This window comes from Athene noctua, chromosome 25 (genome assembly GCF_965140245.1).
Source record: "Athene noctua chromosome 25, bAthNoc1.hap1.1, whole genome shotgun sequence".
Classification (NCBI taxonomy): Eukaryota; Metazoa; Chordata; class Aves; order Strigiformes; family Strigidae; genus Athene; species Athene noctua.
Window position 1 is genome coordinate 2,750,763 of NC_134061.1, and position 120,970 is coordinate 2,871,732.

General features: G+C 49.4%; 6 protein-coding genes and 1 non-coding gene across 13 annotated transcripts; 3 read left to right on the top strand and 4 right to left on the bottom strand.

The window, feature by feature from the left end:
• Positions 1 to 2,105: 2,105 nt before the first annotated feature.
• On the top strand, positions 2,106 to 32,231 carry IGF2BP1 (insulin like growth factor 2 mRNA binding protein 1). 4 transcript variants are annotated; one of them, XM_074926615.1, is made up of 16 exons: positions 2,106 to 2,456; positions 3,597 to 3,657; positions 24,304 to 24,352; positions 24,881 to 24,932; positions 25,751 to 25,814; positions 27,513 to 27,794; positions 28,501 to 28,635; positions 28,885 to 29,007; positions 29,492 to 29,627; positions 30,107 to 30,233; positions 30,422 to 30,466; positions 30,526 to 30,653; positions 30,825 to 30,899; positions 31,218 to 31,349; positions 31,538 to 31,651; positions 32,037 to 32,231. In XM_074926615.1, exons 1-16 carry the CDS (start codon positions 2,282 to 2,284, stop codon positions 32,127 to 32,129), a joined length of 1,791 nt encoding a protein of 596 aa, XP_074782716.1. In that variant the 5' UTR covers positions 2,106 to 2,281; the 3' UTR covers positions 32,130 to 32,231. The 4 variants fall into 4 exon arrangements, with proteins under 4 accessions (XP_074782716.1, XP_074782718.1, XP_074782717.1 ...); XM_074926617.1 differs by lacking the exon at positions 30,107 to 30,233 and having other exon boundaries at positions 29,492 to 29,631; XM_074926616.1 differs by lacking the exon at positions 30,422 to 30,466 and having other exon boundaries at positions 30,107 to 30,229; positions 30,537 to 30,653.
• A 9,967-nt stretch (positions 32,232 to 42,198) lies between these two features.
• Positions 42,199 to 42,270, top strand: TRNAQ-UUG (transfer RNA glutamine (anticodon UUG)). The gene has a single exon. It is a non-coding gene; the product is annotated as a tRNA-Gln (tRNA).
• Positions 42,271 to 42,926: 656 nt separating this feature from the next.
• GNGT2 (G protein subunit gamma transducin 2) lies at positions 42,927 to 46,713 on the bottom strand. The gene is made up of 3 exons (XM_074926825.1): positions 46,498 to 46,713; positions 45,344 to 45,433; positions 42,927 to 44,974 (listed from the first exon to the last, which is right to left on the bottom strand). Exons 2-3 carry the CDS (start codon positions 45,425 to 45,427, stop codon positions 44,849 to 44,851), a joined length of 210 nt encoding a protein of 69 aa, XP_074782926.1. The 5' UTR covers positions 45,428 to 45,433; positions 46,498 to 46,713; the 3' UTR covers positions 42,927 to 44,848.
• Positions 46,714 to 48,136: 1,423 nt separating this feature from the next.
• Positions 48,137 to 54,134, top strand: ABI3 (ABI family member 3). Of its 2 annotated transcripts, XM_074926678.1 has the most exons (9): positions 48,137 to 48,352; positions 49,435 to 49,602; positions 50,449 to 50,625; positions 51,250 to 51,332; positions 51,501 to 51,596; positions 51,982 to 52,154; positions 52,279 to 52,407; positions 52,604 to 52,729; positions 54,104 to 54,134. In XM_074926678.1, the coding sequence occupies exons 1-9, from the start codon at positions 48,236 to 48,238 to the stop codon at positions 54,127 to 54,129; spliced, it is 1,095 nt and encodes a 364-aa protein (XP_074782779.1). In that variant the 5' UTR covers positions 48,137 to 48,235; the 3' UTR covers positions 54,130 to 54,134. The 2 variants fall into 2 exon arrangements, with proteins under 2 accessions (XP_074782779.1, XP_074782778.1); XM_074926677.1 differs by having other exon boundaries at positions 48,138 to 48,352; positions 52,604 to 54,134.
• A 112-nt stretch (positions 54,135 to 54,246) lies between these two features.
• Positions 54,247 to 61,210, bottom strand: PHOSPHO1 (phosphoethanolamine/phosphocholine phosphatase 1). Of its 2 annotated transcripts, XM_074926679.1 has the most exons (4): positions 61,046 to 61,210; positions 58,953 to 59,055; positions 56,333 to 56,449; positions 54,247 to 55,493 (listed from the first exon to the last, which is right to left on the bottom strand). In XM_074926679.1, the coding sequence occupies exons 3-4, from the start codon at positions 56,375 to 56,377 to the stop codon at positions 54,732 to 54,734; spliced, it is 807 nt and encodes a 268-aa protein (XP_074782780.1). In that variant the 5' UTR covers positions 56,378 to 56,449; positions 58,953 to 59,055; positions 61,046 to 61,210; the 3' UTR covers positions 54,247 to 54,731. The 2 variants fall into 2 exon arrangements, with proteins under 2 accessions (XP_074782780.1, XP_074782781.1); XM_074926680.1 differs by lacking the exons at positions 56,333 to 56,449; positions 58,953 to 59,055 and having other exon boundaries at positions 54,247 to 56,272.
• An 11,193-nt stretch (positions 61,211 to 72,403) lies between these two features.
• Positions 72,404 to 98,823, bottom strand: ZNF652 (zinc finger protein 652). 2 transcript variants are annotated; one of them, XM_074926598.1, is made up of 6 exons: positions 98,512 to 98,823; positions 81,246 to 82,394; positions 77,649 to 77,796; positions 77,234 to 77,349; positions 75,816 to 75,960; positions 72,404 to 75,360 (listed from the first exon to the last, which is right to left on the bottom strand). In XM_074926598.1, exons 2-6 carry the CDS (start codon positions 82,152 to 82,154, stop codon positions 74,846 to 74,848), a joined length of 1,833 nt encoding a protein of 610 aa, XP_074782699.1. In that variant the 5' UTR covers positions 82,155 to 82,394; positions 98,512 to 98,823; the 3' UTR covers positions 72,404 to 74,845. The 2 variants fall into 2 exon arrangements, with proteins under 2 accessions (XP_074782699.1, XP_074782700.1); XM_074926599.1 differs by lacking the exon at positions 98,512 to 98,823 and adding an exon at positions 97,858 to 97,960.
• Positions 98,824 to 109,913: 11,090 nt separating this feature from the next.
• On the bottom strand, positions 109,914 to 115,836 carry PHB1 (prohibitin 1). The gene is made up of 7 exons (XM_074926939.1): positions 115,793 to 115,836; positions 115,171 to 115,307; positions 114,654 to 114,815; positions 114,084 to 114,226; positions 113,327 to 113,443; positions 112,085 to 112,180; positions 109,914 to 111,092 (listed from the first exon to the last, which is right to left on the bottom strand). Exons 2-7 carry the CDS (start codon positions 115,256 to 115,258, stop codon positions 110,880 to 110,882), a joined length of 819 nt encoding a protein of 272 aa, XP_074783040.1. The 5' UTR covers positions 115,259 to 115,307; positions 115,793 to 115,836; the 3' UTR covers positions 109,914 to 110,879.
• Between the last annotated feature and the right edge of the window lie 5,134 nt (positions 115,837 to 120,970).

A 120,970-nucleotide genomic window follows, 5' to 3' on the forward strand; every position in this document is an offset into this window, starting at 1 on the left:
TCCCGGGATAACAGAATGGATCGGATGCAGGAGGGAAAGCTAAAGGCTTTTTACTTTAAATGACCATTTCCCAGGATTTTTATCATTCATTTTAATGAGTTTCCTAGGAGGCTGGAGCACAGAGCACATACAAATGTCCTCGGGCATGTGCATCTATTTCTTCAGGTTTATACAGCTTCTGATTCCTGACTGATATCAGATTTATTTATGAACAAATTCTCCGCGTGGCTCTTCCTCAGCCAGGATGAAAATAATTTTTAAAAATTAGGTAGTAATAATTAAAAAAAAAAAAATAAAAAAAAAAGCAAGCAATACAACACATCACATCTGTGTAACACCGAGAGAACAACCAAATCTGCCAGGAAAGCTGGGGGTCCCGGCCGCCCCCCCAGCCCAGGGGTCCGGCCCCAAAGCGCGGTCACCCCGAAAGGCGAGGGTGGGAGGGGGGGGGGGGGTGAAGCGCGGAGCCGGCTGCGCGCCCGCGCAGGGAGCGCGGAGCCGCCCGGGAGAGCCGCGCCCGGAAAGCTCTCCGCCGAGCCTTTCCCTCGATGGGCAAAAAATTCCTCTGTTGGGGAATTTTTATAAATTTTTTAAAATTTTTCCCGGGGAAGGGAGGCGGGGGGGGGGAGGCAGCCCCCGGCCCGGCGGGCGGGGCAGGCGGGAGCGAGTTTTCCTGGGGAGCGTTTACATTTAATTGCAGGCGCGGAGGGGCCGGACCGTGCCTCTACTTGCAGCGCGGCGGGAGGGAGGGGGGGGGGAACGGGGGGGGGGGGGGACCGCGGCCGCCCCCGCCCCTCCCCGCCCGGCAGCATCCCGGGCCGAGCCCCCGGCGCACCGGGGCTCCCCCGCCCGCCCCGTCGGGGAAGGCAGGAAGGGGGGGGGGAGATGAATGGGGGCGGCGAGGAGGGGGGTGTGTGTGGGTGTGGGGGGGGTTCGCTGCTATTTTCAACCCATCTTGAGCCTAAAAATAAAAGTCTGTAGAAAAGGCAGGCGGGGAGCGAAGGGTGAGGGGGGGGGAGAAGCTGCTCCGCACACGCCGCTTTGCCGACGGGGCGCCCCCCCCCTCCCCTTCCCAGCTCAGCCCCGTCGGGGACCGACCCTCCTCCACCGTGGGGCCCTTTTGTGCCGGGAGGAGCCCCCCCCCCCCCCCCTCGCCCCGCTCCCTTCCCCGAAGGCTTCCGCGGGGCTGCACATGAAGGGCTTAAAACAATGCCGGGGACAATACCCCCCACCCGGGGGGGGGCTCCCCCAGCCGCCCCACCGGGCCGGGCCGGGCCAGCCCCGGGGCGGGGGGGGGGCGGGCAGGCAGGCCGTCCCCCCCCCCACTCTCCATCCCCAATCCCCTGGCGCCAGGGGACCTCCCGGCCCCTTTGATGCCGAAGTTTTTTACACCCAGAAAAATCCCATTGAGGCACCGGGGGAAAGGGGTGGGGGAGGGGCGCGGTGGGGGGAGGGGCGGTGGGGGCGGGGGGCTTGCAGCAGATGGGAAAGTGCCTCCGACGGGACGGGGTTGGGCGGTGGAAGGGATGGAGGAGGTGTGGGGGGGGGGGGGGGAAAGGCGGACACCCACACGGGACAGGGAGTGGATGCGGCCCCCCCCCCCCCCGCATGAGGGGTGTGCGTGGAGGTAAATAACGTAGTATTTAAATTAAAATAAATAAATAAGTGGCGGCCGCCCCCTCCCCCCCCCCCCGGCCCCTCCCCCCGGGGGCCGGGCCCTCCCGCATCACCACGTGGCTTCCTCCAGCAAACATTTTCACTCATTTTCCAGGTCGGTTTTATTTAGAGGCGGTGCCCGGCTGCCGAGAGGCGTCCGGTGACACTCCAGTGCCACTCCGCCGACTTGGGGGCCCCCGCAGCCGGCGCCACCGCCCTGCCCGCCGCCGCCACCCGCCGGAGCCGCCCCCTCCCCTAGGACACCCCCCCGCTCCCTTTCCCTTACCCCCCCTCCCTCCCTTTCCCTTCCTCCAGCAGCCGCCGCCCCCCTCCCCAAAAGGGAAAAAAAAAAAAAAAGCCAAAAACCCACCTAAAAAAAAAAAAAAAAGAGGAGGGGGGGGACAAAAATAGGAAAAAACAACAAAAAAGAAGGGGGTTAAGGGAAAAAAAAAAAAAAAAAAGCCCCCACCCTAAACCAAGCCCCCCGGCCCGGCTGTGGGGCGGCAGAGCGCGGCCGGAGCCCCGACGGTGCGGGCGCACGGTGGAGCCCCCCCGGGAGCCGCGCTCCGAGCCCCGGCGCGCCGCCACCGCCCGCCCGCCGCCGCCCCCCGCCGCCGCCGCCACCATGAACAAGCTCTACATCGGGAACCTAAACGAGAACGTGACTCCGGCCGACTTGGAGAAAGTCTTCAACGACCACAAGATCTCCTTCAGCGGGCAGTTCCTGGTCAAGTCCGGCTATGCCTTTGTGGACTGCCCCGACGAGCAGTGGGCCATGAAAGCCATCGAAACTTTTTCGGGTAAGCGGCGTTATCTCGCCTTCCCTCCCCGCCCGCTTCCCCTTCTTCCCCTCCCCACAGAGCTGCGGACCCCCCCCCGGACGCTCAGCTGCTTCCCTCCCTCCTCAAAAAAAAAAAAAACCCAACCAAAAAAAACCGGGGGTCCCCTTCTTCGTTGCGCCCCGTCGGGGCTTGCATCAGCGGGCGGCGGGGTGGGACCCCCTTTCCAGCGCTGCTTCCCCCCGCTGTTTAAAAAAAAAAATAATTAAAAAGCAACGTGGGGGGGAAAAGAGAGGGGCCCCACCACCCCACGCAGCCCCCCGCCCTGCGTGGGCTGCCCCCCCCCCCCGGCCCCCCCTTTTCCCCTGCGGGGCGGCCGCCCCGGCGGGGCTCGGCGCGGGGGTCCCGTCGCGGCAGGGGCGGGTGGGCTGGGACTTTGGCCATTTTGATTTGAAACTGGGTTTCCTGGGGCATGTGATGTGTGGAGTAGCGCGAAGGTCGCCATGCTGCTCGCAGGGAGAGAAAAAGCTCCCCGGGAAGCAGATAATTTTAAAAATATTTGAATTTTTTTTTTTTTTTTTTTTGTGTCCTCCCCCTCATCCCCCCCCCCCCCCCCCCCTTCGGCCCGGGTTTCCCCCCGCCTCCCGCCGGCCTCTTCCTCTCTTCTCCCCCCCCTCAAAAAAAAAAAAAAAAAAAAAAAATCATCATAATAACCCAGCAGCGAAGAAACCCACTCCATTTTCAAAGAGAAATCCATTTCTGCCATGGAGTTAGAATTTTTGAGCCTTTTAATGGGGGGAAAGAAATCTGCCCGAAGGACTTCTTGCAGGGATTAAACAAGGCGGAATTAAATAAAGGCGAAGAATTGGTCTCAAAATATTATTCCTCATTTTCTTCCACTCAAAGCAGGATGAACTAAGGAATTAAATATTCCTAAGGAACATTGTCCAGACAGCTAACTCACCACTCCCTCCCACCGCTTCCCATTTGAAGCCAGTCGTATATTTAATAAAATGCACTTGTAAAAGAATCGGAAAATGTATTTGTGCGTAGTTCGTCGTAATTTGAATTAAATTGCGAGGTTTCACGTGATAGTATGTTATCCAAAGCTTTCTGACCACTCCACCCAGGTTTTAAAAAACAGACACATTTTGTTTTTAGGGAAAGTGGAGCTTCATGGAAAACAGCTAGAGATTGAACATTCAGTACCTAAAAAGCAAAGGTAATACAGTGTTTTAATTTCTTTTTTTTTTTTTTTTGAAATTTCTGTTGCGGGAAAAAAAAAAAAAAATTTAACCTAAGATAAAGGAGGCAAAAAATTATACCCAAATATGTGCATGTGAAATTAGAGATGTTGGTGATTTGGCTTTAGATATATCCCTAGCGAGGTGAGAGGCAGTTTTGAGGATCAACGTTTAATTTTATTTTTTTTTTTAAAAAAAAAACTTCCTCTATGAGCAAGTTGAGTGGTTTGTTGTGTTTTTGTTTTTTTTTTTTTTAAAGAAATGGTTAAACAATTATCCAGCAGCTCGCCCAAGGTGATGGATGGCTGAGGCGTTTTGGGTTGGGATTTTCAAACTTGTGGCACTGGAAGAATTTCCCAGCCTTGCTTGGTTCCTCTGCTACGAAATGGGCGAGATCTTTTGTTTTCTGAGAGAACTGTAAAATTTTTAAAAAATAGAAAAACAATTAAAAAAAAAAAGTGAAATTTGCTGAGATTTGATGGTGAGGACGTAAAGAAAAGAAAAAAAAAAAAACCCAAACAAAACCCCAACCCATGGGGCTGATCTCACTGTGCCATGCTGGGGAGGGATTTAAAACCCGGCGAGCGCAGGGTGCTGGCCTAGCTCCTACCCACCAGCAACTTTTATTTTGGGGCAAGAACTGCGTTTCTTGGTGGTTTCCATCTACCTGCCAAACGGCTTCGCCCACCACCGCCGGCCTTGCCCAGCCCGGCCCTCTCCATCTTCTCTTGGCCCTTTGTTGTTGCGCGCCGGGGCTGGCGTGCAGGACGCTGGAGCAGCCCCGGGCACCACGTTCCCCAGCCCCGTTGGGGGTTATATATGAAATATAAAGAATATTTAATTTTTTTTTCTTGCAGAAACCTTCCTCCCTCCCCTCCCCAGCTCACGGAGAGGCTGAGGGCGAGTTAGTCCCCAACCCCAAATAGTCCACGTTGGATCGTGCAGCCCAAAACCCGCGTCGGCCACGTGACGAGGCGGTTACTTCAACGCCCGGGCGCGGAGGGAGGAGGCGAAGCCAACTCTTCCTCCCCAAAACTCTCCCAATTCCTTCATCTCTTGACAAAACCCCCCTCGGCTGGGCAGTGGGAAACCCATTTTTGGGGTCACCCCCTTGTTCTCACCAAACTTTACTACAGCCTTGGCTGTGGCAGAAGGGGGGCTTCCCTGGTAGGGGCTGATCCCAAAGGCAAAGCCCGAATCCATTTACTAATTTCCTAGCCAAGATTTTTATTATTATTATTATTATTATTATTATTTATTTTTTAGCACCTCGCGGCGGGGTGATCGATAATGCTCGTTCCAGCCCTGGGTGACTTGTGGTGGTTTAATTATCAATGAGCCAAGGGGGGTTATTGGAGAGGCAATTGCTTTACGAAGGGTAATAGAATAATATTAAAAAAAAAAAAAAACAAAACCAAACCCCACTATTTATTTAATTTTTTTATGCTGCTGGATAATCAATAGGTTGTGGGGAGTAGGTTTTGCCCCCCCCCCCAAGAGCACACGTGGAGAAATTCACTGCGAATGGGAATATTTTTTTGGTGTCTAATTCAAAGAAATGCTGGGGGGGGGGGGGGGGGGCGGAACTTTACAATAGGTGGAAGGAAGGTTGGTTGGAATTTCTCCTCGATCTGCTTAAAACGTGCAAAACCCCTTTTTAGGGGGGGTAGGGGGATGTAAAATGACCCCCCCCTCCCCTTCCCGGGTGCTGTTTTTAAAGCGACAGGAGCCGCTTTCGCTGGTTGAGCGCTGCGGGGGCTGCGCGGGCGCGGAGAGGCCGAGGGGGGGGTGGGGGGGTGGGGCTGGGGGGGGGGGTGTGGGGGGTGTCCCCACCGCCCTGTGTAGCGGCCGCGGTTACTTTGTCTCACTTTGGGGAAGTAGTTTGTGTTTCTGGGTCGGAAAAAGGCAACTTTTTTGGCAGCTGCTTGTAAACTTGGCAGGTTCACCCCAAACGAGCTTTTGGGGGTAATTTGGTTTATTTTGCTCCCCCCCCCATCCTTCTCCGCCCTGGATAAGGGCTGAGATGGTGGGGGGGGCTGCCTCAAAGGCGACTTTTTTTTTTTTTTTTTCCCCCTTCTTCTTTCTGCTTGTTTTTAAGACTGGATTTTCCAGTTTAAAGGCACACAGAACAGGAAATGGTTAATTAAGTGTGAGCAATGAGGACAAAATCAGATGAGTTTGGTGGGATCTAAACCAAACAACCTCCCCTCTCCCTCCCTCCCCCCCAACCTGATATTAATTTTTTCTTTTTTTTTCCCCTTTAGAAATGTGGGAAAACAAGTCATGAGCAGTTAGTGCGCTTCCCAGCTCGTTTCTAAAATTAAAAAAGTTGGTTTTTTTGGTTGTGTTTTCTTCTCATTGAAAGATGCAAATAGGAATGCTCGGGAAAACTGATTTTAGGTGTTTTTAGAATGAATGTGGCCGGTGAAATTACATGTTGTAAATAAATCGTTCCTGCTGGTGTATTTCCTTCTTTAAAAAAAATCTCTCCTGTCCCTAAACCCATCATAGAAATTAATTTAAAAATAACCGAATGTGCTCACATGGCACAAGAAAAAGTGACTGGCGTGTGTAGCTGCTGCACCAAAATACCCAAGAAGGATTAAACTGATTTAGAGTTGTTTAATTACAATGATTCTTCAAATAACACTTAAAGTTGCAAATTATGTTAATGATCGCGGGGAACCATTTTAACGAAATATTTTAGATGTGTTAGACTGTAAAGAAAAGTCAGTGCTGAGCAATATGTCGTTTCATTAAAAAAAAACCCCAAACCCTGAGTTTTAAAGTTAGTTTAGATTTGTTTAAATTATCTCGTTGTTTGGGAGTTGTTTTTTTTTTCTTTAACTCTGCTGGTAGAAAAATTTAGAGAAACTTAAGAGGATTTAAAAAAAAAAATCTTAAAAATGATGGCACGCTTTATTCTTCAGAAGTTTAAAAAAAGAAAAGATTCTTTAAGGCAAAAAAAATAATCAGTTTTTCTACTTAAACTTAAGGATTGGTTGGGGGGGGGTGGAACTGGGAGGCTGAAAAGCCCGAAGTTGATGGGGTCGAAAGAATGAATGAATGAAGAGAGGAGGAGGGGCGAGGGGGGAAAAAAAAAAAGTGAATCCATCAAGCAGACATTCCAAATATGAGGAATGTGGAAGTGAGTCGACCAGAGAGAATGAAACCAAGTAATTGGGGGGGGGGGGGGGGGAAGAGGGACTCGGGTTGATAACAGCCCACAGACTTAAAATTAAAAGTGTATTTTTAAACTGAAGTCATTTGCAAGAAACTCAGAAGTTTAGAGGGTCCGAGTGTTCCTGAGTGGAGGTGGGAATTATTAAATGTTGTTAATGATGTGAGGATTTAGTGTAGGGCATAGAAATGGGTGGAGAAAGCTTAAAATTGCTTTTTTTTTTTTTTTTTTCCCCCCCTTAGTCTTTGTTTCAAATGAATGTTTTCACACCGGAGAAATGTTCGCTTTGTGTGTGCATGATCATGCAATTAATTGTTCGTAACGAAATATTTTAAATTTCTTGAGAACAGTTGAGTGTGATTTCTTTGTTTGTCAGCATTGATCAAAAAATGTGCCTTTCTCCCTCGTGGTGGTTGGATTCTCTGAAAACTGAACTAAAAAAAAAAAAAGTTTGGTAGTTCTTTTCCATGTAAAATAAGGGCACTGTCTGGAATGCTGAGGTAAAATATGCTTTTAATCCAGACTTAAGATCATTGTCTTCCCCTTAAAACAGGTCTGGTTTGTGAGTTATAGTATCCTTAAAAAAAATTAGCAACACCCTTGTTTGCAGCAGGGTTTGAAAATTGAAAGGCAGGATGAATGCTCCTTTCTGAGGATGTCGAGTTTAATGGGATTTGGTTTGTGACTACTTTTTTGATTACCAAAAAAGGGTAAATAAACTGGAGTTCTCCTCTGCTTTATTTCTGGGAGCCCTCAGCTTTGAGTTGAGAGCTTTCTGCTACTGATTTTACATCTCTGAGAACTGTAGTCATTTGGAAATGAATACATTTTGATGATATCCAGCTAGAAAAACTAGAAATAATTTGTCATTAAATTAGTCATTAATAATTTGTCAGTAAATTTCATCCATGAGGCATAAACCAGATAATTTAATCAATTTTAACGTATCTGGGAGAAAGACTATATTTATCAATTTACAGCCTGAAGTGAAAGAAATGACTTTATTTCCCCCTTTCCACGTAGGAGCCGTAACTGGCAAATACATCCAAGAAATTGCAATTTAACTGTAAACTTTGTAGCTTCAAGTTTTGAACCCACAGAAGATGGAGCCCATCCCCTGTAGGTGCCCTTTGTTAAGAGTCTGGTGGTTTTTAAATTCAGAAGAGAATAAATTGAATTCCCTAGAGAACTTTGGTGGCAATTGCTAGGACTGAATCCAGTTGAATTTGTTTCAATCTTTGCCTTTTAGGTTAACCCCCCCCCCCCAAGCAAACAGAGATATGGCTAAGGGAAGTTGGGGTTAAAGTACTTGCTTTGAAAATTGAGACCTTACAGAATTTAAAAAAAAAAAAAAAAAAAAAAAAAAAAGGCAATTTCTCCCTCCCCAGCCCAAGCCCCCAGGGATGTTAATGTTTTCCAGAGTTACCTGGAGGGTTTTGGGGAGAGTTCAGGCTGCTCTGGATGGCCCCAGGTTGGCCCAGGGGGTTGCAGCCCAGTGCCGGAGCAGGAGGAAACATCTCCAGCCCTTTTTCCCTCCCGGGGTCACCAACCCCAGCACCTGCCTTTCTGCTGCCTCCCCCATTTGCTGGATTTAGGAATGGAAGGTGCCTCTGTCGATGCAGGTGGAAGGTTGGGTTTTTTCTGCTTTTTTAAATGATGCCACTGGTTTTATAGAACAGGGTGGTTTTTTTTTGTGGGGAGAAGTGGGAACCTAAAGTAAATGCGTAGGGAAGCCCCAGGGGATGCTGGTGTCTTCCCCGCTTCCCAAAAATTAAGGCAGGGAGTAGGAGAAAAACTGAAAAATTGAGCCTGAAAGCTGGAGGTAGCAGGTTTCTTTTAAAAAGAAAGCCTTTTAAAGAGGTCACAGAGACTTTTCTGGGGTTTTTTGTTGTTTTTTTTTTCTCCACCAGAGAGGATCTTTTTCAAATTTTTAGGTGAAAACTCTCATTTTTCAGTGTGACCAGAGGCATTTGAAAGCTTGAGTGAGGATGTGCACTCTTAAATCACACACTGCTGAACAGCATTGCTGTCTATCTCTTTGGATTTGGGGATGAGAGGGGTTCCCAGCTGCCCGATGAACCCGGATAAACCAAGGGATAGTGGGGAGGAACGAGCAGAAGAAATAGTTTGCAAGGTGCTCGTCCTCCTCACTGACTGATGGGTTTGAGCCTTTGGGCACCTTTAAATTCTTATTCTGTCCGGTTTGAAGCGTGGAAATGATCTGGGAAGGTTCTGCACTGGGTACCTGGGGGGCTACAAATGCTCTTGCCCAGCAAAATTTAAAAAAATGTAAGAAAACAAGTGGCATGGGAGAAAAATACATTCGTGCCAGAGCTGATGTTCTACGTTGTCCTGCATCCATGGGATGGCTTTTAGCTGCTGCAGGGAGAGGCAGGAGGAGTGTTGCAGAGGCACTTGGGGAATAGTCTGCTCACCAGGAAAGTTTTTTTTTTAGCCTCTGTTTTGTGAAACGAGAAGCCCAGACCCACGGGGGTGTTTGTCCACTCTGGAAATGTGTGTGGTGGTTTATCCCAGCTGCCTTCCCGGGTCATCTGCTCATGACCAGTAAATGTGTGAACCCTGCGGGGAACGGAGCCCAGAAACCTTTGCTGGGGTTTACCTGAAAATCACGAGTTTATCCTGGAGATTGTGGAGCCGGGGGGGGAGTTGTAGGAGTCTAGGCTGGAAGGTTTTCCTTGTTTCTGCAAGAGGTGCTGGAGGGGTGTACGTGTCTCTGTCTGTCTGTCTGTCCTCATCCTTGAATGTTATCTGGTGAACTTGTTCTGCCCGGGCAGCACCAAGACCCGTGTCCCTGCAGAGGGGACGGGCTGGGGGAACGTTGGAGTTGACCAAAGTGACCTTGGGAGGTTCCTCCCCACCAGAGTCCTGCCCTGAACCAAGGACAGATGTCTTGGACCAAAGCAGGCTGGAGGTTTTAACACCACTAGTGTGTTGGTAGTGCCCCTGGGAAGCTGTGGGAAAGTTAAAGTAAGGTGTTGTTTTAAGCTGGTTTTCTTAAAACCAGTCTGTGTTTGCTGCTTTTGATGGAATAACCCACTGAAGGGGAGTGGAAACCAGCTCCCCATCGATTTATGTCCAGTGTCCATAGCCTGCTCTTGAAGATGCTGGAGAGGACTTGACAGTTTTAAGTATATTAAAAGAAAAAAAAATCACTCTTTAATTGAAACCCGCTCGGTTTTCTCCTCCAGACGGAGTTAGCAATGGATGGGGCTTTCTGGAAAGGGTCTCGTGAGGGTTGGGCTCCTGCAGCCCGTTTCTGGCTCCTGCCAGCTCTTCCCGACCCTTGTCCGCTTCCCTGGGGTTTGGCTTCATTTTAGGAGCATCTGCAGCGAAGCAAACTGTGTTTTGGTATCACTGTGGCTTTTGGGTGCTGGTGCCTGTTGGGAGGGAGGCTTTGGGGTACCCGGGTGGTCTGTGTGTGCTGGGAAGTGCTTTTGGGAAACTGTTCATCCTCCCCATGCTGTTATCTCGGGTTGAGCCCACTCCCGCTGCCTTTACAGCCTTCCCCAAGGAGCCTAATAAAACCCCAAAAAGCGGGGGGACCGTTTATTGAGATTCTGGCTGGAGGTGCGGGGCCAGGGGAGCTCGGTGGGGAGGGAGCTCGGAGAATCGATGGGGATGGTGTCAGGGATGGGATGGGAGCAGCCAGGAGGGCACTGCCAGGGCAGCAGCACAGGGGTGAGAGCATCCCTGCTCCGCTCCCACCTCCTGTTGCGAAGGAGCTGGGGAGCGCAGCCTTCCCGTCAGGGGAAAAAAAAAAAAAAAAAAAAAGAGAAAATAAACAAACATAAAAAATCTGTCCATCCGTCTCGGAGGAGCCCTCGCGATCTGTCAGGAAATGGGTCATTTATTTTATTGTAACTGACACTTGGGAGCCCTGACATGGTCAGAGCTGAAATTTCACACTTTTCTGGCTACTGTAATAGTCTGGTCCATATGGAGCAAAACCAGTTTGAGGCGGGAGCCGGGGGGGGTGGGTGGGTGGCAAAACAACCCCCTAATCCCCAGGGCATCCCCAGCAGAACTAGGTCCAGGCTTTATTTTTTAAGAGTAATCCACCAGGTTGAGTTTTAAGATGCTACGAACACGGTCCACCTATAATAAAAGCAGCAGCAGCCCCGTGCACCAGGAACCGCTGGGAGCTGGCAGGGCTCCACGCGGCGCACGGCGAGATGCAAATCCCGCATGGTCCGGGCGTACTGCGATGTGTAAACAGCACTGGAGATTACGGGGAAATTGATTTGCACAAAAAGGAGAAAGTTTTGATTCCGATGAAGGTCCCGCTGCAGTTTCCTTTTTTTTTTTTTTTCATATACAAGGTTAAAAGGGAGATCCTAGGGGAGCAGCCTCCCGGACCGGAGTGTAAAAGAGACAGGAGAATTGTGATCTAGAGCCAAATAAAAGGGAAGAGAATAAAAAAAAAAAAAAAAGGCTCTCGGGGCCAGATTTTCACCCACAATTGGAGCCAGATTTTTCCAACTTGCATTTAAGCGTCTAAATAAAAGCTCCGTTTTCAGAAGCGATTAGCGCCTGATGTGCTGAGCACTTTTGAAAAATCTGACTGTCGGGATTCCTTCTTATTTCTTGAGATTTGGATCCGCCAGCTCACACCCGGGAGGTTTTAACAGTTACTTGCCCCCCTCGCCCCCCTCCAGGTCCTGCCCCTTTGCCCCCACGATGCCAGAGAGGCAGCTGCTGCCCCAGAGGAGGGGCTGATGCTGTGGGGTGCAGGCTGGCAGGTCCAGGGGAGTTTTGTCCCCCTACTCTCTACCTCTTGGCTGTGTTGAGAGCTGTTGTGTTTAGTGCTCGTGACGAAAGGTTTGTCAAACTAATTGAGAGTTTTGGGAGCGAGCATGGACAAGGGGTTGGGAGCTGTGGGTGAGGTGCAGAGTAACGGGCACAGAGCTGCTGCACGGGGAGGTGGGGACGGGGCGATGCCTGTGATGCTCCGTTCTCCCTCCTAGCTCTACGTTTATTTTCTCCAGCGTTTATCACCAAAGCACTGGCTTTGCTTTAAACTCCCGTGTGATTCAAAGCTGCGGGTTCAGACTTTGTTGTTGCGTGCAGAGGACTACGTGCAGTTGTTCGATATCTGTATCAAGGTATCACAAGAAATATCAGCGTTTACCTGCGAGGTGGTGGGAAATGCTGCATCCTCGACAGCTCTGCCGTATAACCAGGACTATCAATCTTATCCACGTTATTCCTTCGTTATTACTGGTCACGTCCAAGCAGACTTGATCACCCGAGCGAGTAGTCAGGGGTGTATATATACACACACATGTGTATGTGTCGGTGTAGATGTTTTCTTTGCTATGAAGACACTCACATGTGCTTTTGTGATCTCCTGTGGTTCAAGGCTCCGGCGTAAAAATATTTACAAACAAATCGATCAAATGAGCAAAGACAAAAAGAAAATGGTGATCTCTCTAAGGAAGAAGAGCTTGTGGCGGCCTGTAGGCTTTTACGGAGTTGTTTGTTGGGGTGTAATTTCACGAGAAGCCAAGAACCTCGTATAAATGTTGTGCTTTTAGGCTCGGATTCACGAGGCTCTTAAGGACGTGCTTTTAAACAGGGAAGCCATCCTTTTGAAGTTAATGGGGCTGCTTGGATGGCAAAATGAGGCATGTGCTGAATTTGAGCCTAAATATACAACTTTATATGAACTTTATATAGTCATTGTTTAGCGTTCAGTTACAGCTGAGCTAATAATGCAACAAATTTCTCTGACATCCGTAGCCTCTTCTCGCTCATGGCGGAGATGCAAAGTGGCTGTGACTTTTATGTGTGATCTGTATTGGGGGAAGAGAATATTTGTGACTTTTTAAAAACTAAGGCTTGAATCAAGAGCTTCCCCCTTGCGAGCTTTTATCCACCCTGTGATACCGTTCCTGCGCCTTACTGGCTGCACACCCCTGCATGCCTGGCATGAATATTTGCACAGCACAAATTTTATATTTAGTTTCCCCAAATACTTGTTCATGCGACTTTGAAAGCTACTTTCTGCTGCTGTTTGTGCCAGTGAAAATTGGCGATGTGAATGTTTATGGAAGGCAGACAGGACAGAGGGCACGGACATGTCTGAAGAGAATTCACTTCGGAAACAATCCAGATCAGATACTCACACAGCTTTGTGCTGGATTTGCATTGAATTTATTCGGTGTGTGTTTGTCGGGTTGGCTTTTCATGTTGCCGGTGCCAAAGCAGTGGTGGGCTTTAAATGGCTTTGCTTTGGCACTGCTGTTGACTTTGTGACGAGGTGAACAGCAGTGGAGTAGAAAAGCCCCATCTTTGCTGTTTTCTACCTCCTGCCCTGTCCTACCGGAGCCTCAACCTTTTATCCTCTTATTCATGACCCCCTTCCTAAACAAACCCAACCCCAAACTAGCAAATGTAGGATGTCTTCCCTAGTCTGGAAACTTTGCATCTCCTCTGCTGCTGGTCCAGCTCTGGTGGGACGAAGGAAGCAGTTGGGGGGGGTTTAACCCTCTCCTGAACCTGAGTAGATACCCGAGGAGGAGCACGACTGCGTCCGCGCAGGTTCCGGGGGTGCCACTGGGCCCCCAAAGGGTGATTTCTGTGAGCTGTGTGTGAGAAACCTTAATTTCTCATTTTCCGATGAAAATGCTAGATCGTGTTTTCTCAGAAGAGTTTTGCTTTGCCCTTATCTCCTTTCTCAAGAGGAAATGTAAGAGAAAAGCTTCAACCAGATTTGGTGAAGAACTTGGTTCTTCTAGTGCAGATTTGTCCTGGAAACGACAAAGAAGAAGAAGAAGCCTCGCTTTTTAATCTCAGTTAGTTTTTTGTCTTTCCCTGAGACAGAAGAACGGAAGCATTTTGATTTCACTTGCAGTTGTCAGTGGAAAATACAGTTGTAACCCAGCTGGGGCTCAGGTGCAGCCCCGGCTGCGACACCAAACCTGCCACGCGTGTCGCCTGGACCTGCCAGTGCTGGTGCCAGGGCTGGGAAGGGCTTTGGGAACTCCTACCTGGAATCTGGGCTGGGATTTGTGCCTGACACGATGAGGACAAGGGTGCTGCTCCCAGCTGGGGCTGCTGGAGCTCTGAAACCCCTCCCTGCCACCTCCCCACCCAAAACTGGGAGGACTGGCAGGTCTGAGTACGGCATCACGGGTTTTAACTTGAGTTTTGGCAAAAGGGTCTCCACCCTTGAATTAAATTCAGAAGATAGTATAATCCATGTTGTAACTCCTGAATTCTCCCTTCATGAGTCTGCTTTGATCTCGGAGGGCTTGTCTGTGTGCAATCGCTGCACTGGTTCAACCTGATCTGGCTTAGCACAGACTCGGTGCCACAGGCACAGAGGTCAGCATGGAGACTCTCTTATATTGATTTTTGATCCAGGCTTATTTGACAAATCTGTACCTGCCAGGCATGCGGGTTTCTGTGTCACTGTGCCCCTCTCCAGCACTGTAACATCTCACAGAGCAGCCCTCAAAGCCACCAGTCCCTGTGCTGCCTCTTCAGCTGCCTCCTCCTCCCGACACAGACCTCGATCAGAAAAACCCTCAGAAGTCACAAGCCGTTTTGTTTCCTCTTCCTTTCTCGTGCTGGCACTGGCATGTGCTCGTGCATCTGAAGTTCTTGGGGCCCCGAATCCTTGCAGCTCCCCTCGGTTTTAACGAATCCCTCCTCCTTTCCCCTGCTTGAGGTGCTCTGTGCCCGCGGGCTTTGTAAGATCTCCAGTAAGAGAATGTCCAGGGAGAATGAAAATAGAGAATAAAAAGAGGTTCCTGGCCACTGGCTGTAGGCAAAAATTATATGAAACATAGCTGAGTGCCACCTGTCAATCACCCTGGTAATGATGGTTGATTATTAAGAAATCGGAGTGGTCTAAGACGCACCCGAGAGCATGTGCTGAGGGGGTTTGGGGTTCCCGTTGATGCTGACTGCGTGGGAGCTGCGTGAAGCTTCTCTTGGCTGTTTTGCAAAGCCTGAACTCATCTCAAAGCATCCCTGACCCTGTAGCACCGGCAGAGCCACTGGAAACCAGTTAGAAATGCGACTGGGGTGCCGGAGGAGGGCAGAGGTGCCCTCTCGTGGCAAGGAGAAGTGGGTGAGAGGTTCCCGGGTGGCACCCAACTGCCTGCTGGAACCCCATTCCCAGCACCCTAACGAGGGCAGTAATGAAGGGCGGGAGGTCGGCGGGGCCGTGCTGTGGGTTTCACACCATCCGAGCTTTGATTTGGTGCGTTGTTGGGTTTGGGGGAGGATGGCAGGAGACGTGGTGGGGCTGACACCTCTCCTGTGTGGGTTCCTGATGTCGTAGCTCCTGGGGGCAGGTGGCTGAGCGAGAATCCACACTTGGGACCTTTTCGATTCGAAGTCAGCCTCGGTGGGTGAAGGGAGGTGCTCTGAAATGTGCAGGATGTGGAATACGCTTCATCCTGTCTGTGATTTTATTCAGGTTTTTCTATCGGCATGGGGAATGGAGGGAAGCTAACGGCCCTGCAGGCTTGGCACTGCTCCCTTCAACCCCCTGAGGACGCAAAGATGATGCTGCGTGCTCCCTTACCCACCTACCTTAGAGCTTCTCGTTCTGTGCTCTGAAGTGATGATCTTAGAAGTGCTTTGAGGACCACGGGTAAAAGATGGGGCGAGGAACAAGCCCCTCTTCTGCCACCCTTCCACGTGTAATGGTCTGCAAGAAAATTTACCTTTAAACATCACATTGTTGCTGCGTTCGTAGTCCAGCCAGTGCCAGCTCAGGGGTCAGCTGGTTACAGTCAGTTTGAGAATTGAAGTTTTAGGTTTTTCTTAAGGGATGAAAAAATCCCTCAACGCGTCTTGCTGGCTGCTGGGTTGCAGTGGGACTGAGCTGCCCCGTAGCTGGGAGGGAACCGGTGTGTTATCTGCCACCCCCTTGTCAGAGGCAGCGTGTCCTACTGAGGTTTGGGGTTGGGTTGAACCCACCGAATTTAGCTGGGCTTGGCTTTGGGGCATGTTCAGATCATCGGAAAGAGCCTTTCAATACATGGCAACCCGCCAGCAAATTAGAATGGAAAGATAATGCAAAATGGATGCATTGTATAAAACTCATCCATCTTTCCTCTCTATTACTTACTGTTACACTTGTCCTGTCCGCAGATACTTGATGTATTGACTTTGGCAAGGACTAACGGCAGAGGTCTGGGGGATGACTAGAGTCTTCCTCAGGGCGAGCTGAGGGTAAGGGATTTTGAGACTTTTTTTTGAGATTTCTTGCATCTTTTGAAGCACCGAGGTATTGGCTTCTCTCAGAGGTTGGCACTTAGCTGGGTGGATGTGGTGTGTGCTTCATGCCGGCACTATCTACGTGGGATCAGTGGGGAAAATGAGGAGTGGAAAGGTAGCACAGCAGTTTAATAGAGGAGAGAATATAAGATAAAGCAATTTTTCTGGCTCTGGGCATCGATCAGTCCCTTCCCTCTGCACCCCAGATGCAGCAACTCTTCTAAAACCAGGAGGTGAGTTCTCCAAGGCTTTCAAAGGAACGCTCGTGGACAACTCATTCTTGGCAGCTTCCTGAAAAAAATCTCATCAATTATTAGGTGGTGATTCTCCGTGTACAAAGCGGTTCTGAAAAAGAGCTAATGGGGAGAAACCAATTAGACAGATTTATTAGCCCAAGATCAAATTCTGGTTGCTGAGATGATTGATGGAAAGGATTAATCACGCCGTGCTTGCTTGCCAGCGATAACTCCAGGCCGAGGCGAGTGGGTCTGTATGAGGCTCTTGCCCGGATGATGTCTCCGAAATCCCGTGGCCTCTTCGCTTCTGTGTCCCTCCAACTGCAAGAAGCCAAATGTCTTTGTTGGCTTGGCCTGATCTCCTCAGGAGGGGCCTCTTGGATCGTTTCTCTTCAAGGGGTGAGCCCGTTTTTTCTCTCTGCTTTTCTTTCTTCTACTGCTGCCTTAATCTTGTCATTATATATATTTGCATATTTCTGTCTCAGCCTCCTCTTCCTTTTATTCCACCCCCAAATCTCTTTCCTGTCAGCCACCCTGCGGCTCTGGCTTTGCTGTTGCACAGGCACAGCTGGGACTCTCCTCTCTTGCCTTGGCCAGGTCCTCCAGTGAAGAGCAGCCCCTGGCCACGGAGGCTTTTCACTGCTCTGTGATTACAAGGAAGATGTTTCTTTGTGAAGATTCAGGATATGAGGGCAAGGGGTTGGAAGGAAGGAGGGTAACACCTCAAAATAACACAAGATGTCTTTAGAAGGAAGGGTGTTGGAGTTTAAGAGTTTGTTGCCCTGATGACGTTAAGTTGAGGAGGTGTTTTGGAGGCAGGGGGGTGGTTCTGTGGGGGACCTTTGCTTTTTCTTTATAGGAGATGGAGAAAAGTCATTGTTTAAATCGGTGTTTCCTGAGCAGGCTGCAAGCTGAGTCCCTTTTCAGGACGAGGAAAGGGTTGCTCATTTCTTTTCCATTCCTCCTGGATCCTGCTCAATTGTAGCACATTTGGGGGCTTTTTCATTGGGTTCTACCACTTTTTCTTTCTTTTTCTTTTTTTTTTTTTTTCTTTCTCTGTGGGACTATGTGACCTGCCCCATACCACAGCCCAGGTCGTAGCCCAAATCTACCTCAATCAGCAGCTTCAGCGGTGAAGCCAGGCTTTGGGCAAGAGGCACAAGAGGGGCACAGGGGGCCTGGGCAGTGCTGCAGTGGGGGGGGCCCAGGGATGGGAAGTGGCATGGCCAGGAGAGGGCAGTGATGACCTTAACTCCAGCAGAAAAATTCAATTCTCTAAAAAATGCCCTTAATTCAGGGCTCACCCCCAAACCTTTAGGAAATGCTAGCCCAGATCTGCATTTTTTTAATGTATATGCTCAAATTGAATATTTTTGATGTCAGACATTACAGCATTAACGCTCAAAACAAATGCAATGCCTCCAAATCTCATAGCTCTGGTTTTAGGCTCTTTGGAAACTTAAGGGGAAGACTTTTCCATGGTTGTTCCCCATTCCCACATTGAGGTTTTTCTTCCAAACCACGAAGACTCCGAAAGTTCAACCTGGACCTGCTGCACTTCTGTAAGGAGCTGGGTCAGGAGGTCTGGATTCAGGCAAAAATTCAAATATCTGTCTTTGCTTAAGTGTGATTCAAACCTTAGTAATGCTGCGTTTGAGGAGGGAATTAGGATTGCTGGCCTTGCTCGAGCATCGTCTGGTGAATTTGGTGTGTGGGATTTTTTGTTTGTTTGTTTTTTTTTTCCTTGCCTTTCCAGTGTGTGAGTGCTTCCAGCAAGGACCTCGTGTGCCTGGTCCTGCTGGGAAGTCCATGTGTCGGTGGGTTTAGTAGTACAACAACCAGCTGGTGTGTGGAGAAGCTGAGACCTGTGTTGGCTTGGAGGGCAACGCAAAAGGTGGCAGATCCCAGGTGAAGTGGCTAAAGCCTGGAGGCAGGTCCCGTTTGAGCAGCCCAGTGGTGATGGGTCGTGCTTGGAGGTGTAGGGATCTGCTTGGGCTTCCAGCAGGTACCTTCTTTTTTTGTGTGTGCTTTTGTTTCCTTGTCAATGAAGGGGGTTTAGGGATAATATTCCTGCTTCACCGAGATGCCAGCAAATTGAAAGCCTATCAATTTATAAGGGAAAAGCAAGTAATTTCTGCTACAACTTTTCTCGTGAGTCCCCCTGGCAACGTTTGTGTCTTAGCAACCACATTTTCCTATTTAAAAATGTTTAAAACATTAAAAAACAACAACAACAACACATTAAGCACAGGATTAAGTGCTTTCCTGAATCAAAGCCTAACTAGATAAATGAAATGCTGTTAATTGAATCAGGGATGCACTGTGTTTTCAGCCCCCCAATTTGCATAACATTTGCATTTGATTGAAAAGCCATCATTAATGTTGTTCACTTCTAGTAGGTCCCCCCATGTCTCTGGCTTTGGCCATCCTCCTCCTGTCCTGAGGAGCAGCATAAATGGTTTCAGTAGGAGATGGTGGCCAGGATGGGGTCGGTGCTTGCAGTCGGGGAGAGCCCAGAGCTTGGCTGTACGTTGCCATCAGTGCTTGGTCCCTCAGCGTCTCGGTGCCTTTAGTCACCTCTGCTTTGAGAAATACGTGGTGGGGGACAGAGAAGGTCCGGGAGGTGTTGGGTGTAAGGGAGATGCTGTAGCCAACGTCCCACAGAAAGTGTGTCTGGTGTGTGTGCAGCTCCGGGCGACTGCAGAGCTCTTGCTGATACCCTGATGCAGGGTGATGGGGGGGCAGAGGACCAGCAGCTCCTGCCACCGTGCTTGGGGTTGGCCTTTGCTCTCGCAGACGTTGGCTAAATCAACCCCGTGCTTTGGGGCTAAAGAGAAATCAAGTTGTCAGGACAAAACCTGGACCAGGTGGGGAAGAGGATGGAAATCCATGGAGATGGCTGCGCCGTGGGGCTGTTTCGCTTGGGGTGGTAACTCCTGTGCTGGGTTGTTTTTTTTTTTTTCTACCCCCTAAAGATGAGCCTTGTAGAGAGCATCGTGCTCTGGTAATGCAGGTGGTTGTGGGTGTCCGTTACCTGCAGTCACAGGGAACGTTGTTTGGGGCTAAATGCTCAAAGACAGTAGTTGGAGTGACCTGAGCATCCTGCACCCTCTGCGCCCACCACATCGATCCCTCCAGTTGCCTCCATCCTGCCAGAGCTGGTGATGCTCGGGGTCACATTTTTGAGAACGGTCAGTGTGAGGTCAATGCTCGGACTAAATGATCTTCAAGTTCTTTTCCGACCTAGATAATTCAATGAAATCCTGGTGGCAAAATAACGCCAGGCTGTCAGCGAGCCCCTGCCTGCGCCGTGAGGCTCCGTGTGCCGCGGGGCAGGGGAAGGAGGCGCATCTGTGGGGTGCAATGGGGAGATGCAGATTTATTTTTTTTTTATCCCAAGCTCTGCTGTCGGCCTGCTGAGCGGCTGTGGGTGCAACGATGCTCCTCTCTGAACGTCTCTCCAGCTTTCCGTGCTGGGGGAGAGCAGCTCTTGTCTCAGCTGGGACCCGTGGCCAAAACTTTATTGAGAGGAGGTGACAGCAAGTCTCGCCGGGGAGGCAGGGATGCGCTCGTGCTGGTGATGCGGTGAGGATTGGCTCTGCTTCCCCAAAGTATCACCTTGAAAACACCACGTGGGGCTCGTGCAAAACCCTCGAGTGAGGCCGGGCTGCGCCGGTGCTGCTTTGCCGTCGTCTCCGGCTCGCAGCGTCCAGTCCCAGCCTCCCGCTGGCCCCCGGCCAGGCTGCCTGCTCCTAACTAGCTAGTGCCCCTTTCTTGGGTCTCTGCCACCGCCGCCACCGTGCCAGTCCACTCCAGGGAATTACCAGCAGATTCTTAATTAAGCGGGAGGCTCTGGTCACCCTCTCAAAGGCGATCTCTGGGGATGCGTCCAGGGGTGAGCGGAGGCGGATGCCTGACGGCTGAATCTGCATTTGGATGTTTCCCCGTTGGATTTAAAAATTAAAAACCAACATCACCACCCCCCGTCCCGCCCAACCCAGTTTAGATTTCTTAATGATGATTCTGCCTCCCTGGGTGATCAGGGTTTTCTGCAAAGGTTGCTGAGGGTACCAATCCGTTCGTGCTGCCGATGTGCTGTGGACACCTGAGGGTGCCCAGCTCCCAGGATGCAGTTGCCGACGTGACACCGAGCGCTGGGAGGGCCCTGGGTGTGTTAGGGACACACAATGGTTTCCAGCTGGCTCCGGGGCTGTCAGAGACCAGCAGTGAGTATTTTCTGAATGAACAAGGCTTTCCTTTGCTGCTGCTTTTTCCCATTTCAGCTCCCTTTCTCCCCCTCTGGAGAAAGAGGTTCCTTCTGGTGCACTTTGGGTTTGACCCACACGATGGGCACAGCACGAGAGGGCAGGATGGTACCTGGATACTGCAGGATCCTCCGTGACACTTTGCTCTGTCTCTTTGCTTTTCCCCGCAGTGAAGTTTAACCTGTTGGTGTGTTGAGCTCTTTAAAGAGTTGAAAGAAAACCCGAGGAAAGCCTTTAGTGGAGCAGATCTTGGTGCTTCCACTGCTCGGGGGTAGTAAGGGGCTGACTCAAGATGCTCATCTGTGGTGTGGGTCCCATTGCAGCCCCTCGTTACAGTCCGGTTGCATCAGGATGGGTGTTTTTTTACCCCAGTGGGTGTCTTTTTTTTTCCCCAGTGAGCCCAACCCACGGCTGGGGAGGGTTTACTGAGAGGGTCAAGAGATTTGAAAGGTCTTGCTTTGCCTCCTGGTTCTGCAGGAGAGCCAGCAGATCTGCACGGGGCTGCTGGGCACGTTGGCAGGTTTTTGAGGGCTGAAGGAGGGATGTAGCGAGATGCTAAAATCCCGTTACCACAAATAGCACCGACGGAGCAGGAGGAGGGCGACGCCAGGATCCATCCTTGGGACTCACGATTCCTCTCCCCTTACAGCCCTGCAGCTGTTCGCCCTCCTCTCTCCACCCCCATTTTTTAAAAATTTTTGATTTTTTTTTCTCTTTAAGTAAAAAAGACCCCAACAACACGTGGGCAGAAACCATCCCGTTTTACAAATAGACATTTTTTTTTTTTACCAGGTCGATCGATCAGTCCGCTCCGGCTCACCCCAAGGATCTGGGAGGCTCCTGCCTTTGCCATGAGCTGAGCAGCATCTGTGAGAGGTGTTGCCTTCTCCCGCGGGCTGGAAATGTTGGGGCTGGTCCGTGGGTGCTGCCCGCCCGAGGGGCACGAGTGCCGGTCCTGGCTGGCAGCCGAGGTCGGGCGAGCGGAGGTTGTGAGAGCCCTTCAGAGGCGCAGGAGGGAGGAGCTCCTGCCTTTGGCACATCGTGAATAAAAAGCCGGGGAATCGCCGTCTCGCGGAGTTATTTATTTGGAGTAAAGCTCCGCTCGGCGTGGAGGTGGGAGCGGGCAGAACCGGGCTGTGGCATTCGGTGGCGTGAAGAAGTGGCGTTTTGTGATGAGGATTTAAATACAGCAGGACCTGCTTTGAGCAAAGCAAATAGTGGGGGTTATTTATTCATGACTTCCTCTGTAATTCTAACCACAGCCGGTGCCGAGCGCTGGGATGGAGCCGGATTCGAGCAGGGGCTGCTCGTCGGAGGGGGAGGTTTCCCCTCGCTGAGAAGCCAGACCTCACCGAAGGGTGATGGATGTGGCCCCGATTCCACCCTCCTCGGGGCAGGATGGGCACCCCTGGAGATGGGCCAGGAGTCAAGTATTCGGGATGCCGGGGTTTTGTGGGATCCTGCTGTGTTCTGTGCAGCTCACCTGGCTGGGCTGATAAAAGATCCATCGCTCGCTCCGAGCGCGGCCTCGCGGGGATTTAATATCCATCAGCGATGGAGACTGTTAGGAGCAGCAAATAATCCAAGTGGCCTGGTCGCGATGGGAGGAATTACCGGTTAATTAACATATTAATAAAAGCACAGTGGCCCCAGTGAGGCGCAGAGGAGCCCCTCACCTTTCCCGGTGTGGATGCAGGTGATGCTTTGCCTGGGCAGACACTCCAGCAAGCTCAGAAAAGAAGATCTAATTTTTTTTTTTTTTTAAATTTTTTTTTTGGGGGGCAGAAAATTAGATGCCACCAGCAGAATTACGGTGTGAGGACATAAATGGCTCTTTTCTCTCCATAGCACATTTGATTCTGGTCACGTATGTGCAGAACACATGCTCTGCCCGTGCAGATGCTTGTAGCTATCCGGACAAGTTTCCGTGGCAGGGGTGGGTGGTGGGAGACCTATGGGGTTTCCTCTATCACTTCGAATCCTTTTGACCCTCCCCGGGCTGTGACATTCTTCGCATTCTGAATTTCTTAATCTCTCTTCCATTCATTTTGGGATGCGGATTAGCATGTAAACGAGAGATCTGGTTTCAGAGTGTGGCCTCCCCCGACTTTGCTTCCTGCAGCCCCCCACGACACGCTACGATTTTAAGGGTTTGTTGTTTTTTTTTTTCCCCCATCCACCCGGTTTGCATCTGTATTAGTGACAACATTTGGTGTTTCGGAGCATTCCTGGTGGCTGAGCTGGCAGGAATGCTGAAACTCTTATTCTTTGTGCTTAATTTTGACTTTTAGAAGGGAGAGACACCCCAAATCTGGTGGTTCCATCCCTCCGGTCTGAATCTTTGGGAAATCTTTGGTGACTTTGGGAAACATCAGTTCTGGTTTTGTTTGAAACAACTGACTCAGCCAGCCCTTTCAGGGATTTTGATGTGTGTGGGTTTGCGTCGGCAGCGCGGATCAGAGGGGATGCTCGAGGCAGCTGCTTTTACCTCACGGGATGAAGGGGTTGAGGAGGAATCCTTACCTGTGTGGCTAAATCATACCCATGGCTTTGGGCCATTTCATGCTGAGACGATTTCTTCTCATTGACAAATGAGCTGAGCCACCTTCTGAAGTTGTGTAATTAGAAGATAAGGATCTGGAACCTCATTTTCTCTCCTTTTTCTGGATTATTTCATGCGTTCATAAGTAGTTTGAATTTGAGGCCCAGGTGTGAGAGTATTTACCTGATATAGTGCTGCCAGCGCTGAGCTGCCTGCCATGGTCATGCCATTTATCTTGCTTTTCTTTAGGCATCTTAAAATTCAGAGGTTTTGGTTATTCCTGGAAAACAGAAGCCAAGAGGAGGGGGACCAGCCATCCGTGGGGAGGTTGGCACTGTTCGCCCCTGGTTTGCACACACAAAGCTGCATCTTTCAAAGCCTTGGGTACCTAAAGGGGTTATTGCCTTTAGGTGGGGGTTCTCGGGGTGTCCGGCAGCACGTTGGGGTGCTGACAGCCGTGGTGCCGTGGCTACACGCCGATGCCTGAGCCACCGGACGAGCCCACGGCTGCTCTCAGCTGTCTGCAGCAGCTGCAGGGCGAGGGGCGGGTCGGGGGGGGGACAGCACCCCCGGGGCAAATTTGGCATCGGAATGAAAAAAAAAAGAGTTTCTATTTTGGGAAAAGCGAGGTTAGGAAAAGCCAAAAAATGTGAGCAGAGAAGCGGTCAAACCATCTCAGGTGGTGGAGCCAGGATGCCCGTGCCTTGATCTCCCCGGTTAAAATCCAGCCGGGTTTTGGGACGTGGCAGCGATGCTCCAGCGGTTGGTGACATCCCAAGGGTCGTCTCTTCGTGCCTCCAGCGCGGGAGGGCAGGTTACATGAACACACAGCTCCCTTTCTGCTTTCTAATCCTTTTATTTAATCTGGAAAAAATCTCTGCCTTTCCAGCCGTGCCCACGTTAGGGCTCCAGCCAGTGCCAAAGGGTCGGGGGGATTTTTTACATCTTGTTCTCACTGAAGTTTCCAGTGTAAATCCAGCACCGACCGGGCTGGGTGTAATTAGCCAAAAATCATCAGAAACCCCAGTAGCGTATGGAAATGCAAAGCTTGATTAGATACGTCAACGTGCAACAGTTCAACGCAAGATAACCACGTTTCGGACACCAAATCTGCTTTTTTTTTAATCACTTTTTATTTATTTCAGGAGCCGGAAAATTCAAATCCGAAACATCCCACCCCAGCTGCGATGGGAGGTAAGAGGAGCAAGGGGAGAAGTGTAGATTAGATTTAAGGACTAATTCCCCCCCGCCAGGTTTCCGTACTTGGGATTAAAATTGATTTATCCTTTCCTTTGTTGTTAATTGGGTCTAATTATACCAGACCTTTGCATCCGTGTAGCTTATTCCTCTTCCATTACAGGAGTAAATGGAAGTGGTAGAAGCAATGTAAGCTACACCAACAAGAATCCCCATTAATAACAGGGTTGTATGATTTATCTATTGTATAAGGAACAAAATGGATCCTTTCTTCCCACTGACTGCTGGGACTTTTCTCTGAATCTTTTTTTTTTTTTTTTTTTGCCCCCCCCCCCCCCCCCCCCCCTCCCCAAGCTGGCTCCGAGGCTTCTTGGTCCAGCATCCTGGGGCAGGCAGAAGCTTCCTTCATCTAATTGCTTGTGAAATCTTAATGACTAGAAAGCTGTCTTTATTGATTGATTGTATTTCCCTGGTCTGTCCTGACGTTCCCAGTGTAAAGTAGGTTTTTTTTCCTTCCTTTTCCAGGTTCTGGATGGTTTGCTGGCCCAGTATGGCACCGTAGAAAACTGCGAGCAAGGTAGAACTGAAAAAAAAGATGCCAACTTGCTGTTATTTAAGATATTTTCTGCCCCAACTATTTGGGGGGGGAGGAGAGTAAGGACAGGCACACAGTTTGCTTTTGTCAGCAGAAGCTGCGGCTAAAGATGTCAAGAGGTCTCAGCCTGATTGCTGGGGCTTTTTTTTTTAATTATTATTTTTTTTTGGTTCTCTACTGCTAAAAGACGAGTCCAGTGTGGTGGCTTTGGGCAGCACACGTGGGTGTCCCTGCATCGGGTGCCGGGTTGGCGTCGTTCCCACCTCACCTGTGGGTCCCCCCCGGCAGCTACTTGGGGGAAAGGTGCTGGATGCTCTCCCGAGGCCGGCCAGGGACTATCTGTCTCCACTCAGCAGATTTTATCTCAGCCTCTAATGGCAATCAGTTGAGACAGGAGGTTTAATATTGCCCTCGGGATGTTTAATGAGAGTAGAGTTACCATAACCCTCCTAGAAATGGAAAAGAGGGCTCGGAGGAGCTCCCGGGGCTGTCCCCAGGCTCCGGCGAGGGATGGCAGGGTGGAGATGGCTTTGGTGGCTTTGCTGCAGAGTGCAGTGACATATTGGCATCCTTTAAATAAAGCAGGAAGGGTCTGTGCTGCCCAGGGTGAAGCCCAGCATGGCCTGAGCCCTCAGACACTCTTCTTCCTCGCAGGAGTAAGATGTTTGCAAATCCCTGAGGAGCTCTGAAGGGAACTCATCCAAGCGGGGATTTGTCTGAGAGGGTCTCTCGGCTTTTCAGGGGGCCTTGGTGTGAGGAATTCACGCTGCTTTTCTAATTTCTGCCTCTCTTGCTTGCAGTGAACACGGACAGCGAGACGGCCGTTGTCAACGTCACCTACGCCAACCGGGAGCAGACCAGGCAGTAAGTGCCCCGGGGTGCCCCAGGAGCTCGGGCTGCCCTCCCTGCTGCGGCTCCATCCCCTTTTCCCTCTTACAGAAAACACTATTTCCAATGCTGGGAGTCAGCTTACCCCAGAATTCCTAAATTTTGGCTAAAATGAAACAAATCTTTGAGGACGTGCTCCCCAAGTTCTGATTTCTTTTTCCTTCACCTTCAGGTGGACGTCCAAGTTTTTAGGCTTTGCTGTGCAGTTCAGAGAGTAAAACCAGAACGTAACGTAATTTCCTTGAGCAAAAAAGCGCTCGAGGAAAAGTAGAGATTTTTCTGGTACCTACATGATTTCAGGAGTTACGTCTCCAGAAAAAGTAATAATGAGACCAAATATCATAGGAGCTGGCAGGTGTCGGGCAGCAAGTGTCCCCTCTGGCTGGTGGCTGTGTCACTGGGACACTTGCAGCTCCTTTCCTCACCCAGCCTGGGGAAAGTCAGGCTTTGCACTAAATGCAAATGGAAAATTAATGGGGTGTTCACCTCGCTGTATTTCGCTTTCCTTTTGCCCCGATGAGGGACTCTGGAAAGGGAGGGGATCGGCGCTTTCCTCGGAGGGCAGCCTGGAGGAGCTCAGGGGTTGATTGATAGGTTTTTAATCCAGGAATGTTTCCGTCACCGAGGCAGCCACATCTCAAATGTGGCCACAGCGGCCGCGCCACCGTCCCCGGGGACGTCGCCTGTGGTCACTCTGCCAAAGCACCGGCTTCCAAACGGCCTTCCGGCCGATAATGCTTCAGCTGTCAAACTCAAATTTGCTGTGGTTGCGTGCGTGGCCGCAGCAAACTTTCGTGGGGGAACCACTGTTTGGTTTTACTTTCTGTAATAACACGGGGCAGGGTCTGGCTGTGGAGCCCAGCAAGAGGAACGCTCCTGGTTTGCCCTCCTATCCCTTGTCCATCCACACCAGCCCTGCACTTTACACCCCATGAGGTGAAATATTTGGAGTTTCTTTCACCGGGAAGCACTCAGCAAAAGAATTTTGTGCAGTTTAGTTTCGCTGTCAGATCTGCAAGCCTTCTCTGCTTTTTCCTCCTCCGGGGACGCGTGTGCTTCATCCAGCGTCTCCCTCTTAGTCCCTTCGTGTCCTGCAGCGATGGGGCTGCGAGCAGGGAAACTCTCTGTTCAGCCAGTTTTAGGGGTTTGTTTGGTAGGTTTTTTTTGGTTTTTTTTGCGAGAGTTGAGTCACTGACCACTTTCTGGAGAGCTGCAGTTTGGGTTGTCTCCGTAGGAAGCCGGGGAGGTTTGAAGGAGCTGCAGAGAGCAGTGGCCAAAGCCGTGGCTTTGCTCTTGCTGCCAGCCCCATCTATCGACAGCTTTCAGCTCTTGCAGTCCCCGAAGTCCTGCTGGGAGAGGGATTTGAGCTACCAGACAAAAATCATAAGGTGGAGGAGACTTGGGAATCGCTCCCTGCACAAACCTGTCCTTGTCCTGGTTGCTCGGAAAGTTTCCCCTTAAAATACTTTGGCTCATCCAGGCTGGTTGGAAAGTCCTGCCAGGTCCCTGTGGCATCACTGACATCTCCTTTCCTTGGTCCCGGTGCTTCCTCTCTGGGCGTTACACCAGGGAGGGCTTGGCCCGTTTTGAGTTGAGCTAATTCTTATGCGCTGCCGCTTGGCGAGGGAGCGTGACAGGAGGGACCCCCCACCCTGACCCCTTCTCCCCTTCCAGAGCCATCATGAAGCTGAACGGGCACCAGCTGGAGAACCACGCGCTGAAGGTCTCCTACATCCCCGACGAGCAGTCCCTGCCAGGGCCGGAGAACGGGCGGCGGGGCGGCTTCGGGGCGCGCGGTGCCCCCAGGCAGGGCTCCCCCGTCACCGCGGGGGCACCGGTCAAGCAGCAGCCGGTGGATATCCCCCTCCGCCTCCTGGTGCCCACCCAGTACGTGGGTGCCATCATCGGCAAGGAAGGAGCCACCATCAGGAACATCACCAAGCAGACGCAGTCCAAGTGAGTCCGTTCTCCCACGAGCCAGTTTGCACCTTGCCCAGGGGTCTGCAGTGATCTACCAGGCTGGATTTTTTTTTTTTTTTTTTTTTTTCCAGAGAACAGGCTATTTGAGGCCCCTCTGGCTCTCCTGCCATGCAGGGCAGTGTGTCCAAGAGCCACCTTCCCATGCCCTGCCCCAGCCAGGCTTTCTTGGCTGCAGTTCCCTCCACGTCTCCCTTTGCTGGGGCTGTCCTGGCTGGGACGGGATTTGGGCAGGCGCACGGGGAAGGTCAGTGCTTCAGCTGGTCTTGTTTAACATGAGCTTGTTGAGCTTCACCTTCCTACTCTTGCATTTGGCCCCCAAGTTTGTGTTGGCTACAGCTCTTGTCCCCCAAGGAAGGCTTTATCTGAGACGTGGAATGATGGACAGCCCATCCCATCCCCCAGGCACGTGCTTGTTCCACTACTTAATCGCTCCTGTTGCTTAAAATAAATAGATGCTGACGCCTTATTTGGATTTCTGTGATTTGAGCTTCTAGCCGCTGCGTCCACATCGAGTATCAAGCCCAGAATTAACTCCTCTTGCCTTCCCTGGGTGCATATAACCTTACAGCTGAGTGTGAGCTCCAGGCGGTTTGTGGGGAGCGGAGCAGCCGGCGTTGACGTTGCTGGGAAGCTGCAGAGCTCCTCCTCCCCGCGCCCCCCAACACCCATCCCGTGCTTGCAGGATCGACGTGCACCGGAAAGAAAACGCGGGAGCTGCAGAAAAAGCCATCAGCATCCACTCCACCCCCGAGGGCTGCTCCGCCGCCTGCAAGATGATTTTGGAGATCATGCAGAAGGAGGCGAAGGACACCAAGACGTAAGGTTTCCCCCTGCCTTTCTGTGCGCGTTTAACCCAGGCGTGGCTCTTGGCTGGGTTCTGGTACCACCCCAACACCCCGAGCCAGGTGATGCTCCCATGTGGGCAGAAGCTTCGGTTTGGGGGACCCAGGGGCTCTAAGCAAGGGGACTTGAGCTTGCCCCATCCCTCTGTACCAAATCCCTCCTCTTCTGGCTGCAGTAATCCTTCATGTTGTTTTTTTTTTTTCCCCCCCTTTCCTCTCTCAAGAGCTGACGAAGTGCCTCTGAAAATCTTGGCCCATAACAACTTTGTGGGGCGCCTGATTGGCAAAGAAGGGCGAAACTTGAAGAAAGTGGAGCAGGACACAGAGACAAAGATCACCATCTCGTCGTAAGGCTCCTCGCTGCCTTTGGGGAAACCAGGGCAGACCTTCAGCCCAGGGCAGATGGGGAGGATGAGGAGGAGACGGGTGATGTGATGAGAGTGGGCAGAGATGCTTCTCTGTCAGCTGGGAAGCCAGCCTGTGGCATGGGTGCTTTACTCCCCAGATTGAAAAATCTTGGCTTTATGTTGTCTGTATTCCTCTCCCCATCGCTTTGGTGTTCCCGCCCTGTCCCTTCAGGGCTGCAGAGCTCAGAACTGGCTGGGACGGGGGTTTTACTCTTAAGCCATGTTTTTAGGGAAGGCAGAGCGGACTTCCCAGTGCAAACCATGATACCTGCTCTGACTGGGACCAGACAGTCTCAGCATATGGTGGCAGTAGCACCCAGTGTCCCTGGCTCCCCAAGAGCACCCATCAGAAGGACTGGAGAACCTGGCGTAGCACTGGTCGGGCAGGGCAGGGTCTCGGCGCTGACCCTGGCTGTCCCCTCAGCTTGCAGGACCTGACTCTGTACAACCCCGAAAGGACCATCACGGTGAAGGGCTCCATCGAGAACTGCTGCAAAGCGGAGCAGGAGATCATGAAGAAAGTGCGGGAAGCCTACGAGAACGACGTGGCCGCCATGAGTGTGAGTGGAATCTGGTCCTGCCCTGCATCTCGGCTGATGGGAGCTCTCTAGGAGGGTTGTTCAGTCTGGAGAAGAGGAGGCTGAGGGGAGACCTCCTGGCCCTCTGCAACTCCCTGCCAGGAGGGGGCAGAGAGGGGGGATGAGTCTCTGGAGCCAAGGCCCCAGCGCCAGGCCCCGAGGGAATGGCCTCAAGCTGCCCAGGGCAGGGTCAGGCTGGCTCTGAGGAAGGATTTCTGTGCAGAAGGGGCTGTTGGGCGTTGGAATGGGCTGCCCAGGGCAGGGGGGAGTCCCCGGGATCCCTGGGGGGGTTGAAGAGTCGGGCTGAGCCAGCGCTGAGGGATCTGGGGGAGTTGGGAAGGGTCAGGGTGAGGTTCATGGTTGGGCTGGAGGAGCTTCAAGGGCTTTTCCAACCCAGATGAGTCTGGAATTCTGTGACGCCCTGATAAAACCAATGAGCATTTCTTTCCTCTTGCCCTTAGTTACAATCTCACCTCATCCCTGGCCTTAACCTGGCTGCCGTTGGCCTCTTCCCTGCCTCCTCCAACGCAGTACCTCCTCCACCCAGCAGCGTCTCCGGGGCTGCGCCATACAGCTCCTTCATGGTAGGTGAACACCAGGCAGCTCAAACTCCTCCTGCTTCCAGCTTGGGGATCTCCCCTGCCTGGAGAAGACCCTCGTGATGGTCGGGGTTGTGCCTCCAGCATCCCCCGCTGCCAGCAGGCAGGTCAGGTCCAGCGTGGGGGCAAGATCTGGTCTTGGAAACTCAGCGGAGAAGCTGTTCAGCCCCTGCAGAGGGTCTGGTGGTGGCTCAGCCCTGCACCCTTGGGAGAGGTGTGGGCATCATTTGAGAGGGGACATGGAACCTTGATCCCCGTGGTGACGCCCTGAACGGTGACACTGTACCCGCAGCCTCCGGAGCAGGAGACGGTGCACGTCTTCATCCCCGCGCAGGCGGTCGGCGCCATCATCGGCAAGAAGGGGCAGCACATCAAGCAGCTCTCCCGGTTCGCAAGTGCCTCTATCAAGGTAGAGTTGTCCCGGTGATGACCCCCCTACTCTTCCAGCACCTCCCTGGGCCTGGAGGGGGGGCCCTTTCTGGCTGCAGAAACCACCTGGAAAAACCCAGGTGTTCAGGCTGGGGGCCCAATCCTACGGCGCTCCCCGCTACAGCCATCACCATCTCTCTCCCCGCTCCAGATTGCTCCTCCGGAGACGCCGGACTCCAAAGTGCGCATGGTCGTCATCACGGGCCCCCCGGAAGCTCAGTTCAAGGTTCCCCCTGCGCTGCCCTCACCGCGGGGGATTTGGGGAGTCCCTCTCTGTCACCCCGTGGAGCCGGGAAGGGAGGAGCAGGATGGTTGAGCCCAATTTTGAGCCCTTCAGTTTGTGGTTGGGTTAAGCCAGCAGCAGCTCTCCCAGGGGCTGAACTGGTTTGAAATCCTGAGGAACTGGGATTTCCTGGGATGCTGGCGGGTCTCAGGGGTGGAGAACATCCCCCCCCCCGGCCCCGAGCTGGCTGCCACGGTTGGGGACACGCTGGGGAAAGGCATCTCGGGTGGCGTCTGACTCCGTGCTCCGTCCCCTCCGCAGGCACAAGGCAGGATTTACGGGAAGCTGAAGGAGGAAAACTTCTTTGGACCGAAGGAAGAAGTGAAGCTGGAGACACACATCCGGGTGCCCGCCTCGGCCGCGGGCAGGGTCATCGGCAAAGGGGGCAAAACCGTAAGGAAAAGCGGTGCTTGGATGGGGGTGGGAGCACCTGGGGGGGACATGCACCCCCTCCCTGGGAGGGTGGCTGCTTCGTGGCAGTGCCTGGGGACACCCCAGGGACAGATTTCCCGGGGGACTGGCTGGGGTTTCCCGCAGCGGCTCGTCCTTGCCGCGGGGTGATCTCTGCCTCTTCCCGGCAGGTCAACGAGCTGCAGAACCTGACGGCAGCCGAGGTGGTGGTGCCGCGGGACCAGACCCCCGACGAGAATGAGCAGGTCATTGTGAAGATCATCGGGCACTTCTACGCCAGCCAGGTACGGCCCCGGCGGCTCCTGCGCTAAACACTAGTGGATTCTCTGATGGCTTGTATGGGGTTGTGCCCAACGTGCGTCTCCTCCTGTGGAAGTTTGTTTTTTTTTTTTCCACGCCTGGCTGGTGGTGGTTGCAGAAGTGGGTGACGGTGAGCTGTGCCTTTTTGCCGTGGGTAACGGTGGGGGGAAGCAGGAAGAGGCATGGCAGAGTGTGACCTCCCGAACCCAACTTCTGGAGGAAACACCACTCAAACTAGAGCAGGAAGGGATTTCCAGGAGTGAGTTCTCTCCATCGTCTTTCACACAACATGCAAAGCTGTTTCCCTCACCCCAGGGCCCCAGGGTCTGTCCCCCTCCAGCTCTTCTCTTTTGTTCTTCTCATCGGCAGATGGCTCAGCGCAAGATCCGAGACATCCTGGCCCAGGTGAAGCAGCAGCACCAGAAGGGACAGAGCGGCCAGACGCAAGCGCGGAGGAAATAAGAGCAGCACCAACACCAACGTGAAAAGCGGAACAAGCCAATGCCGGGCTTAAGAGTGGCTGGGAATCAGTTACCGTAGACAGATGCTAATTTTTTTCATTAACCGATCGAGATTAAAAGGCAGTTTGATTGGCTTCCGAGGTAGATGGCTAGGGTTTAAAAAAAAAAAAAAAAAAAAAAAATAAAAATTTATTTGGATCCGTTTTTAAGCTCCACGTGCCAGGACAGCTACTTAAATGAAATGAGAGGTGCTGCAACGGGCCGGGCTGCTCTGCTGGGGCCGGCGTGGCACCGGGTGCCCAGGGAGGGTGATGATGTGACAAAGCCTTGGCCACCGTGGCACTGGGTCCCCTCTTGTGGGTGCAGCATTTGCCCTCTCATTTAAGTAGCCTCTGGAGGTCCTGTCCCAGCCGAGGTGCCCGGTGGCTACATCTCCCCAACCCTCTCCCTCCCCACGGCTGGTGGATATTCCCAGAGTGACATTAAGCCTTTTGGAGCATTTAATTTTGATTTTTTTTTTTTTTTTCAGTTTTAATTTTTTTTTTTTTTTTAAATTCCAGGCGATTCTTGCCAACCCCTATTGGTAAATGAGATCCATTGTGGGGAAAAAAAAAAAAAAAAAGATAAAAAAACACCCCCCACCTTAGCACCAAATGGATTTGTGTCCCTTGGGAGCTCTGCACCGCTCCAGTCTCGGAACCACCAGCGGGCAGGTGGGAGGGCAGGATTCCTCCTGCCTGTGCTGCCTGCAGTGCAGTGCCTTGTAAAGCCTTAGAAGCCAGGAGAGCACCTCTATTTTCCAGGATTTTTTTTTTTTCTTTCAGTTGTTTGAATGTTTCTTTTCATTTTAGGTTAGTTTAAAGAAAGACTTTTTTTTTTTTTAGTGGGTTTTTGTTTTTTTTTTTTGAAGCCTATGAAATAATGGCAGAAGCGGGACATGCGACCCATTTTTTTCTCAGTGATCTCCACTGTGGAGGTGATGACCCGTCCTAGAGACGAGGCAAACTGTCTGGGTGAGGGAAGAGCTTTTGCTTTTCCCTCCTCCCTTCAAGCAACAGCAATAAACCACCACCAAAAAAAAAAAAAAAAAAAAAGCAAAGAAACCCCTGCTTGGTAGGAAATATTGAATTAATTTTCATCTCTTTAGTAATCAGATTATGGGAACTAAATGCACGCAGAATGGTTTGGGGGGTCGGGAGGGAGCTGGAGGGGCTGGGGGGTGCAGCACAGAGATGCCCACCCGCAGGGGACTTGGCTTTGCCGCCGATCCCGGGCTGGTTTTGTGCCCAACTCCTTTGCCACGTCCCCTACCAGCTGCCCTCGGCCTCAGTTTCCCCACCCAGAGCGGGAGGTTTGTGCCCTGAAATCCCGTCGGAGCCTCCAGGGGCTCAGCCCTGGGGGAATACAGGGTGGTTTATTTTAAATTTTTTTTTTTTTTTTTTTTTCCAAAAACACCCAGGGAATATATTTATTAACGAACTGGGGAGATGCCAGCTCACACGAACTCCCCTGGGGCTGCTTGTGTCTTACTCCCCCCTCCGCTCCAAATCTCTCTAGGTGAGGAAAAAATATTCCTGAAATTTGGCACATTTTTATTAGTTTATAAAGATTTTTTTTTTTTTTGGTTGTTATTTAAAAAAAAACCACAAAACACCAACCACCACCCTCCTTTCTGCAGTAAGAATAACTGTTCTCATGAGACGATACCAAATATATACGTCAAACGAATGTAATATGGTTACTGATTCCCGTCACTCTTATGTGGATTTTATATTTTAGATATATTTTAATGATTTGTTTTTAATATTGAGTATTTGGAAGGGACAGTAACTGCTGCCATCGCCTCTTCCAGGCAGGGGAAGGTCTTGTCTCCATGGTGGAGCTGGGGCAGCCCCCGTGCTGCTTTTTTTTTTTATTTTATTTTTTTAATTTTCTGGAAATGCATCTGAAATATGGATTTATGCTCATTTTCCTGCAAATTGGGGCGGGAAAATGGAAAAACAAAATTGGGGTTAATCTGGGGGGGGATGATTGGGATTAATCTGAGGGATGAGGCCGGATCCTGTCACCTGGTGGGTGCGGGACACCCAGGAGCAACCCCTGGGTGAGTCAATTTGAGGTTAAAAGGAGGGAATTTGGAACGAACCTCGCACTGATGTTTTTTTACCCGTTTATTTTCTGAAGTGGAGACCAGCCCTTCCGCTCGAGCAGGCGTTTTCCTGGGCGCATCCTCCAAAGCCAAACCTGGCTTGAAGTTCAGTTCACGCAGCATCGGGAAGGCGGGTGGTTCATTGATAAGGGAACACGGCAGCAGTTACTGTCCTTTAAACCATTGCAACAACAGGGCGATGTGGGGGAAGGCCAGGTATTGCTGTGTGTTTGAGCAATGAGAGAAAAAAAAAAAAGAAAAAAAAAAAAAAGAAGAGAAAAGAAAAAAAAAAAAGCTACCTCAAGGTATGAAGTTACCTCAGCAATCGATTTTTTTTTTTTTTTTTTTTTTTTGGGCTTGCTGATATTTTATATAAAAGCTGATAGTCTTGAATATTTTATTTTTTTAATGAAAAGAGAAGTTAAGTTTCATAATTTCTTATGAGCCAGGAGTTATGTGCAGGTAACCAAGTGTTATGAGCTCTCTATGGAGAACGACAGGAATTTCAGACATAGTGGAAAAGATGGCAGCAGCTTCTTTTTTTTTTTTTTTTTTTTTTTTTGGCCTTTTCAAGCCAGTTAATGAATTTCACCACAAAACAAGAGCTGTCAGATGTCGCGACTCTTTGAGACCTTGGACAAATTGGAGCCCACCAACTTTTTCAATTGGGGGAAAAAAAAAACCACCTTAATTTCTTTCTTTTTTTTTTTTTTTTTTTTTTTAATTGAATTTAAAAAAAAAAAATCCAACAACCAAAACCTGCTACTGGCTGAAAGGCCTTTCTCAATCCAACTCCATCGAGAAATCAAATTATTAAAGAGCTTTGGGATCAGAAATCTTCCACTCCCGGGGATGTGAGGACGGACTCCTAGGCAGCGTTGACTATGCAAAGTGGGGTACACGGGGTTTGCTGGTATTTAAACCACACCAGCTCAGGCGATTTTTTTTTCAAACACTTGGAAGCCATATATATATATATATATATATTTATATATATCCCAGAACCCAAACGAATCGGCCTCCTGTGTTGCCACAGAGGCAGTGTCGAACCATCTTCTCCACTATGATGCTGTTAAATATTTTACAGAGATTTGCCTCCGTTTTACCGAGGATAAGCAATTTAAAAAAAAAAAAAAAAAAAAAAGTGAGAAGGAGAGAGAGAGAAATTAACGGGAGCCAATTTTGTTTTTTTTTTCTTTATATATATATAAACGCACATCGAGGAGAGAGAGGATGAATCCAACCCCGAGGACCGATGGGCCTGAAGCTCTCTGCCCACTCCAACAGGTCCATGTGGGTTTTTTTTGTTTTTTTTTTTAAGTCCCATCTTGCTATTTTTCACTGTACCTGCAGGAAAACAACCCTTGCTTGAATGATAGTTAAAAAATACAAGAAATTTGGTGGTAGTAAAGTGAATTTGGGAGCAGCGGGTGCTGCCATCCCCATCCCGCTGCCCCGTGCCTCTTTCCCCCCCTCCCGCGAAAATCTTTGGGGTGAGTGAGGAGCATGGGATCCGACCCATCACTGGTGGTAGGGAAGCACGGATCCTTTTTCTTCCCATAAATTTGGGGTCAAAAGAACAAAATTAAGGCTTGGCAGCACCCGGCTGGCAGCTCCTGCCCCTCAGGGCAGCGGGAGAGGGGCTTCTGTGGGGTTTTCCTTATTTTAAAATTCCATTTTTTTTTTTTTTTTTTTTTTTTTTTTAGGAAGACTGATTATTTGTCCTAGGAAAAATGGTTTCTTATTACTTGAAATCTCTGGCTCTCTACTTTTTTTTTTTTTTTCCCAGCCTTGCACAGAACAGTGTATTCAGACATCGGTGATTATAATTGTCTTTTTCCAACAGCAAGCGTTTTTGATAACTGGTTCAAACTGTATCATTGAGGGATAAAAAAAAAACCAAACAACCAACAAATCCCCCCCCAAGCACCCCCAGTCCTGTTGATCTGGTTGTTGCAGTGAGAAGATCTTGACCTAAAAATCTGATGATTCAGGGGAAACCTTTGATGCTTTTTCCCACCCCCAAGGTGGTCCCGCTGCTGTAATGTAGGAGCGATCGATGCTTTTTCTGGGGGGGAGGGGGGAAATCTCTTTTGTTTTCCCAAGGGAAATTATTTATATAAAGTGATTTGCAGTAAGGAAGACGCCTCCAAGCATCTCCCATCTTTCTCCGGAGCCAAGCTGAGCTGGGAAGAGCGAGAGCGGGATAAAACAGGATCCCTGGCGTGGCTGGTTGGTGAGATGGGTGGCAGGAGACGCGAGTGAGCCCTGGATCAGGCCTGGAATGAATAAGCAGGAAAAAAAAAACAAAAAAAGCTCTAGTGAACCCCAAAAGCAAGCAGGAAGGATCCCTGGCCCCGTGGTAGCTCTTCTAGCCGCTCTCTTTGTGCCAGAATAAAAGGTAATTTAGGGGGAACATCCTCATGGAGGGGTGAGAGATGCTATCAGCTCCTCTCTGCCGTGCTTTTATCCTAGCAGAAATAATTTGTTTTGGTTTTTTTAATTTTTTTTTTTTTCCCCTCTGTGAGCAAGGAGCAGCCTCAGCCCTGCCCCATCCTGGGATGCACGGGGGGGGGGGGTGGTCAGCTGCTGTCCTGAAACATCCTTGTCTGTGTGGTGAGGAAGGATGTGGAGCTTTTAAGTTGGAGCAGGGGGACGTAGGGAGCCTCCAGGCAGGATTTGGGGAACAGGGTAAAGTGGGTTTCTGCGGCTGGGTCATGCCGAGGAGGAGTTGCAGGCAGCGAGCAGGCAGAGCTTGTGCTGCTGGCTGCCTCTCCTGCCACGGGGCAGGAAGGAAAGGACGCTAAGCAAAGCACTTCTCCGTGCCTCAGTTTCCCCCGTGGGGGTGATGCTGCTCTCCTACCTCACAGGGCTGGTGTGAGGATGAACAAATTCCCCGTCTTTGGAAGCACTTTGAGCTCCTCGGTGCCGTGTCCTGTGCAAAGCATCACCGGAACGAGCCGCCGCCGCCGCGTTACGGAGAGACTTGGATATGGGGGTTCGCCTCGTTTTTAATGCTGTCAGAGTCTTCTTTTGCCATTCAGCTGGAGAAAAAGAGAAAAAGGCAAAAAAAAAAAAAATTTTCCCAAAATCCCAGCTAATGTTTCTTCTTTTCCAAGCTCTGAACGCGTTCTCAGCCGCTAAGAGCATCTGTGGGCTCAGCAGCGATCCTGGGGCCGTGTTCCCTCCCTGCAGCCTGACCTGGCTGACAGACTGGAAGGGTTTTACGGAGTCAAACTAGAGGAAAATCCATTGTAAATACTGAAAAAAACCCTGCCTCTAAGCTACATTTTTTTTGTTTCCTGGGCATTAGGTTTTGGGTTTGTTTTATTTTTTTTTTTTTTAGTGCACTAAATAAAAAAAAAAAAAAAAAAAAGAAGAAAGCAGTAAAAGTTAGTCAGGTAGTTAATCAGTGCCAGAAAAAAAAAAAAAAATTAATTTCTAGCTTCAACTATTTTGAGTGTTTTCTAGACTCTGAAAAAAAAAAAAAAGATCAGAAACGCAGACTTGCTATAAGACAGTTGAAGACGTTAATTTAATTTCGTTTTATTGATGTAGGTCTTCCCTCCCTGTCCCCTGCTGGTCCACACAACATAGGCTTTTGATATTTTTGCAACTTTCTTATTTTTGGAGAATTTAGTAACTGAGGGTTGGGGTGTTTTTTTTGGGTTCTGATTTTTTTTTTTTTTTTGATCGTTTTTAATTTCTTTTTTTTGTTTGTTTGTTTTTCCGTTGTAGCTTTTTCTTTTGTTTGGATGAAATCGGTGTGATCCTGTGAAACGTGTATTCTCCTGAGAGGGCACAGAAATATTTAAGCATCCTCCTAACGCGCTGGCTCCCGGCAGCCGCTTGGGCTGTGCCTTGTTGAGTCTGGCCGTGGGCTTTCCCGGCCGGAGGGTGCAGGATTTGGCTGTGGATTGGCTTTGGGAGCTGGAAGCAGCGATGGGGCGGTGGGAACGAGCCCTGCTTTGGGCTCGGGAGGCTTCGAGCTGCTGGTCGGAGGTGGGTGGCCACGGGCCGGGTACCCGGCGCTTGGGAAGTGGCCTCGGAGCAGGTGCTTGGCAATAACTGGTCAAAGCTTGGAATTAATTCGGGAAGCCCAACGGCGGCTCCACATCGGCAGCGCGTGGGGAAGAGAGAGATGCGTCCCCATTCGGTTGAATAAGCCTTTCTTCTTACTATTTTTCTTTGATTTTTTTTTTTTTTAAATGTTATTTCTTTTTTTTAAACTCATTTGTGATTGTGGATGAGATTCAGAGCAGAGCAAAACCAGCCAGAGGCTCTTAAAATCATGAATTTTTTATTATTTTTTTTTTTGGAGACGGTGCAGGTGCTGCGAGCTGGAAACGTACACGTACAAAACTACCTCAGAGCTGACAGGGAGCCCCGAGGGACCGATGGGGGGGTCCCTCATCACCCCCCACGGCAGGATCTGGCCTCTGGCACCCCCGAGCTCAGCAGAGACCCTCCCGACTGGTGGTGGGGGAGGCAGTTTTGACCTCCTGGTTCGATGCCCTGCGGTTAGGTAGAGCTGTGTGGTGGAGGAGGAGGAAGAGGAGAGCCGAGGAGGAAGGCTCTGGAGGATGCCAGAAGGGTGGCAGGATGGGCTGGGGGCTGAGTCAGACCCAAAAGTCAGCCCTGGGCTGACTGGGGTGTGCGTTTGATCCCTGCTGCTTTACTGTACGTTACAGAATTCTTGAGTTTTTTTGTTGAATACCTCTGTGGGCGGCGGGGGGGGGAGATGCTCTGCTGGACCCGCCAGCGTGGCAGAGCGGTGGGTTATGAACTGTGGATAATATTTGGGTGCTGCCGATCAGCCCGAGCTAACAGCGAAAGGGATTTTTTTGCTTAAAAAAAAAAAAAGAAAAAATTTTTTTAAAAGAATTTAATAATTTAAACCCCAGGAGTTGGGATGTACGACAGAACTGAAACAGAACTGAAGCTTTTTTTTTTTTTTTTTAAATTTTGGACAAGTTTGGGAAATGGTCTCTGCAAAGAAACACTTAAGTCCAGCGGGAAGGAGTTCGCTGATGTTTTGGGGTGGGAAGGGCTGATCCGGAGCACGAGCCTGGCAGAGCTGCCCACGGGAGGCAGGGAATGGCGCTGGGCAGAACATCCTGGAAAATTGATGGGATTGACCAGAATCAGGGCAGAAAATAACCCTTAAAATGGCCATAATTGGTGCGAGTGTTTGTTACCCAGCAGTTTAATCGCGTCGGTTCGTTTAAAACGCATCTGGATGAATCTCGGGATCAAATTCCTTGACTTCAGGAGGAAATCTGGCCCTAAACCGTGACTCCCCCCTGTGTCACTGCCGCCTCTGTCGGTTCCTGCGGCCGAATCGAAACCCGACAAATTTTCTGGTGGCTCCAGAGGAGGCAAAATCCCCCCCCCCCCCCCCGTGAAGCCCGAGATTTCCTGAGAGCCCCGAGCGGCCGGTGCCCGTGGAGTCCCTCAGCATCACCGCACGTCAAACCCAGGGGCACGACCTTATATATAACCAATTCATTTTTGTTTATCTACCTCTTAGCGACAATAGATTAAAAAAACTAGGTAGTGGCAACTCCACATGCTGTAGTTTAGGGGAAAAAAAAAAAAAAAAAAAAATTACTCTCTTTTTTCCAAAGAAAAATGTTCTTTAAAAATAGAATTTATGGGCTTTCTTTTCACTTTAAAGTGGTCATTAGTTGTAAAAGCTCCAGACCTCAGCAGTCCGAAATGTTTGGTTGTGACTGATTTTTTTTTTTTTTTGAATGCTCTATCTTCCATGACTTTTTTTTTTTTTTTTTCCTTTTGAACTTGGATATTTACTTCTTTCATCAGCAGTACACCTCCATCCTCCTCGCTCCCCCAGCCCGGTGGGGCTGAACCCTAGTTTTTTGCTGGCGGAATTGCAGTCGATGGTTGTTTTTTGGTTTGGGTTTTTTTTTTTTTCCTAGCAGCTTTTTGGGGCAGGACTGCAGCAGCGGGTTGATGGCAGCATGAGGGGGGTGATCGAGCTGAAGTTGGGGTGCTGTATCACTCTGCACCCTGCCTCCGGGAGCACCCAGCACCTCCTCATCCACCGGATGGGTGCACCCGAGGGTGCTGCTTCTACTGGCAGCTGCCCCAATACAATTTCAGACTATTCAGAAAAAAAAAAATTGTACTTTTCTGTAATGATATTGTTTTTCCTCTTTTCAGCTGATTTGTTTCTTTTTGCCCTTTCCCCCCTCCCTCTCCTCCTTGCCTCTTCTAATCCGTGTTCTTCCCTTGTCCCCTCGCGTGAGGCAGTTTGTTGGCTTGGATGTGGAGTTGGGATTACGGATGGACGTGGGCTCCATTTCTCTTCCAGCGGGTTGTTTTTTTTTTGGATTTTTTTTTTTTTTTTTGCCACAAACCGCTTTACTCCACTGTTTCATTTTTAAAAATGATAATAATAATAAAAAACCAACAAACAAGCAAAAAAACCCCACCTTATACTGGTTTTGTGTGTTTATATGGGGTAGGGGGGAGGAAGAAAGGTAGAAATAAAGGGGGGGGGGATAGAGAAATAAAGGAGGGAATAGAGGAAAAAATAGAGAAAGAAAGGGGGGAATTGAGTTAAAAGAGAGAAGGGGGGAAATGAGGAAAAATAGAGTAAGGAAGGGGGAATTAAGGGATGAAGGGAGGAAGAGGGGGGGAAATAAGGGATGAAGGGAGGAAGAGGGGGGAAATAAGGGATGAAGGGAGGAAGAAAGGGGAAATAAGGGATGAAGGGAGGAAGAGGGGGGAAATAAGGGATGAAGGGAGGAAGAAAGGGGAAATAAGGGATGAAGGGAGGAAGAAAGGGGGAAATAAGGGATGAAGGGAGGAAGGAAGGGGGAAATAAGGGATGAAGGGAGGAAGAGGGGGGAAATAAGGGATGAAGGGAGGAAGAAAGGGGAAATAAGGGATGAAGGGAGGAAGAGGGGGGAAATAAGGGATGAAGGGAGGAAGAAAGGGGAAATAAGGGATGAAGGGAGGAAGGAAGGGGGAAATAAGGGATGAAGGGAGGAAGAAAGGGGGAAATAAGGGATGAAGGGAGGAAGAAAGGGGAAATAGAGGAAGGAAGGGAGGAAGAGGGGGGAAATAAGGGATGAAGGGAGGAAGAAAGGGGAAATAAGGGATGAAGGGAGGAAGGAAGGGGGAAATAAGGGATGAAGGGAGGAAGAAAGGGGGAAATAAGGGATGAAGGGAGGAAGAAAGGGGAAATAGAGGAAGGAAGGGGGAAATAAGGGATGAAGGGAGGAAGAAAGGGGAAATAAGGGATGAAGGGAGGAAGGAAGGGGGAAATAGAGGGAGGAAGAAAGGGGAAATAGAGGGAGGAAGGGGAAATAAGGGATAAAGGGAGGAAGGGAGGGGGAAGTAGAGGGATGAAGGGATTAAGGAAGGGGGGAGAAAGGGAGGAAGGAAGGGGAACTAAGGGAGAAAGGAAGGGGAAACAGAGGGATAAATGGAGAAAGGAAGCGGATAAATGAGGAAAAGAGAGAAAAAAAACCCCGTGAGGCAACGATTATTGAGAGTTGAGGATGAGGAGCAGCGAAGCTGGGGGATATCCCAGCCTCTCGCTGCTGCCGGTAGCACCCGAATGGGGCCAGTATCGTGATTTAAGGGGGGGTTGGAGGAATAATTAATGGATTTTTTTTTTTGTGGGTGGGGATGTTTACACACACACCCACCCACCACACCCCCTCCATCGGGATGCTGCAGCCTCCGGATCCTCCAGGGGGGCTCAAGGGCACCGAGAGCGACCGAAGGTCGCTCTCGGTGCCCTTGAGCCCCCCAGGGAGGATCCGGAGGCTGCCCCTGGGGTGATGGGGGGGACCCAAAACGGGATTCAAAGGGTTGGGGGGGGGTGTGAAAATTTCCCCCGTGGGCGAAGAAATAGACTGAGAGCACGAGGCCGAGTTGTCCACGTAGCGGTCCCATGGTGTAATGGTTAGCACTCTGGACTTTGAATCCAGCGATCCGAGTTCAAATCTCGGTGGGACCTCGCGGGTTGTTTTTTGTTTTTTGTTTTTTTTTTTGGTGTATTTTTATATTTTAATTTTTTTTAAAAAAAAAAAACTTTTGGCCGCCGCTTTCGGAAATGCGGAGGGTGGCGGCTACGAACCGGGAAGGGAGAGCTGGGGGTGGGTTTTAACACCGCCTTGCCTCCTCCCGCCGGGCTCCATTTTGTGCGGGGGCGTCGGCACTTCGCTACGCATGCGCCGGCAGCCCCCTCCCATTCTCCCTCTTCCCAGCGCTGATTGGGCGCGCGGGATGACATTCTCGCTTACCCGCGTTTCTATTGGCTGTAAGCGCGCTCCGTCCCGCCTCCCAACGCGTTGTAATGAAGCGACGACTCTCGGCCGCGGGTTCGCGGCCGCGGGTGGGCAATCGGCACTGAAGGCCTGGCCTTGGCTTAAGCCGCCGTTAGGCCGGGGTCGCCCTAAATCCCTTCAGCAGTGGTTTAGCCGGCTCTGACGCGGGTTTCCAGCCGATTAACGGGTCAATCCCTACTGAGCACCAGGAACCCGATGGGGTTATCACCCTGGTTTAGGCAGACCGGGCTCTGCTGCTCTGCTTTGGTTTAAGAGCCAGGCCCAGGCTGAGCCAGCGGCCTCACAACCCTGCCCCTCGCCGCCGCAGGAAAGACAGAGGCAATGGTCGAGCTGGTGGGTTTATTTAACGTCTGCAGGAAAGAACAAAACCACCACCACATTTATTTTTGTCTTTTTTTTTTTTTTTTTTTTTTTTTATGGCTAGACAAGGACACGGAGCGGAGGTACTGGCTGCAAGGAGTGACGGAGACCCCCTGCCTGAGGAAAAGCCTCTTCCTTGTGTCAGTCCTCTGCCAGGGAACCCCCGACCTTGGGGTGTCTCTGGAGCTGAAGTGCCAAGGGGTCCCCCCCAGCCCCATGGACACCGGGCTGAGCTGGGCTGGCCCATCCATGAGACCAGCAGGTAGGAAAACGCTGCTCCAAGTGGGGTCAAAAGCAATTTCCTTGCGAGTGCCATGTTGAAACTAGTCCCAGGCCCATCTCCACGTGCTCCTGGAACCCCGGTGTCCCAGTAACCCCACACCGTTCCCAACCCGCAGCGAGTACCTGCTGCACCATCGTCTCTTCCCAAACACTGGGGGGGGGGGGAAGAGGTTTGTTTCTGCCTTGAGTTTGTGGCTGTCGTCTTACTCTGTGTGTAAATCTGCCCTGGGACGTGTGTAACCTCCGCGCTGAGCCCCAGGGGAGTTTCACTGTGGGCCTGAGGGCTGCTGCTGTGTCAGAGGTGGGCTAGCATGAAGCAGAAGTGGGATGGGGACAGCCTGCAGCAGGACCTGAGGGACTCTGAGAAAGAAAAAAGAGCTGCTGCTTCTGTTTGATATTGATTGGGGAAGTTTGGAGAGTTTTTCCCCAAAGAATATGTAGCTGTGATGGATTTAAAAAACCCCAAACAAGAACAAAAGAATCCTAACACCCCAGAAAACCAAACCCCACAAATCTTCCCTGAAGTATCACCCTGCTGACCTCGGAAGCTGGCTGTGCCCCAGCTGATGTGGTTTTTTTTCTACCGAGCAGAGGATGAAATTTGTCCTAGAAAAGAGCTGCCTTGGGGAGCAGGAGGTTTAGGGCCTGGCATTGCTAGCTTAGGGCTTTGTGAGTCCTGTCTTGCTCCAGGGAGCTGCTGTCCCCCCGCAAACTGCCTGTCCCAAGTCATCCCCATCACTGACGGGACACGGCGGGCCGCGACGTGCAGCCCCTCTGCCCGCATGGGGCCCGGTGGCAGCGGCAGAGGGGAGCTGGGGGTGAAGCAGAGGCAACTGCTCAGAGCCACCAGGGTCACAGGCAGGACCTGACAGCCCTGGGCTTGCTTTCCCACGGCTGCCAGGGGCTTTCCAGGGGTGGAGGAAGCGAGACTCAGAGGCAGGGTGAGGGTTTGAACAAGCTGCCTGGGGCCTCGCTCCTGCCTGTGCTCTACCCTGCGTTGGGGGAAGCCCACCCAGCCCTGCTCCCTGCCAGCTGCCTGGTGGGTGCGAGCGGTGATCAACAGAGTAGGAGTAAAGAGAATAAAGCTTCAAACCCCTGGAAGTCCCAAAACAATGCGGTGAGTATTGCTTTCCTCTGCCAGGTGGGGAAACTGAGGCACCGAGAAGGACCGACTTGAGCAAAGTGCTGCTGGGAGGCTTTTCTGCAGCAAGGGGGGGGGCTTGGCTCAGCACTGGGCTGCTTGGAGAAGTGTGAGACCAGACGCAGTTCTGTGCTTTCGTTAAAGCCCAGTTTGCTGCTGGCTGCTAAAAATGCAGAAGTTTTGCTTGCAGGAAGTCAAATATAGATCAGCCATGAGAGCCCAAAAGCACACACTGTGCTGGCTGCTGAACCTCATCTCCGGTGGCAGTGGGGTAATTTTTTTTTTTTCCTTTTTTCTTTTCTCTTTTTTTTTTTTTTTCTCCTTTTGTCATAGTTTAGATGTGCTACGCTTTGGTTCTGGACTCCCCAGTGCTGAAGTCAGACTACAGGGAAAGCAGATTTTTGACAGTCTTGGTTTCCACACGGGAACATCCCCGTGCCCGGCAGTGACAGCCGCGGGGGCGATCAGCTTATTGTACAGCCACCCTTCTCCTTAAAGGGGTTCTTGTCCTCGGGGACTCCTTTCAGCAGCGGGTCCTCGCCCGCCATGGACTCGATGTACTCCTTGATCTCTTTGCCAGTCTTGGAGACCTGCCGGGGAAGGAGACGCTCCGTGTTGGTTATGGGATGGAATCCTCACCGCAGAGCTGCGCTCCCGCTCGTCAGCTCCCTACAAACCCGTTTGAACAGCCCGGAGAGGGGAACCGTGGCCACGACCACCCCACCCAGCAGCCCCAGGGTGCTACAGGCACCTCGCTGGGTGCGGGGCTGCAGTCCTTGGGCTCTGGGGCATGAGGCTGAGCCTGAGGGGGATGTTTGCCTTGAGGGGAGAGGTGCGAGTGCACATGCTTCTGCCTGTGTTTGAGGTTTAATTTCAGGGGTTGTGGTTCTTTGCAGCATGATCAGGCCCAAAAGTTACCCCAGGGAACAGCCCTTTTGTGTTCTGGGTGGAAGACTCACCATTTGCCTCTCGTTCTTCACCTCCTTCTTCAGCTGATCCAGCTCCATCTTCAGCAGCTCCTTCTCTGTCATGTCCTGAGCCATTTTGCCCTGTAACCGTGGGGAAACGGCTCGTTATTAATGTAGAGCTGGGCTTCTAAGACACATTAGGACTGTTGCTTTGGCCCTGTGACAGAGTTGCAAACAGCACTAATGTCTCAGCTACCCCCACAGTGAGAGATGGGCTGGTGGTAAAAAAAAAAAAAAAAAAAAAAAAAAGAGGCGGGAGAAGACACCTTTCAGGCACCTTTCAAAAACCCTTCTTGCAACATCTGCTGTACCCAGATTTTCGTTTGCTTGTTCTCAGCAGGCACATCGAGTGACAGATGCAGTTCGGGGGCAGTGGAGGAGGATCCAGCCTGGTTTTTAGAGGGGTCTTGGCTACCACAGAGGCTGTTTCCCCAGGACACGAGTGGCCAGTTGAGTGGGGCTGGCTGAGCCGGGAGAAAAGCTGCTGCCTTGGAGCTGTCGGAGCCTCAGGGGAGAACCTGGATGCCCAGATCTGCAAACTAGACCTTCCTCATCAGTGTCCGGTGCCTGGGCAAGATGCAAGTTTTCTGAGGAATTAAGTATCTTTTCTCCTTTTTTTTTCTTCTCTCCCCTCCTTGTGCTTTCTCCTCAGGTAAGTGATAACATGGATTATGGCCCCTTCACTGCTGTCACCTTGCCTATTTGCACGCAGAGGCGTTGCTTGCTGTGACTGAAAGCTTTTGAGGCTGTGTGGGTTGGAAAAGCCCAGCTCTTTTTTTCACAAAAGCCCATCCAAGGATTAGATGAGATTCCCACACAGCTGGTTTGTGCTGCTGAGATCTGTTCCTGTGTTAAAACTTGGGTTTGAAAGCATAGCCACAACCTTCTAAATAAAGTCAATGTGATTCAGCCAAAATATGCCTTGGCCCTGCTTTGGAAGGTGTCAAGCTTTCGTGTCCCAGACACTGCTGGTTTTCTGCAGTGGTGTGCGTGCCTGGTGCCTCTCTCTCCCCGTTGACACCCCGGGAGATGCTCGTGGCAGAGCGTGAGGAGCCAAAATCTGTGGCACAGCCACGGAGCGGAGGCTCCCAAACCGGCTGGACCCCACGATGCCATTTGTACCTGGAGGGAGCAAAGCCACTTACCTCTGGGGATGAGGCGCTGCCCCTCTCAGCGGTGGGGATGTTCAGAGATGCAGCTGAGAGGAGATGCCGTCGACTGAGCCTTTGCTCTCTTGCTCCAGGCTTGAAGACTCCGTCAGCTCTCCGGAAGGGTGGTGGGGAGCAGATGTCTTTGGGCCTTAAGCTGATAATAGACTCAGGAGAATAAGCTGGTCAGGTGTTGGGCATTAGCCTTAAATAAGGATAATCGGGGCTGGGGCTGTGGGGAGGGGCTGGAAGGATGGGGTGGAGGGGCTGGGGCACCTGGGAAGCTCTTGAGCTCCTGCCCTGCCCGGGATGGAGGGACTGGCCCTGTAGGAATCGCAGCAGCTTTCCCCGAGTTTAGGAGGGGATGGAGAGGAGGGGGGCGAGGGTGAGAGCACTTCTGGGGGGCTGGCGCAGCCTCCTCGGGGGCCGGGAGCAGCACGGGTGGCTCTTGGTCCTTCAGGGTGTAAGGAGCTGGGCTGGTCCTGGAGGAAATTCATCATTTCCCTTGTCCTTGTGCTGGTGGGGCTGCGGGCTCAGGAAGGGCCGAGCCCTAACGTGGGTTTTGCTCTTGTCTGGCTGGTGTGAAGTTGCTGGGGCTGAGGGCAGAGTCTGGGAGGCCCCAAGGAGGGACCTGCCTGGGGAGGAGGAGGCGGAGGGGGATTTCCAAGCACTGGGGAAGTGGGAATTTCCTGTCCTCGAAACAGCCTCACCCGTGGGGGTGTGAAAGGTTGTTAAGCAGAGCAGGGAGAAGGACGCCTTGTCCCAGGCGAGGGAAGGACGGCACCTCCGTGGGGTCACTTGTCACATCCCGCTGAGCTGAGCGAGGTCGGGGGGACCGGGACAGGTCACAGGGGATCAGGGACAGGACAAGAGGGAACGGCTTGAAACTGCAACAGGGGAGGCTCAGGCTGGGCAGGAGGAAAAAATGTTTCCCAGCAAGAGTGGTCAGAGAGTGGAACAGGCTGCCCAGGGAGGGGGGAGTCCCCATCCCTGGGGGGGTTTAAGGGCCGTTGGGATGAGCTGTGGGGGATGTGGGGTAGGGCAGAACTTTGTAGAGTCGGGCCGAGGGTTGGACTCGATGATCCCGAGGGGCTTTTCCAACCTGAAGGATCCTGCGTGTGACAGTGCTGTGGGGGGTGCCCGGGGCACACGGGGCTTTTCCAGGACCTGGCAGCGGACACGCTGCCCTTGGCTCTATCTCCTGCCCAGCTGATAAAGGCGAGGGGAAGGGAATCCCCCCCCCCCCCCCGGCTGCCGCCCAGCCCGGCTCAGCCCCACACCCACCGGGAGGGCGGCAGCGGCTCGTGGAGGGTGGGTGCAGGTGGCAGAGATGGGGGTCAGGATCTTTTTCTGTTGCTCACCCCCCGCCCTGCACCGCCAGTTCCTCCGTGACTCCCATCCTTCACCACCTCACCCACACTCACCCCCTGCCCCCTTGGCGTGACCCCCGGGGCTGCCCCCCAACACATCCCCCACGGGGCTGGGGTTACGTTGCCTTCCTCCCCACTGGCCCTCTCCCCCCCCCCCCCCCCCAACTTTTCCTCACCACCCCCAGCTCTCCAGAGGGCCAAGATGTGAAGGTGGCTCTGGGGTGGGCTCCGTGCTCACGGGGTGTCCCTCGGGGAGGGGGGACGGGGACACCACGGCGCCCACGGGCCCTGCGTCAGCACCGCCGCGAGCTTCAAAACGCGGCGCCGAGGCGGCCGGGGAGGAAGTGGGAGCTGAGCCCAGCACCATGTCGGAGCTGGAGCAGCTGCAGCAGCGCGACATCCCCGCGGGCCGGCAGGTCCTGCGCGACCACCACTGCAACCTCCACAGGGTCGCCGACTACTGCGAGAGCAACTACCTGCAGGTGGGGGGGGGACGGGGACACCGTGGGGCGAGCTTTGGGGCTGGGTGTGAGGCTGGGGATGGAGCCCCGGTGCGATGGTGGTCCCAGGGGGGTGGCTGGTGGGTGACGGTGAAGGTTCTGCCCTCGGGGATGGGGTCCTGACCCTCCCTCTTAGCTTCCTACCGAGCATCGCCTGCCGCTGTTTTTATTTTCTTGTGCCTCGGTTTCCCCTCTTGCTTCACTGCAGCTTTTCTGCTCGGCTCTCGGGGTGGGTTTGGGGTGAAGGGAGAGTTCTCTGGTGGTTTGGTGCCTCTGGAGAAGCCTTGAGAGGGGACAAGGGACATCAGCCCTGCCAGGGCTGTCCCCAGGCTTTCAGAGGTGCCTCCTGGCAGGGCAGGGGCGAGCTGGGTGCCTGCACATGCAGAGCAAGTGTGGAGCTCTGCCGCCATCAGCATCCCTCCTCCTCCTCCTCTCTGTCTGAGAGAAGGGGGGGCGGGAGCTTTTGGGATAAAATAGGAGGGAAAAGGCTTGTTCTGGCCCTGTTTGCTGGGGAGGGTGTCTTGGCTGGGGGGATCCCTGTGGGCTCTGCAGAGCCCGTGTCAGTGGCCCCGCTGGCTCCAGCCAAAGCTGCTCCCATGGGGTTGGATCTGCCAGCACGGAGCTGAAGGGGAAACGTGCTGAACTACTCAGAGACACCGTCGCCAGCATGGCTGGTGACACAGCCGACTGTCCCACGCCTGGCTGACTGGTGACACAGCCGACTGTCCCATGCCTGGCTGAATGGTGACACAGCCGACTGTCCCATGCCTGGCTGAATGGTGACACAGCTGACTGTCCCATGCCTGGCAGGAGGCTGTGCCAGGCACTCAGCACCAGCCGAACCAGCAGCATCCTGGGGAGGAATCCTGGTGAATCCCTGGTGCTAGAAAAGCCAAGTGCTGCTGCCTGGCCCGTGTGTCCTGCCGGCAGAGCCGGAGGAAGTTTGATGCATTTGGAAAGCAGAAGGAAGCATCTCTGCTATCGTGTGACTCCAGCGTGAAGGTCCACGGCAGCGGTGGCCGCATGGGGTGGGCTCGAATGACCGTCTGGGTTTCCCCCTCCAGGCCAGTGACAAGCAGAAGGCGCTGGAGGAGACGATGGCTCTGAGCACGCAGTCCCTGGCCAGCGTGACGTACCAGGTCAGCAGCCTGGCCACTGCCTTCCTCCGGCTGCTGGACCTGCAGGCGGCCGAGCTGCGGAAGGTGGAGGCCGACGTTGGCTGCGTGGCCCAGGTAGGGACGTTCCTCTGACCAGTGCTGGGGTTTGTGTCCTGAGAAGGGGGTGGGCACTGGGCAAGGGGGTCTGGGCAGCTCGAAGGGGCTGAAACCCTCCTTCCCTGCAGCTTCAAGAGCCCGTCAGCTCCCCGTAGCATCACCTTGCAGTGGCAATGCAAGACCATCTCTTTGGGTCGTGGTGGGGTCACCCGAGGCATCACGGAGGGGATGAGTCCAACTGGGCCTGAGAAACTGGTCTCTGGGTTGTTCTCCCAGTCTGGGCACTTGAAAATCCCAGTGGAGGGGACTGTGGGAATCGCCCAGGAAATCTCAGAGGAGCCGAAGTGGAGTGTTGGGGCGCAGGGTGTTGGCCTGGCTGCTGCGCTTTCCCCTCGCTGTGGCCTGGCCTTGTCCTCCCTGAGCTTTGGGACACCGATGTGGAGTCTCGGGGCCACCCGCCCTCTTCCTGGCACTTGGAAGCCGCCTGGAGCCTTTCCAGCCACAGGAGGAGACGGGACCTTGTGGTCATGCTGGAAGCAGCAGGAAAACAGCTTATGGGCTGGTCAAGGCTCACTCATCCACACCCCCACAACTGCCCCGTCCCCCCATCTGCTGCTTTAGGAAGGGCCAAACCTGCTGTGGTGGCATCAAGGGCATCGCTCGCTCTGCTGTGCTGGAGCAGAGCAGGATCTGTCCCCCTGGCTTTGCCTGGGCTGGGGGGGTTCATGTTCAACCCTGATCCTTCCCTGAAACCCCTCCCTTGCAGGCAGGGAGACGGCTGGGAAGGGCAGTGGGACTTGAAGGGGGCAGCTGGAGGTGGGGAGAACCTGGGATGGGACGGTGGGGACAATGTCAGCTCCGCAGAGGGTCGACATGCACAAGGAGAAGGTGTCTCGCCGGGAGATCGGCTCGCTGACCGTCAGCAAGAGGTTCCCATCCTACCAGAAGATCATGGCCCCCCCCAGCCCGCCCTGCCTGGAGCCCTACTACAGGAAACCCCTCAACTTCAACGTCCTGGATGACGTCGGCCACGGGATAAAGGTCAGCCCAGGGCGAGGGGGATGGCCTGCAGGGGCTTGGATGGGCTTTCTCAGTCCCCACAATCGCACTGATGGGCTCAAACCCCTCCTTGAGGGAGAAGTGGGGTCTGTCCGTGCCCCGCAGCCCACTCCGGGCCTCATCCCACCGGCGCTCAGTGGTCCCAGCTCGAGGAGGGGGGACATGGCCCAATGCAGCAGAGGGAAACTGAGGCACAAACCGCATGGCAAATGCCAGCGCTGAGCCGTGATGCTCTCACCCCTGTGATATCTTTCACAGCACCGAAACCACCGGGGCAGGAAGGCGCCCACAGGACGGGGGGGTGGGGGTGGTTTCGGCAGCCTCGCAGGCACGAACCCCCCGGTGAAGCTGCCGTGGGGCTGGAGGGGAAGTGGCGGCGCTGGGGCCGCGGTTCCCACGGTGCCGGGCGCCTCTCGGCCGCCTCCGCACCCCAGCGCCGGCGGCTCCTTCCGCTCGGCGAGGTCGGAGGGGGGCCCAGCAGAGACCTCGGGGTGCTGCTTCCCCCAGAGAGGGGAGGAAAGGGGGGAGTCGCAGCCCTCTGGGGTGCAATGAGTTTGTGGGGCAGCCGCGGCCACGTCGCGTCTCCGTGTCTCCCTGTGCCCGCAGGACCACAGCACCCAGCTGTCCCGCACCGGCACCCTGGCTCGGAAGGGGATCAAGTCGGCGGCGCAGGCCGTGGGCACCCTGGGGTGAGGCTGTGGGTGGAGATGGGTGCGGGGTTGGGGGCTTTGTCTGTGTCACCAAGCAGGTGACAAGGCGGGGGACAGAGCCACAGGCTGCACCGCGGGCTCACCCCGGTGCTGCTGCCATCGGGGTCCCCAGCCGGGCTGGGGGCTCAACAGCTTCTCTGCCCCCAGGAGAAGCACCCGCGTCCCCGAGCCCATCCAGCCGCCCGTGGTCCCCGAGGGGAAGCTCTCTGCGGCCTCCTCCACCTCCTCGCTGATATCCGTCAGGTGCCGGCGCTGCCCAGGGGTGCTGGGAGGGCCTGGGGGGGTCACGGGAGCCCAGGACAGTCGCCGTCACTCTGCTGCTCGGGGGAAGTTTTGCTGCAAAGGGGTTTTGATGAAAAATCGGGGGGGTGGGAGTGGGGGATTTGCTACTTGGGGCTTGTTTGTCTCTAGAGTTAAAATATGTTCTTATGGGAGAGGGTCCCTGATGGGGAAAACGAGGCACAGAGCGGGGAGAGGGTTTGTGCAGGGTTTGCACACGGGCGCCAGGATCTCCTGCCCACACGGTGACCACCTCGTCCTGGCATAGGGCAAGTGTCTGTATTCAAAGAGTGGGGGGGCACAGCCAGCCCCCGCCCCCCCCCCGACACCACCACCTCTCCACCCTCAGCTCGAGCGGAGCCCCGGCAGCCCCCGGTGAAGGTGTCCCCCCCCCGCCACCGCTGCTGCCCCCCCCGGCGGGGCCATCCCCACCGCCCGCCATCCCGCCGGCCCCCCCTCTCCCGGGGGAGCTGCGCCCACCGGGGGACCTGGCTGTGCCCCCCCTGGACTTCATCCCCCCAGGTGAGTGCTCGGTGCTCCAGGGATGCTTATCTGGACTTGGGGGGTGGGGGGGCTGCATGTGCCTTCTGCCCCACCCGCCCATGGTGCCCTTCATCCCTCACTGATTTTTGAGGGGGTTTCGCAGCCCCCAACGACCTCGAGCCGCTGCCGCCACCGCCACCACCAGCTTTGCCTGACTTTGAGGACTTGGCCCTGCCGCCACCGCCCGCCGCAGAGGACCCCCCCTGGGTCCCGGAGAGTTACCTGGAGAAAGGTACGGTGGCCCCCCACATCCTCCTGATCTCTGCCGTGGGGATTGCGGTTGAGCCCCGGCACGGGCCAGGGCTGGGACAACCAGTGACACTGGGGTCTGCTGGGCTCACATCCCCCCCTCCTGCCCTTCCCGGTGGCACCCTGCCCCCTGGGGGGGGCCTTGCTGGGCTCCATGGCCCCTCTCTCCCTCCTCGCAGTGGTGGCCCTCTACCCCTACACGCGGCAGAAGGACAACGAGCTCTCCTTCCAGCCCGGCACCCTCCTCTTCGTCACGCGGCGCTACTCGGACGGCTGGTGCGAGGGAGTCATGGGCGAGGAAGCAGGTTTCTTCCCTGGCAATTACGTGGAGCCCTTCTGAGCGCCGGTGGCGGGCAGCACCCCCCTGTACCCCCCACCCTGGATCACCTGCCCGGCTTTGGCCGCATCCTGCTCCTGCTCGGGCATTTGAACGGCGACTTTGCACAGCTCAGCCCTCGCCTGGGCTGCCTCCAGTGCCCGCAGCATCCCCCTGCCCAGTCTCTCTCCCATCCTCTTTATATATATATATATTTTTTTTAATTTCAGCACCACTGGCTGCGGGCGGTGCTGGGAAGGTTTAGCACTGGGGCGCTGCAGGGGCACAGGACCAAAGCACAGATAGAGCAGGCGAGGCCAAACGCCCACAGGGACGAGGAGGAGCTGTGGCCGCAGGGAACCCGCTGTCCCCATCAGCTCGAGAGGCGGAGGGGGATGAGCCAGGCCCCAATCCTGCACCAAAGGGGGTCCCCATAGGGCCCCCCGCAGAGCATTGCTTGTAGCCTGGCCCTGCTCTGCTGCTCCCCCTCCAACGCTGCCCCCCCAGCTTTCAGCAGCCCAGGGAAGAGAAACAACACGTAGGTGCAACTCAGAGAGCCGTTTCACACCCAGGTTTATGTCCTGGATACAAACAACTTGTGTATCTGCAATATATAGATATACATCTATATACATATATATGTTTTTTCTTTTTAATTCCATGGCTTTAAGTTCCACACAGTTGAACAGGGTCCGGAGGAGGAAGAACAAAGAAGGGGGAAATGAAATAGAGGAGGAACAACTCAGGGCTGCTTTGGTTATTTCCTTACTGCTCAGGTTTGCTGTCAGGGTTTCTACACTTCAGAGGAATTACGAGCCACCCTCAGGGGCCGGTAAGGCTGTGGATAAATCCAGGAGAAGCCAACACCAGAGAGCAGCGAATACTGTAGGTCCCCCCTGCAGAGTGCAATTAGAAGGGGCAATTAATACTGCAGTGGGACAAGGGGGTATGGGGTGTGTGTGGGGGTTTGGTCTCCGGGATCCCAATGCCAGGAGAAATGCTACAGCACCACCACACCTCCCCGAGGAGGTTCGGCACCTCTCAGGAGGGAAATTCCCCTCCCCGGGGTAAGGGGAGTCAGGATCCAGCAAACACAAGAAGACAGAGTGGTAGCGGCTCGGGGCCAGAAGGAATCTGTTCACCCTGGGGCTGTTTTGGGGGGACGTTTTTCCCTGGAAGCAGAAGCAGAGGATGGAAGTGGAAGGCAAGGGCAGGTCCTCCTCCCCGCAGCGGGATGCGGTTGCTGTGCCCGTGCCCTGGGCAAGTGGGTGAGGATGAGCTAGAGGAGATTTTTTTTTCCAAAGTACCGCCTTTCCAAAAGGTTTTCTGTTCCTCTCCTCATGGTGGTTTTTTTTTTTTTCAGAGAATAAAGTCTCAAGGGACAATTAACTCCATCACAAAGCTCAGCAGCTGAGCCAGAGGCTGCCCTGCCCAGGCGGGGTGCGGAGGGCAAACCGGGGAGCCCAGGCAGCACGAAATTCCTGGATTAAATTTCCAGTGGGCTCATGAAGAGGCAAGGAGGCCTCGAGCATCAGGTTCAAGGCAACGGCACGCAGCTCCTGGCGTGGCCGGCAGAGGTTGGGCAGGCGAGGGGGATGAAGGCAGGAGGAAGCATGTGCAGGGCTCAGCCCGTGTCGGGAGCTGGCTTCTGGTCTTTTGTGAAGTCAAAAGGGAAAAAAAAAACCCAACCCCCAAACAAACAACAAAAACCAATCACCATTAATGTGAGCAAACACCCACGCTGGAGTAGATGTCCGAGCTGCATAGAGAAGGCTTCATCTCAACATGGCAGGGGGAGAAGGGGGAACCTAGAGAAAGTGCTTTAATCACCGGGGAGGAAGGAGCTCAGAGAGGAAAGGCAGGAAAGCAACCCACGCGTGGGGGCCGAGCGAGCAGTGCTGATAAGCGTGGGGTACAGGACGTGACACCCCCCCCACCAAGCTTCTCCTTTCCCAGCTGCTTATGGGAAGCAAGTCTCTTCCAAGCCATCCTCAACACTTCTTCTTGAGGATCTCCTGGAGGTAGCGGGCAACTTCCACGGCTGACTCCCATGGGACAACAGTGGCCTGGAAGGTTCCAGGCTGCTTCTTCTCCATCTCTTGGGTCATGCGGTGCATGGGGTAGCCCTTCCGCGGGAAAGCCACATCAGCTGAAGTCAAAGTCACGGAAGGGCAGAAGTCATTGGCACCATCTCCCACGTAGAAGACCCTCTCAAACTCCACCTCCTCCTGGGCTCTTTCTGCCAGGTACTCCGTTAGGATTTTGCGTTTGCACATGTTGGCCGGGCAGTCAAGGCACTTGTGGCTGTGGTAGGGCCCCAAGGTGAAGTACCCCCTCTTGTCAAAGCCGGATGGGTTGCTGAAAATCTTGCGGAAGAGAGAGTAGAAACCGGCTGCCCTCAGATTGCATTCGATGCCGAACATGTTGGCATCGGAGATGAGGATGATCTCGAAGAGCTCGTGGTTCTTGGAGAGGAACTGGAAGAGATCCGGCATGCCGGGGGACAGGGGGATGTTCTCGTAGACAGTCTTGAAGTCCCCCATCTTGACCCCCTGGTCCCCCATGTAGGCCAGGACGCGCTGCATGTACTCGTTGTAGAAGCCCTCGCGGAAGGTCTGTCGGATGTGCTCTGGGAGTGCCTGCCCCGGCGCTGCCCGGACGATGGAGTCGTCGCTGTTCTCATTGATGATGGTCTCGTCGAAATCGAAGACGAGGAGATATTTGGGAGGCCGGGGACTGGCCATACCAACACCCTGTGAGGTGGGAGGAGAACGCCCAGCCATTAGGTCACACTTTGCTTCAGACGTGACACAGTGATGGTGGCAACCACAGCAGCAAGAGGCTGCCAGCCCTGCAGCGATGCCCCTTGGCTACTTTACCCCAGGCAGCTTATTAGCCCAGCTGGACTTGAGGAGGGGGGCTAATCCCCTGCTGACATACCTCAGTCCTGGCCCTAAGGCGTTTATCCGGCCTATAAAGAGATCATTTTGTCACTGCTAATCCTGTTCCTGCAGTCAAGGCGGTCACTGTGCCAAGCGGCTGCCGCACGCGTCCTCCCAAGGGACGCGGGGACAGACTGAGCCTCGGGGTGTTTCATGCAGGGCGGGGTGTGTGTGTGTGTGTTTACCCCCCCAACCTGCTCCTGTCCCACCTCTGAAAAGGGGTTTGTGTCCCTGCAGATGCCTCTTGCTGCCAGGACAACCATGGCTCTTCCCAACAGAGGAAAATATTTTGCAGGTTGATTTTTGCTCCATCACCCGGATGCAGTTTCCCCCTGGGTTGGGCTCTGCAGGCTCCTGAAAAGCCCGGGATAACTCAGAGCCACCTCCTGCCCTGCTCTAAACCCAGACTAAACCCACTTTGCCAACACAGTGCAAAGCCAGTGAGCCCCAGCCCAGCCTCCCGGTGCCCACCCGCTCCCCTTGGCTAAAGCCACCACGGCCCCGGCAGCACCCGCTCACCTCCCGGCTGCTCCCGCGCCGCCTGTGGCCAGAGGTTTGCAGAATGGGGACCCAATTCCCGCTCCCTGCCCCTGAGAAAAGAGGGGACAGCCCCGTTCAGAGAGGACAGGGTGGGTGGGGATGGCACTGACCTTAAACAGGCATGGCAGCCCAACGCCCTCGCAGCACCTTTTCATTTTAAGACCATCCCTCTGCAGGCAGCGTGTTGCTGAAGGCAGCGCTGAGGGCTCTCAGAGCTGCTTTCCTGGCTGAAAATCACAAAAAAACGGGGGAGTTTGGTTAATGGCTTGGGTTTTTCCCCAGCTGCCACCTTTGGGCACAGCAACCAAATGGCACGGTTGGGCTCTACGTCCTGCAGTGACCTCCCAAGCTCGGAACCTTTCGTACCATGAACGGAGGAATTAAAGGAGTCTCCGGAGAGAGGGGTGAGCAGGCAGAGCCCGTTTAATGCTTCTGATCCCTCTTAATTCCCCCAAGCGCCCGGGTTTTGCAGCATGTGAAAGCAGCCAGCAGAATGTCTCGGCAATAAACCCCGGCAACACACACCTTGTTCCAAAATTGCCCTGATTTTCTTCCAGTATAATTAGTTTGGGGTGTTTCTTTTAATGCAGTAATTATCCTGGAATGAAACCGGGTGCCCAGGCAGCTCCAGTGAGGATGTGCCCGTCTGCTGCCCCAGAGCGAAGGCAGAGCCCGGGTTATGTCTCCTGAATTTTGCCGACCTCTTGTGGTCCAAAACCATCAAAGCAGAGAGGTGGGAAACCTCAAAAAAACCCCAACCTCGCAGCCAAATCCGACTGGAAACTCAGCCAGATGGGTTAGCGGGAGGAACAGCACACTGGGACACGGGAAATTTTAACTGGCCACCAGTAGCTCACCTTAGCTGGGGCTAGGAGGATTTCAATGATTTTTTTGTCATCAGCATGACAACAGGAAGAATTTTTCTTCTGAAGGTGATCTGTGTGGGATTTGTCTGGTTTGAAGCCCAGCATCAAACTATTTTGGGCACAAATACGATTCATGACTCTGCTAAAATAATAAACCACAACTGCAACTCCAAGGTGGCATACTGCAAAGGGAAGCGGGCACTCAAAATTAAACCCTGGGTTGAAATCTTGTAAAAGCGACTTTTTTGTGAAACCTTCAAGCCAAACACTAGTTATTTCTTTGTAGAAGCTTTCATCAAAAGCTGATGTTTATTTACAGACATCAGCTGAAGCCAAATAATGCTACAGCCAGTCTGGGAGTGGCATTAGCCACCACGATTTTCAGGTCCAAACCAAGCAAAACAGAAAAAAAAGATTAAATGTGGAAGAGTAATTGTAATTTTCATCATTATATTCTGAAAAGCTGCCAGAGGTGAGAAAATAATTCGGGTCTAAGCCTTAAGCAGATTTTGCAGCAGCACAGGGAGAGCCCTGGAATGGCTGGTTAACCTCTTGGACGCCGTTACGGGTGGCTGTAAGGGATGACATGGACATGGGGAGTTAACCTGCCCCTCAAAAAGCTCTTCTGGGCCCAAGGTTTTTGCATTTTGCATAACGGGAAAGGGTAACAGCACACAGCTTGGATTTCGGGCAGATGAGGGCAAACACGGACCCAAACATGCAATCTATGGGGGCTGAGGTTGCTCAAACACCTTTCATTTAGCCAACTCTCCTGAATTAATGTTATGTACATATAAACCTGACCTATGAGCTGGGGAAAAGCCAGTTTGGTCTCTTTTGGCTTATTTTAGCTCTGTCTCCTTCGCGAGCTGACCGGTACAAGGTTGGAAGCAGCATCAGCCACCCTGATCTCACGTTAACTTGTCCTCAGCAGAGCTCCCTGCAAGCTCCCACCTCCCCTCTCCACCTCCCTGGCATCACTTTGCTCTCCCCGAAGCACCGTGGGCACCCACAGCCCCAGCGAGGATAAATCCAGCCGCTCCCAAGGGCTGGAAAACAAAACCAGTTGCTTCAGAGGGCTCCTTGCCCCAGTGTCCCCAGCACTGCCAGCCCAGGGCTCTGAGCCAAGCACCCCTTGGGCTGCTTCCCCTTCGGGGGTTGTGGGGGAGAAGAGAGGCCACCGGACCATTTTCTAAAGGATTTCTAAGGAAAATGATAATCCGTGAAGTCAGCTTGGACAATTGCTGCCCCCATCTACCAGCAGGAGATTGGAGCATCCCTGCCACGCTTCCTCAAGAGCCTCCTCCTGCTCTCAGCCATCCCTAACGCTGCTATTAATTGTTTCTAAATGTGCACTGCTTTTATGCAGAGGAGAAATTAAAATCTCAGCCAGCTTTATTTATAAATGATAAAGAATAAAGGTCTAGGATGGGACTTCTCACCACTGGCCTCTGGGAGCTACTGGGCAAATCACATCCCCATGTGCTGTTTTCCCCTTACGTCACAGAAAAGGGAAATACCAGGGTTAGGAGCGACGGAATAACCCAGCACTCATCCTCTCCAGCTAAAGACGAGCAGGCTGAGCTGTGGGGTCTGGCAGCAGCCACCTCAAACCCTGACTCTGCCCTGCGTAGGAGGGGAGCGGAGAGAAAAAAAAAAATTAAAAAAAAAAAAAATTACTTAGCAAATCTGCCAGCCCTAAATTACCTCGTTCTATGCAGCCAGGAGCCGGCAGTGCCCGTGGGCACACCGCTAGCGGCGTGGGACGGAGCAGCTGGCTCCATCCGGGGTAGGGAGAAGTGAAATCCCTGCAGGACCCTGTCACGGCTCCCAGCAGAGCTATTTCTGCACGGAGATGACTCACCCGGCGGCTGTCTCCCGGGAGCGCGTCCGTCCACCTTCTGCAAAAAAGGGACTCCCTCCAAAATAAAAGAAAAGCGGCCGCGCTTCCTAACATTATGCAAAGCCTGAATGTTGAAACAGAAAATAAAACAGATATTTGCTCATTAATTGTGTCAAACGGAAAGGCTTAGACAAACTGAATGCGGGATGAGGGTCAAAATATGCCTGGTAAAAGGGGTGAGCTGCTGGGCTCACGGCAAGAATAATTTCCCAGGGTAGTTTATTCTCCAAATCTTGATGGTTTCTTCCCCTCTGGCAATACCTCCAGCCATCCCCAGGATCCTTCTGCCCTGAAGAGGCCCAGGGAGGGAAGGATGAAGCCCGGCAGTATTCCTTGCCCCCGTTATCTCTGCGGATCAGCCCTTGCTGCGCATCCCCACAGACCTCCCCAGGCTTCATCCTGCACCGGGGTCAGCGCGGGATGAGCTGCAGGGAGAGGAGCAGCCTTGCGCTACGCACCCGCCCTCCGCCGCAGGATCAGGCCCTGTGCGAGCCCCCGTCGCACCCAAGTGAGCGTGGCCGGGGATCAGCACCCGATTTTGGAGCTGGGAACTGCGGAGCCTCAAAAGCGAGGGGACACGGGGGCATTTCCCAACTGCAGGCACAGTCCCTGGGCTGTTTTAATACCCCAGCGTACTCTGCTCTTGCCTGTTTTTAACCTTAAAAAAAACCCCATTTGATGCTTCTGGGGTGTAAAACATATTTGGTTTTAATTTTAACTCAAAACCCAACCACTGATCTTTGGCAGATTTGTTTGTCCGCCCCCCCCCCCCCCAGAAGGGTATGAAGGGACAAACCAAGAGAACAGAGTCCTGCTGCCCCAAAAGCAAAGGTGGGGGAACACCCCCCCTCCCTCCCCAGCACCATCAAGCACGTCATCGGGATCGTGAGACAATTTCACCACTCCTGGAATAAAACCTGACCCGCTCCCAGCCCTGGGCGTCCACAGAGCCCCCGGAGCAGAAGCAAACGAACAAATTAAGAACAAACCACCAGAGAGATGAGCTCGGAGGGGCATCTCAGCCAGCCCCGACCCCCTCCTCCCCGCACCGAGGGGCCACCTCACCTCTTCTTGTGCTCCGCGGCTCCTGCTTCACCCCAAATCCCCCGGGAAGGGGGAACGGGGACGGGAACACCCTCCCCGGGGCTGGGGCTCACCCTCCCCACCCGCACGGCTGCGACGCCGCGGCCGGTCACCTCGGGTTATGGGGATGTTCCTTTTTTTTTTTTTTTTTTTTACGGTGTTTATTTTTCCTGCCGCCTGCCAGCAAGCCGCGGCGTTACCGCAGCCAAGGGCTCCCGCTGCAGCCGTCAGGGCCGGAGCTCTCTGCTTTTGCAACCAAAAAAACCCGCCTGAAACAGGTGGTTTTGGCCCCAAAACGCTGCGGCTGGCAGGTGGTGGGTGCCAGATCAGCGGCTCGTTTGTGGGAGTCCAAAACCAGACCCCGGTTGCCCCCGCCCCTGCGGTGGCACTGCCCGACCCGCCGCCGGGCACACGCATCCCGCGGCCTCTCGCCCTCCGGGGCACCGGTGCCAGCCCGGTGTCGGCTCCCTGCGGCCGGTGGTGCCGGGACTGCCAGAGGCTGGCTCCGGTACCGGCGAGTCCCAGCCCGCTGCCCGGTGAGAGCGACCGGTGCCGACTCACGCCCGGCCACTCCTCGGGTCCTCCCGGTACCGGTGACAGCCGCAACGGGGCTGACTCATGCACGATCGGTGCTTGGAGGCTGCTGCCCGCTCGGCACCTCGCGGTACCGGCACCGGTCCTCCGGGAGTCCAACCGGGTGGGGACCCACAGGTACCGGCACCAGCCGCCCCGGTGCCCGCAGGGTCCTACCGGATCGGCACCTCCCGGTACCGGCGCCAGCCGCCGCAGCCAGCGGAGACCCCCACCGAGTGGGCACCTCCCGGTACCGGCACCAGCCGTTAGCGGATGGGCATCTCCCGGTGCCAACATCCACCGCACTGGTCCTCGGAGCCTCCTGCCAGGTCGGCAGCTCCCGGTACGGGCCGGGCCGGTACAGACTCACGCCTGATCAGTCCCCGGAGCCTCCTTACCGGGTCGGAACCTCCCGGGAGCGCCCGGTTCGCGCCGGTGCCGGTGGGTGCGGCGGCAGCCCGGAGGTCTCGACCGTGAGCGGGGCCGGGCACCGGCGGCTCGGGAGGGCGGCGCGGCGGGTACGCGGTCCGGTGCGGCGGGACCGGCGCCGCTGCCGGGGCTGCCCCGAGCGCGGCCCCTTTAAGGCGACGCAAACGGAGCCGCGGCGCGGCCCCGCGGAACCACCGCAGTCTCGTACGTCACCACCCGCCTAGCCAATGGCAGCCGCGCCGGCGCGCAGCAGAGGGCGTGGCCTGAGGGAGCCACGCCCTTACCCGGCGGGGCGGAGTTGGGAAACGCGCTATTGCCCCCCCCCCCCCCCCGCTAACACCGCGCTAGCGCTTTGCTCCCCAAAGTTGCAAAACCGGCAAAACCCACCCAACTCCTAGAAATAACCAACGGAGCCATTTTGTAATTTAGCCATTTTAGGGGGATTTTGCCCCAAAATAAGGGCTGAGCGCAGCGTGAAGTCCCCGAGGCCAAGAGGCTCAGGGAACCAAATAAACCCCCAAACCACAAAAACGCTCCCCAAAAAGGCAGCTCCGCCGTTCCAGCTCCGGGGGAAGGGGCCACACCGAGCCCCCCCCCGCCCGGCCCCGGTGGCTCCGGCCCCGCCGCTGCCCGCAGCCGGGGCGGGGGGGGGGTGTGTGTGTGGAGCTGAGGATAATTTTAGGTGCCGGCTCTGCCCCGGGACAGGGAATTGCAGGGTGCGAGGCCCGAACACGAGCAGGGCAGCTCCAGCAAGTGTGTCCACAGCCCAAAAATACCCTCCTGGGCTCCGGGGGGGTGGTTTAAGTGGCAGCTTTGGCGTCTCGTTCGTACCAGTCGCTTGTGATAAAAAAATAAGGGCAGTTTGTTCAGAGGCTGGAGGCAGAGGGTGTGGGCAGGGAGGGGACACAGCAGCAGGGCCTTAAAAACATGTAGTTAAGAGACCACCAGAGGTTGGGTTTTGTCTTGCCTTTTAATTAAAAATGTCTAAGAATGGAAGGACGCAAACAATTCAAAAGGTCTGCAGAAACCCCAGAGCTTTCTGCAACCTCTGTGGGCTGGACAAGGGCCCTCAGCCCTGGGCTGGCCGCTCCGGGCAATGCCACGTTGCCCTGGTGCTTCAAGTCATAGTCCCCAAAGTTCTAAAGTTTCCCCCATTTCGGCAAAATTCAGTTCCAGCCCCAGCCCAAGAAGAGCTCTGAGCATTTCTGCAGCCAAACTGTTGCTATTCCGAGACCTTTCTTAACGGCGCTTGCTCCCCGTTGGGACACCGACCTTTACATACCGACAGCTGCCTGCAGTCACCCGCCTCTCCTGAGAAACAGCCCTGGGTTATCAAGGAAATATTTTATCATCTATTTAGTCTGAGACATTCTGGCTTTTTGATGCAGAGCACACCCTGTTTCCTCTGCACTGCGTGGGTTTTGCTGTTTCTCCTTTCACGTCCCCCACCCCGCTCGCCTTTGGAGTTCCAGCAGCTCCTGTTAACCCAGGAGACGTGTCCAAGCGATTTGTCAGTGGGCACAGGGCAAGTGGGAAACTCCAAAGGGCAAATGCCGAGCTGCCTTCTGTCTCCTTCCCACTGAAAGGCAGCGGGGCAAAGATCATTCCAGAAACATCACAGATGGAGGAGTTTGGCAAGGGTGATCCTGTATCCCAGTGATTTTCCACTGTTAAGAACCCCGGAGAGCAAGTGAGGACAGCGCTTTCTGCATTGGGCTGACCTGGCTCCTGGCAACCCCTGAATAGACAGGCAACCTTCTTATGAACACACGGATTCCCCGTCATGGGTGTAACATCCTTGTGCTACAACAAGAAACACACTGATGCACACTCTTCTCTCCAAGTTTGTCCTGTTTTTTTCACCAAGTGGATTGCAACAGCACATGAGCAACCCTAAACCCACAAGGTCCACGTCCCTGCCCTGCTTTATTTCCATCCTGCGGCCCATACAACAACTTTGGTTAAGACTAGTTCAGTAGCCCCCACAAAAATCAAGCTGACCACCCGTGTTGGATCTCCTTGCACTGCCACCCATGGTCTGCAATACAGATTTTGGGGGAGTTCTGAGTAAAACCCTGAGTAAAACCCTTTTACTCCGAGTAAAACTGAAGTTTTCCTTTACTCATGAGGGGAGCTAATCCCTATAGCTCAGTCCTCCAGCCACATGGATCAGGAAACTTCAATTGCAGCTGGTCACCTCGTGCCAGCTTCTCAACACAGTAGTCTCTAACAAGCAGTATTTCTTTTATAGCAGTAAATTTTTGATGGCTGAATAATATTTAGATGGTCAGGGAAAACCTCAAGAACCAACAAGGCAGAAGACAGCAAACTCCATTCATTTCATCTCACCACGTGGGGTGACCTTCCCAAGCATCTCTTGTGGGTCCCGTCCCCCCCCCCTCAATTGCAGGGGTCAGGACAACCGACAAAGTGGCCAACTCTGCTCAGTGCGGGGTACAGCGGTCTGAGCTGAGGTCTCCCTCAGTTTCTCCTGTTGACACAGGCTTCAGTTTTGTATTTAATGCTAAAAGTCACTATGGAAGAAACAAGGACTTGGTAGCAGAGGTTAGGATATCACCCATCCGGAACCAAAGCATTTTATAGGTTCTGTTTTATATAACATGTAGAAATCAGGAAAAACAGGCAATGAGATTGGGCTTTTTATTAGGTGGGATAAGCTTCTGCTGAGGTGGCACAAGAGATGCACAGATAATGGTCACCATCTCCACAGAGTACAGGCCAGCGGTACCGGCTGCTCTGGCCACTCTCACACCACCACGCTGGTGAGCAGAGCAAGATGATGCTCTCAGTAACTGCAGCCCACTTCGTAAAACACATTGCACTGTCAGCTGGAAATCCTATTCTTTTACATGGAAGTTCAATCTCTGTCTGCTTTATCATAAACCAAGCCTAAAAATCCTCCTACTCCTTGCCAGTCATCCAATATAACTGACACAAATCATCACAACGGTTTCTAAAGAGACTGACAGAGGTGACAAATCTCTCACTGCAGCCTCAAGTTGCTGAGCATATTTAGAAAATACTCAAGAAAAAACCTCTCTGGGCTCTGTCTCAGCACAATTCATAACCAAGCTCAGACAATTCTGCTGGCAAGAGCCACAGTGAAGAGTCACTGCAACTGCAACACTGACTTATGTCCAGTGGCTTTAGTTAGGGAAATAGGACTTAAGCAATGTGAAAAGTTGAGGAATCAGGGACATTAGTGATTAATTAGAAACAAGCTGCAAATTGGAAATGTTTTCTACCTAATTCAGTAAGTTACTTCATGCACAGATTCCAACTGCAACACTGACCTATGTTCAGAGGCTTTAGTTAGGGAAATATGACAAGAAATGTGAAAAGTTGAGGGGTCGGGGACATTAGCGATTAATTAGAAACAAGCTGCAAATTGGAAATGTCTTCTACCTAATTCAGTAAGTTACTTCATGCAGATTCCAACGCTGATACCCTCAGAGGAGGAAGTTGCCTTCCTTCATCCACTTCTTTTGCTTCTTCCAGGAGCAGGCAGCAATCCTCTCCACTGCCATCTCCTGGCTAATTCTCCGCAAACTCTTCCTCCTGCAGGTCTATCTCCTCCTCACCAGAAAGGGCACAGATTAAACTACAGCCCCCTGGGGAATGATTTCTCTGTGGGATGGGAAAAGCCAAGAGCTATGACAGCAACGTAACGTATCACAAGTTACAATAGCTTCAATTAAACCACTGAATTTATCCTCTGTGACAATCTATCGTTATTTCTGTGGCTTTTTTTAAACAGTAGGCAGAGTGGATGGATTACTGTAATCAATGAAAATAAACATTTAAGATGAGTAAATGAAAATCCATGAGACACTGTATAAAACACAGTCGTTTTCTGGTAGCGACAAAAAGCTTAAATCTTCACAGAACACGAGACAACATTTCAGGCCAAGTAGGAATTTTCCTACAAATTAACAACTCTTAAATTACTAAATAAATGATTTCTAAAAGAAAGGGGCACAAACTCTAACTCTAGGTAAACTAGTATATTCTGACACACTCCCCAGTTTCCTTGGTGATGGTTGATGAATCATCTTCCATTACAAACCTGCAACTAGAATGGACAGTTAGATAACATCCTTCCTTCACGCTCTCATTTCTCAATGCACTGGTTCTCCTTCTGGCCCCTGGGAACTAGGTCATCATGCAGCTAAATATCAAATTCATCCTCTCTGTTGACACACAACGCATTTTCTTTAAGCACCCTCCAGAAACTGCTGCGACAGGGAGGTGCGGGATACCTTAACCTGCTGAAATCACAGGGGTTACATAAAAATCAGAGCCCAGTTACCAAACCAGTGTTTGAACAGGACTCAGGCTTTAATTTCAAGTGTCATAAAACCTTTGGACTATTAATGATATCGAAGGCTTAACAGAAAGCTGATACCTTCATGCTTGGGCTGTCTTGGAAGGAATCATTTTTCAGTCTGAACTAATTTTATATATCATTATTCTGAGACATCTCCAGTTGAAACACTGGCTACGTTCTGTTCCCTGCTTAGCTGAAGTGATCAGAAACACATCGTGAGAGGAGTAAGATTTCCCAATTGCTATTTTTTGCATTCCCAGCTTTTTGCCTGTTTGTAGTAGCTTCAATATGCCTGCAAAGAGGCAACTGATTCTTATCTCCTTTATTATAACATATGCTATCCAATCTCTGAAAAACCTTAAAAAAGGAGATTATGTAGAAAATCTAAAAGAACTGAAAAGGGAAATGGTGATCCTGTGTTTAGGGCAGCAGTCTGGATCAGAAGTAACACAGAGCTCTGCCCCCAGCTGTCACTCACTCAGTGTCAGGCAGGTCTCAGTTCCACATCTGCAGAACAGGAATATTTACTCATCTGACAGTAATATACTGAATTTGATCACACAGGCTGCTTAAGTAGACACACAAATAACCACCACTGAAACCCTTAAATACTAAGTTCTCTTCCACAACAGTTCTTTTCTAATAAACTTTCTAGTTTTATCAAAGCTTCTCGAGAAAGTGGTGGTCTTGGTAAAGGTATTAAGTAATTCTCACAGGGTGCAGGAAGGAGGCCGAGAGTTTTAAGCACAGAGATGAAACCATACCAATATTTTATAGGGGAAGCATGCAAACAACACTTCAATTCATTGCCCTGCATCGAGTTACTCTGGGAAGAAGGAAGGCTGAATTCCTGTTTGAAAAGCAAAACTGGAAACTATTTTGTAATGTGCTGTCTCAGTCTCATTTTGCAAGCTCTCGGAGGACGTGCCAATGCACGGCTGCAAAATTATTTTGCAGCTCGCAATTCACAGACATGAAACACAACATCCCATAGTTTCTAACTCGCACATCCCCCTTGAACACGCAGCACATGGTAGCGGCACACGTGAGTGACTGAGGACAAAGTTGCGTTCCACTATCAGTTGTCCCATGGTTATTATTCCCAGACTACAGGCAAAACAAAGTTGAGGCAATCTGAAGATGAAATTGCAAAATTAAGACTGTAAACAGAAAGAGCACTTAGCCATAACACACTCACTTTTGTTCAAGTCAAATAAGCAAGAAGTCCAACACAAGCAACATTACAGAACCTCGGTGGTTTTTTTTCAGTTCAATGTTACGGATGACAAAGGACTGTCACGCTGCAGCTTTCTCCTGACTTCACTTTGTTAATTCCTTTTATTTCTTGCTGGTATTGGCTCTCATCAGAAGTCTAAATGCATTTGTTAATTCCTTTTATTTCTTGCTGGTATTGGCTCTCATCAGAAATCTAAATGCATTAACTCCAATAGGGGTTCAGGAGAAAGCAGAAAGTTGGAAAATTTCAGCTCCCTACATGCCCATCCTTCTCCCTTTAGTATGTTATGCAACTTCTCACGTAGGAAAAAAAAATCATTACTCTGCATGTCTGAGAAAGATGCTACGTTATGACTTTTGAATGGAGCAACAACTCATTTTCATAACCTTCCCATGCTACTCAAGAAATCTTGTTAGTTATTGCTGCATTAAACAAAAAAAATACAACAAACAGCACCAGCAAAAAAAACCCAAACCACCCCACCACCCCCCAATTTCCAAAATCTTCGAACAACTGATTTTGCAACTGTTTGAAGACTGGAAGGTGCAACATCACCAAATCCCTCTCAGCAGGAGGCTGTAACCTCACCATGAGCAGCCAGAGTGACGCAGCACTTCTGGAAACTTCTATTTTAACAAATTAAGTTTGGTTTTCAAATTGCAGTTCTTAGGGGGGAAAAAGAAAAAAAAAACAACTGAGACAGCCTGCATGTGTCTGGAAACACCCAAGTGGCTCTCTGAACACTGCCTGCTAGCCATTTTTTCCAGCTGGACCATGGTAAACAGCAAGGAGAAACAAAATACCTGCTCTTAGGATGGTTTCAGTCCTGTACCTTCCACTCTAAACCAGGAACAAAATGTAACTCTGGCAGCTCACCTGAAGAACCTCCTGCTTTCTTAAAAAACTCCCATCAAATCTTTGTATTTCTTCTATTTTTCAGTGATACGTGAGTTAAAAAAATGCCCCCAAGCAGCAGCCTTCTGTATTACTCAGCGACATACCACGATTTATTCCTGTATTTTAATGAACCTGGCATACCTGTCCAGCAGGATCAATAACTGGCTTCTCTTTAGGGGTAATCATTTTAGCGGCGTTAACTCTGAACAGACTACGTGTGGATGTATCTTTAAACTGCTCACTAGATTTTTAATTCTTGCCCTCAATGTCTCTTCTTATCCTCAGACAGCACATTAGTTCAGTGGTGTATCAGGACAATCAAGCAATCCTACTGTCCCCGAAAGGGTAGGGGTATTTCCCTACTAACCTTTAAGCCAAGACTTTGTAACTCACCAATTCAGCTTAAAAGTCTTCAATGACCCTTTGAGAAACCACACACTTAGTTCAGGAAAAGTCAAATCTGTAGTTTCTTGGAAAGACCTCAACTGATCAGCATGAGTGCTATTACAAATTTCTCCTCTGTGCAGAAACAAGATTAAAAATATCTAAGGGAACTATGCCACTGCTGTATAGGTTGATTAAAACAAACAGTAATGACCCTGTTCAGAGTTCTCCAAGTGAAAGATAATAATTAATAGATCACTTCAACAGGGGACTTTTCGTCTGCTTCCGCACCCTGCCCAGGAGTTCAGCAGGTTTTTCAGGAAAGGGAATTCAAACAAAAGCTATGTTTCCTTTCTGGTGAAAAATTTTACATAATTTCTCACTTTGGAATGTGTTTAAACTGTGCATTATAATGCTGCAGTACATGGCGAAGAGCCTTAGACCACGGAAAACTGCCAAAGAATTACAAATGCAACCCCATATCAGACACATACCCATTTTCATGCTAAATTAGAGGGATTAGTAAGACATGGATGAAAGAAATACTTAGCAATATGATGAAATAAAAGGACAGGACAGACCGCTAACATTTAGACCAACGGCTGTACTCAGGGAGCCTCCTTTGACTACAGTGTTTGTGTACATAAGTTCTCAGTACACAGAGAGATGGCCCACATTGCAAAATATACCCACTCTGTACATATATGTAGGCCATGACTCAGTGCAAAGGCAGCTATTCCCAATATTCAGAGACATTTCATCAGAAGATATTTGCTAATTCCAATCTGTAAAAGCAGCAACAGATCAAGAAAGCAAAAGGATTTATTAAAAAAAAACAAAACAACACAGGGCAAATTTAAAAATTGAAAGAAAAAAAAAAACAAAACCCCAAAACCCCAAACCACTAAATCCCTCTCAAATCTTCATCCTCATTTAAAAAGGCACAGCTAAGACGACAGAAGAATGTGGCATTGTCCAAAAAAAAAAAAAAAAAAAGCACTGATTATTTCTGAGACCAGAGGACGCCCCCTGTGATCCACGACAAACTTTTTCTTAGGCATCAGAATAAATCTGAACAGGTCAGCTCAGGCAGAAATTATCTTGGTGGGTCAGAAAGCAGTAATGAAATTAATGTAATCCTCATTTCTTATTCAGAACTATATTAGAAGCTTAAAACCTGCAAAATTTTCTTATGGCTGCCAGTATAAAAATCTTTATTAAGGACATCTGTGAACCCAAAGGTTGACTTTTTATCTAGTGTCTACAGGAAATGCAAATACTTGCCTTTGTTTTGAACTCCTCTCTCTTTAAGGGTGGATTTTAATTCTTTTACCATGTCTTCAATATATGTACAATATATTATGCAATTTATTGTTAGCACAATATACAAAAATTTAAGAATTAATTAATTTATACCTTTCAAGGCCAGCGAGACAATACCACTTAGTAGTGCTGGATTACTTCTGTCTGCTAAAACAGTTACTAATTTGAGTTTAATTCCAGTTTTGAACACCCTTAAATCTCCACAAAATATTACCAAGTTTCATTCACGTGCACACAAGCCCTGGGAAGATGAGTGAATGTTCCTTCTTCCCCACCTGCACACTTTGAAGAGAACACTGAATTGACAGGAAAGAGCATTCTACAAAAGAAAACAACTGGTGAAATATTACAAAAATGTTTTCAAGATAAAAGTAAAATAACTATCATGGTAGAAGGCAAATTCATCTGATAGAAGCTATTAAGTGATGTGCTATGAAAGACTGTTTAAATCTTAATGCCCATGTCAAAACTTGCAGTGCCACACTTCTGCTTTCAAAGTTAAACTGTAAAAGAGAAAAAACATCTTATAGTCATTAATTTTCAATTACCTTTTTTCTACTTCTGAAATACTTGAAGATTTAATATATAGCCTAGAGAGGTATGGTATTTATCAGTTCCAAATTGATGAGCTTGCAGCTAATGATGTTAATTTCTGAAAAGTCAAATGGCAATTCTAAATTGTTGAAGTAGTGCATTATAAGGTTATCTATAATTACTCAGGAGAATAGGTACTTCCAGTCTCACTGTCTTTTAACACAAAAATATCATCCTTCAAAGACGTGTGGCTATTGGTTCTAACAAGTACACATACCTCCATTCTATGCTTTTCTAACCAGGATGCAGATCACGTCCAAGCTTGAACTCTACATAAATCTTCTGCTCAGCAGTACATATTATGCCAACAAAAAAAAAAAATTACACACAAAAATTATTCCCATTAAAAATTTAACATAATCAAGACTGTAAGGACAGAGAGCTGAAACTTTTATAGTCACTCCTGAAAAACATTAGAGCTCAAAGTTCAGAAGCAGATAAGATACAAGAATAAAGTCATTTTCATTAAGAATCACTCACATTGGACATTAGGAAAAGGTTCTTCACTGAGAGCGTGGTCGGTCACTGGAAGAGGCTCCCCAGGACACTGAGCCTGCCAAGGAGCACCTGATGACACTCCTAGTCACACAGTTGTTTTAGGTGGTTCTGTGAGGAAGAGGGAGTTGGACTCGATGATCCTTAGGGGTCCCTTCCAACTTGACATATTCTAGGATATCTTTGTCATAGCATAGTACATACTAGGCTGGAAAAAACTGCCAGTTCATTTTGTCATGAAAACGGGCAAGCGTTTATTTAATACACCTGCATCATCTCTCAGGTAGCCACGTCTCCTAGGTTTAAAGACCACAACCAACACTAAAACCAGAAACTCAATCCATCTTCTATTTGCAAGTCACATGTTCTTTGCTAGCGGGTAAAAAAAGTCTTGTTGAGCAATACATTATGTTAGTTTTTTTTAAATACTGTTAGTCAATAGAAATATGAAGCCATAAAATAATCATTTAAACACTTTGTGACCCTGAGCAAGTGCCAAGAGTGAAAAAAGTTTGACATTATTAGTGTTCTTGAGTGCCTCACTGCAAGTCGCATATTGTTTTGCATCATATTCTCGAAGGCACGTTACCTACATCCTCTGCAAGTAATAATCAAACCAAAAAGTATCAACACAACATAACTCTACCATTTGCATGAATAGAAACAGCCCTGCACAACAGCGTATCTCAAAACTCCTAAAAAAATGGTAGTTAACCCCACTGATGCTCACACTATCGGTCGTTATAATGCAAAAGGAATAGGCAACAAATTAAATACATTACAAAAATACGAATCTTTTCAGCTCAGAGGTAAACTTGGTCTGTCACTTACTTGGCTAAAACTGACTAAAACTGTCAAAGGGAAGCACTACCTTTTAAACTGCACACCCTGAGCTCTACCTCCTCTCCTCAACGAATTGAAAAGAGCTATTACATGCTCAAGAGACACAACAGGGCAAAGACAAAACATCCAGACAGGCTGCATTGTTGAGATATAACTAATTTCCCAGTGATAACGGCCTAAATTCAGCTCCAAGGGCTCTTTCAGAATTCCACGATTTTAAGATTTAGTTGGGAACACAAGGTGGGCGACAGTAACTTTTGATGTGAGCAGCAATACAAATTAGGCCATCTAAGAAGTATCCGAGCTGTGTAAATAGGAGAGTCAATAATTCAGGCAGGCATGACAATACAAAACAAATAAATCACCACACCTTTATCCAGATAGATACGTTAGTCTGAGATAATACATAACAAACAAGATCACACAGCTGATGCCTTTAGTAAGGATAAGGCACTGTCCGGTGGACTAGAAGTTTAAAGTTTTCCAGAAAAGATACTGTCCTTTAAACTGCTTAGAAAGCTGACCTCCTGATTGTGTGTTAATTCTGTTGAATCTCCCCCCTTAAAAATGCAATGTTAAAAATTCAGTCAAACTTTGCCTTAGGGTGTAGGTTGTTTTGGGGGAGAGGGAAAAAAAAAAAGATAATTTAGCCCCACTTTTCAGAAACATTCAAACCAAACCCGAAGTTGGTATAATTTGTCTTTGCTCTTCTTGAAGGAAGCATTTTAGCAAGACAAACCAACCCCATAACCTACTAAATACAGTAAAGCTGATAGAAAACTTTATGCTTAGTTTGTCAACGTAACCAGGAAGTAGTGGACACACCTGAATACATTCCTTCGTGTTGCACAAATACTGTAGAAGGTCTGCACAGCAATGCAAATCTAAGCAGAAGTGAGAAGCCACAGCAAATCTCAACCTTGAATTTCCCGCTTTTTTTCAACGCTCATTTTCCTTTTCTTGCTGAAATAGGTACTTTGCAAGATATTATACTGCAACACTTTTGGACCAGTATGTCAGTTTTTGGTACGTTTGTCCCAGAAAATGAGGAGAATCTGTTGACATCATGTCACATTATGACAAGCGGGTTAGATAGTTTAATCTTCTTCCACAGAAAGGAAGTTCATATGTCTCAGAAGGAAAAAATACAAGGTGTATCGTTGCTCTGAACTAAGTAATAGAAAAAAACTGTCCCAGATTTTAGAATTCTGAATAGCAGCCTAATACTGTAAATTTATTGAGAAGAAAATCATTTTGCAAAATTGGAATACAATTGATTTACCAAGAATTTCTTAGCATTTAAAAATCATTTAATAACAGGCCTGACCATAAAATAGTGGCACAACAGAAATGTAGGTTGCAAATGTGACGTGGAATGCATAGAACCTCCAGGGCAGACCAGCCACAGTAAATACAACAGTCATCATCATGAGTGTAAATTCGTAACTGGCTTTTTCTTCTAGAAGGTAAGAGGGTGTATATAAATATTATAGAGAAAACATTTAAAAAACATTGGTTTATTTTTCAGAAATGCTGGAAGGGGTTTCAGCTCAGTCAAAAATGAGTAAGTTTGTTGGGCCAAAATTGCCCTTTCTGGTTCCTAAAGTTTCCTATGCTTGTTATGAAAAAAACAACATTAATGATTAGGTGGTAGAAATTGGTGTAAAACATCAGCTGAGGAGCTGATGCTCTGCAGAGGACATGGTGTTTCAAAACACAGTGCTTGACAGCATTAACCTTGAGGAAGTAACGCTAGGAAGAATATCCACCTTTTCTGCTATCGTGAAAAAAAAAAATTAATCCCATTAGCCACAAAAGCCCAATTCATTACCAAGCGGAATAGTAAGTATGACATCTGCCTATGAGGATCTCTGGAGGTATAGTTTGGTGGGATTTAATTTAAAAAGCAGCACAGAAGAGTAGGAATTTTAAGGAAAAGAAGACTTACAGTACATTGCCTTGGGCCTCTGTCTTCACTGAAGGTGGCAACAAGTTCCTAGATTGCATAATGCTGCTATATTTAGTTTTAGTTGAAGAGAAATACAAACCTGAAAAAATAACAGCTACTCACTGGTTAAAACGGATACATTTGGCATTCCAGCCCACCATCCCTGCACTAACTTGTCATTTCCCCCTCATTGCCTCCCAGGATTATGAAACAGTGACATGCTTACAATTCAAGGTTTCCTATCCTACAACTGTAAAAACTTAGATTTGCCCAAAGTCTGACTACGACCCCTAGGAATCATCCCATAATTTTACGCACATTACATTTACGGGATTGAGTTTCACATGGTACATACAGTGCTCAGCATTTTCTTAACAATGCAACTGAAACACCATTGTCTCATTCAAACTTCTCACTCTTACAATCAGCCAGTCAGAAATACCACATTTATGATCTCACTTAATTCCCCTCTCCTAACAACTCCAGGAATTCCAAAAAGCAATCTGAAGAGCAGCATTTGATATGATCCCCAACTTAAAAATCATACCATGAAAAGCCACTAAACCTGGCTCTCTTACATAAAGAGAAAAGATGCTTGGCTGAGTTGAGATACTTGATTTCCTCTCTGCTGTCAGATCTCTCATTTATAAAAATCTCTTGTGACTATTCCTGAACTGGTGGGTCCCTACGTTGTAAGGGGCTCCCTTGCTAACCCATCTCATACCTCACTCCAACTGAACTAAAGGAAACCTGTGGAGCAGGAATACAGTATTCCAACGTCCTTGTCCAAAAAGCTTAAGAAAAACTGTGAAGAGGGAAACTTAAGATTTAAAAAAAAAAAAAAAAAAAATTCCTACTAAAATAAATTACGTAAAGTTCTGAAATCAACATCACTTTTGAGGCAACCTTTCCAGAGACCTCTTGGGTTCCTTTCTTCTCTGAAGCACCTTTTAAGTTGTATGGTTGTAAGAATAACTTTAACTATAGAAGCTATATGCATCTTTTAAGAATCACATTTTGATGATTATAAAAATTTATCTATTATACAACATAGGTCCAGCTACACTGAAAAAATTACACCGCTTATTGAAATACATTTCATTTTAGAAACAGACTACTAAATAGGTCTATACAAAAAACTCTAAAATAATTTCTGTAGTAAAATAAAGAGTGTGTTAGGAGAGCTACACAAACAAGAAATTTTTTTGTCTTTCTTTATAATGCTCAAATATACTGTGATACGTGGCTGGCTCACTCCATAGCCGGCACCAAAAGCTGAAAAGAATCCATTACGATACACAGTGATACAATTAATGCTCTGTATTAATCTCACAGCCTTTCCGATTAGTACAAAGAAAACCAGGCCTATCTCCTCTTTGAGGAGAAGTCCAGGATATAAAAGCAAGCATACCTCATCAGCTGATATGAAATTATAAAATTCCACAAGTCTCAGTATCTGAAATTTATAAAAGTCACCAGTAAAATGCAAGCAAATTGGGTTTAAGTCCTGTTGGCTCCCAGGTTCAAATGAGCACTGCTGATCCAAAACAGGATTTCCTTGTTTGTTAACTGATTCAAGGGAAAAATTAGGACCATCTGCTGGGGCTAAGAGAAAAGACAAAGATCCTCACCAACTACTTCCATGAGGGCATGTTTCCATGTGCATAAAATGGGAAAATAGCTGGCAGGAAGCAAAGATGTTAGTGGTGCTGTGCTGAACTGGTTTTTTCTGCCAGGTGTCGCAGAAAGTTGTCCTCACTCTGGCCTCTGTGATTTAAAGGCTCACTCTTAAAAAGAGCTGGAGGAGGGGGTAAGTGAGGAACTGGGGGAACCGGGAGATGATGTGGATGGTGAGGATGAGGATGTAGGTGAAGGTGTGAATACGGGTGGGGAATGGGGCGTGGAGGAAGTGTGCTCACTGGGTTCAGGTTGATAGGTGGAGTTGGGGTGATGGGTGTGTTCACTACAGCAGGGACCGTGGTGGCAGGAGAAGACGTGGACAGCGGGATCTGGACAGCAGTTGACACGTTGACGGGGCTGGTAACACGGAAGCACTTCTCCTTGTGTGCCTTGAGCATGTTGGAGAAGCGAAATCGCTGGCCACACACATCACATGGGTAGGGCTTCTCTCCTGTGTGAGTTCTGCGGTGTCTCTTCATGTTTGGGCGGCTGGTGAAGCTCTTCCCACAGATTTCACAGATAAAGGGCTTCTCTCCTGCCAAACACAGATATGGCAATCATTTAGGCACAGAACATCTGCTAATACTTACTTCAGCATACTTACGCAAACTGCCTCCTACAAAAGCTACTGTGACTGCTAATTTCAGCAAATAAAGAGACAGCTGTTCTATGGAAGTCCTCAGTCTTTAAGAAATCCTCTCTCACCTTTGGATTTTGATGTACGAGACAATCTTTTACAAGGCTTTGGCAAGGGGTTCCTTTAGACCAAAATAATAAAGAAGTAAGCCTAGCCTCTCCTTTTCCCCCCCAGTGAATCACAAGACTACAACAGACAGTTAGATTTAACAGTAAGTTATTAACCTTTCCTGTCTGATTTTCTAGGTTGGATAAGTTTTGATCCCAAATTCCAAGGAAAAGGCATACAGCTGGAAGTATGGGAACATTTTTGTCCTGGAAGTACTTGTGTTCTTTTCTTTGATAAGTTCTTACCAGTGTGTGTTTTCATGTGCTCATCAAAGTACTGTTTCATGTTGAAGTCTTTGCCACACCACTGGCACATGAACTGTTTGTGCCCAATGTGGATGCTCATGTGGGAACGCAGCTGGTACTTGTACTGAAACCTCTCATCACAGTTCTGCAACAGACAAACAGCAACCCATGATAGTCAGGCATGACACATCAGGAAGCAAGGCAGCCACGGGACAGCACTCAAACGTACTACACAAAGGAATAAAGAATATCTGAACTAGCACACGCACAGACCCTCACACAAACGCAGAATTTAGATTATTTAGCGAGAGCAGAATTTGGTCTGTACTAAAAAGTCTCTTGGCAGAAGAGCCTTGGCAAGGAGCGTGGAACAGTCACAACCTTTAGTTGACACGGCCCAGCAGAGACACGGTTATGCCAACAGAAAAGTGCTTCTGTTGGCTTAAGGTATCATTTGGAGGTTTTGCAGCGTTGCCAGCGATCTCTGCTGAACTACAGCATGCCTCCACTAGAGGACTCTGCTCACACAGCAAATCCAACAGCAGCTCTACAGCAGCCTTGTTTTTCAGCAAGCCACTCTGTTTTCCAGCTATTATTTATTGGTATGAGGTAATTTCTTTCCCTATGAGTCTCACCCCCAGACTACTCTGGCTGCACTCCCGCCATTAGTACTATGTGTCTGGCTGGAGTTGTGCCCCACTTCGCGGATAGGGTGAGCCACCAGACCTGACCTGGAAACAGGAGGGGCTCTGCACCCCCTCTGCCTCCATCCTGCGACACCCACAAGCATCTTCATCAGAGAACTGAGGCATTAACTGCCCCAGACACATGACTGGGTAAGCCTGTCCCATATGGCCTCCTTCCCGAGGGCAGGCATAAACTTACCATCCCAAACGCATGAGAATGCATCAGCGAGATACTCTTCCCCATCCCATCCCAACACACACACTCAGTTTAAGAAATGCAAATTCACTGTCTCAGATCTCAAGGAGGTAATAGTTTGCAGCGAGGACAACAGTTTTTCCCACAAGCGAAAATCAAGCAATAATTTGTTTATTTTCACTGTCGCCACTTCTATCTGTTTCAAGTTACTGGGCAGGACAGGGAGGATTAATGTAATTTGAATCAGGCTTTGCTATGAACACCGAGGGATTCAAGTCCTGCTGCACCATGTACTCATTGAGAAAAACATGACAGCCAGCAGTAAAAGCAAACCAAATACATCTCAGTTCGAACTGCTGCTAATGCACTCCTGCTGTGCTCACCACATGGAGAAGAATTTTCCCCAAATTTTTATGAAACTGCACCTCGTTTGCAAGTCAGTCAATTCAGTTTCCACCTACATGCCCTACTGACAGCGTTACTGATTTTATACCTTATGCTACCGTATCTAAACACACTAACAGCTACTGCCTCACCTCACATCTGAAAGGTTTCTCTCCAGAATGCTGTAGGGAATGTACTTTGAGAGACATACTGCGTTTGAATGATTTTCCACAGGTTTCACATGTAAATGGCATATCCTTTGTGTGTGCTGCAACACAACAGTACATAAGAGAAGGTCATTCAGATGCAAACAGTTCTTTAAACCAATTCTTTTCTCCAGCTGTGAGCAGGACAATGATTACTACTGAACAGCTTAGAATTATATACAGAGACATACACACATACATATTTTGCTTGCTGCCTGGTACTATGGGTTTGTACTTTTTGCTAAGGATAAAGCTCAGAGAACTGAATTTGCCTCATTTTTCTCCTCAAAACAGCAGTTATGAGAATCACAAAGACACATTATGAGGCAGAACCAACAGAAGCGACGGATCAATAACTCACCAACCATATGTTTCCGCACGTGGGCCATGGTGTAAAACTTTTTTTCGCAAATCTCACAAGAGAATTTCTTTTCTGCATATCCGTGGACAATCTTGGTATGTTCATGGAGGGACCAGAGCTTCTTGAATGATTTATTACAGGAAACGCACTGAATGAATGGGATAAATAGAAGGAAGTTTAAATTAGAAAGATTCAGTGACTCAAGTTTGTGGAGTTAAGCCCCGCATCTTCCTCTTGCGTGAAAAAAAAGAAGCCCAGAACAAGTCAAAATGCTGTATGCTGTCTCAGACCATACTTCAGCTTACATTTACTGTTTCACACTTGAAACAATGACACTAAAAATAGCCAGACCAAGCAGGATTAGGGAGGATGTTAACACACTGCATTTCGGTGCCACCTGACGAGCACCACAGCCACTGCACTAACTGATTTCCAAAACACAACAGCATATATAGCTGAATGCAGCCCTCAAGGAGCTGACACAGAGAAGACAACTTCACGGGCACTGATGCGGCTGGTGCGGGAAGAATCCAAACCTCTGGTGTGGGAAGAAGCCAACAGAGGTGGAGGAGGCCAACACCACCGAGTTGTGCTAAAGCCATCTGCACGTCCAGCCCCGGCTTTCGCAGGAGCGCTGGGACCCCTCAAACTCCAGGTCTAACAGCCTGTGAACTAGTCAAAGCTCTCTCATCCTTTTAGCTCTGTACAGAAGACGGCATCCATTTTGCAGCTCTTGACCGTGTGGACGGTCTGGTAGACAGCTCATACAGCAAAGCAAGTTGTCACCTCCATCTGTCACGTTCTGAGTCTTCATGTATACGTATCAGTAGCACTGTAGGTGTAAAATGACAATATGCGAACAATGTTTTAATCTCTTCCCACAACTACCGTGAAATGTCCAGAAAGTTGGCGATGAGCAGGATCCACAGGCTTTCATGCATCTCCTTTTTCCCCAATAGTTAGTTCTTGCTAAAGACTAGATTAAAAAAATAAAAATCCTTGTGCAGTTTTGAAAATTCCAGAACAACCTTAATTGTAAAACTTGATAGCAGACACAAACGTGACGATACCAAGTAATTTTCATCTTTGAAGTAAAGAGGAAGGAATTGTGGCTTGTTATTTTTTGCTAGCTGTTGACGTGTTTGGGGTTTTTGGTACATCTCCATTTCTCTGCCTCCATTTTTCTTACCCTCCTTCCCTCAAAGTAAGAAGGGCTGTATGCTCTTCACTGCAGAACTAGCAAATACCATGCCTTCTGCAAACTCGAGTTGTTTCTTCTCTGCACAGACAAGTTACGCCGCTTCCACGGTGCTTGAATCTCTGCAGGCTTGGAAACTGGTACACCGCTCACCACGCTGCCTCCAAGAAGAGCCTCTGCTTCCAAAAGTACCTACTTGGAGGCATGTGAGGAACAAACTGTAGCCCTTGGGGGAAAAAAAACACCCTAGAGAGTAAAGCAATGCTAAGAAATTATTAAAAAAAATCCTCTGATTTAAGCGAGCTCCTGAAGAGGTCGGTCTACAATTTAATTGATGATCAGCAGCAAGTAATTTGGAATACTGAGAGCTACTACACAGAGGGTCTAAGGTGACAACAGAAATTCTGTGAAGGTGCTAATTTTGAGAGGATGAAACCCAGAAATTACCTGGAAAAACAGATATATTCCATCACTTAGATGAAAAATATAGAAAGGAGCCAGCCATGTTTATCAGTTCAATTACCACTTAGATAATGAAACAGTTTTCTTCCTACTAGACAAAACTCCATATCCCCCTTGACATATTAAACCCTACATTAATGTAAAACTTTCATATCCCCTTACTCCTTTTGCCAAGTGTAATAAAAACAAATTAGCAGGCAGCTGTGAAACACATTCCAAATGTTAGGACAGACAAAAAAAAAATAAAAAAAAATTGTTGAATATATGCTTACACTGAGAACTTGAAGGTGACTAGCAGTGCTTCTGGCACTGGAAATATTTGGGAAAGTTTCTGGACCTGATTCTTCTGGTACTAGATATAAAATACAGTATCTACAGTTTCTTATTTTCCTATCACATTTGGACACAGGAATGTAACCCCTCAGAAGCATGTGTGTGCACAGATTACAGGATACTTCTCCATTCCATACCACACGTTCAAACTATTCAGGAATTCCTGTCTAAAATCAAAAGATTTGTGAACGAGCCACCTGGATGACAGGGCACTCCTTAAATTGACATTTATATGTTTTGTGCTACACTGCACTTTTGGAAGTATTTATTTCAAAAACTGCAAGGACATACTGAAATGTTTATGTATTTTACTAACTATACTCAAGACTCATTATCTTATACTCCTTCCTTCAGTCTTCCTCTTACGAGCTGAAACATAAGGAATATCAGTGTTATATAGAGCTGCATGTGAGACAGCAAAGAGAAACTGCAATAAATATTTCATCTGTCTCCCACACAGTGGGAATTGAATACCAATTCAGTTTAGCATTTAAGCAAACAAACAAACAAAAAAAATCTTCCATCTTTCTGGTAAAACTCACTGGACAGAGAAAAAACTTTTTGCCCTGAGAGCTCTCAACATTACAGCTGCACAAAAGTTTAACTCGATCTGCTTTATGCTGGCAGGGGGATTATTTCAGAAGTAGGTGGCAACACTGTGCCTAGTTTTACAAGACAAAAAAAAAGCACATTTGAATTGCCAGATAAAACAACAGTGCCCCCAGTTACATGAGAACACAGATGCCTATGAGCAAAGTACAAACCACAGATGAATCAGAAACTCTGAAGCTCTTTCCACAACTTAAACTTTAAAATGGTTCTGTTACAACACAGGCTTCCATTGTTGTAGAAAATTAAAAGCTGCAAATCTTTTGGTCAGAAAGATCAGAGATCTTTATATTATCAGTGAGGTTTGCTGAGCTTTTTACACTGGGAAAAGGGCAGGCTCATGAACAAATTTAGTCACCGAATTCAGACACTTCCATAAGCATACCAGAACACTACTGTAAAATTACCTGTATGTAATTATCTCAGTAGGATTTTAGAAAAAATTACATTTTAATACAAGTTCAAATCCTGACTTCACTAGTTTCTTTCTCACCTGCTTGCCTCTCAGGTATTTCACAGATTTCTGATTCCAACACCAGCAAAGTGCCGTAATTCCATTCTGCCTTGAAACCTTACCTGGACACACTCTGTGACTGACTTTCAGGACACTGAAACACTTTGAACTTTAAAGCTAGCGATAGCTGCAGGTGCTCAGCACCTGATGAAGGAGGGTTTATCCTGTCAAAGTAGTTCACTGCAAATGCACTTGTTTTCAGGCCAGTTACTCTTGAGTCTGACATTTGTTTAAGTAGCTTTGCGTTTTCCCCAACTTGTAGTTAAATACTAGAGTAACTCTGCTAAAGCAGATGTCAGTTGTACACTCTGTTCCCTGCAATTTACTTCTTTTGGAAGACACCAAAGCGTTGATACGTAGAGACAAGGTCTCGGTCAGAACCTGGTCTGCGCAAAAGATTTCCCCCTCTGAAGTGTCCACTAGCTGTATCCAGGGCACGACAGAAGGTATGGAAATCTGGCAAGCAGGTGAGCAAACCTACCTGGATATTTTTTTCACAGTCTGTTTGCTGGTGAAGGGACAGCTCACTTTCTAGAACAAATTTCTTCCCACATTTGTCGCAGATCTGCATGCGCCTGTGAGTGACGTTCATGTGCTTCTCCAGGTACCAGCGTGTGTTAAACACCCTGGGGCACTTCTCACAGGTTAAAGTCTCCTTCTCTTCACACTTTGATTTCTGCACAGGTGCCTTGGGCTCCTTTGCAGCTTTCTTCTTACGCTTGGGGGGCTCCACACTCTTTCTACGACCCCTTGTAGTTCTGGGTGATGGGGAAGTTGTGGCTGCTGCAGCAGATGCAGCTCTCCTTGTTCTCCTTTGTGCAACACTAACTTTTTCCACTCTTTTCTCTTTTTTCTTCTGCCTCTCATTTTCCTCATAATCATCACTGTCTTCAGTGGCCTCTTCCCCACTGTCACCCTCCTCTTCCTCACTGCTGGTCTTAAGAACAGCAGTCTCTTTGGACTGGGAGGGGACACCCTTCTCCCCTTTTGATACATTTAATGTTTGGTTGTTAAGGTTTACCTCTACTATAATCTGCTCCCTTTTGTAAGTCACTTCATCTTCCTCCTCCTCTTCCTCCTCAGAGTCGTCAGAGTTTTCTCTATCTTCTTTCACAGCCCGGACCTCTCCTACCGTTCTGTTCTCCCTGAAATATGGTTGCTCCTCTCTTTCATGGAGATGTGGTTTACTCATTTTGCTGTCCACCAACACAGAGTAAGGACTTCCTGACTCTCTCTTGTACACTTTGGTGGACAGATCAAGTTCCTGGCTGGCACCATGATAAAACGTGGGTGGCACTTGACCACGGCGACTGTCCTCTTGCGCCATCCCTGCTACATGAGCGGCACAGTTTTCAACCAACTGTTGGCAAGAATTGGCTGTTTGACTCATTTGGGGGGCCCTGATTCATTGAGCACCTTTAATCCCAGAAAAACCAAGTAAGCAGCTTTAAATCAGGATGGGCTTTCAAGACCGATGCCTTTTCCATCTACACAGAATGAACAAAATACGATTTTCTGCTGGTGTTTAGCACTGATGTGTAGGTCACAGAATGCTGGTATTATGGCAAGAGCAGAGCAGTAGTAATTATTCTTCTGGAGAAAGTTGCCAAGGAACCGTTGAGCATTTTATCTATAAAAGACAACAGAGAAAACAAAGTCAATTAAAAAATAAATCACTAAAATCATCAGCAAATTCTTCTGGTTTGAGTTTGTACAACTGGGATAAAGCCCAGGGTGTATTATCTATGAGCTGTATCTGCTGGGGGTGTTGTCCTATAGCACTGTCTCAAGCAAAACGAGCAGTTAGGTACAAAGACGTGTGCCTTCTGTGGGGATCAGAACTGGTACGAGACTCCAGAGATATGGAAATCAAGGCAGGGAATATTCTCTGCCTGCCAAAGATCACGCCTCAATACCGGGCCAGGATGCTGGTCTGTGTTTCTGCTGGACTCTCGGGAGCACTGATGGCCTCAAGACTCTGCCCTACTCCCATCCACCTCTCATCAAGCGAGGTGATACCTACACAGAAATGCTTCTTCTCCTGCATCTCTCAAAGGGAGCCGGTCCATCCTTACCCAGAAAGGGGACATATTATACCCCAAAACATTCCATTAATGTAGATACGCATGAAGAATTTCAATGGAGACATTTTCAACTTGCAGCACTAAATCAGATTAAGAACACCGTGTCCACTGCGTGTTTCCACCTCAGAGATCCCTCATACTGCCTCTTAAATTAAGGCACTTATTCTTTTGTCTCATTCTCCCTTCCCCCAGCTACTTATTCCTCAGTGCGGTAGCCAAACAATATGACATTTGCCCATCTAAATTTCACTTGCAGTTATCCAAGTTGGAATTTGACCAGAACACTGTTACTTCCTCTTGCAAAAAATGCCACGTGATCCCTAATGAATACAAGTAATCATGCTCTCACATCTATTTTCCACCAGGAAAATTACATTTTGCTAGCACAGTATTGCAACATCAAGCCAGGATTTTCGGCTGTGAAGATCAAATCAGAAATACATTGGAACTCCTGACCAAACAGCATCCTCAGAGCTAAACCTGCGAGGGTGCAGAAGAGAAGAAGGATGGACAGAGCCTAAGAGACATCCCAGGACTAGAGGACAGAGAAGGGCCCTAACAGAAAACAGATGGATTGAGCAGCTAAATATGAAGAAAACTGGATCCCTGCTATCAGAATGTGAAAATTTCCTCAAGGCTATAAGTTTGGGCTAAGTCTAGCAGACAGGTATAAAACGCTCGGATTTCGCAGAATCATACGGCCATTTTTATTAGTAGTATTCTTGGAACAATAAAAAACAACCAACCTAAGGCAGTATGACAGACATGTATTTTTATGATAAATTTCCTTCCACGTCATACTGAGTTAAAATACTCTCCACACTACAAATGCAATAACTTCCATCCAAACATGTTTTGACACAATTTATGTATTATTAGTTTCTATTTCACTCTTCCACCAGAAATTTCCCCCTTTGAAGTGAATTTAATTGAACAGGAGATGAACCCAACAATGGTCTTGGTGGTTTGAATAATAAAGAAGACTGAACTGTGCCCTACAATCTCTGTGAAGTGACACACCGGGGAAAGCAACTGACTGATAATCAGTCATCTGATTTCAAAAATCTGTTTTAATTAACTTTAAACCGGTAGGGTTCTCTGGTATTTCCAAATGGACTCAAAAAGTGCCCTGAAGATGCCTGACAGGTCCCAGCTTCCCAGCTCCAGAGGTGAGGCAGGAAGAGGAGCGCCAAGACCCAGCTGGGCCAGGAAATACACGGAGATGGGCTGTTAACATTGGCTTGTGATCACAAGTAATATTGAGATGGAAAAGCTAGTAAATAATAAAATAAACTGGTTGTGATTGCAAGCCAAAGGTAACAACCCTATACCCAAGCAAGGCCCTTAGAAAGCAGTGGGCATGATGAAATCTAGTTTAGCTTTTCCTTTAACAAAATTTAATGAATTATTCAGAAGCTCAGAAAAATCACTATGTCATGTAGAAAATGATACCCGATTATTTCCTCAGCGTATTAAGCATCTCAAGTTGCACAAGTAAATCAGGAAGGCTATCAGAATGCTGCTGCTAGATAGCCAGGAAAAGCAAAACGCTTGTCATGAAAAGGAAGCTTTACCACCGCCCCCCATTTACTGAATGTCAAAATATTCTCTTTACATATCCTGCCATCATTTCACCTCTGTTCATTTAAGGAATATTCTGTATAATAAACCACTTTGTACGAACACAGTACCACTTCAAATAAAAACAACAAAGGGGCTTTTTCTGAGTTATCAAAGCTATTTGGTCTTAAAACCACTTCACTCTGCAGAATCAGTAACCTACTTTCACTTTGAATACACCGCCTGCTACCCTCAAGGGACCCGCAACTTTCGAACAACATTATTTAACAGTCAAACAGCTGGTAAAGCAAAGCTCTCCTTATACACTTAATGCCATCAACGCATTACTAGACTACTGACAGTTCTGCCACGATAGTTTAAATACTGCCCGAAATATTTCAATAGAAGAGTCTTTTTTTTCCTTAAATTTCTAATCCCAAATGTAAGAAAGCAGCATTTGGGTGTTTTTATTTTTGCATATTTTTTTTCCTTTTTAAAGGTAAATCCACTTTTTTTTCAAAGCTGCTAAAACAGCTTGGGCTCACAAAATGAATTTCAGCCATACTACAAAAGGGAGCAACACAGGTTCTGATTAAAATGTAAAAAGGACACACAGCTTCAAAGCAATTTTTGAAGCAGCCTATCTAGACATAAACTGAGGAATAACTGTATTACAAGCACAGAATGAACCTGAGGTGCATGCAACCCTTAGCAATCAAAGATCATACAAGACAGGTTTGCAAGCCTACAAATATTAAAAGTTCAAACCCAGAAAAAAGTACAAACAACTTGCAGACAAACGTGTAGGTGGAGGAAGCATGTGTATGTGGGAGCAACACTTCTTACAATGCTTCTGCTACTTCTAAAAAAACCCCAAACCCGCCTTTCTTCACATTATCTGTACTAAAATTAGAACAATTTATAACAGAGACTGCTAGCACAATTACCTGCCCCAACTATGGCTCAACAGATGCCCTGAAATCAGCACAGACCAAGTGCAAGGTGTTCAGGTTAACGACTTTAAATTACGTGTCCTTAGTTTGCCCTCAGAAAGGGACCAGTCTGACAGTCTGGCTATCTCATATTTTTGTCTAACCTGTGCCAAGGCCTTACGATTTGACTTCTGGCCAGCATCCACCAGAAGCAGACACTCACGTAAAGAAAAACACTACTTCTCCCAGCTTTTGTAGTAAGTGAAGCGGCTGCAGAGTCATTTCTGCCGATCAAGGCTCCCTGTGAGCCACTGACCCTGCGTGGCCTCCAGCTGTTCGCCTGCCATGCAGAGGGGCTGCCAGCTCCACAGATGTAACACTTAACTGCTCATTCTTCCTGCCTGGATGTTTCTGGTGCCTCCCATGAAAGGACAGAAGAGGCACTTCGGGGCACTCCACAACCAGCGATGACCCTGCCACTCCTGGTCAGTGTGATAGTGGCCTAATTTTATTTATTTATTTATTTTTTGTAACCAGTTTAATTGCTGCCCATAGCAAAGTTATCAATATTAGCTCTGAAAATTGACAGATGCTGGTCTAATTTCACTTTGCTGTAGGTTGGCAAGTCTAGAAGCACTGCAGGCACAAGGGTGATTTGTCTACAGACACAAAGACAGCACTGTATCGATTTATGACTTTGTTAACATCTGGAAGTGAGGGGAAACACCATTCTTCCAAGATAGCCATTAAGGACCAAAAAATTCCTTTAAAAAAAAAATAAAATTACCCATTCTGCAATTCACAAATCAGTGCATTTGCCACAGAAGTTTTACACACACCATAAGGAAAAAGAGGAGGAAGAGTAAGAGATTGGGGCTTTCCTGCAGCTCACCTATTTCATGCACAAAAAGTGAGTACTATGAAAAAAAGATATTGCGATAGTCAATGTCCAAACATTAAAAATGCATTCATTTATTAGCCAGCCATTAGATTCTATCTTTGTTATAACACAGCCTTTCAAGACAGGAACAGAATACTCTTTTTTTTTTTGTTTCTGTTTACTAGATTTCACTTCCAGCTTGGTACAGTAAGAAGTGCTCACAACCTTATTATAGCTCACAAGACACCAAGACAAAATTATTCCTCCAAAAGTATACAGCACCTAACACGTGGGGGAACCTGAGCCCCAGTTAACCCTGCAGCACAGAAATACCACACACCTTATACAAGCATCACAAATAATCTGCACACTTCCTTTACAACACAAGACCTGTAATTTCATGCGAGACAACCTCCAAAACTTATTTTTCTTCCCCTTTTCAGCTTAAAGGCAGGTAGATGTCAGCTCAACAGCAGCTTTTTAATGGATACAATTAAGAGGTGTTGTGGGGCATGGACAGGTTGTCCATTCTGCCATTTCAGTATATGGCCCACTATATAGAAAACTAACTTCAAGGGAAAAGTTTGAGTACCTTGAAATCTGAATTTTCCTTTTCCCTAAAACAAGACTTTTCTCAAAGTACAGTTAGAGAAAGTAAAAGTTAAGAAAAAGATTATAACCATGTTATGATTAAAGGCAATGCCATTTTGCATATGCATCAACAATCTGAGGTTTTTAAGAATCCTGGATGCCTTTTGGTTGGAAGCTACAATCCAGCAGCTCCATCGAGTCCTGCGGCAACCAGATTTGCACGCAGTTTATGAGTGGGGAAAACAACCACGTACATCAATAAATAATTTACATTATTTAAGATAATGTACCAATTTCAAACTAGGCCAAGGAGTTGTTGAAGAAACTACCCTCAGAACAGAAGACAGTGGTTGCAGGTTGGAGGGATTAATTAAATAAAGTTCCAACGTTAGGCTAAACCTGGGACACGTTGCAGTCTGGCTACCACCCAAATTTCTAACCAAAACCAGAGTGCCAGCCAGCTTCCCTGCTTCCTTTTTACTCATCAGGTAGAAATTTCTAGTACAGCTAAAACCTATGTGAATTCAGACTGCAAGTGTAGCTCAACCCTTTCAAAAGAGCAGTGCCATTTTAAGTTAAAACGCTTTCACACTTACTAATCACATTATTTGGATACAGAAGTATTAGAACGATGATAAACTGGCACGTGTTTATTTTGAGAGGCTGACAAGCAAATGAACCATTCTGGTAAGTGTACAGGTAAAGAAGTGTGATGTTTCTGTTAATAGCAATCAGTGTTGCCCATTAATCAATTTCAAGCCCACAGACAGGGCAGAAATACAAGAAAATGCATCAGAAAAATACAATTTTCATTGCACAGATACAATTTAGCTTTAAGTATGCTGCCCAGTGCAGAGTTTTGCAGTATATTTCCTAAAAAAATAACAAACCAGTAATGCTTTCTCACTGCAACTCTATGAAATCCTCAGCTAATGCGAATAGCATATGAGCAAAACATGCCTAGAGACTGCAATGTGAAAATACAGGGCGTTTGATTAAAATGATCTAGTCGCCTACAGTTCAATACATTAGCAATATTTTAGAGCACAAAAAAAAAAAATAGTTTCAATATACTTGCACAGTTTGAAGAACAGGTGCATGAAACAGAATAGTGCACAGGCACAGCAATTCCCAGTTAGTGGGAAAACACATCTGGTACAAGTTACATCATGTCAGCGGATAGTAATCAGGCCTATAACACAAGAGGGAATTATTTATATCATCGTACAATCACTCCTTTCTTGTGCATCTCAGCTGCTTTATATGCAAAAACCTGAAAATATGTTCTTAAGTGGTAAGTTTTATCTCAAGACAGAGCCACAGTCAGCACATCCTCACAGATTTTGCATTTCTATGGGTAAGTACTCAAGCCTGCCTTTGCCCATGTAAATGCAAAATAAAGACTTGACTGCGACTAACGATCTATTCTGTCATCTACTAGACATCAAGGGACAGCTTTTAACACCTACCTAAGAGATGGTATCAGTAATGGGTTCACGCTTAGCAGAGCTACAGAGAAAAGGAAGGAACAATAATCCTGTCTACCGTTATCACAAGGGCAATTTTGTGTAGCTGCCAGACTTTGGGAATACGGTGTAACATTACCAAGAGGATATTCAGAAATACTGCATTCGCAATTCCTGGGACTGTTCTGTGAAAAACAGAAAAATCATAACGTTCTTCTTTTCACTGCAAGCTCAGAATTCACTTGAAACAGATTTTCCCATCAACTCATCTAAAAGACGAGACACAAAATGGTGTGTGGCACAGTGGCTTGTGTTTTGGTGAAATTAAAGCGATGTCACATATTTGGGCATCTCTGTCTCAAACGGATTAGTCTTGGTACAACTAAGCAAACCGACACGCACATCATAAAAAATCAACAACGCTGGCAGTAACTGAAAGTATTGCAGGGAGTCTTGGCAGGGAAACAAAAGACTGGAGAGTGAATCAATACTGTCCAATTCTCGAAGTAAAGGTCTGGGCAGAAGTATGTTCGACGGGGTGGTATATGAATGCCTGAAGATGCAGTACAGCATCTAGACTGTCCCATCTCCCAGTTTTTTTCGACCATTCCTAAAATAATCTTTGATAGGTATCTTGCTAACTCAGCAGGCAACATATTTTCACTGTATGGAGCTGGCTATTTGCCTCTAAGTATTTAACAGCCTAATGGAAAATGAAGCAGAACATATTTCCAATTCCAGAAAAATGCCTTATATAATGTCCTGCAGCTAAAACATAAAAACTACGATAAAAAAATCTTCAGGCTTTTTCCATTTCTTAAGATGAATTATTTGGCTGCATCTAGAAATCTGGTTTGAGGGACAAAGGCTTTCAAACCAGTGATTTCCAGAACTGTGAATCTGGAATTTTTTCAAGCATTATCTCCACAGAAAATAGTTTAAGAGGTTGCCATTTCAGAATTCAGCAGCATTATAATCCCTCAGCTTTTGCAATAAACTGAAGGCTTTTTATTGGCTATGCACTAGTTTTAGATACGACAGCCATAAACCTCAACATTTTTCTTTTACTAGGCAAAACCATTTTTAAAGAAGTTCTAGTACGCCGTGATATACGTTCAAACTGGAAGTCTAAGCCCTTTCTACTACTTAAAAATATAAAAATTAAACACCTGTGACTGAATACTTCCTCGTTTCAAATCCATTGCTGTGTTTTATCTGTATCTTTCAATGCAAAAAAAAAACCCCGAAAGCCAGATTAAAACAAACCCAGGTAGTTACGACTACCTGGTAGTCATCCTCATGTATACACCTTTCACATCCATTACTTTTCTGTAATTGTCTGATAATTTGAAGACACACATATGAAGCAAAAAAAGCTTTCTATAACCACATTAACAGATTATCTGTTCCTTCAAATTTGTATAGTCATCAAAATATGTGCCAGAAGTTCAAAACAACCCACTGCTATGATACTGAAGGGCAACTGTTTCACTCATTAGCCTACTCTGTTCCAAATCACTTTTTACGCCTAGTTTGATTCCTTTTCGCTTTAAAACCTCTCGCTTTCATCACTATCTGCTCACATACCTTGAAGACTAGGAAAAACTGTTAAAGATTTTAAACCATCCATTGTTATTAATAGATGCCAATGATGACAGTCCTTATTAAATATCACTAACTTGTTTAAGATTGCCAATGATTTCACTAACAATACAGGCTACACACAAAGCCGCTGGAATACAGAAAGGAAATCTATCATCAAGACCTGTACTTCTGTTTCCCAAAGTCAGCGTTTTTCCTCCCAGAGAGGAGTAGAGAAAGCAGCACTAGATGTGTATCTGCGTCTTTGAATATGTAGATGGAGATCAATTGAGAGAGACCAAAAAAAAAAAATGTAAATGGTCTGTCCCCAGAGTAAAGCTGACAGGTAAACTTCCACCTGGACGTTTATTCTGGAAGAAAAGTGTTTTTCCTAGGTTTAAACTGACAGCACTAACTTGGCAAGAAATAATAAACTTTTGTATCCAGAAGAGATTTACCTCCTCTCCTAGCAAGTCCTAAAGAAGACCTTTGCAATATGTAGAATGGAGGTAACAATCAAGTTTTGTATTTTTTTGCAGAAGGGTTCAGTTTAAGAAAATTCTCAGATTTACTTATTTGCTTACAGGTTTTTGTTGACCAGCCTGTACCACACAATCACAGCACATAATGTGCTCCTGTATGATTTATCTCTTGCACTTTAATAACGAAACATTTAAAATAATCTCATCTGAGCTGAGAGCATGATGTTACACACACACTTGGAGTCCATCAGTCAGTTTAATGTAGTTTTTAAAAAACATTTTGATTCATTTCCAGTCTACCAGTTTATCTTAAAAAAAAAAATCCTGCTAAATATTTTGGAACATTGCTGAGAGTGGTATGTAGTAGAAAAAAAAAAAGAAGATTTAAATAGCAAAATCTTCTTTGGCTTCATGAAGTGTGAATCTGATCTCTCCAAAATAAAGTTTGTTCTTCTCACATCATTGGAATGTGCTTACGGATAGGTTTAAAATCCTCTCCATTTTTCATTTAGAGCTCTTTACACACTAGATAATTTTGACTTTGAAACCAGCAACAAGTTTGTAAAAACCTCCATAGCAACAAAAAAAAAAAAGCTTGCAGCAGCTGCACAACTGTCCCCTGCACAGCGGCAGATGCACTAGCTAGGAGCATGACTCACCACTCTGGGAGATGCTGCATAAATACTGGTAAAAGCTGGGCTGATGGAGAACTACCACGAGAAGCTTTGCCTTTTTTCCCCTTACCCGGGCTTCTCTTAAGTATCTCCCTTTCAAACTGCCCACAAAAAACACACCTGCATTCACCTTCAGAGCTTCAGTTTTATAACTTCTAGCAGCGTTTTGACTACTGAATCACCAAACACTACTCAGATCAAGCCTGGCTAACCCTGTGGTTCATACAAAGATGGTATGTGTGTGTGTGCTCATGCAAGCACAAATCACCAGCAGAAGTTTAAGTAATCTAGTGTTGACAAAGTCTAAATGTGTCAATACCAAAACTATACCATTGTAAGTGTTTCTTCTTGCACAATGTCACAACGCTCCTGTAAGCCCTGAATAACATTCGGTATGGTTATCTTCCACCACTAATTACTGTCTTGTTTTGAGCTACTGAATCTTCTGAAACTAGTTTGTTTTAGATGTACAGTGTAAACTTTTGGGAAAACAGATCGTCTCTCTTTTATAATATTTACATAATTTAACAAAGCACACCGAACAATACACAAATTTATCAGCTTCCAAGAAATGCTAACCAAGCCACGATACTTCAGCAGAACTCCCGATTTGCACACGCTGCCTTTGCAAGTAGAAACTACATTCAGTGCTCTCCCTGAGGTTACCAGACTTAAAAGACACGGAGACACAAAGCTCTTCAGCAATTCTGTGTGTGACCAAAACACAAACCGTACCACAGCAGCAGTTCACTTCAACCCTCACATGTTTTACAGTTGCCATTCTCAAGCACACATACTCTTCCCACCGATACAGTGGATTTTATTCCCAGTTTTTTCCTCTAATTCATTATGCAGCTACAGACATCTTATGTCCACTTGTATTTAAATTTCCTTCTGGGCAAAGCGAGGACTATTATCAGTTAAGACCAAACTTACTTGTTCATTTTAATCTGATCTAAGTCTGTGTGGCTGCCAAAGGAGGCAGTACACTCCTTCCCTATTTATATGCCAACACCGGCATTCTTATTGTTGCAAGGCAGGATGCCTTGGGAAATCGGTCTGCCAGGAAAATAACCATTCCTTGGGATAAATTTTCAGCTGGATTAGTTCTCTGAACCAGCTCACCGTGCAACTTCATGAATATTACCATCCATTAGGAGAGTTTGCTTCCTGAAATAATCAATTTGTCCTACAGGTGCAATCTGGCTTTCACCTTCCATAAAATACCAAGGTAAGAAGAGAATCAGAAGTACAGTAAGAAATTTGTAGAAAAAAATCTGAGGATGATGCTTAAGAATTGAAGCTGGGGAAAAAAAAAAATTTCAAGAACCTGTAGGAAACAGGAATTTTTCTCAAACTACTTCAGCCTTTGAACATCGCTCATGCTTTCATCTAAAAATAACTTCCTAATGATTACAAAAATATTCTTAGATATGAGTTTTCTCTCCTCACTGACATGTTACGATCTAAACCCACAGATTTATCTTTAAGTACAGCAGCAGAGTTATAGGCTTCAAGTCAAATCCACATCTTGGCAAAGGTCTGAACCAAGTATCACGCAAACCACCTCAGAACCTACTCAGTGGCACACAAATTCCAATCTCAGCAATGAGATGATGTCTTTACAGCAGCCAGCAAGTTTCAGGATGAGAGGGATAACACTTGGAAAAAAAAAACCAAACAACCAAACCTCAAAACATTTCTTTTCCTTCTTAGCAAAAAGGAACAACAAGTTACTTAACTTCCTAAGCAAGAGAGGGAATAGCATCTCAGTAAGAATCTCAGTAAGACTGAGGTTGATTTGTGCAAAGGGAGGGTGAGGTGTCCACTGACAGCAAGGATAAATAACTTCATCTTATTGTCTGAATTTACAGTGCTTGGAGTGTGGGATAATATAAGGTGGTTGTGCACAGGAAAGATTATTTCAAACGATTTTATAGTGCCATAAGTGGGCTAGGTGATTTACCAAAGATAAGTAGAAGGTGGGATCCTTCATCAAGAAATCCGCAGGTTAGAGGAAAAGCTCTGAAAATCTAAGTGAGGGAAAATAAAATAGACTAGTTTAAGAAACAAGTTTAAAACAGGCAGTAGAAAACAGTGTAATAAATAAAGAGTAAGGTGAGGGGACACCAAACAGGAAAACAGAATTATTGGAATGAATTTAGAAAGGACAAGTGAAAGAAGAAAAGCGCAAGCAGGTATGTGTTAAAACAAAACTGCCTGGTAAAAAGTTGCAATTACATTCAGGACATTATTTTTCCCAGGCCTTTAAACTGCAGTCAGCATGGCATTTCAGTCTAATAGATTTTGTCCTGCAGCTACTAAGTGTGAAATGAACGATTCAAGACATGCACATTACAATAAAGCAAACGAGAGATTCTCAGCAGCCATTTTTACTATTACATGACACAGGCGATAAAGATTCATTAGGATGTGTTTCTGTCCCTGCTAAAGACTTCTGAAGCCACATCTATATACCACAAGTTGTGTTTTCACAATGTCAAGCACGCTGGTGTCACCGCATTAAACACCTATCCCTGCACAAGTGCCTCAAAGTGACGTGCAGTTTAAAACACAGGAAATCTAAGCACAGTGCATGTCACTTAACGGGGAACTTGGGGAATTTACTACAGTGAGAGAAAGCATACAAAATCTACTGAGAAACAACAATGCGTCTGACCCCACCATTTGTTAGTAGCACCTCAAATTTGCTAGCCTGAAAAAGAAAAAAAGGGATATTTACCAGAATTAAGGATAGAGCTCCCCATCCCTGTAGGAAACAGTGTAATTTGTTAGAAGGGATGGAACCAGAAAAGCTACAGAAGTATGAGCAGGAAGGAGAAGCTGCTGCTTGAAAACATATGTAGCAAAGAGTATCTGCATCAATCACAAACCAGAAATACTCCTGTTCAGCAAATGTCCCAAAATATTACAGTGACACAGCTAGTTGACAGTACCAACTACGTGTTGGGATACTGGACACCAACAGCAATCAGGCTTTTCGTTAGAAATAATCTGCCTTCTACCATTAAAATTCACAGTTGTCACTGTATGTAATTTGTCTTCAGACAGCACTATTACGATACATTCCATAATTCCCTTTTCATCACATAAGCACTAAAAAGGCTTAAATAAGCATGACCCGCAAGCAACTGGGGAGTTCAGAACAGATTTTTACTGTCTTCCATGAGACTAGTCAGCCATAGGAAAAGCAAAGTTCTAGTAAGCTTTCTGCACCTGCAAGATTCAGCTATGCTCCAACTCAAATATTTGCAACTTTTTGTGTACAATATTCCCATAAAAGAAGGTATGTGGATCAATGGATGGTTGTCTGTAAATTTTAAAGTATACAACTTTCTGCTTGTAAAAAAAGGAAAAGCTCTACTACCTTATCCTACCAAGCCATCTGTTTTCGCAGCGGTAGCACAAATATTCCTCAAAAATTCCAGCTGAAAAACTTTCTGTTCAGTTGTCTTTAGTACCTGGGACAGAATGAAATTGGCTTAACAGGTTTTGTCTCAAGTGTTAATATTAGATCCTAATTCCAGTAACCTATCTTCAAGCAAGCTAGCCTTTCATATTACACTCCTAAAATCACTTTTCCAGTGAAAGAATCAAATTTCAAAACTTAAAAAATACAGAGACAGGAGAGCAATACAGCATAAAGTGCTGGTAGTTGCTTAGCATAGCTAAATGTTTCTCTGGAGTGAAAACTACTAGTCTGAAACCTCCTCAGGGAAGGGTGTCTGAAAGTGTCAAGGAAACTAATGCAAGCTGCTTGTGTTAATGAGTTTAAGCTGCTGGCACCAGAGCTACAGCCAGTTTCACTCCCTATGCAATTGTTTTTCGGGAGGAAGGAGCAACCTAAAACTCACCAATTTAAGATCCCTTGGAAAGTTAAGCATTTGCAAAGGTAACTTGGAAGTTGGATACTAAAAGTTCAGGTTCTAACAAATGTTTCAACTGAACTAGTAAAGTCTGTCTGTTATGCTTTCAGTAGTTACGAGAGCTGCATGAATTCTACTTAAAAGAGTTCTAAGCAAACCCCACCCACTTTCCAAAATACTGAAAATTAAGATCCTGCAAAGACCCAAGACTATATAATTTTCCTCACACTTACTCAATTATAAGGGTATGTGTTTAAACAGAGTTTGCACCTTCAAGGACAAATATTTTAATTAAAATATTCTTAAAGGCATAAAATTTGTCACTTCTACACAAAACATCCTTTTACGTTAAAATTATTTAGAATTTTGATACAATATTTATCGCGAAGTTTTAAAAATATGTAAGCCTCGTATTTACAATAGAAACAGCTGGAAATTAGGCATTCCAATACACAGAAAGAACAGGTTAAAACCTTCACATTCTTACTGTAAAACACTGAAATAATTCAGGCATGCTTCCTCAGCTTAAGGAAGGTCAAGACATTATACGGTGATGTCAACGGTAGACAGTATCTCACACTGACTGCATTAATATTTAAAGTGTATAACTTCAGGATAATAAAATGACCTCCACATAAAAATCCACATTTTTTTCTGACTATTGCGGAGGAAAAAAACCCAAAATGTTGGTATTCTAAGGTTCTGAAAAGACAAATAGCACGTATTTAGCAAAATGTGAATTAAGAGGGTTTTAAAAAACAGAATTACTTTATTTAAAATTTACTTCATCTTCCATTTAGAAGCTAAGATCAGAATCTTGTCGGGAGAGAGCTGTTTCACAGCAGAATACATTAAGAGATCAGCTGTTCTGTGCTGTAGGAATTTAACCAAGTAAGAGAATGGTTATAAAATATTTTAATACAGTAATAATCCACATAATCAGGTTGTTAGAGAACATATCAATCTTCTCAATTGGTTGGTACTTCCTTCCAATTATGTCTCTCTTTTTTGTGGGGTTAGAAAGAAATTTATTTTTTGATAAGGCATATTATAGTGTGCCACAGAGAAATAGGTCACTGATGACATGTAGTTTTGTAATCACCACAAGTATACCTGTGCCCATCTCAGATATGCTGTCGGCACACCACTCTTCCATGAGCGCTGATACTACACAGGAGATCAAGGCTGGGAGATGGGATCTTGTTTACTGAAAATATCTATTTAACGCTCTAAGGACTCCTCCCGTTTCACACATGGCCATCTCATGCTTTAGGTGGTATGACACCAGAAAAAGTATGTTTGACCTACAAGAAATTTCTTGTACATGTAAAGACTTTCCACCTTTAGATGAAATCCCATCTCTGCAATACCATCTGATGAAATTTCCAGATTCTATGATTCTGGCAAAGAGAATAAAAACAGAACATCCCAATATCTTACATTTGCAACAGAACCAGACAAACTGCTTTTATAATTTACCCTCCCTATATATATACACCTAACCATTCCTACAAAACTGCTGAAGGATTTACTCGCCAGAAAACATCAGTTAAAGGCTTCCTCTATCAGTATTAGATGAGGGGAAATAATATAATCAATTAAGTCCTTTAAAACAAATTCACAATAGTGTATAATGCCAGTCTCTTTTGATCATGTAAATATTTGAAAGGGTTTTTTATAAATATTACAGATGGTAAGCCACAAAGCATTTACTGATCTCCCCAAATCTCAATTACAGCAACTAAATCTTAAGTAGCTATAAATACTAGTCACCAAATACTAGATAACATTATAAATAAAATCTTAAGTCTCTGACATCCTATTAAACACAATTGCTTAGTTAGAAAAATAAAAAGCCTTCATTATTTCCTTTCAAACACACACTCTCTGAAAAAGCTTTCAAAATTTCTATCCCTTAACTACACATTTACACCGTGCGTTTACTCTATCTCAACTTTATTATCAACATCTAAATTTAAGTGTTGGCTGCCTGGGGCAGGAATGGGGCTCTTCATTCATTCAACACAACAACCATACTGCAAGTGCTTGATTAATCTCTATAAAGCAGAAGAAAACGCATCCTACACGCAGGTAGAATGTAAAGGGGTTTCAAATAGGAACCGATGAGAACACCAGACCCATATCAAGGATGTAAAAGATCTGTTACCATAAAATACCAGATCGTTTTCAATGACATTTTGCAACTCCACAGCCCTTTTAACACCACCAGTGTCCAGAGCCCTTCATCTATAAAAATGCATTTTGTTAATTCACACCAGATACCCCCAAAAGGCAGAGCACCCAACTTCCACATGCGAACAATCAAGCTGCAGTCAATCAGCACGGTGGGAAATCAAGGTGCACCAGACCATCCTTCACAAATCAATGCTCACACATTACATCTCCTTTATTCAGCGCGCACACACATACCCCACCATCATTCTCTTGATTCACCGCGCATACACCACTGTCAACAAAGCATGTGCCAGTTGCCATTCCCAGAACAATACAGCTCAGGTCATCCCCTGAAAAGATAAAAATGCACATTCCTCACATCCTTTATGTCTACAGTACTTCCCTCGCTTTGACTTAAATCACTTCTACTGCACCAGATGCCAAAACTCTGTCGTGATTAAAGAAAGAGACTTACATAATACTATTAAGACCAAAGAGACAGACTATCCTGAAGCGTACCTCTTCATTCTAACACTACCTGTACCAAGACATCGACAGGACCGAAAGTTGCACAGAAGACAGTTACAAATCAAAACAAAAACCAAAATCCTGGAGCGCACATACCACAACATATGTCCTGAGAGCAAAGAGAAGGGGAAGCTACCTAAGCAAAAGACTGAGGAAGAGAGAAAACATCTGATTTTACATCTGAGCTTTCCCTTCACACACCTAGACCCAGAACCCGCAATGGTAAAAGGTAACATTTCGTTTCCTCACCTACCCAATGACAACTCCAGTCCCAGAAGCGAGTGCATTTAAGAACCGCGTTCCCTCCTAACAATCGCGGACCGTGCACCGTCGTGGCTGCACAATTAGCAAGTGACAAGGAGGAAGGAGAGGGCTGCCAGCGGCCCCCACACCTCCATGCCACCACTCCGCGGGAGGGGGCTGGAAAGCAAAGGCAGAAAGCGAAGAGAGGTGTGGAAAGGCAGTTCCAGCACAGCCAAATGCAGCAAGAAATTCCCCCCCCCCAACCTCCCGCCCCACTTGCTTCGTGCAACTCACCTTCCCTCCCCTCCCCCCGGGCAGGTGGCACAGCCCCCTCCCAGCGGGGTGCAGCAGCCAGGGCAGATCCCCCCGGCCCTCCGGCAGCATTCCTCCTCCTCCTCCTCCCGCGGGGGGCTGCCCTGGCTGCACGCCCCCTCCGCCCGGGGAGTGCCCTGCCCGCACCCTGCTCCCCCCTGGGGCTGCAGGCCGGGGACGGCGTTTCCCCCCCTTCGCCAGCCCCGCTCCCTTCCAGGCCGGGAGGCGGCTCTACCCCGCTCCCTCCGTCAGCCACCCCCGGGCTGGGCCTAGCGCTGCTCGGCGGCTGCCGCCAGGCCCGAGGAGAAGGGGGAAGGGGGATCCCCAAGCCCAGCGGGCGGCCCACACTCACCCAGGCCGATCCCCTCAGGGCCGCCCCCGCCGCCTTCCATGCCGGGCGGCGAGGGGAGGGGGGCACAGGCGAGGCGGCGGAGGGCGGGTGGAGGAGGCGAGGCGGGAGGGCGGAGGGCAGGGCGGCCGGGGCCCTCCCTCTCTCTCCCTCCGCTCGGCCCCCTCAGCCGCCGCCGCGGCGGCGCTCGAGTAGCCGCTGCCTCGGGCTGAGGCTCAGGCCCAGGCCCCGCCGCCGCTCGGCGGACGCGGCTCCCGCTCCCCTCAGCCGCCGCCGCAGCGCTACGTGGCCGCCGCAGCCAGTCTCGCGACTCCGCCGCGCGCACGCGCGCGCGCGCGTGTGTGTGTGTGTGTGTGTGTGTGTCCCGGTGGGGGCGCGCGCGGCGGAGGGGGGGGGGGGGGGGGAATGCGCGTGTGCGCGAGCAGGGGCGCGCGCGCGCGGGGCGGGGGACACCCATAGGCTGAGGGGAGCGGGGCCGGCGCGCAGCGCATGCGCCGTGGGGCTGTTCCCGCGCGCTTCGCGCCCCCTCCCGCGCTGTTCACCTCGGGCTGCGGCGGGAGCGCAGGTGAGGCGCGGGGGGGGGGGGGGGCGCTGCGCATGCGCGGGGGCCGGCGCCCTGCGGGGCTCAGGTGAGGCGGCGCGCGCGGCGCCCGGTGCGCGGCGGGAAAACGGGGCGGGGGGGGGAGGAGGAGGAGGAGGAGGAGGGCGCCGGCTCCCCCTCAGCGGGGCCGACCGTTACTCCGCTGAGGTAATTAGAGAAGCCGCCTTAATTGCAGTCAGCTGAGGCGGGCAAGCTGTGGCGAGCGCTCCGCCGCGCTGCGGCTAACCCACGGCCCACGCCTCGCCTGGCGCCGCGGGTACCTCCGGCGCTCCGGTGAAGGCCCCTGGTTGCAGCCCTGCCACCGGCGGCTGGGGGAATAATGGCCGTAAGGGGAGCCGCCTCGGCGCCAGGCCTCGGTCCTGACGGATAAACGGGGGTAATGCTGCCCGCTGCGGCCTCGGGATGGGAGGCGCTGTCAAGGGTCTGGGTGTCGTGTAGGGTGACAGAGCTGCCCCTCAGGAGCCAGGTAGGGCCTTACAAAAGGACTCGCCGGTGAGGCCCTGTCCGATTTACACTAGCCAGAGCAGTCGGTCGCTTCTGTTATTATGCCAAACCCCAGCTCCCAGTTGTTCAAACTTTCATCTCCCCTTAAAATACTAGTAACTACTTAACTCTGGCCTGTGGTTTCTTGATTACACCCACCTGCAGGGCCCAGGCCCGATGTATGAGGGAGATGTGACAAGAAGTAAAAAAAAAAAAATACTTTTTGCTGGTACAGCTCCCTGTTGGTGACAGGTATGGGGCTCATGAAAGGATGTGGGGAGGGTCGGGGCTGCTGCTCTCCAGGCTGGCACAGCATTTTGTGGTGGTACCACCTCTCCCAGGAAGCTGTGAAGCCTACTCCATAGCCCTGAAAACCACTGCTGAGCACTGTGTAGGAGGGAAGAGCACTGCTGTGGTTTAGGTTTGGCGGCAGTAAAAGAATTAGTGAGAGTAGCAGAAACAGGAAAAGGGGGAAGGGCACCAGCCCCTTTGGTAATGTTAGCTGCTTCCCAGGGACTTCAGGAATCTCTTGTGCCCTGTAGCTTTGGCTCTAGTCTGCTCTCAGACTTGTGTTCTTGCTGTAGTCCCCTCTTTTAAAGCCTTTTTAGCCCACAATCCCTTCTCTACCTGTGGTTTGTTTCCTGCAAATGCCCTGCACTAACAGCATAGGGCACTTGATTGGAGGTTCTGCAAAAAAATCTATACCCCCTCACTCCCCTGAAATGTAATGTTACATGGCAGTGTATCCGACCTGCTCTTGGTTATTGAACATAAACCCCAGATTTGAGCTCCCTGTGCAGAGCAGGGATTGGGGCTTTTAGAATCCAAGTTCAGGATCAAATAAAAGGGGCAGGGTAGGCTGGGGAAGCTCCGTGTTGGGTTCAGAACAATGTTGCCAGTTTTCTTCCCTGCACCAGCAACTCCTGCTGTGGGGGCATGGGAAAGGAGCAGAGCACAGTGCACTTGACTCTGACCAGCCCCCTGGGAGCTGTTACTAACAGGCCCAGTTCAGAGTAGGCCACGGGCAGTTCTAATCTCTGCTGGGACCATGTGTAGCTGGAGAGGGAAGGGGTAGCCAGGGGAGACCCCGGGCTTTGAGAGCATGGGCACTGCGCCATCTTAGCCCAACACCCTTGTGTGATGCAGCTTCTTGAGAAAAACAGAGGATGTTGGGGATGTGGCGCTGCTGTTGGTGAACTGTGCGTGTGAAGGATGCCATGCAGAAGAATTTCCTGCCTTGAAAAGGGCAGGAATAAAAATGCTGCAGACCTTTTTCTTAGAATGTGAATGAACAGGACAGCAGTGACAGAGCCCCACTTCCAAATGTGGGACTTCAGCAGAGGGGCATTGGAAAACAGCGGGTGCTTTTGCCCAAAGGAGTACAGATGAGGAGTCAAGCCACCGCTGGTGTCCATCCATGGAACAAGAGTAGGCCAAGGCCTTGATGATACCTCTCTCTCTGTGCAGCATATGAGGGCATTTGGTTTCCCGGGCTGGTCCGCTGTTCCCTCTTCTCTGATGCAGTCTGTGATTTTCTAACCTGGCTTCCATACCCTGAGCCTGCAGCATGAGGTCCCCTCGTGTCAAAGGGGCAACTGGAGGATTGCAGGGGCCTTTCTTGACAAAGGTGCTCTGCAGCCTCAGCTTCAGATGATGTCAGTGAGGGTGATTTCACTCCCACCAAATAAGAGCTACGCAGAGATTAAAAGGAAGTGTTAAGTCCCTTTTTCTTAGTGGACACCATGACTCTCCAGAGGAAGATTTAAAAATAAATAAATAAATCAATCAGGGACCAAGTGCAAATATCCTTGGACTCTGAAGGGCTTCTGACATGATGAAACCAAAGCACTTGTCCTTACAGTCCTGCTTGCGTCCCATCAGCATCAGTGGTGACCCAGGGAAGAGAGAGCTGCAGGGGAGAGCGACTCTTTGCAGCCTCACTGCCTGGTTTGGCTCCTGAATGCCCAGAGCACCCAGCAGTTGCACACTTTCTTTCCTGGGTATTCAGCTAATGGAGGGTGACAGCTCCTTGTGCTGCTCCCAGGGAGGGATCCAGCTGAGAGGCCGGCTGTGGTGCTCAGCCCTGTTCCCACAAGGAAGCCTGTTTCAGCTATTTACATCTCTCTCTTTGATCTAATTTTTGACATGAAAAGACATGTCAGCCAGGTAAAGGGAAACAAACAAAATGCAGCAACAGCCCCATATCTCTGCTGGCACATGATCTGCTCCCTAGCACACACCTGCCTCACAGCCACAGATCCTTATCGGCCCTCCCATTTCCTTGCTGTCATCTCTGCTTTCCCTTCACGCTGCTGTATAACTTCTAGGGGCAACTTTCTGCATCTTCTTCCCTGCTCAGTGAGATGCTGTGGCTCCCTTGCCCCCTCTCTCTGCCATCTTCCTTCTCTCGAGTATAACCAGTGTGGGAAATGCCTCCACATGTGCTCTTCACTGCAGGCAGTGCGAGGGACAGGTGATACAGATCTTCATTTCCTCCCTAAACTGCTGCAATGTTTGCAACTCACTCCAGAAGTAGCAGCAATACAGTAGTAAGTGACATTGTCTCTCCTTGGAAACAGGGTATTTTTTTCTCCTAAGCAGCTTAGAACCCTTCAGGGTACAATAACAGTATGAGAATTTGCTGGGCCAGGGGCTGCAGATACAGCAGAACACAGTGATACCCACCTGTGTTTTTTCTAGAGGAGTAGATGTTCAGGACTTGCTGAGAAAGCAAACTTAACAAGTAAGAGTATTGTTGAGATGCAGCGAGCTCTGTGGTGGGGATAACCACTAGTACCAGCTGCAGAACAGTGTGGGAAGGAGAAAAATCAAACAGAAGTGAACTCCCGCTTTTATCAGCCGTTAATTTTCCTGTGGCGTGGGCAGGCTCCTTGGGTTTGCAAAGCTGGGTGTTCTTGGGCAATCCCCGAGCCATCTGCTCTGGTTATTTTATATGGCTTTTCAGGTAGCAAACCAAGGCTGGAATCCTCTGACAGGAGAGATGGCTGCCCAGTCCAGGGCCTGCAGTCCCACGTGAGCTGTGCTGCTGAGGGATGGGGCTCAGTTTATGAGAGTTCTTGGCTTTACCCAGGCAGTGATGTCTCTCTGCTTCATCAGACTCCTGCTGTGATAATTTCTTGGGAAACTCAGCAGCCCTCTTTCTTCCCACAGCCAACAGGGAGATGGGCTGCCTTCCCCCTGTCCTGCCTGCCTCCTCCCACAGTGAGAGGTGACTCTGGGTGGCTTGTTGGTGCTGGTGACAGGGCTGGCACGAAGCAGGGCCAGGTGGAAAAGCACTAGCCCTTCTCCTCATGCTTGGAGTTTTGCTGAGGCCTCCACATCATAATGGTTCTGCTTTGGGGACAGCTGGACCTGGGCATGACTTGACACTTGGAGAATGTGGTTGCAGTGGAGACTCTTTCTCCTTGCCCAAGGAAGAGAGGCCCTTGGAGCTACGTGCTGCTCACAGACCTTGCAAAGAACAGGCCCTGCCCCACTAGGAACACAAGCCAAGGGTGAGAAGAGAAACTGAGGCATGGACACCTTGCTGACCCGGTCTGCAACCCAACCAGTTGACTCTCAGATTAATCCTTTATCTTTTAGGTATCCTGCTGTGTCCTGCAGGATTCGGGATCCTCTCAAGCAATGGGAAAGGAAGCAAAAGGAAAACAAAGGGTTTTTCCTGCTAGTTCTTGTCACAGGAAGCCCTGCACTGTCTGAGGGAACCACCACCACTGAGTGCAGAGGCACTGGGCTTTGAGACTATATCAAAGTAGAAGTTCAAGCAGAGGAGATTCCTGTTCCCATTCTCCCTTCTCCTTTACTAGTTCAGTATAGGGCCACAATTAAAGATTAACTGCCTCCAAATAATGTATCGTCAGAGCTATCACCCACCAGCATCTCCTTGTGCCCAAGATTAGACCTTCGGAGCAGCAGAGCTGACATGCAATAAACACCTGAGAAGCAGAACTGCAGACCGAGGTACCCACTGGGGGTACCAGTAGCTGGGTACCAGTAACTCTGCCCTTCTGAGAAGACACACTGGGCCCTCCCTGACAAGGATTTTAATGCTGTAATCACCTGGGTGCTGAGGGCAGGTCCTCTGGGACCCAGCATGGCCAGCTGCTTTCCCTGTGGTTTTACAGGGCCTTGTGCATTAGGGGCTTGAACTGAGCTGGGGCAGGGCAGCAGTAACAGCCTGGTGTGATACAGAAAAGCCTGGTAGGTCCATGTGTAGGTTGTTAACTTTCTTTGGGATACTGGGGGTGGGCTGGTAATATGACTGTAGCTATCAGCCTCTGCATAAAAATCATGCCACAAAAAAAAAAAAAAATTAAAAGTTTTCTTGGGGAGCCTTGGGTTTGTGGGTTTGTTGGTTTTTTTCTTTAAATAAAGTAAAATACAGATTTTGAGATATGGCAGTTGGACAAGAGCAGGATGGGAGTGAGAGAAACAGAACTTGGCTTTTACTCTTTGTTTTCTGTTCAATCTGCTTTGGTGTTGTACTGTAATCTCAGGCAGTCTCCCCAGCAGGGAAGTTCTAAAGTTTGTGCTGGGGTAATATTTAAATGAAAATGTCACATAGCAGGCTGTTTGGGACATTTCTGTTCCTGCTCAGATCAGCATCCACCCCTACCAAAGCAGTGCAAGTAGGGTCCATGTACCTTGGCTGGTGAGAAACAAACTGGTTCAACTAGAGCCCTTTCCATTCACACCCAATCTTCCAGCCTAACTTTTTGTGTAGAAGCTTCCCTCCAGGTTTGAAAAACCGTGCTTGGGAGGAAGGTGCTGTGACAGAGGAAACAGAGCTGTATTTACCAGCTTCGCAGAAGGGACACTGCAAGACTTATACACGGGAAAGTCACATTTGAATGAATGTCTATAGGATAGACTCACCTTGTTCAGGCTTAACCCCTGCTTCCTTCCTGTTCTTGCCTCTGTTGAATATTTTTAACATACCGCTTCAGAGGCATCCTGCACACGCTCTTTCCTAGCCTCCTCCTGCCTTTCCTGCCTTGCTGCCCCTACCAGCATGGGGGACACGAACACATCTTGCAACTGGCACCTTCTATCATCTCCCATCTTTGGTGCTGCTGTCTTGCAGCTCAGTTTGGGACACAGTTTCCCATGCTCATGCACACCTTTGGCTTGTTGGAGATCAAGGATAACTCACTGCAGGTTTCTGACTCTCTCCAGATCAGCATCATGCACAGATCCAGTGTGGGGAACCCCAGATGCTGTTTTTACAGCAGCAGTTAAGCTCAGCCTCCCACAGGAGTTTCCCAGCCTCTCTCGTTCCTCTCCTTTCTGGGGATGTGTTCAGCAAGAACTGGGTGCCTGCTCCACCAGGTCCTTTCCCCACAGATTTAGGTTTTTCTTGTTTTCTATGGGTGGGCACGAGCATGGCTGTAGGTGAGCACGTGGTTAACAGAAGCATCCATCTTATTTTTCTAAAGACATCAGATGCAGAACAAACTTTCAGAGAAAGTGAAGCATCTACTTTATGTCCCCGATCACTCACCCTGATGCCTCTCAACCTGTGACAGTCCTCTCCTGACTTACCAAGTAGAAAACCACAGCGCAAAGCATCGAGTCATCCCTAAATAAACCTGACCTGCCTCTCAGAGTTACACTAGCGTAAGTCAGGACTTGCTGGACTGAAGTCAGCTCAGTTCTGCTGATGGAAAACAGGCATGTGAGGAACGTCTCAGCCCCCAGCGCTGCCTAGTGTCAGGCAAAGAATAATGAAACCAAAGTTGGCCCCAAGAATTGCTCCCTATCTCCCAGCTGAGCTGAGCTCCAGCCTGGCTTAGGACATTATTTCTTACCCACTCCACAAGCACTTTCTCCCCCCGCACACCCCACCACATCCTCTGTGTTTCAGGACAGAGGCATTTTCTGCTAGATCCACTTGGATATAAACAGCACAAAGGAAGCAATAAGGAAACTCCTCCCTATCCCTTGCTCTAACCACTTCAGACACGCTGCCAGCTTGCTGCAGGGTACAAATTATCACAAACTCGGGGAGCTTCCTTACCTGGAGAGGCTTCAGCTCTGGTACATCAGCGACTGTCAGGGAGCAGATGCCCATTTCAGTGCAACAGCCATGCTGCAAATTAAAACTGCACCGAGCACCCATCCATGCGGCTGCTTTCGGTCTCTTCACAAGTCAGGTAGGCTGGTTATCTATTAAATAGGGAGAGAGCACGCGCCCAAGAGAGGGTGAACACACAGAGGAAATCAGGCAGTTTCCTGTTTGTTTATCATGAACAAGAGCTTGTTTGGCTGGTCTGAATGTTGCTAGAGGGCTGGCCCAGCTGCTGCTGGTGGTGCAGAGCTGAGCTCTTCCACTAGCATGAAAGGAAAGAGAAGGCAAAGTCTCCCAGGAAAAAAAAAAAAACCCAAACAAAAACAACCAACAAACCAAACGCAAACCTCTCTGAAGGTTTGCAGCCAAGGCAGAGCGGTGGGCAGGGAGGTTTCACCTGGGCTTGTCAGGCTCTGACGTGTAAAGGTAGCAACCAACTGCTGCTCTTTGGTCTCAGCAGGAGATCTGGCAGCAGATCTCCTCATCATACAGGACCCTTTAGGTGCCCCAGCAGGTCTTATATTGTCTATTACCAGCAGACTTTACCCAAAACGTGGTCCCTGTAGCTTAGTTTTGGGGCTGTATTCAGAGAAATACAAATTAGGAGTCTGTGCTGTCATTACTCAAATCACTCTGGAGCCACAAACCTACAGGGCTTCAGATGAAAAAACTGCCAAGCTTTTACCAACGCTGGGCCCTCCAGTATGAATTCATCACTGACAGTCGGGACCCAAGGACTCAATGATGTTTTCTAATCTCAAACTAAAGCAGCTTGAACCTCTGAAGTCATGCCTAGACATTTCTGTTGTTCCTGTCCGCCCTGCATTAGTAATAAACTGGGGAGAGCCTTTGGTGGGTGGGAAAGGAGCTCAAGGGGCTGCGCAGGGACAGGCCACAAAGCCAAGGCAGCCTGGGACCAGGGTTCGAAAGGGAGACAGGCACTGGCACCTTTCAGTGCGCTGCCTTAGGCCAGAGGAGTTAAAACCTGGAGCTGGAGATGCTCAGCAGAGTGAAACCAGCATCAGAGCTTTCCCAGGACAGCCCAGCACTAGGACTAAACCCCCGTACCTGCCTGCCCGAGCTCTTGTGCCAGTTTGTGCTTTTTCTTCCTCGCCCGGAGACTGGGCTATTGTGTTTGCCCTTGTCCACGTCCACTCTTTGTGTCCTCTGCCCAAGGCAGGGTGACCTCTCCAAAGCCTGTCCCCATGGGAGACGGAGGGACACCCTTAGGTCCCTTCCCATGCAGAATTGCTGCTGCCATCTGGTGGGAGAGCGGCCCAGCTGCCAGCCTCCGCTGCTCTGCAGTTCTCATTCATCTCGCCTTCTGGAAAAGGTGACCCCTTCCTTCACAAACCTCCTTTCTGGCTAAACGCGGTCTGTCATGCTTCACAGCAAAGCTACAGCCTCCATCGCTCACCTGCAAAACACTCCCGGCCCCAGGACTTTGGTGCTAGAATAACCATTTGTTGGAAAATGGAAACATCCAGGATTACCTGGTGTGAGTCAGCTCTGGGGAGGGAGAGCCTGGCAGAAGGACATTTAATTCTGACTAGAGAACACCCAGGCAGAGGTCTGGGGCAGAGCTTTTCTCCAAATAAATTTTTGTGTCGTTTTAGTTGGGTTTCTTAAGGAAGTGGGTGCTTTCTCCAGCCCAGTAACACATCCAGCCTTGCTGGGGAAGCACTGGTTTTATGCTGTCATGCTGTCTTTCATCTGGAGAAAACTAATTTCAAACTAATTTGATGGAGGATGAAAAGCTGTCAGATAAAAGTGTCCTGTGCAAATAGGTGACAAAAACTAAGAAAAACTGACCAGAGAAAGCATTCCCCTCCCCAAAGCATAAGTTTTAGCATGGCTGCAGTCTGTAATAAGCAGCAGAAAGCCCAAATGACAAGAGAACTGGTGTAACTGCCCAGTGCAGGAGATTCTTCAGTCAGACCTGTGCCAGACCATGAGCCCACTGGCTTTACTGTTCACAGAAACAAACCTGAGGTTTCTTTACCTCCCTTCAAAGTGGCATCACGCAGCTGCCTCCCACCTGCGATCCCAGCTTACCTTGGCCTGAAGCCTCTTACCCAGGAGATGCGGCACACGGTGGTCGTGGAGTTCTAGGTCCGAGACAGCGGTTGCTCCTCCAGGCATGGTCACACGACAGTCCCTTTCTTGCTGTCTCTAAGGGTGAGGTGAAGGGGGAAAATCTGCCATTTCTGGAGCACCTCCAGCACCTTCGCACGTGTGAAGAGTTGCAAAGACCAGGCAGACCTTGCGATAGCTCTGCCCTGCAGCCGGGAGCCAGCCCACCCCCGCCAGCAGAGCCGCAGGACACCAGGCTGATGGAGTGCTTTAGGGAGAGCAGACCAGGACCCGCACAGCTGAACTCCTCTCTCTGCCCTCAGTACAAAGCCACATGCCTTGACCCTCTCTCGTTTCTTCACCCCGGGTTGTGCTCTGCTTTCACCAGCAAGTTTTTGTTACTGGATTATTAAAAGCAACAAGGTTAGAAACGCCAAACAGAGAGGGTGGGGACGCCTTGTTTGTTGGAGCAGCGAGGGCGGCCTGCCTTCATGTTACCCAAGCCCGAAGCTCTTTCTATTGCCCTGACAAGTAGAGCCCTGAGAGCAGCGCTCACACCCTGCTAACGCCTCCCGAACGCTGCGAGGGAAGGGCCAGCATCCCGGGAAGCTGAGTTCAGCCTTCAGCTCTTCAGTCCAGCCTTGGCCTGGAATGCCAGGCAGGCCAGTCCTTTTCTGCACAATCTCCATTTTTTGTTGGTTTTGGTTTTGGGTTTTTTTTGTACATCAAGGAGTCCACCAGCACCTGAGAAGTTTGGCAGAGAATGACAGGCAGTGCTGGCTCACTGCTGCGCAGCTCGGAGCAGCATCCATCCAGTGAGCAGAAGGCTGTTTCCTCACCCAGTATCCCTGCACAGCCCACACAAAACTACATCCCGATTTTAGGGTCACCGATCCCATCTGGAGCCAGACAGCTTGACAGTCTACAAGGCTGAAGAGAAGCTATAAACACGATATAAACAAGGGGTTCAGCTCGCACACACCGAGACAGCTACAGGTTCAAGAGCAGCTTTGAAGTCTGATGAGTTCATGGCAGCTTTAGGCATTAAGTGAGGCAAAGCGAGGGTAGAAGAGCAGTTAACAGCCAGGGAACATTTGTAAAAAGAATTACACCCAAAAGCAAAGGAAACAGAGATTAATCAGACCCAGGGGCCACCGTTAGAGACTCAGACACCTCCTCCAGAGAGGCTAACAGCAAAAGCAGCAGGAAACACTCCACACTCCACTGAAAATGCAGAACTGGAGGGAGAGGTAATGCAGAGCTACAGAAGCTGAGAAGGGATTTCAGACACACTGTTTTGAGCCCAACACCTGGTGCATGAAACTAATGGAGAGAAACTCAGGAAACACTAAGGGGGCTTTAAAAGGAGCCTCGGGAGAAAAGTGGAAGCTTCCTTAGAAGTGTCTGAAGCGGTAAACCAGAAGAATAAAGAACAAGAACACTGGAGGGGGAAGAGATCTGGAAGTTATTTGGGAGTTATGGACCTGACTGCTCAGCTGCTTAAAATATTTTGCAAGCTCAGGCACCTCATCACTGCAAGATCGTACCCTGCCCAACAGAAAAAGCAGGCAAGGCTTTCCATTTCGCCAGAGGCGAGGGCAACAACTCAAAGTGGCTGCACCGTGACGAAACGAGCCCACCATTCACAGCAGCTTTCTGAGAGCTCAACGTCCTCAGCGTAGCAATGACACCCACCTAACACTGTGCTGCTCAGGGAGAACTGACACCATATGAGCACTCTCTCTGCGGGATGGGGGGAGTGTGCCAGGCTAGCACCGTGCCTCTGACAGCTGCTGACAGGTTTGAAGCTCCCCGTAGGCTGTATCTGGTACAATACACCCCCGTTTTCTTTCCAACAGTATGGTGTTGCATCAAAAGAGTGCCCTGGAAAATGTATGTACATGCAGTAAACAGCCTGACCTGTGCATGGGAAGAAGTTAAAAGCCTTTGCAATAACCTCAAGATACTCTCAGCCTTACCTTGTTGCAGGAATTCAGCCCAAGAATCGTATTTCAAGCTTTCGTCGGGAGCAAGACCTATCTGCCTGTGCTAAGTGACTTTTAGCCAGATAATGCAGCAGAAGCATGAGGTGTCTTGCTCCACCGACCCAACCTTCATTCTTCTGAGGTATCACAAAAAAAAAACACCACCCCACACTACTACACGTGGGACCGTGACATTTATTGAAGGCTGGTTATACAATCTCAAACCCATCACATCCTCCTCACAATTCAGGTTCCCTAAATAAAAAGAGCATTGATGTAACAGAGAATTCTGCCCACCTCCGACTGCCTGAGCCACAGAGCACCGAGCTGTCCCCTCTTTTGTCCCAGGTGCTGTTTCAATAGGCCAACTGCCACTTTTACTGACTGTGGTCCTGCAAACAGGGCAAACGGTGGCAAAGAGACTGGTGTGCAGCAGTGGGGGGAGATGTCCCATTGCCAGCACACAAGTGAGAAGTATTTTCTGCAGAGGAATTATCTTCTCTGTGCCCGAAACCCATCTACTGCACAAAGTGTATCTCTGCTATTCTCATGTCCAGCTGCAATCCCCTCGACTTGTGCATCCAGCGAGCAGCACTACGTTCACACGGGCACAGCAGAGCCACTGCCCTAACGGCTGAGACGTCCCCTGTCCCCTTACTCTCAGCAGGCACCTGAAAAAAAGATTGGCTTGACAGAAGAGCGAGCCCTGAGCGTCCCTGTTCCTGTTCTAGTCCAGGACCTGCAAGTCTGTAACGACCGTGGCTCAGCCAGCCTAAAGGCACTGAAGCATTGCTGTGAAACCCAACTGATACAGCACTCCTGTGCTCAGGGAGCCACCTGGGCTACTTGTTCGTCCCAGGAGTGAACAGATGAAAACTCTGCTCCTGTTGCTCAAATTGCCTGGAAAGGGGCAATTCTCAAACCTAGCTTAATGGTCAGTGGAGCCACTGCTCTGACCGTACATGGGAGGAATGCAGGTTTGTTGTCAAGAGTGTTCAGTTTTATTTGATTAAGAATTCAAAATGGGTTGAATTTTAAATTTCCTCTGCTTTTACCAATGAGGAAATTGCAAGGATTCTTTTGGAAAGGGCTGATCTAGTAGGTAGAGATGACCAGGCTAGCTCTGGCTGCAGAGCCAGGTTCACTGTGGCAGCTGGAGGAGCACAGACTGTCCAGAGGGCAGATAAGTGATGTTGCGGGACCGTGAGAGCTGGTACGCGATGTCTTCAGCTGCCTCCAGCTTGCGCAGCTCAATCAAGCCATCGCCTGCAGTGGCCAGCGAGTTGGCAATCAGCTCGGCTGCTTTCGAGTCTCCCTCAGCAGAGATGACAGCTGCTTTCTTCTGCTGCTCAGCCTGAAAGTAAACCCATGAGAAGTGGAATAAACGACACAGGAAACAAGAGCATAAGAGAAGACGCTGTTGGCATGTTGAAATTTAAATTCCCAACTTCACCACCCTACTGGTCTTTCTCCCAGCGGGAGAGCTGAGAAAGAAGGCGATTTTGTTTTAAAGCTGTGTTCTGTTAGACTGTTTTTTCTGCCTGCTGTAAAAAAAAGGTTGAAAAATCATCTTGCAGTTGCCTTATCAGTCTTAACCTCATGAAACATTAACCCACCTAAGGGCACTCCTAATGGAAAACTGTCCATGAAAGATTTGAGAACTTCAGTGGAGTTAAAACCAGGTCAGATAAACACTTCTACTATTTAATCATCCCGGCTGATTACATACGTCTTACTGCATCCACTGGATTAGCTTTGGGTGTAGTTGTAGGTTCTTGCAATCTCAACAGGCGGGTGTTCTCAGCTCTACTGGGGTACTCTGACACCAAATTGGTTTTGTGGATACTCACCGAGATCCTGAGTTATCCGAGATGATGTGGTCTTGCACACAGTAACACTCCTAGGATATGGGCCCCTACACCTATGGTATCAACCACTACGGAAAGCTTCAGCCACCCTCTCAAAATTCACAAACAGCAGGATCACTCGGGCTGCAAATCTCAACCCTGAACCCCATTTCTAACTGACACTTCCTCCTGAGCGCTGTCTCCTCCCTCCTCCTCTATGCAGACAGTCCTGTTCAGCACTCCAGTAAGACTGTGACATGGTAGTAAAACAAAAAAAAAACCAAAAAAAGACCCCAAAACCCAACAAAACCAACCTTAGGCTTTATCTATCCAACAATCACGTGTCAGAGCTGAGAACTGTATCAGCACTGTGACCCCACATGATTTCGTCATTCTACCTGCCTGGTCTTCTGGACATGGGAGTGAGATGTTCACTGCAGGCTAGAGTGGGTAGGAGATAACAGGAACCGTTTCCAAATTTCTCAGAAGGACAAGGTACCTTTTCCACAATGAATCTGGCTCGCTCTGCTTCTTGCTGGGCCACTTGCTTCATTTCCACCGCCTCCGTGAACTCCTTGCCAAAGGTCAGATGGGTCTGCGGGGCAGAAATCAAGCAAAGTCCACAACACTGAGAGTTTACAGCAGCGCTGCTGCAACCCACACAGCTCCTGGCGGGGAGACAGCCTGCCTGTATTGGTGACGCTGGAACCAAGATGGAAAGCCAATATCCCTAAAAGAACAGAAACTGGGAGAAGCAGGCCTCCCCACCCAGTTCTGAAGTCTCAAGGGAGACACAAGCACAGCTCCAGTCCAGCAGACCAGTTAACACCAGTACCTTCGGAGACACAGCATGCTCCTCCACCACCAGCGCCTGCCCCAGCACCCAGCAGAGGGAGCCCGCTTGCTCAGCACTCCCCCCACTGTCTCACAATCCATCCTGCACCCTCCACGCTCTGTCACGCACCAGAGTGCTCAGCCCGGGCTGTCTGACAGCTGCAGGCTCCTGAGATGGGACAGGGGAAAGGTGAATCTCCTTCAGTAGAGTCCTCAGTGTAAAAGCACCAGAAACAAAGTCAAAACTTCACATTTTTCTGGAATGAAGTCACCTTCCTGCAAAGACTTCCTATATGTTCAAAGCCTAATGAAAGAGCTCATTTCCCTTTCCTCTAAGAAGGCTTTCGAGGGAAGTCCCAAAAGAGAGAAGGAGAGGCACACGGACAAGCCAGATTACAACAGATTTAATTTACAAAGTTTATAGGGAGATAGGAGGGAAGAACTCCCTCCATGAATAGTCTTAGAAGGCACACCCAGGAGAATAATATTTCAGAGGAAAAAAGCTCCCATGGAAAATGTGTATTTGCACTGCCTTGTGCCTCACACTTTCTCCCCATGTCTCAGGGTGCCTGTGGAACAGCTGCCTTCTCTAAAACAACGTGCAGCCTGATCCATCACCCACAGAAGCGTTTTCTCTTTGTCTGAACTCAGAAAGCCTTGCGACAGTGAGGTCTGTTGATAGGCCAGCACAGCGGAGCCTTCAAGGGCTTTGCTCAAGGTCACAGGCCAGTGACAAAACCAGAGGTGCTGGCTTGAGCTGTAACTGCTACGTACCACACAACGGCAGACGTGCACTGTCCACATGCCCAAACTTCCTGGCCTTGTCTGGCCATCCACCCAGTCTTTTCTCCACTGCTCTTATTTGGGCACACTCCAAAGAGAAAAACTGAAAAGAGAGAACTCTTACCAAGGACACATCATCCAGAATGAGCCCAAAGGTTGCTGCTCTCTCCGTGAGGTCTTCGCTCACTTGCCGCGAGACCAGCTCTCTCTGAGTGATCAATTCTCCAGCATCAAAGCGAGCCTGAAGTCAGGATGGACAACAGTGAGAAGAAAGGTCCCAGAAGCAAGATATTCTCCATACCCTGCCTGTCTTTGCACTCATGAACCCCAGAATTAATCCTGTTCTTCTCCCAAAGCTAGCAAACACCAGGCCACCAAGGAGAAAGGGAATTTAAGCGTAAGCTGGAGGAGAAGTTGTCCAGTTGAGCATTTAAGGTAAAAGCGCACAAGCTGGACTAAAGCTGGTTACTTATTATTTAGCAGTCACCTGGGGATGCTTCTAAAACAAGAGGTCTTCAGTAAGATGAAATCTAAGATTACATGAGAAGTGAAAATCCCAGTCTCCTGCCTGAGACTCCCAGCCTGAAGAGCAGAGCTACCAACTGAGAGCAGGTAATAAAGAAATCTCTTTCCATCCAGAGCTCATCCAAAGTGAATTAAGTCAGGCCAGGCAATCAGAATGATGGAGAAGCAAACAATTAGCATAGCTACAATTAGCTTTTCTGGATGGCCTGTGAGAGCCTGAGGATGGAAAGAGAAACCTTGTTCAGGAGCACGACATAATCCACACTCCAGTGGGTCCCTCACTGCTAAAAAAAGGAGAGGGGAAAAAAAAAAAAACCACAACTGGCAGAGCCCAGCAACTCTCACACTGTCCTTACCACAACAGACTTGAGGATTTCAGTTGTGATTGAAGGCAGGACACGCTCATCGTAGTCCTCTCCAATACTGGTGAAAATGCGCGGTAACTGGGCGGTCACTGGTCTGAAGAGGATCCGCAACGTGATGTTTACGTTCTGTAGATCTGTAGAAAGAGGGTCAGGAGGTTAGTGGCAAACCGTAGGGACAGGAGACATCCTGAGACTGCCCTCTCCAGGGCAACTAAAGTGAGAAATAACACACATTGAGACTTCTTTTTGCCAGCAGAGTTATTTTCACCAGCCCCTTTCATTTTGGGATCTAAATCCTCCTTACACATAAGATTTTAAGCTTCAGTGTGTTTGCAACGCAGGGAATTACTTGCCCTACTGTAAAGACAGAGACTTTATGTTCAAACTTCCAATTTACAGAACTGAAAGAAGGGTCCCTTAATCTCTTCTGTAATTAAAACCCATTCCTGACTCTGTGCCAAACTGGACTTGGGACTCATGAGTTCTCCATGTCCAGATTAAAAAAAAAAAAATTAATCAGAATATCTGGTTTTCTTACAGTTGCCGACTTCAAGCACTCACCTTTGCTGCCAGTGATCACAGGAATGTTACGGGGGCGAGAGCGGCAGTCGAAAATGATGGGTTTCTGTACCCAGGGGATGAGGAAGTGGGTACCTTCTCCTACCACTGTGTCCTGAACCCCGCGGAATCGGTCAAAGATGACAGCTCTGTGGCCTGCGTCAACTAAAAAAGAAAACAGCACATCAAGGGTGGTTTCACTACCGCCACCCGCCGTACCTGCACGCCACCAAAACCTTCTCCTTGGAAACACTCTGTCAGGCTCAGTTAAGAGCTTCTGCTGCAGGAGACTGGTGAAATTAATTAGACCGATTGAAGCAACGAGGCAAAGTCCCGGCCCCTCAGGCTGCAGCTAAAGAAAGGTCCTTGCAATCCAAAAGGTTTAAAACAGCCCAGCCAGGCTTCACGTCCATCTTCCCGATGCCATTAGCAATAAAAGCAGGGAGCAGGCAAAATGCTGCCAAAAAAAAAAAAAAAAAGGTAGAAAGTGAACTGGAAGCGCTCAGCTTCTCCCACTCACCATTGTAAAGAGCAGAATTAACAACTCCACCTGCAACAGCCAGCCCCAGGCCCAGCTTCCCAAGGCCTTCAAACACCTTCGCAGCCATTTCACACGTCCAGCTCCAGAGCCTTTAGAAAGTCCCTCCTGCCAAAACCCTAACAAGGTAAAACGCATTAGGCAAGAGGGCAGGAGGGGGGGCTCCTACGCGCACTGAGGTTTAACCCCCCTCCCAAAATCCCGGTCCGTAGCGGCGGCGCGGCCCCCAGCAACTCCTCCTCCCCCTCAACAGCCACCTCAGCCCCGCGGGGGCCGCCGCCTCCTCCTCCTCCTCCTCCTCCTCCTCCTCCTCCTCCTCCCCCCTGGGCTCAGCTCCCCGCAGCACCCACCTGTGCGGGCACCCCCACCGCAGCACCCCCCGCAGGCCCAGGCCGACCGGCCCCCGGCTCACGGCTCACCCCCGCCCCTCCGTTGTACCGCGGCTGCCCGCCGCAGGCCCTCCCGCGCCCGGCCCGGCCCGGCCGCCTCCCGCAGCCCCTCGCCAGGCCTCCCGCCCCCCCCCCAGGCCGCTCGCCCCCCGGGACAGGCGACCCGCCAGCCAAGGCCCCGGCCCGTACCGCGCCCCTCCCGCCGCGCCCCTGACCTCCACATGAATCCGCGGCCGCCCGCCCCAACGCGCCTGCGCGCCGAGCCAAGACGCCCGCTCCTCATTGGCCCGCGCCTCCCCGCGGCATTCTGGGATATGTAGTTCTAACGCCCCTTTCCAGTCGCCGCGCGCTTACAACTCCCAGCAAGCCCCGCGGCGGCCCGCTCCCTGAGCAAGGCCGCTTCTCATTGGCTGCGGCTTCCCGCTGCCCGCAGGGCATCTTGGGAGCTGTAGTCCTGGCGGCGGGAAGACACGTGGGGGTTGTACCGGGGTGCCCGGGGCCGGTGTAGAGGCCCGAGGTGCTGCCTGGACACCCCGGGGGGGTGAGTCAGGCTGTGCCCGCCCCTCGCTTGTCACGGCAGAAAACAGGCCTGGACCCGGCCTGTCCCACATTGCTGCAGCGGTTCCTGCAGCGGGGGGGTGGCGTGGGGACAGCGGCGGGTAAATTTTGGATTTTGGCTCAGCGGTGGCGATGGCGGTGGCGATGCCAAGGAGGGACCCCAGACGTCCGGCCACATTCCCCTCCCTCCTGTGACACTGCGCCCGGAGCAGGCAGACACCCGCGATGCGCTTTGTCTCCTTTGGCGTGAGAAACCAGACAGCCCCCAGGGCAGCCCCCGTCCCGCTGCGGACAAAGGGCCCTTAGTCCCTCGCCATGAGCCTCCCCTCTGGCCCAGCACCGCCACGAGCAGGAGGGCCGGTGCCGCTAGAGGGAAGCAGCGCTCTCCCGTCGGCTCCAGGAATCCTGATTAAAAGGGGAAAAACGGAGTGGAGGCAAAAAAAAAAAAAAAGCCCTCTGCCCAGAGAGACCCCAGAGGAGCCACCTTCCCCTGAGGCAGCCCGGTCCTGTCCCCACAGTGGCACCCTCCCTGGTGGGTTTTCCCTCTGAAGTGACACTGCTGGGCACAGGGGACTTCGTTACCTCCCAGGCTGCATCCTCCCCGTCAGCATCTCAGGATAAAAATGGTGTTGAACTCCCTCTGATAGGGTCCTGCAGATCCCAAGAGCAATCAGGGAGCATCGTGTCTCCTCTGTGAGCTCAGAGGGTCCCCTTCCCCCCTACTCTGCTCCTTGTGGGGAAACTGAGGCACGGAGCTGCTCAGCAACCTGGTGATGGAGGCTCCTGGCTGCATGTGCTGTACTTTGAGTGGGGTGATGGATGGGGGCTCTAAAAGTGAGGGCAGGTCCCAGCTGGTGTCCCTGATCCCCAGCTCTTGCCTATGTCTGTCTCCAACCCCAGGGGGTGGCCGTGCTGGAGCAGCTCCTGCCTGGGAAGGTCACCCCCTCCCGGGTCCCCTGTGGCATCCCGGGGTCCCCAGCACAGCTGTGCAGACAGATGTGCTGTGGAAGCCCCATCCTGTGTCTGGCAACACTCCTTCCAAGGCCACAAAAGCTCTTTTGTGCCTCGGCTGTGCTGGGAAGTGGATGCTGAAGAGGACCAGGGCAAAGTGAAGGTGTTCAGCAGTGGCTGGACTTGCCAGGGACCCCCCTGAAGCCCAGCTGAAATGAGGGTACCCCAAGGACCCAAGGCCCAAAATCTGCCCTGAGCAGGACCTGGCCCTCCTCACAGTCACTATTCCTGAAACCCCGAGGCACCACAAACTAATTTGGGGGCCAGATCCTGGCAACCCCCAACTGCAGCAAGAGGGAAGCATAAAGCTGAGTTTTGAGTGCTCCTGTGCCCGCCCTTGGCCACGTGCCTCCCTCCAGGGATAAATCCCAGGAGCATCTGCCTCCACCTCCAGCCCAGTCAGCAGGATCAGCCCACACAGCCCATTGCCATCCCAGTGCACCCCCCACCAGCCACTGGGCTTTCCCCCAAGGATGACTTTGTCCCGGGAGGCTTCTATCTACTTGCATCTAATCCAATAACAACATCCTAATTGGTGAGAAAGCTGCGACTATAAACACCGAGAGATTTATTTCCCTTTGACGTGAGATTCACGCAGGTCACAATTCAATCATTAAAATCAGGATTTATGGAGCTGGGGGCCGGGGCTTTGCACCCCCCTGCCCGGCATCACCCTTCACGTTGCATTTCACAGCAGCTGTCGTGGGTGCATTTGCTGCTGGCTTTGTGAAGCCCCCTTTCCTTTTCCTCGCCGTATAAAATGAGTGTTTGCCTATTCATGCAAAAAAAGGCTTGTGGCAATGGGAATTTTTGGTCCAGGGCCTAGGTTTTAGGGTGGGAGCCCCGGGAGCCGCCGGGTTGGAGCCGGTGACACCCGCCCAGCAAAAAACGGAGGAAAATGAGTCCTTTGTGCAGAGAATATCTGGCGGGTGATTCAGCCAGCGCTGACGCCGGTGGTATGGGCTGACATGCTGCTTGGTGGTTTGTGGGGACCCAACGTTACTCCCCACCATGCACCGAAACCATCCCCAGCTTTGTGGGCTGGGGGATGTGGTACAAACCCTCGGTGGCAGGTGACTTGCTGGGTTCGGGATGGAGACAAGGGGCTGAGCAGCCCCAAAGCAGCCAGGAGCATCCTGTGCCCCAGGAAACGAGGTGAAGGTGGCCGTGGAGGTGCACCCCAAAACACTGCTGGCCTGCCTGAGACCCTGCTGTTGGGCTGTGAAGGCAGCGGCCGCTGTCCCCGGAGCTGCAAGCTGCACCCTTTGCTTGAATCTTTTAACCAGGCTTAACCACCATGTTTTGGAGGGACATTCCTCCACAGGGCAAAGAAACGGCGGCTTCAAGAAGCGGCTCATTGTCCTCGAGTGGCGCAGCCGGAGCTGGACAGCCTGGCCCAGCTCCGGCCACCACAGCACGGGAACAAAAAGCCTCCTCTTCTCCAACCCTCCACAACCGGGCATCCCTGGCCAGCGTTGCCCCTGAAAAATTTATGGCATGAAGTTTGCAAACTGCGGAGAATCCGAGCGCTCGGCGGCTGGTGACCCCAAGAACGCGTCGATCCGCAGGGGTGCAGTGACAGAGGCACCCGACTGGAGAGTGGCTTTTGGCAGAACTGAGGTTTTTCCAACCCAAACCATGGGTTTGGTACACACACGGCAGGATGGGGCTGATGCTGCTGCCCCGTTCCCACCCGCCTGGCCCCACACGGGGGTCCCAGCCTGAGCCCTGGCGGCTCCAGCCCCACGCCTGGCACGTAACCCAGTTAGTCTCAATAAGCGTTTAAATTAAATTAGTTAAACTACATTAAACCCCTGTGAGGACACGGTTCAGAGTGGAAACGGCCTTAATGTGATTTCAGCTGACTTCCCTGCCACAATTTGCAAGTCAGAGAAATCGAATTAAGACTGTTTTCATTCTGAACTCTGTCCACACAGGCCTGTAATGCAGTTTAATTAATCTGCTTTAAAATTGAGCCTGTCTTTCATTCAGGCAACTTCACCTGACTCACCATGGAGAAGCAAAAACTCCCCAGGCAGGCAGCGGGGCTGGAATGGGAGCCCTGGGCAAGCGCAAGGCTTGGCCATAGGTTTGAGGGTGGAAGGTCCTGGGCGATTCAGAGAAAGCCAGGATTATCCCTAATCCCATCACAGAATAATCTGGGGTCAGACTCCGTGCAGCAACGAGCTGCATCCCCCCACACTGGGCTCCGGTGAGCTGGAGCATCCCGGCTCTTTGCCGCCCAGGGTCCCAGCAGCGCCGCGGGCACCGGGGCCAGAGTTTCTTGGCTCTCCTCGATGGTTATCGCCACTTAACAAAGTTTCCTCCTCAGTGGAAGCGAGCAGCCAGCTGAAACCAGCTGCATTAAGCCCCGTGCTGCTCCCGGGAAGGCTGTAATGGCTGGTAATTGCCAGCCAGCAGCTCCGAGAAGGCTGGGGCTGGGCCAGGGAAGACATAGACCTCCCAAAACCCACAGCCCCTTTATCTTCCCCAGATCGTCCAGCTGCTCCCCATCCCCTTCCCCATCCCCTTTCTTCTGGCTTGCACCAAATTTGCAAAGTAAACGGGTGGCTCTGGCCTCCTGCACCAAAACAAGACCCTGGGGGGATCTGGGGCACCCCCTAGAGCACAGGGGTACCTCAAGTGCTGTGAGGGGGGGGTCTCTCTCACCTTCCCTTTGCCCCCAACCTGTCTTCTCTAGAAAGGTAAAATGGCATCTCCATAAAGGACCTCCAATTAAAAGGGAGTTAATGACTTAATGAATCATAACGAAATCTGCTTGCATTAGCACATGAACTGCTGACCCTCTCTCCTTGTGGCTACCAGCTTTTTAATTGCATTACCTTTTTATTTCCTTCCCAGCAAATTGGCTGCTCGTTAAGTGTGTTGGGGTGGAGCGAGTGGGGCACTGGAGAGTGGGGGACAGGTAAAGCCCAGCCTGGAGGGGGTGAGCTCCCCGCTGCGCCCCATCCTGCACCAGCACTGACCTGAAGCCAGAGCCCCAGCACACCAAGAAGCCCCTGCTCCTTTCCCCTGATGAGGAGGATTTGCAGTGCTGCAGAAAATTAAGACTTAAATTAAATTAAGATTTAAATTAACATTTTTAGGGTGCTAGGAGCTATACAACCCCCCAAACGAGGTTTATGTGCTGCTGTAGCATCCCCATCAGCTCCTACCCACCTTATAGTCCCCCAGAGCAGCCAGGAGGGATAAGGGGGCTGGACTCTCCTCCTCATTAACTGCTCATTAACACCCCATCACACGATGGGGATGGGCTTTCCCCTCTCCACAGCCTGGCTGCGCTCACCCAGGGACTCACATGGCCGCTGGTACCCTGAGCATCCTCTAATGAGCATCTTCTCACCCCCTGGCTTTGGGGGGACATGGGGAGGTCCTGCAGATATTATATATACTTTATAGTTTTATATATATGGGTGTGTATCTCTATAAACACAAATGCATAGTATGTGCTACCCGATTTCTTTTAGTAAATCGAGTAGAATTATTTCATTTTAAACTTGTCTTTAAATGATAGACATTATTTTTGAGTCAGAAATTAATGGGATTAATATATAATAATTCTTTCTTTCTGTGTTGTAACTGCCACTGAAGGTAAGTATAAAAACCATTTCACATTTATGGAGATTATGTGATAAAGAAGCTGTTTCTTCATCTGGGTTACATAGAGTATTATTTATATGCCCACCCTGGGGTCCAACATTTTCCCTCTCCCCTTTCTGGCGTGGTCAGCACTTCCCTTGGTCTTTCGCAGCTCCCCCAACCCGCTGTACCCCCCCCAAAGGCAGCACCAGCCGTGGGTGCTC

Coding starts and splice junctions, on each gene's coding strand:
- PHOSPHO1 (XM_074926679.1), bottom strand. CDS start 56,377: ATGAAAAGGTGCTGCGAGGGCGTTGGGCTGCCATGCCTGTTTAAG. Junction 55,494..56,332: donor GGCTGCCATGCCTGTTTAAG/GTCAGTGCCATC, acceptor CCCACCTCACAG/GGTGTTGGTATGGCCAGTCC.
- ABI3 (XM_074926677.1), top strand. CDS start 48,236: ATGTCGGAGCTGGAGCAGCTGCAGCAGCGCGACATCCCCGCGGGCCGG. Junction 51,333..51,500: donor CAGGCCGTGGGCACCCTGGG/GTGAGGCTGTGG, acceptor CTCTGCCCCCAG/GAGAAGCACCCGCGTCCCCG. Junction 52,155..52,278: donor CCTGGACTTCATCCCCCCAG/GTGAGTGCTCGG, acceptor GGGGTTTCGCAG/CCCCCAACGACCTCGAGCCG.
- GNGT2 (XM_074926825.1), bottom strand. CDS start 45,427: ATGGCTCAGGACATGACAGAGAAGGAGCTGCTGAAGATGGAGCTGGAT. Junction 44,975..45,343: donor TGAAGAACGAGAGGCAAATG/GTGAGTCTTCCA, acceptor CTTCCCCGGCAG/GTCTCCAAGACTGGCAAAGA.
- PHB1 (XM_074926939.1), bottom strand. CDS start 115,258: ATGGCTGCGAAGGTGTTTGAAGGCCTTGGGAAGCTGGGCCTGGGGCTG. Junction 114,227..114,653: donor TGTGATCACTGGCAGCAAAG/GTGAGTGCTTGA, acceptor CTCTTTCTACAG/ATCTACAGAACGTAAACATC. Junction 111,093..112,084: donor CCAGATTCATTGTGGAAAAG/GTACCTTGTCCT, acceptor GTTTACTTTCAG/GCTGAGCAGCAGAAGAAAGC.
- ZNF652 (XM_074926598.1), bottom strand. CDS start 82,154: ATGAGTCAAACAGCCAATTCTTGCCAACAGTTGGTTGAAAACTGTGCC. Junction 77,797..81,245: donor ACTGTGAAAAAAATATCCAG/GTAGGTTTGCTC, acceptor CCATTCATTCAG/TGCGTTTCCTGTAATAAATC. Junction 75,961..77,233: donor AGAAACCTTTCAGATGTGAG/GTGAGGCAGTAG, acceptor TGTCTGTTGCAG/AACTGTGATGAGAGGTTTCA.
- IGF2BP1 (XM_074926615.1), top strand. CDS start 2,282: ATGAACAAGCTCTACATCGGGAACCTAAACGAGAACGTGACTCCGGCC. Junction 2,457..3,596: donor AGCCATCGAAACTTTTTCGG/GTAAGCGGCGTT, acceptor TTTTGTTTTTAG/GGAAAGTGGAGCTTCATGGA. Junction 24,353..24,880: donor CACCCCAGCTGCGATGGGAG/GTAAGAGGAGCA, acceptor TTCCTTTTCCAG/GTTCTGGATGGTTTGCTGGC.